Source organism: Tachyglossus aculeatus, chromosome 9 (genome assembly GCF_015852505.1).
Source record: "Tachyglossus aculeatus isolate mTacAcu1 chromosome 9, mTacAcu1.pri, whole genome shotgun sequence".
Taxonomy (NCBI): Eukaryota; Metazoa; Chordata; class Mammalia; order Monotremata; family Tachyglossidae; genus Tachyglossus; species Tachyglossus aculeatus.
In genome coordinates, this window is record NC_052074.1 from 57,277,761 (window position 1) to 57,421,939 (window position 144,179).

The following is a 144,179-nucleotide window of genomic DNA, read 5'->3' on the forward strand; positions in this document are numbered from 1 at the left end:
AAAGTGCTGGGGGAAACCTGAACTGTTCTAAGTGAACAGAGAAGCAGCATGGCTCAGTGGAAAGAGCCCGGGCTTTGGAGTCCGGGGTCATGGGTTCGAATCCCGGCTCTGCCAATTGTCAGCTGTGTGACTTTGGGCAAGTCACTTCTCTGGGCCTCAGTTCCCTCATCTGGAACATGGGGATGAAGCCTGTGAGCCCCCCGTGGGACAACCTGATCTCCTTGTAATCTCCCCACCGCTTAGTACAGTGCTTTGCACATAGTAAGCGCTTAATAAATGCTATTATTACGTGCTCAATTAATACGATTGAATTAATTGAACGAACGAATGAATGTTCTGATGGCTTTCAGCACTCTGCACAAATCCTGGGTTCTTGCCCTTCCTCTTTTCTTGTTCAGGTTCTGGGAGTTCCCAAGGGGGTCATACAGCAACCCTGGGGTCTTTGGCCCCCACTTATCACCTTAGATAACCAGCTCTCCCCACCACCTAACTACTAAAATGCTCTTCATAAAGGAGGAAAATCTGGATACAGACTGACCGACATCAGAGAAGGAGACTCAGCCACCCTTTGAAGGCCCTTCCTTTTCTATTCTTGCCCCCTGGCAGTGTAGAAAACCTGACCCTTTAAAGGAGCCTGCCCTTGAGTAACAGTTAAACCCCTTGCTGGATGTAATTGGGTTTGAGATTTCTTTCCTCGGGACAAAGGTGATGATATTATAAGCCTAATAGCGCCTATTAAAGTTTATATATGCCTGCTGAGAAAACATTTTCGTGTAAGCATCAAGGTGGAACTGTGATGAACAACCCGTTATCAACACGTAGCAATTAAAGAGGATGAGAGTGTTCAGCTGTGTACCTTCCCCCTTCTTCCATTTTTAAGTAGCGCACAAAAATTACAAAAGTTTTACAAAAGAATAGTTTATCCCTTTCTATGAGCAGTTCCTACTGTTATTTCCTGAAATGAAAAAAAAACCCAGAATGAATAAAATGATTAAACACGTAGCAATTAAAGAGGATGAGAGTGTTCAGCTGTGTACCTTCCCCATTCTTCCATCTTTAAGTAGCGCACAAAAATTACAAAAGTTTTACAAAAGAATAGTTTATCCCTTTCTATGAGCAGTTCATACTGTTATTTCCTGAAATGAAAAAAAAAACCCGGAATGAATAAAATGATTAATTAGAAATGAGTTCCATATAAAAAAAATTCTAAAGCTAAAACCCCTCTATAATGCTTTACTTAAAAAAGGCATGAGCTTCAGAAAAGGTCAAAGAAAGTCAAGTATACATTTCACGTGTGGTAAAATTATTCTATCCAACATTACTTAAGGAATGCACAGTATTCTTTTTTCCTACTGTTTAAATCTCTGAAGATTCCTTTCTGTTTTGTATTAGAGTAAAAAAATAATTCCAAAATATTGAAAATTTCTCAGCTTCCAATATTGCAGTAGCCCAAAGTCCAATCTACAACTCAAATTTCAAACATATTACAGTTTTTAAATCAACTAAAACTAAAAATTCATTACAAGGCAGTAGCACCAATAGTCTTGCCTTCTCATAAAGAAAATGATAAATGCATTGTCCAAGTCATTAATGTCACTTTTACTAAAACTTAAACCTTTGAAGACTGTACTGTACTCAGAAAGATCCAACTGCACCATGATATGCGACGGAATTAACTTTTACTACACTGTGGAAAACAGTGAATTAAAAATGAGCAGTAATGATCAGACTTTTAAAGATTAGGATTGATAAATAACTATTGTGTATAATTTCCAGTCATATAGGAATAATATGCACTTTCCTTTCTGAATTTTTCCATTCTTAACAAACCCATAAACACCAATAAAAGCTCCATATTTTCAGCGCTCATATCGAAACCAATGTCTTTATGTTCTGGAAATCTTATAAAGCAATATTTTATTCCCAAGTGATTTTTACAAGTGATTTGAAATTAACCATTTTCCCCTGCACCTGTAAAAATGTGTAAGTGATAGAACTGGCAGCATGATGATTGCTTTACAGATAAGCATTTCCTTCATCATCTTCAAGGTCATTCAGATTTATGATCTAATCGCTTGAGGCTCTTTAACAGGATGCATTTGAATCTGATTATAAAGAACAACAAATAGCAGGGTAGATTTATTAATGAAATGTGCTTGACCTTTTCACTTACCTACCTCTCTGTATATTTTTAGTTTGCAATTGAAGGGAGTTTCTGCATTTTAATCTAAAATGATTCAATGGAAGAGGTGCCTCAGAAATTCCTGCATGTTGGGAAGTGAAGTTTGGGGCGGGTTATCTTTTTTTCCTTCTCTTTCTCTCTGGGAACTTTAATTGCTTAGCCTACATCCTAATTCAGGCTGCTCATAAACCTTAGCCTTTGTTGTAGGTCCGACAGCTGCCTTATGTCAGTGGCAAGTAAAATGTTCACAAAGTTCCGGAATGTTGCAAGACAGTTTATAGCGCGCCAATAAAAGGCAAATTGAATTTGCAAAACTGCATTTGTCACTGATTAAAAACTTACAAAGTTAATTGGAAACACTATGGAGGTGTTGCCACACAACTTGAGGTGTAACGGGCGGTTCTAATTCGGCTGGGAAAGATCATACCGTATTAGAAACGCCCAGCTGATATGCAGGCATCCTTCCATCCGCATTTATAAATATCAGTTATTCGCTTTGGTTCAATAACTATTACTATTAACATTTTTAACGGGATGTTAAGCACACATTACGCACTAGACACCGTACTAAGCGCTGGGGTAGGTGCAAGTTAATTGGGTTGGAAACAGACGATCCAAAATCTCAACATTTGTCAGATTTAAAAAATGAACTTTAGCACTGACTTTTTGACTTATGATTCTGGAGATCACCGATCGAGGAGACATATTACTCTCACAATGTGCTTCTAGGTACCATATCACTTTTTTTGGCCAAGTGCAACTCCCCCGCCCCACAACACACACACACACACACACCCCAGCTTCCTGTGAACTGCTGGCTGTGTTGACATTATGGTTTTCCTGAGTGAATCAGTTCCCAAAGACCAAAGCAAGACTAAGGCAACAAGCAAAATGTGGTAATCAGCACCCTCCCCACAAGCCACTTAACCTTTGCCATTTGGGGACAGGGGACCTTGCATGTATTTCTAAACTTGAGACTTTTAATTGCTGGATTTTAATGTCACTAGTCCGGCTCAGCTGCCGAGATGATGATGGGAAAACAGCTCTATGAGGCTTTTCACCTCAGGTAGGAGTCCTGATTATAATTAGCTTGGTGGCCTGTGCAGCAGGCCGTGGACAGTGGTCTGTATTAAGCCCAAAGTGATGTGACTTTACGGACATGTCAACATGTCAACAATCTTCGGGCACCGACTTCCTTGATTTTTCTAGAGGAGGGTTAGGGTGAAACCTAATCAGAACAAATCATGGATCGGAATAAGAAAGCTCCTTTGGAACCGTCTTCGACTGCCTCAAAGGCAAAATTGAGAAAAATTTACTTCAAATCTGTTGGGTATAAATTATATGTAAAACGTGGCTCAATTTCAATTTATTATTCTTAATTTGGAGGACACGCAATTTATATCTTGCAAATGAAAGGAGACCCACAATAGATCTATAGACTGTAATCTCCTTTTGGGCAGGGAATGTGTCTGTCAACTCTGTTATACTGTACTCTCCCAAATGCTTAGTATAGTGCTCTGCACATAGTAAGCACTCAATAAATACCTTTGATTGAATAGTTGATTTGGGAAGACAAACATGCCCTCCATTTCATTCAATCATATTTATTGAGTGCTTACTCAGAGCACTGTACAATACAACCATGGGAGTATACAATACAGCAATGAACAGACACATTCCCTGTCTACAACGAGATGGGTGGGAAGACCTGTATATATGTTTGTACATATTTATTACTCTATTTATTTTTCTTGTACATATCTATTCTATTTTATTTTGTTAATATGTTTTGTTCTCTGTCTCCCCCTTCTAGATTGTGAGCCCACTGTTGGGTAGGGACTGTCTCTATATGTTGCCAACTTGTACTTCCCAAGTGCTTAGTACAGTGCTCTGCACACAGTAAGCGCTCAATAAATACGATTGATTGATTGATTGGCTCTTCTATATTGCTTGACCACCTATTTGCACATTCATTCAAGAACACTGGCAAATCCTTTTTCCAGTATAAGGAATGGGGAGAGTCACCTAATTAGGATGAAAGAATCAGACGTCCTCACACACTATTGGTATCTTCTATTTCTTTTTTATGGGTCTGTTGTCCCTCTTCTCCTCCTCTATTCTTTGACTGTGAGCCACTTGACGAACAGGGGCACTGTCTAAATTTTACCCATGTATTTTTCCCACACACAGAAGTGCAAAATAAATGCCATTACTACTTTCTCTGTATTGGGATCTTGGGTAAACAGTCAGCCCACACAACATCCAGGTTTGCTTTGAAAAACCAAGTAGGAAATTAAGGCAGTTATTTGGAAAAATTAGATGAAAATGCTGCTTTCTTATGAGTAGCTCCTCGCTTCTCTACTTCTATTTGCCGGTGGAGACCAGACAATTGCATGTAGAAGAAAAAAAAAGCCTCAACAGAGGAATATTTTTGATCATTTAATGTGTCCTGAGTGCCAACTTGAAGCAAATTTATGGGGCAACAGCAGTCTAAAAAGTGAACCAACAAATTACTTCCCCTTTGGGTAATATAAGGTGGCATTTTTATTGAGACATTTTGATGAAAATATAAACTATTGGAGTGAAGCTTGAGTGTTTTGTAAATAAATGCAGTTCTGTAATGGCAATGATAAAACTTTCCATTCTCCATTTCAGGCTGCAAGTGAAATATTTTAGAAATTTTGAGGAAAATATGCTCATTTATCCATGAACTCAATGTTAACTCTTTCATATTTTTTATTTTTGCTTCTATCTTTTTCTGACAATTTTGTCCTAGTTATTGGTAGTTGCAATGTTATTTTCTTCCCAAGAAAATATGTGACTTCTTGTCATTCCATGGGCTTCTTTCATGGTGAAGAAGATTTTGACTAAGTGGCTTCTTGTTTACTTCATTTTCCCACCTTTCTTCCAGTTTCTTGAAAAGTGAACTGTTGTTTTCACTGACTTACATGCAGTGGCATCGCAGGCTTTGAAAATTTGCTCATCTGTAATTTCCTGTTGTGTTTAATGTGACTATCGACCAACTCAAGGTCTTCACAGTCTAAAAACCTAAAATACTGGATGGATATCATCCTTGACTAGAGCAAAACTCTCCAGGCTAGAAGTCAGCCCTTTATTAATATCCTTTCTTTCACCTTCAACTTTTGCCAGTAAACAGGACCTTTTTCCTTCGCCTCTTCTTCTCAAGGCTTCTCATCTTCTCATCTTAAGCTCATTGTGGGCAGAGAATTTGTCTGTTAATTGTTGTATTGTACTCTCCCTACAGCGTAGTACAGTGCTCTGCACAAAGTAAGCACTCAATTAATAAGATTGAATGAATCAGAATTTCTCGCATAAAATTTCTGCCCTTACATAATGCCTGCCAAGCTCAGCAATTACCTTATGTATTGTAGGAAACTGATCCCTTAAGGACCCATCTATACTCATAATTCCCTTCTTTGTCAGGATTTGCCAATTTTAGGTGACCGTGTCTAAAAATTCGTCTCCTAAATTATAACCGCATTACCAGTAGATCCCAGTCAGGAAGTAGCCTTGGATGTTAAATTGAAAGTCTACGTTAAAAAAGATGAGCTTGCCAAGTCCTATTTTGTCACATGGAAAAGCAGAAGTCCATTTCTGGAGTTGGGAGACCAGGGAGAAATAGTTGTTAATTATTTCAATCCTTCAGATATAATTGCTGAATCAGATAGAAGCCCCCAGGAAAGAACTCAAACTCAGGGGGGTACCAGTTAGCCTCCAATTCTGCTCACTTTCAATTAAGCTTCCTTCCACTTTAGCCTAGTCTGGGGTGTAATGAATTGGGTGAGATAATTGCATTGTTGTTTGACCCTTAATTTTGACAAATGTTCAATTTCCACTGTCTCTGCAAATAAGGTAGCTCCGCAAATCTGTGATACCATTTTCTGTTAGATGTGTAATACAGTCTCCGCAGAGGAATAGGGGGGAAAAAATTAAATTCACAATCACCTATCCGGATTTTAGCCAAGAGTTTTAATTTTCCCTGGCCAAAGACTGTCAAATTGGATAGTATTTGCCTTTGCCTTTCTTTCCCTGATCACTCTCTGCTGCTTAATGAAGTGCCAAAAATAGATTTTGAACAATCCTTACTGCTAGTTTAGCCCCAGTCTGGGCCACAGAGCCTGGTTCTACCAATTGATTTGGAAATGGGATGGTCTTTGCCCATGATTCCATGTGGAAGATGGGTCCTGGACTAATCCACTGGGACCAGGGACCATTTAGAAAAATTGAGAAGGTCTTGGAAGCATCATGGCCTAGTACATAGAACACAGGCCTGGGAGTTGGAGGTCCTGGGTTCTAATCCTGGTTCTACCCTTAGCCTGCTTTGTGGCCTTGGGCAAGTCACAGCTTCTCTGTGCCTGTTTCCTCAACTGTAAAATGGAGATTCAATACACGTTCTCCCTTCCACTCAGTGAGCCCCATATGGACAGGGATGGGGTCGGACCTGATTAATTTGTGTCTACCCCAGCACTTGTCACATAGTAAGCACTTAATACCATAATCACACTTATTATTATTGTTATTATTTCTTGTCATCCCCGCTCCTCCTCTTATCTGATATATGGGGTATTCCATGAATAAACCTTAATCCCTATAACTCCCAGAGGATACAGTAAAAATACAAGTTGGAGAAACAGAGACACAACATGCTACAATGGGGTACTTGAAGTCAGACTCCTTTCCTTTAATCACAACATAAAACTTTCCTTCTTTAGAACTACCTACTCAGAACAGGGAGTTCAGCATGGCCTGTAACTTTCATGATCGAAGATAGACAATTTCTAAATACAGAAAATGCAGCATGAAGCTTAGACTCCACCAGCATTTCAGATGGACAAGTGGAGACTGTTTCTTGGATAAACCTCCCCCGCAGTGGGGAGGTCTGTTTTGGTTCACATGAGCACTAAAAACCTTGGATGATCATTTGAGGTTTGTCTGGGGAGTGAATGCAATATATCAATCATTCAGTCAATCGTATCTATTGAACGCACAGATAACCAGAAATGGCTTCTGAGTATTTGCCTTGGGTACAGAGCAGGATGCTGAAATCCATGCTAATTCAAACAAAAAGGCAGAAGAACTAAGTGTGCTTTCCTAACAAGACAGAGCCAATAAACCTAAACTGTGTCTGGGTAAGAACCCAGGTTCTCATGACTCAGTTCCCCACTATCTAGATTGCTCTCATCATGGTATATATGGTAAAAAAAACCTCAAAGGGCACTTGGCGTTTATTCCCTGCTCAGTGCAAATTCATTCTCCAAACTCCTTTAGTTGCTGTTAGAAATCACTTAAAGATAAGCTGTAGACACTGATGGCACTTTAACTCTCTGAACAATATGGACTTCATAGATGAGGCACAGACTTTCCTCCAATTTGATCATCCCATAATTGGCTTTAGAAGAAAGAAAGATACCAAAAGTCTGGATCAAAGTCAGAAAATCAAGGGAGATAATAAGACGGGTGTTGGGGCTATTGGATTGCCCGCTGCAGAGCAGACAGAGTTATAAGTTGCTCACCCTCTCCTTATTGAAGTTGGCAATAAAAGCTTCGTCTGGCCTCAGTGTGCCGACTCCTTCTGCCGAAAGGGTGTCAGATTGAAGGAAGCCAGTGGCGAACTGCAAGACACACAAAGACAGAACTGTTAACAATTATTTTTGCCCCCACCTTGTGTTCAGAGATGACCGAGCCCTCAGGACACTCTTAAAGTTTGTTTCCCTAACTTTATTTTGGGCTCCGAATGAGATGCTTAGAAGAGAAATATCAGTCCTCCATCCCCACTAACAAGAAAATTCTAGTTCACTAGAGATTTTTTTTTTTTTACGGCATTTGTTAAGCACTCACTATGTGCCAGGAACTGCACTAAGTGCTGGATAGATACAAGGTAATCAGGTTAGACACAGTCCATGTCCTACATGGGGCACACGGTCTTAATCCCCATTTTTCCGAGGAGGTGACCGAGGCCCAGAGAAATTAAGTGATTTGCCCAAGGTCACACAGCAGATGAGTGGCAGAGCCAGGATTAGAACGGGCCCTTCTGACTCCCAAGCCCATGCTCTGTCCACTAGGCCACACTGCTCATGATCATCATCAATCGTACTTATTGAGCGCTTACTGTGTGCAGAGCACTGTACTAAGCGCTTGATCCCCAGAAATGGTTATGGACCGTGCAGGGTACCCAGTCTGTCTGGATAAATGCAGAATTCCAAGATAAACAGAATCGGATATGTCAAACCTTGCACTGATGGGTAAGATTCAGACCACTGCAGGTCCCTGCAACTGCCCCAGCCCCACCGCCCAAACACCCTTCCCCCTTCCCCTCCAAAATGGTCCCCGGGGTCCCCAGACTCTCAAGCCCTGCATGGACGGTGCCATAAAACTGCCATAGGAAGGTTAGGTGTCCCCAGGGGACAGTCTTTTGATGCTTCCCCTTTTGAACCTGTAGAGCCTTGGGAAGGGGAAATGATTAAAGGGCTATGAGCAACCCATTCAGGATAAAACATTTATTCCCTGGCAGATAATGAATGTCATGCAGTAGCCTTGAAGGATGTTATTATTAATAGCCACGATAATAGTAACGTTTTACTCCCACTTCCCATTTGCAAATGTGCTTTATGTAACGAAAAGCATCAGCCGGTTCAGGATTGTTATTCCTCACTTCCAGACAAAAAAACACAAAAAAACACAGAGAATCTAACCATTGTGGAATAACCCGCTTTTGAGGTTATTAATCTGTCTGGGGATTGAGAAGATTTGGTCCTGAAAGCGCTTGGATTAAGTGGGGGTAGAAAGGTAGAAAGGACTGAAACGAACGAGTGGAAGTGAATAACTCACAACTAGCAGTTTGGTCCTGTAGCCCACAGTCTTGCTCACTCCAACCCATAGAAAATATGTGCACTTTACAGAGATAAAATGAAGAATCACATGGGACAAGATTGAATGGGATGCTGGGTCCTGAAGGTGGCCATCTTAATTTAAAAGCATGGCCATCCATGGTCTTGGACCTAAAGGGGTTTTGAGGAAGGGGTCTTGATGCAATCTCAACCAGCCTAATTTTTTTTTTTCAAACACTCATCTGCTTTCTTTCACCGTTTAGATGCACTTACCGTTTCAAGCAGAAGCCGTGCTAGGTGCCGCAAATGACAACACAACATCACAACAAAGGCCAATCCGTGTGCTCGCTGCCTCGTCAGTCCTCTCAGTCACTCACACATGCATAGGTGTGTCATCAAATACAAAGGACAGTTGCTTAATCAGTTATTCAATCAGTGGTATTCACTGAGTGTCTACTGTGTGCAAAGCACTATACACTCCCCCTTCTAGATCATAAGCTCCTTGTGGGCAAGGAACATGTCTATCAACTCTATTATATCATACTCTCCCAAATACTCAGTACAGTGCTCTGCGCACAGTAAGCTCTCAATTGATTGATTAGATTATCGTATATGGCACTCTGAGGAGCTGGCGGATTATGCAAACATGTTGGTAAATTTATTTAGAATTACACTGGAAATATAACGCCTGGCTATGGAATAGACAACCATGTTAAATTATTTTTCTTTTTTAACTCAAGGAAAACCTGTGGTTGAATTATGGTCATCACAAGTCACCTAAGAAATGCCAAGAAACCTGATAGTTCATCATATATTACTATGATAACACCACATGGTTCAAGCTGATTAGGGATACTACTGGTATATCATATTTACTGTCATCCTGATTCTCATTCTCTTCTGTTACCCCAAGGTATCTTCCATAAACATGATTCTCTCTTGATTTTCGATATTTGTGAGAGGAAGAAAAAAACCATGATGTTCAAAGCAATCAGGAGCTTGTTTATAATCCCAATGAAAGACATAATTAGCATTCATAAGAAAAACCTTAGTTACCGGGCAGAATTTTAGGTATGGGTAATATACTTTTACAATTACTTTTGCAAGATAGAGCTACACGTAATATTAAGGAGGAAAATAATAATGTTTTGGAAGTTTATGGTAAAGCCCAGGAATTTATTTTGTAGCTAAATCACTATTTAGTACTTTTCATATGCAGAATACTATTAAACTATAGAAACTTTCTGTGCATTTAAAAAAAAAAAAGACCACACAATTTGCAGTTTTCTGTGCCACAGCCATACACAATTTTCCAAAGTGTACTTTTAAATACATTCACAATGCTATTTGCTTAATTTTTATTGTCCTTGGAGTCTCTTCCAAGATAATTTTACATGACAAGCAACATGGCCTAGTGGAAAGAGCTCAGGCCTGGGAGCCAGAAGGACCTGTGTTCTAATCCCAGCTCCACCACTTATCTGCTGTGTGACCTTGGGCAAGTCGCTTAACTCCTCTGGGCCTCAGTCACCTCATCTGGAAAATGGGGATTAAGACCGTGAGCCCTATTTAAGACACAAGCTGCGTCCAACCTGATTTAGCTTGCATCTATCCAGTGCCTGGCACACAGTAAGCATTGGACATATATTATGAAAAAAAATTGTCAAGTTTATGAACATCTTCACTTTCTTTAACATGAATACAGCCTTACGGGTTACACATTTCTAATTTAGAACAAGACTAAAGGCTTGGGTATTTTTGTAATTTAATGTTCTTGTAAACCCAAATAACCTCAGCATGGCTGATTGTCCATTTTCATGATTGTGCTGGTATTCCCAGGCATGGGCCTGGGGCAAGCCACAGGAGCAGAAACGGGAGGTGGAGGGATTGGGGTGGTGGGGTTGAGAGGTTAGAAAGAAGTATGTCCCTTCCCATTCGGGAAGAACAATTCCAAGATCTTGACTGGTCCCCGCTTGGCTGGGCCATAGGGATTGCTGTTGTTGCTGCTGCCACCGCCACCACTGTATGGAAGAAATGAAAGCAGCACTTTATTGCAGACTTCTCACCCTTTTGGGAGCAGTGGCAGAAAAAATCGATCAATCAATCAAGGATATACATTGAGCACTTACTAGGACAGAAGTGGCCTCAGAGACCTTGACCTTTTTTCCCCTATATCTTCCTCTCTCCTCTCCCCCCTCGCTCTTTCAAGCCATCGATCATATTTAGTGAGCACTTCCTAAGAGCTGGGGCCTAGGAATCAGAGGGCATGAGTTGTAATCCCGGTTCCATCACTTGTCTGCTGTTCGAACTTGCATAAGTCAATTAACTTCTCTGTGCCTGTTACCTCGTCGGTAAAACAGGGATAATAATAATAAAATGGTATTTGTGTCCAGCACTGTTCTAAGCGCTGAGGTAGACACGAGGTAATCAGATTGGACAAAGGCCATGTCCCACATGGGGCTCACTGTCTTAATCCCGTGAGGTGACTGAGGCCCAGAGAAGTCAAGTGATTTGCCCAAGGTCACACAGCAGACAAGTGATTAAATCCTCCTACCCTACAACTTAACTGCGGGCCCCTGGTGGGACAGGGAGTGTGTACAACCTAGTTACCTTGTATGTATCCTAGCATTTAGAACAGTGCTTGACACATAGTAAGAACTTAAAGACTATAAAAAAGTCTATAGGGCAGAAGAGTTGAGATGGTCCTTCAATAAGTGGGATATCTGTGGGCATTAGGGCTGTAGGGGCAAGCAAGGAGTCTTCTGAGCCTAGCCAGACTACGCCCTGGTCTCGGGTGGCAAATTTCACCAAGCAGCTTCTGCTACTTCTGGGCTGTTCTAATATGACTGCTCACGTCGTAGCTTTTTTGGAGATTATGAATCCTGATGGCTCCCTTCTGCAAATCCTCTCATCACCCCAGATCTCAGAGTGGGAAGCAGGGATGACTTCAATTACAGTACTTAAGGCAAGTCTTTTGATACAGAGATACTTCTGATCTTAAGTTTTGCCAGTTCTGATTGAATATTACTTTGTAATCTTTGTAGTGAAGAAGGACCCTAAAAGTGATCATATATTATACATATATGTATGACTAATTGTACAGTATTCATGTTACTAATTTAGTAACTGGGGCAGTAATTCATTCAGGAGGTAAAAAGAACATAATCAATACCACTTAACCCCCAATGTAGAAGACACATAAATTGTACTTATAAACGCAGACAAAATTACACAATCATAAACTCGGGTTTCTAAATTCAAAGCTCTTAAATTTCACAGAGTCCCATGAAAATGCAATAATCTGCCTAAGCCCATTAATCAAACACGATGCTCAGCTGTAACACCTTTATGCACCTGTAACTTTATGCATAACTACGTCTACAGTGGCACCTTGAGGAAAAATAATAATACTTCACCTCTGACGTCCAACATTAAGTCAGGAATCCCTAGATTTTGTATGCCAGGTAGGTGGCACAGATTTTGGTTTCCATGGAAAATTCAGTCATGGAAAGACGCTATTGCAATGGATACTACGTACAACAACAATGAAGCATTTTTTTTTTACTCATTCTTTCCATGATACATGTTCGCGTGAAAAGAAATTTACTCCATTAGATTTACCATTTTCCAAGCATAACAGGAGCAGCATAATCCAGAATAAATGGGCCTCCCATCCCATGATTCTTTATAGGATTAAAGTAAGAATATAGCCTATGTGCTGGCTCGAGAGGGGCAGCTACTACCCCCTACCAGCTTTAGCTTCCTGGTTTTATGGCTGAGTCAGCCTCTTAATTATTCCCGGCTGTGCTACCTTGGCCCAAAAGAGAGACTCCAACGCTAGCCAGAGGGCTAAGGGACTTGCCCCAAACCACCTCTGCCTTCTCGACTCCTCAGGCCTCCTGATTATAACTAAATTCTGGCCTCGAATTTTTAATCTGCATCCATCTCGTAATCAGAGAAGAACTAAATTCAGCTAGCGAGGTGAGAGAATGAAAGGGTCACAAGACCCGGAGCCCGGTAATCAAAGGAGAACCGAAGGTGGCTGGGGAAGATAGGTGTAGATGAGGGTGGAAGCATTTTTATTGCTTGGCAGTCCATCAGTTTTGTGGGGGGAACGCAGCGGTAATCAGCAGGAAATGCTCCAATGAGCAATAGAGTGCAGGAGCTATGGCAATTTAACTGAATTAACAAACGGATAGTGGCCATGAGTAGGGCTTAAATTGGGCAGGATCGCTGAGCTCCAAAGTCCAGAGGCTCAGCGAGAAGGATTTATTTGAGGATGGTATATTTGGGAGGGGGAGAGGAAGCAGGAGAAAAAACGCTTTTCTTTTTAGTGTACCCCATTTTCTAATTTCAAGTCTATCTTGTTTACTCCAAAGAAATACATTACTTTGTGCAACAAGGCCAGCTGGCTGGTAAGGGAAGCAGGACAAAATTCCACAGGCTATTAAGTGTAAAATGGGATGAAATAATATTTAGGTACGTATGTAGAGCACCTTACTTTCAAGGACACTTTTTCATTTTCCTTGATAATGTCTTGGAGGTAGAATAGATCTTATAACACTTTGCCATGATAGGTTAAGGTACAAGGAGCAAATTGCCAAGAGTTATATGTAAATTGACAGCAGGCCTCAGATTTTCTGTCCTGGATGAATTCCCCAAGAAACACCGCATCATATGGCCAAATCAATATCACTATGTGAAATTTCATGCTGTAGCAAAACTCAAGGAAAACAGAAGAGCAATTGCTCTAACTTCTGAATCAGTGTACTATTTTGAATATCAAGATGGATGTAATTTAATGGCTGCCATCCAGAGTTCTTAAATTCAGAGCCTCTAAGGACTCTTAAATTCAGAAACCAGATTCAACAGAAGTGTGTGGAAGTGACAGATTCACTACTTTTTTTAAAAAATGGTATTTGTTAAATGTTTATTACGTGCCAGGCACTGTTCTAAATGCTGGGGTAGATACAAGCAAATCAGGTTGGGCACAGTCCCTGTCCCACATGGGGCTCATAGTCTTTATCCTCATTTTACAGATGAGGTGATTGAGGCAGAGAGAAGTGAAGCGACTTGCCCAAAGTCACACAGCAGACGAGTGGCAGAGCTGGGATTAAAGCCCAGGTCCTTCTGATTCCCAGGCCCATGCTCTAACCACTAGACCTCACTGCTTGTTGTGGCTTTATGTATAATGGGGAACAGAATATTTTTGCAGATGAATGACACAGCCTTTTGAAAATGAAAAATGCCAAATAAAACTACCTAAGAAAATTCATCCCCAAAAGGGTTACAGCGGTTAACACATAGTCTTTCAGGACTTAATGATGGCATTTCTTAAGCACTTACTATGTGCAAAGCACTGTTCTAAGTGCTGGGGAGGTTACAAGGTGATCAGGTTGTCCCACAGCAGGCTCACAGTCTTAATCCCCATTTTACAGATGAGGCAACTGAGGCGCAGAGAAGTTAAGTGACTTGCCCAAAGTCACACAGCTGGCAGTTGGCAGAGCCGGGATTTGAACCCATGACCTCTGACTCCAAAGCCCGTGCTCTTTCCACTGAGCCACAGTGCTTCTCCGCTTAGGACTTGCTAAGTGGCCCAACTCTTCTTTCTTTTTCTATTTGATCTTTGCAGTTTTTAAGACACCATAAAGAGATTTTAGAAGTCCAGATTAAAAGGCTGTTTTCCCCTCTCTTTAAAAAAAGTCTAATTCTTCCATGAAGTCTCCCCTACCTATAATTTATTTTATTATTATTAATAATAATAATAATGGCATTTATTAAGCGCTTACTATGTGCAAAGCACTGTTCTAAGCGCTGGGGAGGTTACAAGGTGATCAGATTGTCCCACAGGGGGCTCACAGTCTTAATCCCCATTTTTTACAGATGAGGGAACTGAGGCCCAGAGAAGTGAAGTGACTTGCCCAAAGTCACACAGCTGACAATTGGCAGAACCGGGATTCGAACCCATGACCTCCAACTCCAAAGCCTGTGCTGTTTCCACTGAGCCACGCTGCTTCCCCACGCTGCTTTAATGACTGTCCCCCTCACTAGACTGTAAGGTCTTTGAGGGTAGGAATTGTGTCTACCAATTACTGTACTCTTAGTAGAGTGCTCTGCGTATAGTATGCGCTCAGTAATTGATGGGTCTTACAGAGGTGCAAGGGGATGGGAAGGGGGCTTGAGGGAATCCCCGAGAAACCTCGCCCCAAAGATTGGCATGGGCCCCAAATTTACAGGCTTTAATAATTTTGATATTTGTTAAGTGCTTACTGTGTGCCAAGCACTATTCTAAGCTCTGGGGTAGGTACAAGGTTATCAGTTTGAACACAGCCCCTTTCCCGCATGGAGGTCATAGTCTAGTTAAGAGAAAGTAGGGTTTAATCTCCACTTTACAGATGAGGAAACTGAGACACAGAGAAGTTAAGCCATTTGCCCCCCCCCCCTTTTAGACTGTCCCTCCCCCCCCTTTTAGACTGTGAGCCCACTGTTGGGTAGGGACTGTCTCTATATGTTGCCAATTTGTACTTCCCAAGCGCTTAGTACAGTGCTCTGCACATAGTAAGCGCTCAATAAATACGATTGATGATGATGATGATGATGATTTGCCCAAGGTCAGACAGCAGACCAGGATTAGAACACAGGTCCTCTGACTCCCAGTAGGCCTGTGCTCTTTCCATTAGGCCACAGGGATTTAAGATAGAGATGGATATTTTTGGCTTGCGAAGACCCTGGTAGATGTCACTTAGGATTGAAAAGAAGATATAGGTGTCTCGTGGAGTTCCCCTCCAATCAATCAATCAATCATATTTATTGAGCGCTTACTGTGTGCAGAGCACTGTACTAAGCGCTTGGGAAGTACAAGTTGGCAACATATAGAGACGGTCCCTACCCAACAGTGGGCTCACAGTCTGAGCTGGAGGAGGGATACATGCGGATATGCCAGCACGCCAGATTGACTTGGGAACAAAAGACAGGTGGAATCACATGTACTGGCTAATTGAGTTTTGGCTGTCTGATTTACAATTTTTTCTTCTCTGTTGCCATTAGTTATCATTTCGTACGTTTGTTGAGCTCATTATTCAGGAAAAAAAATTAGTGGTAGATTAAAGAGGATTTCTTTAATCACCAATTCTGATTGTCAGGAGTATCATTTTGCAGATAGTTTTTAGCTGACTAACAAATCTTTCTTTTTATTGGCTGTCTCATTTTGTTCCCTTTCATATTTCACATTTATGGGCCATTCAGACATTCTCCTGTTTTGTTAAGTAGAAATCTGTGTGGTCTTTGATATAAGACATAATTTATTTGACAAGGAAATATGAGTCTGTGCCCCGAATCTGCATTTAATTGATGGATTGAGATATTTTTGCATGGCAACAAGATAGATTCTCATCCAGAATGTCATACGACTAGCATTTTGCTAATCTATTTGCCAGTGAATTTATATATCTGAATCTATATGTACACATAAAAAGTATCAGATACATATGCATGCTCACAGATGGTCGTGTATTGTAAATTGTATTTTCTTCACCAAAGGTAACTGGGAACAATTTTGAAATTTTAACATTAAAAGGAAGGGAAATTTTCCCTTTCTTCTGAAATTTAAATGGTGGAAATTAAGATACATCATAAGGATAGCAAAATTTAGTACATGCTGTTCAAAATAGGAAAAGAGGAGACAGGTCCTTTTGTATTTTAGAGATTACAAAGTTCACACATAGCCACGTCTACAGGGAGCAGATGGTGGGAGCAGGGAGGGCTGTTTTAAAAGATGAAAAATATGTCTTTGATCCAAATCTGCACGGTGTAAGACTAGCCCTTACCCAGTCCTTAGGCTCTCTGGGATTGTGCCATGTAAGTACAGTGCCTTGAAATCCTGTCTCCAAGTTGAGTAAATGGGCCCCCACAGCAGCCCTTCTCTCTGATACCCTGCACTTCCATTTTATTCAACCGTATTTACTGAGTGCTTACTGTGTGCAGAGCACTGTACTAAGTGCATGGGAGAGTACAATATAACAGAATTGGTAGACCCATTCCCTGGCCCAGTGAGCTCAGAGTCTAGAGGGACTCCCATCAGCTGCTGCTCCTAGCCGGGAAGGCCTCAACCAGCACTGGCAAGGTGCCTTCTCAACTTTTAGAAAACTGAGAATGCCACGATTGGGACTGCACTCATGACTTCTGTGACTGTTGGTCTGAGCTGTGAGGAGCCTAAAGTCCTGCCGTCCCTTTCGTGATTATTGTTGTCCTCGTCTTTCATGTTTCTGTTTGCCTTTCCTTATGTAATAATAGTGATTATGTGTCTGTCAACGCCTTTCCCTCTTTATTCTTAGATTGTGAGCTCCTTGGTGGGCAAGAAGCGGGTCCCCATATAATCCTGTACTGCTTTCCTAGCGCTTCGTAAGGTGTTTTGCACATAGGGAGCGCTTAATATAAATAGGACTCCTACTCTTCCTCCTCTGGGAAGCCTCAGAACAGAGGCCAGGAAAGCTGATGACAGCGTATGGAGATGGGACCATTAGCTTTGTTGGGCAGCAGCTGCCAATTGGGGACATATCTAGCCCTGCCTAGAGGCCCATATGAGGATTCAGTCTCCCTGTCAACAGAAAGCACAACTGCCCTCCCTTGCTGAATTGTGACAGTGAGAACGAATAGCAAATCCCCCCTATCGTTAGCTGGCTAATGAGTCAGACATAGAGGAGAGCTGTTACAGCTCAGGCAGAATTCATAACATTTTTTCCATCTACCACACATAACAGGTGTGCCATACAAACATGGTCATTATATCAAGTTTATGTCCCGATTCTCATTCCTTCAACTCAAATCTCCTGTCAATTAATCTTTGGAAAATGAGGGTCCTTTAAAAGGTGACTTTCCCGTTCCAGCATCTTTTAAATATGATCTGAAAATGCAGCCACTGAACCATTTTAACATTCATATAGCGCTTTTCAAATTTCACTTAAGGATCGACCATCTTTCAAATTGGGGGATAATACTACTATGTATTTCGCAGGAATCTGAAAGGTTAAATCCTTCGAGTCATCAGTGAGTGAAATTAGAATGTGCAAAATACTAAATATGACAATATCACTGTATACATTTTTTCTTTCTCATTACAACTTTGCCTCGGACTTGTAGGGTACACTCCTCCATGCCGTTTTTCTGGAGGGAAACAAGAGTTTCGCTGTAACATTTTAATTAGATGGATTGAGCCTCCCTTCCCCCATCCATCAGTCAGGTGCCCTATCTTCCACTATGATTGAGTAGTGAGCCATCTGAGACATCTCCAATACAAAAAAAGGGAAACTGCCACAATTCAAGCCACTCGGCATGTGTATACTCCCCCAAAAAATGAGCATTAAAGAATAACAGGAGGGGGGAATAAAGTACCAAACTTTCCGATCCCATCCCAGGCCACCCCCTTTCAACCTGGGAACCTCTTCTCTCCTCTATTGACCCTGTCTTGGGCAGGTTACAGCCCGACAAAAACCATTCTTTATTTTTTAAAAAATGACATGCCACATGTCCACATATCTTCACCCCCAAATGCATTCTACTTCCACTGAGAACCTCAGATGTTTTAGGAGAACAGGGGCTATACTTTAAATGGCTACCTGGTAGTAACACTTTTTAAAAGTGAATCTGATCCTCAATAATGTGAAAATGTCTGGAATCAGGAGGCCAGTGTCTTCCAGCCACTCGGTGTTAAACCCTCAGACAACTGGATTGCCTAGTTGTAAAGGGACACCCATCCATTTAGCACTGAACTGACATCACAAAAATACTACCCCCTCAATCAATCATTCAGTCAATCAGTGGTATTTATTGAGCACTTAGTATGTGCAGAGCACTGTCAACAGCCACCACCTAGGTGGACAATTGATGAGGATGGTATTTGTTAAGCGCTTACTATGTGCCAAGCACTGTTCTAAGCACATTACAAGGTAATCAGGTTGTCCCATGTGGGGCTCACAGTCGTAAACCCCATTTTACAGATGAGGTAACTGAGGCACAGAGAAGTTAAGTGACTTGCCAGAAGTCACACAGCTGACAATTGGCTCCCCTCTGCCCTGAACCAAGAATGGAACAAAGGCCCTGACCTGAATTGACCAGTTCTACACCCCAGTCTTCTGGTGACATCTCACTTTCCACTCTTTTTCACCACTCAAATTTATTCTCAGTCCTATGAGTGGTAGCCTACCTGTTAATGGAGGGCGAGTTTGAAAGAGATTTAGCAATCCATTGAGGAAACAGAGGGTGGGTATTAGTGAATAACCCATAGCGTGAACTCAAAATATCATCCAAGAAACCACTTCGGGGCTGAAGGAAGAAATCCCACGTACGACTGAAAGGCAGGAGTTACCAAATCCATTAATAATCACAGGTGTTAAGGAAGGAGTCTATGCTGTTAATTATCTCAGCAATCAGGTAAACAGAAATCTACAATTGTTAATTTATGTAAAGTAGGTGGCAGGAAGCAGAGATGAATTCCTCCCAGACAATCCGACGGGCAAAGATTTCAAAATCCTTTTTCTTTTCTGCAAAACTGCAAGCAGATCATTTTAAATGTATTCCTGATCCCTTAGTCGAGCCAGCGCCGGCCAAGACAATCATTTGGAGTGTCACCGGTGAACTCGGAGGGCGCGGTGATTCATAAATTACATGTTATGGCTTGAACAGAAATTAAACATAAACTAATGATACCATATACGGTTCACCTTTTTTGAATTCTTACAAGTACGTTCTCATTATACCTCGCTTGCACGTCTGCGTGGTTCGAGCAATTGATTTTTCTTTTATCGTTTTATCTCTTTATCTTTCATCAGAAGCTCTCCTGGTAATCCTTAGCCACTGCAGTAAACAAAGACAGCATCTCGGACTCGATAAGGCGATGCCTTCTTTAAAGGCTTCATCTTCGACCTAGTTTGAAGCCATGATGAATTGTGGAATGGTTGATTTCCTGCCACTCTCTCGTGCTAACCTTTCCTGACAGCTTCTGGATTGCACTACCTGGTAATTTGCTCTGTAATAATGGCTATTGTGAGATGTCTCCTATCTATTTCCGTTATTTTTAACAAGGATTCTTAACACCCTCTGTAGGTGACGAAATGCAATTATATACATCAAGGGTCCCCCAGAGGTTGGCGGCTCACAAATGCCACCAGTCCTTCAGTAGTGCAACTATTAGACGTAATGAAAACAAAGAATCAGATTGGCTCAACAGCCAGTTCAAATAAAAATTTAATTAAAAGTTATGAAGGCATTTTATTGATTAACAAGCTTCGTAATTAAAGAGTGTGGCTGACATTTTTTTTCCCCGTTAGATTTGTTCTTCCTTTGAGATTTCTAATTGTTGTACGGCTTTACATTTATTGATAACTCTGTTTGATGAATACAGATGCCACCTTTTATGGGAGTCGTTGACAGAGTAATCATATTGTGAGAAACACCAGGCTTATGTAGTAACAGCTGTTGCAGTTATACATGCTGATATCCACTGGGAAAATGTGTTTGCTGCTATCATGGGTACACAATAAATGGAAGGTGCAATAAAGCACAAGCTAACATTTTGAAAATCCTTACAACTCTAGGAACTTTACTGCATATTACTGGCACTTTGATCTCTGTCCAGCACTTAAGTCTTAATTATCAGACTAATTGCACAGACTATGTTCATTTTCAGTGGTAATCCTTTTGTGATTAGCTTCTGTGTTCAATAACTGACTTATCCTTTAATTAAAAGGACTATTAACCTTAAGGCTGCGGCTGCATCTTGGGATTAACCCATACAGACTTAATGTTTAATATCACTGTAAAAGCCTTCGGCGAAAGGTGTAGAATGAAAATTTTCAGTGGGTACCTATCTCTACTGTACCGAAGTTTGCTGGTTGTTCAAACAAGCTCTCGACTGAAAGTGAGACCGTCAGGTCAACTTCCTCTTAAATTAAATTCACTGGATCGTACTTGACTGTTCAAACACCGCATTAGTCTGTGGAGCGCCTTTCTCATTTACACTGAGCGCTCACTTTGGGATACAGAACAGCTAGCCTAAGTTTTTTGTTGTTTGCTTCCCTAATTTGGCATGAGGAGCCCATTGTGAGGAATTCTGCGGGAAGCGTGCTGGGGCTTTTTCCCTACCGCTAAAACCTCTCTGAATTGATTTCATTAGGAGGTTTCACAGCAACTCGAAAAAGAGATGCATCCGTGGAACATGTACTCAGAACCAGAACGGTGTGCTAAACAAAATGGTATATTTTGGAAGAAGTCGGGTCTGTAGTTTAGCCCGCACTCTAACTGGTTGGACGATTAAAGAGAAAATCCAGAGCTAACACTTCGACAATGTGGAGAGCTTGCCAATAAGCCAGATGCGGCAGCAGGAAGCACTCTATATTTTCTCTAGTTTGGCATCTGGGTCCTGCAATGAGCACCTTCCCCAGTGGGTAACAATGGCACAAGGCTCTACTGCTGTGGTAATCACTTAGGAAGAGGAAGAGGAGAAATTTTCTCTCTCTCTTCTCTGTCTTTTTCTCTACCTCCATCTCTCTCTCTCTCTCTCCTTCATTTATAGTTGTCTTCCATGAATGGGTTTTCTTACCCTAATGATTTCTTGTGAACAATACAGATAACTGAGAGAATATAGCTGTAATAATAATTGTGATATTTGTTAAGCAATGTACTAATCACCGGGGAGGATACCAGATAATCAGGTCCCACATGGGGCTCACAGTTTAAGGAGGAGGGAAAACAGGTATTGAATCCCCATTCTGCAGATGAGGGAACTGAGGCATAGAGAAGTATAGTGACTTGTCCAAGGCCACACAGCAGATAAGTGGTGGTGGAGCCAGGATTAGAATCCTGGTCTTCCGATTCCCAGGCCTGGTCTCTTTCCACTAGGCCCATGCTTGCTTCCCTGTAGGAGCACCACCTCCCAAAGCATGCATCACCGTGTGTATGTGTGTTCATTTGATCAGTGATTAGAGAAGCAATATGGGATACCTGGAAAGAGCACAGGCTTGAGAGTTCAGAGAGATTCAAAACTGGTTCATCCTCCTACTTAGGCTTCAAGCCCCACGTGGGACTTAATTATCTTGTGCCTACTCCAGCACTTAGCACACAGTAAGCACTTAACAAATCCCCAATTTTTATTATTATTATTATTATTCAAGTTGGTGGGGCTTGAAGATCACACCTCCTCAATCAATCAATCATATTTATTGAGCACTTACTGTGTACAGGAAACTGTGCTAAGCGCTTGGGAGAGTACAGCACAACAATTCAACATACACATTCCCAGCCCACAATGAGCTTACAGTCTAGAAGACAGAATCTATAAGGTTAGAGGTCTTTCAAGCAGGTTCAGTCAGGTTAAATCAATCCCTGTCATATCCAACATTTCCAAAGGGTCTCATTATAGGCAATATTTATCTACAGTCCATATGTGAATATACATTTTAAAAATCTAAACCATATTTTTCATTTGAGGCCCAGTATTGACTGGGGAAGAATTAGTTACACTGGGTGTGAACAATGATTAGCATAGGCCTTAACACCTTTGACTAATATCAATGATTTGTCCTTCTGACAAAAGGTAAATAATTGCTCACTGATGAGCAAACTGTTCAGCACAGAGTATCATTTGATATGTCAGATGAGAGCTAATCTAATGAGCTGCAGTTCATGCCAATTACCTGGGAACAAATGTCTTCACAAGCTATTCTCTGTAACTTCAAAATGTTTAACCAAATCCTAGTTTCTGGCAGGTGAGGTGATTGGGTGTTAAGATTAGTCATCATGCTGTCGATATTATCATGCATGAATCTGTCCTTCCTTCTTATCCGATCACCAGCCAGCTGGTAACAATGACAAACTCTAATATGCAGTCTTGCCAACCTTTATTTTAAATGACCACGTTCATTACATCCGTGGATTAATTTCTAGAAATGAAACACGCCTGGAAATCTCGGCTTGTTGAATTTCAGATCTGATTAATTGTTTCTGGCTGCTCAAATGCAGGTTGACGCCATGCCAAATAAAAATAGTCGTGGGATTTTGTTACGGACTTACTATGTGGCAACCTCTGAGATACCTAAAAGATATTCAGGTCAGACACATTAGGACCTGAGTTCTAATCAATCAATCAATCAATCGTATTTATTGAGCGCTTACTGTGTGCAGAGCGCTGTACTAAGCGCTTGGGAAGTACAAGTTGGCAACATATAGAGACGGTCCCTACCCAACAGTGGGCTAATCCTGACTCCACCACTTGTCTGCTCTGTGACCTTGGGTAAATCACTTCTCTGTGCCTCAGTTACCTCATCTGTAAAATGGGGATTAAGACTTGGAGCCCCATGTAGGTCATGGACTGGGTCAAACCTGATTAGCTTGTATCTACTTAGTACAGTGCTTGGCACATAGTAAGGGCTTAACAAATACCAAAAAAAATGACCTGCCCAAGGTCACAGAACAGGCAAGTGATGGAGCTGGGATTAAAACCCAGATCCTCTGACTTGGCCTGTGCTCTTTTTAGTAGGCCATGCTGTTTCACTAGATTCCAGAAATTCCCATGGGTTCCTAAAGGGACAAATTCTGGATCGTGATCCTGAGATCAGCCCTGAGCCCACTTCTAGACTGTGAGCCCACTGTTGGGTAGGGACCGTCTCTATTTGTTGCCAACTTGTACTTCCCAAGCGCTTAGTACAGTAAATAGTTCAATAAATACGACTGAATGAATGAAAAGGGGTTCACAATTGGATAATGAAAATCAACACTGAGAGGAAAGAGGAAATGGGAGAGTTGGATGGGGAGAATACAGTGAAAGAGGGAGAGTAGGTGGGGGACAAGTGTAAGGGCTTCGCATCTGGCTAAAATTTACATTACCATATTGGGAACATTTCCCATGGTTCTTTCCCAAAAGCCTTCTGATTTGTTTCAGCCCCAATCAGTTCTATCCTCCCCCATCTTCTAGACATGAATTCATCTAATGATACACACCCAAATACAGACACGCTCACTTAAGTGTCTCTCGAAGTGATTAAAAACACAATCCCTGCCCTTATTGAGCCTTCAATCTAACAAAGACGACAGACACAAAGTTATTTAAAAGAAGAAAATAGATCTGTGAGCCCGTTGTTGGGTAGGGACCATCTCTATATGTTGCCAACTTGTTCTTCCCAAGCGCTTAGTACAGTGCTCTGCACAGAGTAAGCGCTCAATAAATACGATTGAATGAATAAGTAATTGAATCAAGATGTGCATAATTGCTCTAATGGTTGTGAGTGCATAAGTTTTCACGTGGTATCTGTGAAGGTATGACCTAAAGAGGAGAAAACTAATTAGGGAATAGTCCTGGAGGAAGTGGGATTTCGATAGCTTTGAAGTTGGGGAGAGTTGTTGTCTGGTGGATTGAAAAGGTAGGGAGTTTCATGTAGCGGTAAGGGCATGGGGATGGAGGTGAAAGCCAGAAATTATGAGAAGGTTTGCTTGGGAGAAGAGAAGAGTCTGAAGCGGAGAGCTGGTTTAGAAGCTTCAGACTCCTATATTTGCTTGACGTGGAGGGAAATGGATAGCCATTGAAAGCTTTCTGAAGAGTTGAGAGGTGTCGGATGACATTTTTAGGCGGATGAACTGGGCTTCCAGGCTACAGAGTGTTGAACAGACTGAAGAGGAGAGAGGATGGAAGCAAAGGGAACAGTGAGGAGACTGATTCGATCATCGATCAATCAATCAAAGTTATTGAGCACTAACCAAGGATAATGAGAGTTTTAACTAGAGTGGAGGCCACTTGGACGGAAAGGAAGAGGTAGAGCTAAGGTGTACTGGGGAGAAAGCACCGAGAGACTAAATGTGAGGGTGAAAAGGAATTGAAGAGTCAAAGACGAAACAAAGGCTGCAGGCTTCTGGAACAGGAAAATGGTGGTTTTGTTGATAGAGATAGGGAAGTTAGGACTTAGTTTACTATGCAGGGGTACTCGATGTGCTCAAAGATCCAGTGATTTGAGAAGGGGGGCAAAGCAGTCTTTATAAGTAGTGGAGTTCCTCACCTCCTGATCACAAAAGCACATAAATAAAGCTAAATCAGGCAACTGAGTCCAATTTAGTCCAAGCCCCATAATCACTTGGGTTGGGACTTGGTTCAAGAGCCAACTTGGAAATAATCACTGCAGGGAATCCTTTGAAATAAATTATAACATTTTTACCCGTGACACAAAGAAGTTTAAAAACAGAAGTTCCTTGGGATTTGACGCAAGAAACCCCACTGGCTTGTTTCTCAGAAAAACACACAGATTCAGCGTCGGATGCACAGCGAGGATCCATATCTCAAACCCCGGGCTCTGAAGCTCGGAATGCATTCCAGGTCATGTTTGCCATTTCTATTGAGAGGAGTTATTTTGTAAATATTTAAAGAAACCCAAGATGAGAAGGTTAAACCATATTACATTCTGGCTTGGTGAGGATTCGCTTGGGTTCGATTCCTGAATACCATTATCCACGTGCTAAATTTACTGACCTTTTTTTCTAGGTGGAATAGAGCTCTGTGCTAATGATCCTTAAATGTTTTCTTTTCTCCACATCATCAGTTCATACCCTGGATCTGGAGCATTCAAGAGCAGTGGGTTTCACGGTGTGGCTCGGAGAAAAATGGAAAAGAAGGTGAGGGCTGGCTTAGGGAGGGAGCTCTGGCCTAGTGGATAGAACATGGCCCTGGGAGACAGAAGGACCTGAGGTCTAATCCCAGCTCTGCCACTTGTCTGCCTTGTGATCTTGGGCAGATCACTTCACTTTTCTGTGCCTCAGTGACCTCATCTGGAAAATCGGGATTAAGACTGTGGGACAGAGACAGTGTCCAACCCGATTTGCTTGTCTCTACCCCAGCATTTAGTATAGCGTCTGGCATGTAGAAAGCACTTAACAAATACCAAAATTATCATTTCCCACAGAATGGTCTTTGGCAAGATCACGGGAATTAGTTCTCTTTGGGCAACCGTGTCCCTTCTAACTATATACCATCCATCGTTGTGCTTGGGAGGTGAGGGAGGTTGGTCTGAGTGGGGGGGTGTCTTCCCTCCCACCCACCCCCAAAGCCTCCAGTTGTCTCGCGCCCACCCTCCTCTGCCCCCGATGACATAAGCGCTTAGTACAGTGCTCTGCACACAGTAAGCGCTCAATAAATACGATTGATGATTTACTGGCTTCTCTCGTGGAGTGAAGGAAGATGGAGGCGGCTGGGCTCTGCTATTCCATTTCGCTGGTGGGTAATGACGATGAAAATTCACTGGCCTCTCCTTGTCCTCCTTATTGATGTACCCCAGCAGTAGAGAAAATGAGCACCCCACCAGCATACCTAATTTGGTGGTTTGGCTGAGGAGAGAAACTGCTACTGACGGGGCCCGCATCCACAGCTTCATCTGTGTGGAAGTCCCCTTCGGAGGCGTTTGCAATGAGGAGAGCCCAGTGTGAACGATTACTGATGGCCATTTCTAAAGTTATTCCTATAATGTGCATTTGCCAAGAAATGGAGGAAAATGACGGATGCTGATGCCTCAATATTATGCAAAGGCATGTCAGGCATCCGACATTGGAGCGGTGGGTTAATTTACCAAGTCGCCCAGGTGTTCATTGGGCAGTTGCTATTCGACACGAGGATGCTAATTTTTTTCTCCTGCTGCCGGCGGCCCCGTCCGCAGTTTCTATATGGAGGATATTACAGCAGTGAAAATATTACTGATGCTCATTTGATTCCCAGGCCATTGAGCCTATTTGGATCTGTCATGCTTATAAAAGCTCATGTTTATTGAACAGTGTTATTAAATTTACTGTAAGATTTCATAAAGACCCTTTTAGGTGAAAAATGCAGGTAGAATGGTCGGAGTGGAAGCCTTGTAGACCTTTTAAGAGCCAAATTTTTTTTTAAAAAAATGCAAATGTCTTACATAGAAAGTAGGAGCAATTTGTTTTTTCTCATTAGGGGCCAGATAGTCAGCTAGGTGGGAGATGACAAATTCTGTAATGTATCAGTACCAGCTTTCTGTAAAGGGGGAATATTATAGGGCTGACATCTACCTGGATGGCCTTTCCTTGGAAGATTAAGCAAAGAAGGATACGTGTCTGGAATGGGACTGAATCAATTTGGAAGCTGGATTTGTTTGATGCACAGATTTTAATAACTTTGGTTAAAGGACCATGATAATACTGTATCAAGTAAAGCCCCCAACTGAAGATGTCTTGTCACTCTGCCATCACTAAGCTTTAACGGAGCACACTCTGACCTCGGTTGAGGTCCCAGTTTGGATACGGGGTGACCCTCTGAGAGCTATTTCAGTGTTGTTTCAGCTGTTCCTATTTTCTGAGCACATTCTCGCCTACATGGGGGCATGAGAACCAAGCTCTGTGGAAGTGCAAGGGGCAGAAGTATCGAAAATGCATGGAAATTAGAACTCGGTTCCCATTTTAGGGGTCCCCTTTCCTTCACCCATTCCTATGCCCTAAGCGCCTGGGGTAGATACAAGGTAATCAGGTTGTCCTATGTGGGGCTCCCAGTCTTCATCCCCATTTTACAGATGAGGTAACTGAGGCATAGAGAAGTTAAGTGAGTTGCCCAAGGTCACACAGCTGACAAGTGGTGGAGCCAGGATTAGAACCCATGACCTCTGACTCCCAAGCCCCTGCTCTTTCCACTAAGCCATGCTGGCTTTGAAGATGAGGAGAGTGGTGGTCTATTCCAGGCAGGGGTGAGGGTATGAGCAAGGGGAAAAAGGGCTTCTTGTTGGGTTATATAGCCTCTAGACTGTAAGCTTGTTATGGGCAGGGCTCGTGGCCACTAATTCTGTTGTATTGTACTCTCCCAACCGCTCAGTGCAATGCTCAGCACATAGTAACCGCTCAATAAATATCACTGATTGATTGATTGACAACTGGTATTAGAACTCCATGGGTTTGCAGCCTTGCGGCCTACTCTAATACGCCACAATAACTCTTATAAATACTCCTATGTAAAAAAATGTGATTTTTGGCTCAACTCGTCGCATCTGTTAACTCTGTGTCTGTAGGCGTGTTTTAGTATCTGTAAGTGGAAAAGAGGTGGAAGAGAATAAACTAATCCAAACAAGCTTATTCTTGGTCTAACAGTCAGTTACATACTTCAAGTTAATTAATGTTAATTGGAATAGGACACTAGTTAGCAGGTAAGTTGGATATACTGTTTGTTTTAGAGTTAGTGATAAATCACTGTGAGATAATAATGGGAACATATGTCTCCAACAGCTTTTCAGAAGGTGTGATGTTCTAAATGTAAACTGGTGGACCAAAGAGATAGTGAAGATTTATTTCCTATCTGCTGGCAGAAATAGATTTATTTCCTTAGTATATTAATGATGATACATTAAGAATGTTGACACAATCAGAGCATTTGAAATTACAAAGTGAATGCACTATAATTAAAACGCCTCCAAGCCCTAAAGGGCCATGAGCATCAGCTTTAATATTTGCAAGACAGATTGCATAGGGCAGTGGAGTTGTTCCTTGTATCCTGGACAGATTTGCCAAGGCAGTGCCATTCAGGATGGTACCTTATGTAAAACTTGCTCAGTGGATAATGCTAATAGGCACTATCTTTTTGCACATAGTAAGCGCTCGATAAATACGATTGATGATAACAGCAGAAAGGAAAGATCTGGTACCTTCAACTGAAGTTCTTTCTCCAGGTGACACTCCAAAGTAAGCACTCTAGACCAAACTTGTCGTGGGCAGGGAATGTGTCTACCAACTCTGTTTTATCGCACTCTCCCAAACATCATCATCATCATCATCAATCATCAATCGTATTTATTGAGCGCTTACTGTGTGCAGAGCACTGTACTAAGCGCTTGGGAAGTACAAGTTGGCAACATACAGAGACAGTCCCTACCCAACAGTGGGCTCACAGTCTAGAAGGGGGAGACAGAGAACAAAACCATCATCATCATCATCAATCGTATTTATTGAGCGCTTACTATGTGCAGAGCACCGTACTAAGTGCTTGGGAAGCACAAATTAGCAACATATAGAGACAGTCCCTACCCGACAGTGGGCTCACAGTCTAAAAGGGGGAGACAGAGAACAAAACCAAACATATTAACAAAATAAAATAAATAGAATAGATATGTACAAGTAAAATAAATAGAGTAATAAATATGTACAAACATATATACATATATACAGGTGCTGTGGGGAAGGGAAGGAGGTAAGACGGGGGGATGGAGAGGGGGGCGAGGGGGAGAGGAAGGAGGGGGCTCAACATCGAGTACTGTGCTCTGTGCACAGTAAGCACGCAGTATGACTGATTGATCAATGAATACCACTGATCGATTAATTCAATCCCAGTCCAAGTGAGAGCCAGTGGAACCGCTAGACAGGTGGGGCTGGATTGTAAACGCTTGAGGGCGGGAATCATGTCTGCTAACTCTACTGTATGCTTCCCAAGAACAAAGTAAGCGCTCAATCAATAGTTTTGATTGACTGATTGCTGGGGCAGCTGCTCCAGTTTCATTGTTCACGGGGCTCTCCCCTACCCAGCGAAAAAAGTGGTGAGAACGGAGCCCTTTGTGGCAGGTAGGCAGCCAGCCAGGCTTGGGCTACCATCTTGCCCTCCTAAATAACAGCGCAGGCTGTTAAGGCTATTAAAGCTCCCCAGGGCTAACGGCACTGCAGGATCTGGAAGCAGAGTTTCTACTGCCTCTAAGCTTTTCCATCACTCTTTTGGGGGAATATAAGGAGGCAGTTGTTAGGTAAATTACATGCTAATTACTTCATTTTGTAAAGACAGGAAAGCAATCCCAGGCCTCATTGGCTTACTGTGCCTGTGTTCACTGGGAAGAAACTGCAAACCCCTCTGGGGGTCCCATTTGACCTAAGAGAGTAGAGTGGGTGGGAGTTGGGACCATAAACCAAACCATTTTCCAAAAAAATTCCCTGCCTCTGCAATCTCCTTTGCCCCCTCTTTTCTGTAGCAGCACGGTTCAGTGGAAAGAGCGCGGGCTTGGGAATCAGAGGATGTGGATTCTAATCTTGGCTCTGCCGCTTATCAGCTGTGTGACTTTGGGCAAGTCACTTAACTTCTCCATGCCTCAGTTAAATCATCTATAAAATGGGGATTAAGACTATGAACCCCACGTGGGACAACCTGGTTGCCTTGTATCTATCCCAGCGCTTAGGACAGTGCCTGGTACATGGAAACTGCTTAACAAATATCATTATTATTATTATTTAGTAGAGTGTATAGGGGGCCTCCACCCTAGTCTGGCTGATCATTGTCTGGGAGGAGAGTGACAAAGCCCCTTCCCACCCTCGACAGCTTCAGAGCTTGTTCTTTATTGCCAAGAGCTGTTTTTTAATTTTTTAAAAACATTGTTTATGGTATTTGTTAAGTGCTTATGATGCACCAGGCACTGTACTAAGCGCTGGGGTACGTGCAAACTAATCAGCCATGTCTCACATGGGGATCAATCTTAATCCCATTTTACAGATGAGGTAACTGAGGCACAGAGAAGTAAAGTGACTTAACATGTGGTGGAACTGGAATTAGAATCTCAGGTTCACGTTCTATCCACTAGGCCATGCAGCTTCTCTTGCTGTTCGTTTATTCAACTGTACCCATTGAGCGCTTACTGTGTGCACAGCACTGTACTAAGCGCTTGGGAGAGTACAATACACCAACAGACACATTCCCTGCCCACAACGAGCTTGCAGTCTAGACAACCACACAAATGGTCAGGTGAGATTTGGTAGGAAATTCATTGCTTATTCCCCTAAAATTGCTTAATTAAAGCCTGACCTGTCCTTCGAGTAGAACTTGGCAGTGCCCACAAACACACTAATAAACCTCCACGACTTTGCAGGGCAGGCTAACTTCAACAGCTTGAAGCTGTGTCAGACGAGGCCTTGTGAGCTAGACACATTGTGTTGCCCCGCATAACTATCTTTTTCTTTACAAAACTGCAGGTATACACCCTTAAATAATAATTTGCAAACTCCCTAATGGCAAGGAGGAACTGTGTCCAACCTGATCAGCCTATACCTACTCCTGTGCTTAGAACAGTGCTTGCCACACAGTAAGCGCTTAACAAGTACCAAGTACAGTTACTATTATTATTATTATTGTCAGCCTCAGAGTCAGGAAAAGAATCTAGGTTCCCTAATGCCCGACCCTATGCTCTAAGTGGCATGACTAATTTTCTTTTCACTTAGTCCTGAACTACCCCAGCTCCCTTATGCAGCGCCCCGAGTCAAGAAACATAAACGTCATAGCGATATTACTGAAATCTCCCCTTCTCGCTAGCCATTTTCTCATTGTACCCAGAACAACTGGCCCATCCACATCATTTTCCAAACATTATTACTTTAGCGTGCCCAGATTGGCAGGACTTAAGTAGGTGGGCAGTGATGGTAAGAATTATGATTATTTTTAATGGGAAAATAGGCACATAATACCTTGAATCAATCAATCAATCATATTTATTGAGCGCTTACTGTGTGCAGAGCACTGTACTAAGCAGTTGGGAAGTACAAGTTGGCGACATATAGAGACAGTCCCTACCCAACAGTGGGCTAACATACAAGTTCCAAAGCACAATAAAGTAATTAAGTAACCAGCAAACATGCTGAAAGGAAATTCAAAAGGGAAAAGAATCAGAATAATGCTTCCTTCTGAATGACTATCAACTTGGAAAATAATGTTGCTTCTCTTAACAGGGAGTGAAAGAAAGTTAGCTCTGAGATGGGCAGATGCTTTAAAATCTTGGTTTAATACATAGCACTTTAACTGTAGGACAGATTAGCATGAATTTGGCACTTTACTCTTTGTTATGGTATTTGTTAAGCAATTCCTATGTGCACTGTAATAGGCACTGGGGTAGGTACAATCTAATCAGGTTGGACACAGTCTTTGTCCCACATGGGGCTCACATTATTTAATCCCCACTTTGCAGGTGAGGAAACTGAGGCACAGAGAAGTTAAAGTGCCTTGCCCAAGATCATACAACAGACAAGTGGTGGAGCCGAGATTAGAACCCAGGTCCTTCTGACTCTCAGGATAATGCTCTATCTACTAGGCAGTGCTGCTTCTCAACCAGAAGATTTCAATGAATCACCAGGAGGATTTCCAAAAGGACTACTTTCAACTGGGGAGGACAGAGATGCTATCCATATAATGCAAATCAATCATACATATTGGCGCTTACTGTGTGCAGAGCACTGTACCAGGGACTTGGGAGAGTATAGTATAACGATATAACAGAGTCGGTAGACACATTCCTTGCCCACAGTCAGCATCAATCAAATCAGAGGTACATCTGAGGAAGGTTAATCAATATACTGATTTTTTGAAGTATTTTCAGGGTCAAAGACAGGGAGCCTGGGCTGGATTCTGACTGGCGAGGGAGCAATTAGATGCACTCACTGGGCAATTAAAGCACTTCACCGTTGGTGGAAGAAAAGTCCTTTTAAGATGAGGGGGGATTCCCTCCTCCCTCACCCACGTGACCACAGTTGGAACATGCAGGTGTCTCGGATGCTGAAGAGAAAATGTTTCTTCCAAATGTGCAGGATTTTGCCATGGCTGATTCACACTTCAGCGTTCAAATGTTCCTTCAGCTGCCACCTTGGGTGGGGTTGTGGTCCTGCCAATTCTCCCACCCCCCTTCAACTCCACAGCACTTAATGCGCCTATCTTAAGTTATATGTTACCAATTATTTTTATTATTCATTCATTCATTCATTCAATCGTATTTATTGAGCGCTTACTGTGTGCAGAGCCACTGTACTAAGCGCTTGGGAAGTACAAGTTGGCAACATATAGAGACGGTCCCTACCCAACAGCGGGATCACAGTCTAGAAGGGGGAGACAGATGACAAAACAAAACATATTAACAAAATAAAATAAATAAATAACATGTACAAGTAAAACAAATGGAGTAATAAATATATACAAATATATACGGGTGCTGAGGGGAGGGGAAGGAGGTAAGGCTTGGGGATGGGGATGGGGAGGGGGGAGAGGAAGGACAGGGCTCAGTCTGGGAAGGCCTCCTGGAAGAGGTGAACTCTCAATCAATCAACCAATCAATCGTATTTATTGAGCGCTTACTGTGTGCAGAGCACTGTACTAAGCGCTTGGGCCTCCTGGAAGAGGTGAGCTCTCAATCAATCGATCGTATTTATTGAGCGCTTACTGTGTGCAGAGCACTGTACTAAGCGCTTGGGAAGCACAAGTTGGCAACATATACAGACAGTCCCTACCCAACAGTGGGCTCACAGTCTAGAAGGGGGAGACAGAGAACAAAACCAAACATACTAACAAAATAAAATAAATAGAACAGATATGTACAAGTAAGATAAATAAATAGAGTAATAAATATGTACAAATATATATACTAGTTCAGAGCTTGGCACAGAGTAAGCACATAACAAATGCTATTATAGCCAGAAAACTGGGGTTCTAATCCCAGTTCCGCCGCTTGCTTTCTGGGTGACTTTGGATAAGCCACTTAACTTCTCTGCGCCCCAGTGTCATCTATAAAATGGCATTCAAATACCTGCTCTCCCCACTTCTTAACGTCTGTCTCCTCCGTTAAACTGTAAGCTCATCACGGGCAGGGAACGGGCCTGCTAACTCCGCTGTACTGCGCTCTCCCAAGAGCTTAATACAGTGCTCTACATATAGGATGAGCCTAAAATCTCCCCCTCTCCCCCCCATCTTACCTCCTTCCCTTCCCCACAGCACCTGTATATATATATAAATATATATATTTGTCCATATTTATTACTCTATTTATTTATTCTACTTGTACATATCTATTCTATTTATTTTATTTTGTTAGTATGTTTGGTTTTGTGCTCCGTCTCCCCCTTTTACACTGTGAGCCCACTGCTGGGTAGGGACCGTCTCTAGATGTTGCCAATTTGGACTTCCCAAGCGCTTGGTACAGTGCTCTGCACACGGTAAGCGCTCAATAAATACGATTGATTGATTGATTAAAAAATACCAAGGATTCATCGATTGATTGGAGCGACTGGGTGCAGTGCTACTGGGGAGCCAGTAGGTGGCAGTGCTCCCTCTGGAGAAATGGTCACTCGAAATACGAAGAGAAAAATGTCTCAGGATCATCATCATCATCATCAATCGTATTTATTAAGCGCTTACTATGTGCAGAGCACTGTACTAAGCGCTTGGGAAGTACAAATTGGCAACATATAGAGACAGTCCCTACCCAACAGTGGGCTCACAGTCTAAAAGGGGGAGACAGAGAACAAAACCAAACATACTAACAAAATAAAATAGAATAGATATGTACAAATAAATTAAATGAATAAATAGAGTAAAAAAATATGTACAAACATATATACATATATACAGGTGCTGTGGGGAAGGGAGGGAGGTAAGATGGGGGGATGGAGAGGGGGACGAGGGGGAGAGGAAGGAAGGGGCTCAGTATGAACCTGCTGAGGATGAACCTGCTCCCTCTGGAGAAATGGTCACTTGAAATAGGAAGAGAAAAATGTCTCAGGATGAGCCTGTCCAGTAGTCTTTCCTTTCCTTTTTTAATTTCTTTTTGCTGCTGTCGCCTTGGTGGTTTGCCTTTATGAGAGAATGGAATCAATCCTCTGTCAATATCAAATGGAATAATAACACTTTGGCTCCCTACTTGCCCTGTGCCGGCCTATCGACTTGAATTGTGTTGTATGTTACGGCTACTCAATCAATCAATCAATCAATCGTATTTATTGAGCACTTACTTTGTGCAGAGCACTCTAGTAAGCACTTAAACTGATGTGTGTCTGCTCCAGGGGGATTAGCATTTAGTTAGGGGGGGTGTGGTGATTCCGCCAAATACACTGAGTACCTTATGAATAATAATAATAATGTTGGTATTTGTTAAGCGCTTACTATGTGCAAAGCACTGTTCTAAGCACTGGGGGAGATACAAGGTAAGCAGGTTGTCCCACGAAGGGCTCACAGTCTTCATCCCCATTTTACAGATGAGGGAACTGAGGCCCAGAGAAGTGAAGTGACCTGCCCAAAGTCACACGGCTGACAAGTGGCGGGGCCGGGATTTGAACCCACGGCCTCCGACTCCAAAGCCCGGGCTCTTTCCACTGAGCCACGCTGAAACAGGTGATACAGTGACAGAGGAAGTCACTCATTGGAAAATGAAGAAAAGGAGGGCTAATAATAATGATGGGATTTATTAAGTGCTTACTATGTGCAAAGCACTGTTCTAAGCACTGGGGAGGTTACAAGGTAGTCAGGTTGTCCCACGGGGGGCTCACAGTCTTAATCCCCATTCTACAGATGAGGTAACTGAGGCTCAGAGAAGTTAAGTGACTTCCCCAAGGTCACACAGCAGACATGTGGCGGAGCTGGGATTCGAACCCATGACCTCAGACTCCAAAGCCCAGGCTCTTTCCACTGAGCCACGCTGCTTCCCTATGGGAAGCATGGGAACATGGGAAAAGGGTCCAAACTAAAATTCCTAATTGAAGTCACCAAAAGTTACTTTGATTGTTAGCTGAAAAAACACAAGAGTATCGTTATTATTATTTATTAAGGTCCAAACTAAAATTCCTAATTGAAGTCACCAAAAGTTACTCTGATTGTTAGCTGAAAAAACACAAGAGTATCGTTATTATTATTTATTAATGGTATTTGTTAAGCGCTTACTATGTGCAAAGCACTGTCCTAAGCGATATCGCTGCCATAGCTATTAATGTTCTTTGACTGAAAAAAGAGATTTAGTCAGATCTTAGTAGTCAAAACAATTCATTCATTCAATCGTATTTATTGAGCGCTTACTGTGTGCAGAGCACTGTACTAGGCGCTTGGGAAGTCCAAGTTGGCAACATCTAGAGACGGTCCCTACCCAACAGCGGGCTCACAGTCTAGAAGGACTGTGAATATTTTGAATTCAACATTGATACCCTAATTTCTGAATATTTTTCTTATTTAAATGTGCATGACTCTGTTTCTGATCAGTCTGTCTCTCTAAGTCTTGGGATACCCAGCACTTAGAACAGTGCCCTCCACATAGTAAGCGCTTAACAAATACCATTTTTAAAAAATGGCCTATGATGTCAATTTCATCTTTGCAAATGACTTCAGTCAGCCTGAATTTTATAAATGAAGTAAAAGGAAATTTAAAGTTTGAAAAATAGGGGGAGTGCTGCCTTGTTGAAAAAAAAAAGTAGCAGAATAACCAAAGCAAAACAAGGGAATTTGTCAGGTTTTAGTTGCTTGCTCCTCTTTGTGGCAAGTCCTTGAGAGTTTCCAGGATGAGTTAAGAACACTGCTGGTGGACGATAAGTTTATGTTTGTCTACCATGTTAATGAGTATTTGGGAAATCCATATGGGGCTGCATCTAATTGAAAGTGACAAATTAACAAGTTCCAGACCCTCTCGCTGCTTCTCATCCAAACAGAAAGAATTACAGGGTTTTTAATTCCCCTTTCTGGGGGCCTTAGTGAGCATTTGCTTTTGTAAAGTGGGCTCAGGGCCTTTTCAGCCCAATCTTTAAGAGCAAAGTGTACACATCGATACTTAAGGCATTAGAGAATGGATTATTTACTCAAAGCTAAAGGTAGTTGAGGCAGTTTATTACTTTGTCAAAATTAGTGGAGGAAGGGAGAGGCTTTAATTTTGGTTTTTATGGTTTTTCTAATGGGGGCCAATTCATTTTCAATGACCATGATTCAGATTTTTGCTTCTCTGGGGAGCGGCTGTATGTTTCCATGAGCCAGCTTTTCCATTTTGGCAGTTTTCTAGCCCATAGTGTACCACTGAAGCAGTGTGGCTCGGTGGAAAGAGCCCAGGCTTTGGAGTCAAGAGGTCATGGGTTCAAATTTCAGCTCTGCCAATTGTCAGCTGTGTGACTTTGGGCAAGTCACTTAACTTCTCTGTGCCTCAGTTCCTTCACCTATAAAATGGGGATTAAGACTGTGAGCCTCCCGTGGGACAACCTGAGTACCTTGTAACCTCCCCAGCGCTTAGAACAGTGCTTTGCACATAGTAAAAGCTTAATAAATGCTATCATTATTATTATTTGCCGGAGAATCACAGCATTTTCCTGCTTCCTTATACCAGCATTCCTGAGGAAAGACCCCACCTATTGTTTTTGAACATGTAGGCTCCTTCCTTCACTCACCTCTGCCCCTACACATAACCTGTGAGATGAGCCTTGGATAGGAATGGAAGATCCATGAAGGCTTCTCCTAAAATGGTCAATGCCACTGTGACAAAGAAGGATGATTGGGAATCCTGTTCTGCTTCAGACAACACCCCCCCCAAAAAAAAATCACACACTACCACACTACCACCAGATGGTAGCCCCAAATGGCACTTAATGTAGTCCTATTATGTCTTGGTGGCCAAATAAAATGAAAGCAGGAGCTGCCAATGTGGGGCTTCTGAAAATCCAAAAAAATTTAACATTCCCCCAGCCCAGAGCCTTCCAGATTCCTGAGAGTCTGCACCAGAGCTGGCCCAGGAGAGGGGCACCCAGCACTCCACCCTCACTGTTTTTTTATTATTTTTTTTTTAATGGCATTTGTTTAGGGCTTACTATGTGCCAGGCACTGTATTAAGTCCTGGTGTAGATACGGTTTATTCATTCATTCATTCGTATTTACTGAGCGCTTACTGTGTGCAGAGTACTGTACTAAGTGTACAAATCATCAACATATAGAGATGGTCCCTACACAACAACAGTATCACAGCTTATCTAATCAGGTTGGACACAGTCTATGTCCCACGTGGCGCTCACAGTCTTAATAAAAATAATAATAATAATGGTATTTGTTAACCTCTTAGCCAGGCACTGTACTAAGCGCTGGGGTAGATACAAGGTAAATGGGCTGGACACAGTCCCTGTCCCACACTGGGCTCATAGTCTTAATCCCCATTTTAAAGAGGAGGTAACTGAGGCACAGAGAAGTAAAGTGACCTGCCCTAGGTCACACAGCGGACTCGTGGTGGAGCTGGGATTAAAACCCAGATCTCTCCCGTCTCCCGGGGGGCCCTTGCTTCATCCACTACATGCTTTTACATTTTCTATACAATTCCACTATCAATTAATCAATCAATCAATGGTATTTATTGAGTGCTTACTATGTGCAGGGCACTGTATAAAATATGGGGGCTGAATACAACTTTCACTTGGTACATAGAGTAACTGGTCAGTAGTAATTGTTACAATTCAAACATCCAGGGAGGGTGAAGACAGGCAAGAATAGGACTAGGGTCTATTATTCCAACATACCCCTTAGGTATTAACATCTGGGAAATTGGGAGGAAAGGAAGACTTAGGTTCACAGAATAGAAAATGTACCATCAGGTGGGATCTAAGCAGAAGCATTAGAAGTGTTCAAAGATGAAGAAATGCATATGAGAGAATAACTAAGCAGATTGGAACTCAATCTAGAAATTGTGCAACTGTGAAAGCCAAATCAAAGTAAACTTGTTGTGGTTTTTTACACCCTTCTGTCACTGAATTAATAATCTTTTATTACGTTCCACACCAAAGTTATAAAAGCTAATAACATTGAGGCATTGTCTTTTGTTGTGAGAATAAAGACTTAATTTGATGAATAGAACTTAAGAAAATGTTTAATCTTCCATTATAGGATAATGATTGAGATTCACCCATCTGTTCCACAATAATAATAATTTATCACAAATGGGATCCGCTCAGAAAATCATGAAGTTCTATAATAGAAATCATGCTTTCCCTTAATCCGAAATTATTGTCCTTACCAGATCTATTGAAATGGATTTACTCCACCCAGATTTCTCTTTTCTATATTTTCCTGCTTCCTACTTAATTATTCTTATGGGATTTGAAGAATTAGAGGCATTTAATAAGGAGCACAGATAGTAGCGTTTTTCTACATAGTTATAAAGGGGTTTTTTCATTTATTAAGGTTTTATATTCTAGATGGCATCCTCACTTTGCTTTAGAAAATTTGGAAATTAGTTGGAAGCTTCCGTCTTCTCTCCTAGGAGTTGAATGACCTGGGAAAAGAATATCCTTCCAGTGGCTACCCCCTTCACCTCAGCATCTAGCCAAAACACCTGATTATTGGCTTCAAGTCTTTCTACCAGCTGTGCCCCATCTGACCTACCTTTCCTAATGTCCTCTCTTCCCACCATCTCTTGCCCCTAATGCCCTGACCACTTGATGGATCAACCTGAAACCATCATGTGTGATCAGGCGTGACCTTCCTAAAATCTCCCCTGCTTCTCTCCCGTCCATCCTCCTGCCTCCTCTTCAACTCTCCTGTCATTCATTCATTCACTCAATTGTATTTACTACTGATTGATTTATTCCCTCTTCATTGATCTTATTTAAATCATATTTCATTCAGCTGTATTTATTGAGTGTTTACTGTGTGCAGAGGACTGTACTAAGTGCTTGGAAAGTACAAGTCGGCAACAGAGACAGTCCCTCCCCATCAATGGGTTCACAGTCTATATCAACTTAGAGATATTATCTATTTTCAGCACTTTAACCATTTTTGTAGTGGATTCATTCATTCACTCAATTGCTCTGCACTTACTCTGTGCAGAGCACTATACTAAGCGCTTGGGAAGTACAAATGGGCAACATATAGAGATGGTCTCTACCCAACAACGGGCTCACAGTCTAGAAGGGGGAGACAGACAAAACCCCCCCACCAAAAACAAGTAGACAGGTGTCAATACCAACAGAAAAAATAGAATCATAGCTATAATTAATAGCTAATTATAAATAATAATAATTTATAATTATAAAATACAGTTTATTTATTTAATAAAATAAATAATACATACATTAATAAATAATACATTAATAATGTATTAATAAAATACACTTTATTTATTTATTTAAAATCATTTATTCCTTATTTATTATCATTCCCAGCAGTAACCCAAGTGGAGTTCATTCCTTCATTCAGTCATATTTATTGAGCACTTACTGTGGGCAGAGCACACTGTACTAAGCGCTTAAGAGTTCTCTCGGCTCGTCTCAAATTTAGTAGGTACTCAATAGCTTCCACTGACTCTTTGATCCCTGATCAGGGATGGGCTGTTGAATGGATGCCCTCGGTTCTCCACGGACCCACGGGCGGGTTTAGCTAGGGTGGCAGCAGGCCAACTTTCCTTTTGAGTGTCATCATCATCAATCGTCTTTATTGAGCGCTTACTGTGTGCAGAGCACTGTACTAAGCGCTTGGGAAGTACAAGTTGGCAACATATAGGGACAGTCCCTACCCAACAGTGGGCTCACAGTCTAAAAGGGGGAGACAGAGAACAAAACCAAACATACTAACAAAATAAAATAAATAGAATAGATATGTACAAGTAAAATAAATAGAGTAATAAATATGTACAAACATATATACATATATACAGGTGCTGTGGGGAAGGAAAGGAGGTAAGATGGGGGGGATGGAGAGGGGGACGAGGGGGAGAGGAAGGAAGGGGCTCAGTCTGGGAAGGCCTCCTGGAGGAGGTGAGCTCTCAGAGTGCCCAGACTGAGCACCCAAAATGGACAAGGAGAAGCAGGCTCGACACCGTTCCGTGTCTCTGCTTAGAGGACCTTCTTTGGGCCCTGGCAGGGACAGGGGTAACCACAGCTATGTTTTGAGCTTGATGCTCAATATGTGATTTTAATGACAATGACGCATTAACAGTGATTCGGGGTATCTCCAAAAATTGGTCAGAAAAGTCACTACCAAAATGGTTAAAGAGCTGAAAATGGATAATATCTCTAAGTTGATATAGACTGTGAGCCCACTGATGGGGAGGGACTGTCTCTGTTGCCGACTTGTACTTTCCAAGCACTTAGTACAGTGCTCTGCACACAGTAAACACTCAATAAATATAGCTGAATGAAATATGATTTCAATAAGATCAATGAAGACGGAATAAATCAATCAGTAGTAGGTATTTAATTCCTACTATGTACAAAGCACTGTTCTAAGTGTGTGGGAGAGTACAAAATGGTAATAGACATAATCCCTGCCTTCAAGAAGCTTATAATTTCATGGGGAAATGGACACTAAATTATTGACTAAGAGGTGGAAAAAGAATGGAGATGAATTCTATCAATCAATCCATCAGTGGTATTTATTGAGTGTTTACTGTGTGCAGAACACTGTGATAAGCGCTTGGGAGAATAAAACAGAATTGGTAGCTACGTACCCCACTCACAATGATCATACTGTCTAGAGGGGGAGATGTCTAATAATGTCTACAGATATGTACTTAATATTTTATTAAGTGCTGAAATGGGGCACATAAACCTATTTATGCAAAATGCTACATGCCCAGCTGCTGAAGTGAGGAGATACAATGTTAATCAGGGAAGGCCTTTTGGAAGAGGTGGGATTTCAGATATAAAGAATTATTAGTACAGGGCTGTAAAACGCTTCATTATAGCAGCAGTTAGTTATACAGATGGGATGAATACTGTTTTGTCTAAGATGGTCTAATGTACACCCTACCAACAGGCAGGGGGATGGAGAGGTATTTTTCAGAGTCTCTTCTCCAATCAAATGATCTTACAGGGAATTACCGAGAACGACATCAAAATCATGTAAGAATTATTAAAGGATTATTTGCATGGGGGAAAGATCATGGCAACTGAGTTTGACTAGGACATGGCTTTAGCATATCAATATTATTTTTTGAGTGCTTACTGTGTGCACAGCACTATACTAAGTGTTGGTGAGAGTATAATAGAAATAGTAGACATAGTCCCTGCCCTCAAGCAACTTACTACCTAGTGGTATAAGAGAAATGGTGAAATTGAATAACCAGAAAGTTGCTTTTTTATGATGAAGGGGAAACCATATTGAACAGAACATAAGGAATATTTGCTGGGAGATATTCCCCTACCCACTAGGCTTGATACTCAACCCTACCCCACAAAACTTAAGTAAGGTACTGAGAAGCAGCGTGGCCTATTGAACAGAGCACAGGCCTGGAATTCAGAAGGACCTGGGTTCTAATCACGGCTCTGTCACGTGTCCGCTACGTGACTTTGGGCAAGTCACTTAACTTCTCTGTGCCTCAGTTACCTCATCGGTAAAATGGGGATAAAGACTGTGAGCCCCATGGGGTTCACTGACTATGACCAAGCTGATTAACTTGTATCTACCCCAGTGCTTAGCACAGTGCCAGGCACATAGTAAGCACATAACAAATACCATGTAAAAAATGGTCTTCTACACTATTTCCCCTGCTCCCACTCTATTTTAATATCTGTCTCCCGCTGGAAACAAGTAAGCTCTTTGTGGACAGGGATTGTGTCTACCGACTCTGTTGTACTGAATTTACCTAAATGCTTAGTTCAGTGCTGTGTCCACAGTAAGCGCTCCATAAATACAACTGATCAATTAAATAAATCACCACCGATTGAGGGATGGTTTGGATGGTTTTATCAGTGGTGATCTGGAAGGAAGTACATCAGTCTGGCAATATTTCATTGGGAAAATAGCTAGGGGTACCGTATGTAAGCCTGGCGGGATTCCCGCTTGGAATATTGAACCACTGTAACATCAGAAATGTGGGAGGCTCAGGGATAGGGAGCAGACAGGAGGATTCATGGGGGCAGAGAAGCAGCATGGCCTAGTGGATAGAGCACGGGCTTGGGAGTCAGGAGGACCTGGATTCTAATCCCAGCTCAGCCACTTGTCTACTGTGTGACCTTGGGCAAGTCACTTCACTTCTCTGTGCCTCAGTTACCTCACTTGTAAAGTGGGCATTAAGACTATGAGCCCCATGTGGGACAAAGACCGGGTCCAGCCCTATTTGCTTGTACCCTCCCCAGCGCTTAGTACAGTGCCTGGCATATAGTAAGTGCTTAACAAATGTGGTTATTATTAGGATAAAAAAGTTCTGAAAAACTTTATTATTATTAATAATAATGATAATCTGAAAACTTTTACATTAATATTAATAATAATAATAAAGCTTTTCAGATTTTTTAAAATCCTAAATCCTGACCAGGTGACCAAAGGAGAGTATATTTTAGAAAAATAGGATACCTAGGGAGTTTGCAGGTGTGACTTGGACCAGCCTGAAATTCAGAAGTCCACTACCCCATAAAACAGAGGCATGATTTACCCTGTGAGCCCCAGGTGGGACAGGGACTTTGTATGGCCTGATTATCTTGGATCTACCCCGGCACTTAGTACAGTGCTTGTCACATAGTAAGTGCTGAACAAATACCGTAATTAATGATGATCATGAATGGAAAGAAAGGGTCCTGGGTATTTGAAAATGAACAAGGAAGCCATGGTTCATGAGTCCTTGCCAGCCCACTGAATTTTAAAGGTCTTTCCCATCTCCGATTAATACGATTACCATAAAGCCTTATCTCTTCCACGGATGTACTTATTTGAATGCCTGCTCACTTCCTTTCCTTAGTTCTTATGTATCTGAATTATACTCCTTTATGCTCTTTAACTCATGGGAATAATGCAACTCCTCTTCCCCTTTTCCTGTAATCACTGAAATCAACTGAAATCATGACACCAAAACACATTAAGGAAAAACATTAAGATTTCTAAGAAACAAAGTATAACTGTAATGGCAACTGAAATCATCCTACCGAAAACCATTAAGGAAAAAAATTTAGATTTCTAAAGAACAAAGTAGAACTGTAGTGACACCAAAGCCAATAAATAAAATACCAGCAGGGCCAAACAGAATTACGCTAGAATCGTATTGCCATCTACTTCCCCAAATAACTTATCTCTGGAAGCATCTGAAAGACAACAAGGCAAAGAAACATTTAATGCACTAATGGAGGAACTACAAGAGGATAAAAGAAGTAAATATTCCTGGATCAAAGAGGACCCCAACCAATGAGTAATGTAACACTCATCTCAGATTAGACAAAGATCCCTATGATGGGCTGCAGGGTCTGTCCAAATCGAGTTAGCCGACAGAAGAACATGAACACTATTACAGTATTTAAAAGTTGAAAAATAAAGACAGAATCTGGGCGTGGTTTTTCTGCCTCTTCTGTACCTCACTGCTATTCTAGAAGAGCTTGGCGAACTCAAGGAGCAGCTTTCTGCTTCGAGCATGATAGCAAGTTGCCTGCCCAGAAAGACGTCAGAGAATGGAGGTGTCCATTTCATCCTTAGAGAAAAGAAATCCGCCCCTTCTTCCATCTCCTTCAGGGCTCTGAGCAGCTTTGCAAGTGGCTTCCAGAAATAATTAGCTCTGCAAAAAATTCTCCCGGACTTCCCACAGTGGGTTTTCTCCGGAAAGGGTTGGGAGTCAAGAGGACTTGGGTTCTAATTCTCACTCTGCCACTTGCCTGCTGTGTGACCTTGGTCAAGTCACTTCATTTTTCTGGATTTCATTCATTCATTCATTCAATCGTATTTATTGAGCGCTTACTGTGTGCAGAGCACTGTACTAAGCGCGTGGGAAGTACAAGTTGGCAACATATAGAGACGGTCCCTACCCAACAGGGGGCTCACAGTCTAGACTTCAATTTCCTCATCTGTAAAATGGGGTTTAAACACACATTCACCTTCCTACTTAGACTGTGAGCCCCATGTGGGACAGGGACTGGGTCAAACTCGATTATCTTGAATCTACCCCAGTGCTTATTAAAGAGCACTTAAAAATTATCAGAACAATATCCACTCAATTCTCTTCCCTTGACTTAACCATTATGGCCCTCTTTGTTCTCCTGCAATGACCCTACAAGCAGTAAGCCCACTGTGGGGCAGGGATTGTCTGTCTTTATTGCTACATTGTACTTTCCAAGCGCTTTAGTAATGATGATGGTATTTGTTAAACGCTTACTATGTGCCGAGCACTGTACTAAGCACTGGGCACAGTGCTTTGCATACAGTAAGTGCTCAATATATACGATTGAATGAATGAATCAGACTCCCCAGAACACAGGTTTTCCTAAAAACCAAACAGCAATGCAATAGGAGGAATTAACATCCATCAGCCCTCCACTGCCCGATTTTTGCTAGGCTTGTTAACTGCTTTCTATTGACCTGGGAGGGAACTGCTTGCCGCCCTTCTCCTCCGTCCAGCCCCAACTTGGACCCGGTCCCTGCCATGTTTGCAGGGCAGTCTCTGACCTGGCCATCAAATTAGTTGAAAAGATGGATATGAGGTAATCAGGCAGAAACAGTCCCTGTCCTCCAGTCAAGAGAGAGAGAGAACAGGTATTTCATTCCAATTAAAAGATGAGGAAACTGAGGCCCAGATTTGTCCAAGGCCACTCAGCAGACAAGTGATAGGGCCAGGATTAGAATTCTGGTCTCTCAGGCTCATGTTCTTTCTACCGGGCCACATTGGAAGATAAGGAGGGTCTGGGGGAGAATAAGGGGAAACCAGAATGGGAGAAGTCAGGGGGTGGGATTACCTCTTCACCAGGCACAAGTGCCAGCGAGATTTCACCTATTTTACCTCCGGAGAGGAAAGTATTGGGCCTAAAGTCACACCACTCCAGCATCCCAGTGGGAGCGTTATATGCTGTCTGATGAGCAAGCCCTCAAACTTCCAAGTCTTTGCTTCAGTGGAGAGATAATATGTCACAATCTTTTGGGGAAATATGCTTGCACCCATGGTATATCCCAAACTGGAGTGAAATAAATGGTATCATACGGGTAGTTTGCCAAAAGCAGAACGACTTAAAGCCTGTCATGAATGAGACCTGAAACATCTGAAGGGGAATTTTTCTTTTAATTTGTGCCTGATTTATAAGTCATGTGCTAGAGACCATTAAGCAAAGCTAAAAGTGAATTAGTGAAAATTATCTCTGAAATTTGATTAAAGAAAAATGAACCCTCTGAAGGTTAAAGAGGAATCTGAATTAGATTAATAAGTGGAATATTTGGAGAAACAAAAAGAAATGTGAATGAACTGTCCCACCTCCCACTCCTGACCCTCTTCCCAGTGACATGCGGGAGTGAAGCCTCTCTCTCTCTCTCTCTCTCTCTCTCTCTCTCTCTCTAACAACCTGGGCCTGAATGAGACCTACTGATCTTTCATTAGCTATAATGTTTTCATGCTGATTTTTTAATTATGGCAGGCTGTTTGCAAAGACTGGAATTGCAAAAATTTCTCCCAACTTGGTGTGCAATGAATTGGCCCATCCTCCCATTTACAATAGTAAGACTACACATGACTCAAATAGCTCCTTCTTCCAAAGGATTTTAAATGGAGAGTGGAAATTCTATGGGTCAGATGATTCAGGGATCTGGACTGCTCATAGATGGGGGCCAGGGGCAGTTCCACTTCTGTCCAATGTTACCCTCATCTCGAGAAGCCTCTCCTCTGTCCTCCGTCCTGTCTCCCACCATCGTCAAGTGGGCCGTGACCAGCCTCTCGAAACACTGACCAGTGAAAGTCCTTCCCCGAATAGTATTGCTTTCCAGCTCTTTTATGGTGTTTAAGCGCCAGACAATGTTCTAAGCACTGGGGTGGATACAGAGTAATCAGATTGGACACAGTCCATGTCCCTCATGAGACTCTCAGTCTGAATTCCCATTTTACAGACGAGGTAGCTGATGTGCAAAGAAGTGAAGTGATTTGCCCAAGGTCACTCAGCAGACAAGTGGTGGGGCCGGGATTAGAACCCAAGTCCTTCTGCCTCCCTCCCTGGCCTGTGCTCTATCCACTAGGCCATGCTGCTTTCCTTCTGGCTCGTCAGGCATCATGAGATTTTTGCCTAGACTGCTGCGTGGAGTTAGTCCAAATTTGATCTACTTTAGGCAGGAAAACCTTGGCGATGACTTAGCTACATATGGGGTTGTAGCTGCCTGATGTGACGGAAGAATAAGTTACTTCAAGGGAATGAGTTGAGGTATATTGTTTATAAGGATCTCAGTATCTGCAGAACGACATCGTGGAGTAACAGTACACCATATCCCAGAGCAAGCCTCCCAGCCACGGATTTGGGGCCCCAGGAAGTACAGCCACTAAATTGGGATAAATCTCAAAGCAGCCATAGTTGAGACAAAACCGTGGAATTGACTAACCAGGGGAAAATTTGGCCTCAATTCCTCCTTGAGGAAAACGGGCATGGTTAGTCGTGCCTGCCCAGAGATGTAGGGAGGGTAAATGGAATATTTGGGAAGTTCTCAGGTCTCCTTAGATGAAAGATGCTGGATAATGAATAAGAATAAAAAGTAAGTCATACTGCCAGGAAGACCATAAATCCTATGGTGCTGTAAATTGGCCTCAGTGTGATGAATATCACCCCCTTTCTTTGTACTAAGATATGGATAATTTTGGAATCAAAGAATAGGTCAATCTGATTAGGACTCTTTTGCCATATCCCTGAATTATGCCCTTTTTTTAGCTGATAAAAGGAGATCAAAATTAATTAAATCTTTTGATGTACCTGGACAGCTCCGTGAGTAAGTGTTAAGAATATAAGGACACTGAACTTGTTCACATGATTTTAGCTCTATAACCTAAGCTCCAATTTAATGCTCTGCCTTTTCCCCTGCAGAAGATTAATTACTGCACCAGTTACTAAGTCGACTTACCTGCTTTCTTGTGTGAAGAGTAAAAATGTGATCCTGGCATTATTCTGGTGTTATGTGCGAACAATGAAAAAGGTGTTAAAAGAATCTTACAATGCATTAGGGAGGCAGCCTGATCTAAGCAGGAGTCAGAAGAGCTGGTCTTTATACTGCTTCTATTTTGGCTTCTTGTGTGATCCAAGGCAAGCTACTAAGCCTTTTCCTACCTTGAGATCTCTCTCCCAAAACTGAGATAATAATCCTTGTAATCTACTAACTCTACCAGAGTGGGTACCCTGGTATAGTGTATCCTCCCAAGTGCTTACTCTGCATACAGTAAGTGCTCAATAAATACAATAAGGCTTCCGCCTTCAAAGCCTTATTAAAATCACATCTCCTCCAAGAGGCTTTCCCCGACTAAATCCTCATTTCTCCTACTCCCCTCTCCCTTTTGCATCACCCTTGCACTTGATCTTAACCCTTTATTCACCCCACCCTCAGCCCTATAGCACTTATGTACATATCCATCATTTATTTTAATGCCTGGCTCTCTCTCTCCCTGTGGAAAGGGAACATGCCAATCAACTTTGTTATATTGCACTCTCCAAAGTGCTTAGTACAGTGCTCTGCATACCGTAAGTTCTCAATTGGCTGAGTCAATAAATGCAATTGATTAATCTACCAATAAATAGGATTATATATGGTGGTAAGAACCAAAAGCGGTACATCTGAAGAGTTCTCAACTATCGATATGGAAGCCACTACAGCACCTTTAACAGTCTCAGGGGGTCCGAGAAAATGCAGCACCAATCCTCCCCACTTGCTTGCTAATTCACCTTTTGGGAATTACTCTCTTGGTCAGTGGGCTAGGGCTCATTATGAAATCAGCCTGACTCTCTGTGCTGGGGAAGATGCAAGCAATGGGCCCTTCTAAAGATAGATCCTCTAGGTTGTTGGGATGAGATTAACAACAGGCAGGCAGAAGGCAAGAGACACCGCAGAAATGAGGCACCTGAGTCATCCACAGACTGGATAATTGAGAAGTGGCACATGCCCAGTGATGACTGTTGGAAACAGAAAGCTCATCAGAACATTCCTACTTCCAAATCTCTGCTGCCTGTCTCAAGAATTAGTTGTCAATGACCTCCCAAGGCACGTGAGCATTCTCACCTTTTTATGGTATTTGTAAATACCAGTTTTTTAAAATCAGGAAATCCAGTTTTAAATTAATCATAATACTTCTTGTTAAGTTCTTACTACGCGCCAAGTACTGTTCTAAGTGCTGCAGTAGATACAAGTCAATCAGGTTGGACACGGTCCCTGTCCCACACGGGGCCTCACACTCTTAATCCTCATTTTACAGGTGAGGTAGCTGAAGCCCAGAGAAGTTAAGTGATTTGCCGAAGGTCACACAGCAGACAAGTGGCGGAGCCAGGATTAGAACCCATGTTCTTCTGACTCCCAGACTTGTGCTATATTCACTAAGCCATGCTGCTTCCTCAGTTATCCGTCTCTGGGCTGGTTCTGGCTATGGCACTTTTCATTTTACATGCCTCCAGCCTCCTGCTGCCATGGTCTCTGCCACCAAATTCAGCCTGGCTCAGCAGGGGTTGCCAGTGCTCTGAGGGGCACGGCAAAGACTTGGGAGCCCGTGGGAGGTTCAGGCGAATTTGATGTAGTTCCTCAAAATGAAGCTTGCGATGTCAAGCTTGTGATGTACCTCAAGCTACGCGCCTGGCGTGATGCATGGGACATCACACACACCTCCACATCTGGTATTTCTGAGAGGCCATGGTCATTGGCTTCCCTCACGGAGGTGAGTGAATAGCAGTGTCCTTAGGACTCCAACCCAGGGCTGAACTGGAAAGCTAACCAAGTTTTCAGCTTCCAAGCATTACTTTTGGTGGCATCCTGTTGGGTATGATTGCATGGAAGGTCAGCAGATAACCTGAGGTTTATAATGCTTCTCTACCATCTGGTGCTTAGTGAAAAAGTTCCTGAGACTGAAATCATGGGAAACACTGCTTCTTCCCTGAGGATATTCCTCACTGACTAAAATCAAGGACCACCCCACTCTCTCCTCTCCCTCTATTTCCCTCTCACAACCAGATCTTTTTTCCCTTTCTTTACAGATAAATACACCCAGTTATTTGCACTATCTTTTGGATACTATAAACAAAGTTTGAATAATGAACCGCATCTGACACCACCCGTCTGCGACAGCCACACTCAGATTTGTTCGACTACCGATTATCTAAACTATCCGTGGTCTCAATTGGCTTTCTAGGGTTATTATTACTGACTGTGTGATAAACATCAGCCAGTCCTTTAATGGCCTTAGTTCAGAAATCCCCATACCCTAGAAATGTGAATATAATATATTTTAAGTAATTTTGAACTATATCCTTCCTCATTTCAGCCTACAACAAATCGAAATAGTTTAAATCAAAAGGGTTGCCTTCTCATCTGATAGGAGCACTACTTTCTTTCCATCTCTCTTGGTGCCTGCTGGGAGGAAGGAGAGACTAGGACACAGAATATGTTACACGCACATATGCACAAATCTCTCCATGCCCCTGTCTCCACACCAAGTCCCACCCTCTAGATTGTGAGCTCCTTGTGGGCAAGGAACATGTCTACCAACTCTGTTGTAGTATGCTCCCCTACGCACTTAGTACAGTGCGAAGCAATGTGGCTAAATGGATAGAGCATAGGACTGGGAGTTGGAATGACCCAGATTCTAATCCTAGCTCTGCCACTTGTCTTCTGTGTGACCTCAGGACAGACACTTAACTGCTCTGTGCCTCAATTCCCTCATCTGTAAAATGGGGATTAAGACCGTGAGCCCTATGTGGGACATGGACTAAATCCAATATGATTACCTTGTATCTACCCTGGCACTTAGAACAGCACACAGAAAGCACTCAGTGAATACCACTGATTGATTGAAAGCAAGTTTACTATTTCGTTCATTTAACTGTGCTTATTGAGCACTTGCTGTGTGCAAAGCACTGTACTAAGCACTTGGGACAGTACAATATAACAACAGACACACTCCTGCCCACAACAAGCTCACAGTTTAGAGGGGGAGTTTCTTGCAGAGTCCTCTCTGGGCTGCCTGTACTGGGATCTGTCCCCTGAATTGCCTCACAGCTCGGGCCTAGATAGAGAAGGGAGAAAAGAGGATTGGTAGAGAGTAAGGCAGGAGTTTTGTGCATCTCAGGGTTTGTTGGGTTTTTTTGTAGGTTTGCATCAGAATAGAGTTCTGGTACCTTTGCTAATGAGGGCGATGATAAGAACCTAGCAATTACTCAAAAAAGTCAATCAAGTAAGTGCAGGAGAGTCAACCGTGAGATGATGAGGTTGTGTGGCCTGGTGCAAATGGCACGGGAAGGATCGGGAGTCGGGAGATGCAGATTCTAGCCCCAGATCTGCCACTGGCCCAGCTGTGAGACACTGGGCAACATCTCTGTACCTAAGTTTCCTCACCTATAGGTGAGGATAAACTATCCGCTTCCCCTACCTCATAGACTGTGAGCCTTGAGGTGGTTTCAAGTACTATATAGGATGACCCCGACACATAATCAATCGGTCTACTTAATAAATTCCAAAATGATCACTAGGAAAGGAACCATTAGGTTGGAGGCTGGCAGTTGTTACTTTTGAATGTCCCCAGCTCAGTGCCGTGCTTAATAAGCACTTAGTACAGTGTTCTGCACTCAGTAAATGCCACTGATGGAGTCCCAAGCACCTAGTTTAGTGCTCCACACAATGCGGGCCCCCTAAGAGCCCTGGAAAAGGGCAGAGCTGGGAACCTTTTCACAGCACTCTGTAAAATGGGGATTAAGACTGTGAGCCCCAAGTGGGACAACCTGATCACCTTGTATCCCCCCCAGCGCTTAGAACAGTGCTTTGCACATAGTAAGCGCTTAACAAATACCACCATTATTATTATTATTATTATCTGGGACTTTCCTGAGGAAGACAACATGGGTATATAAGCCAGTGGAAGGCTTCTTCTCCTAGGCCCTCTAACTTGTAGAAGAGACGAGAGCCCAAAGTCCATGAACTTGGTCACTGCTGTACACACTAATCCAGTTTGTAACAGGCTCCTGCCATCACTACAAATGGACTGGGAATTTGAGTTCTTTCCTTCAAGGAAACAGGTGTCTGTGGTAGATCCAAATGGGGGTAGCGCCATCCAGACTGGCATCCTGCTCTTGGCAGAGACCCATAGCTGAGGCTTCTGGGAAGGCATCATACTACTTCCGCTGTAGTCTGACCTGCGATGTCTGCCCGCCACCTAAAACTCAACATGTCCAAGACTGAACTCCTTGTCTTCCCTCCCAAACCCCGCCCTCTCCCTGACTTTCCCATCACTGTTGACGGCACTACCATCCTTCCCGTCTCACAAGCCCGCAACCTTGGTGTCATCCTCGACTCCGCTCTCTCATTCACCCCTCACATCCAAGCCGTCACCAAAACCTGCCGGTCTCACCTCCACAACATTGCCAAGATCCGCCCTTTCATCTACATCCAAACCGCTACCCTGCTCGTTCAAGCTCTCATCCTATCCCGTCTGGATTACTGTATCAGCCTCCTCTCCAATCTCCCATCCTCCTGTCTCTCCCCTCTTCAATCCATACTTCTCGTCGCTACCCAGATTGTCTTTGTCCAGAAATGCTCTGGGCACGTTACTCCCCTCCTCAAAAATCTCCTGTGGCTACCAACCTACACATCAGAAACTCCTCACCCTTGGCTTCAAGGCTGTCCATCACCTCGCCCCCTCCTACCTCACCTCCCTTCTCTCCTTCTCCAGCCCAGCCCACACCCTCCGCTCCTCTGCCATTAATCTCCTCACCGTGACTCGTTCTCGCCTGTCCCGCCGTCAACCCCCGGCCCACGTCCTCCCCCGGGCCTGGAATGCCCTCCCTCCCCACATTCGCCAAGCTAGCTCTCTTCCTCCCTTCAAGACCCTACTGAGAGCTCACCTCCTCCCAGAGGCCTTCCCAGACTGAGCCCCCTCCTTCCTCTCCCCCTCGTCCCCCTCTCCATCCCCACCGCCTTACCTCCTTCCCCACCCCACAGCACCTGCATGTATGTATGTTTGTATATATTTATTACTTTATTTTATTTGTACATATTTATTCTATTTATTTTATTTTGTTAATATGTTTTATTTTGTTCTCTGTCTCCCCCTTCTAGACTATGAGCCCACTGTTGGGTAGGGAGTGTCTCTATATGTTGCCAACTTGTACTTCCCAAACGTTTAGTACAGTGCTCTGCACACGGTAAGCACTCAATAAATACGATTGAATGAATGAATGAATGCGATCCCAGCCCCAACAGGTGCCTGTAGGTCCTCCCAAATATGAGGTTTAACCAAGCTACAATTACATTGATTACACAAGCATAATGTCTCCTTCGGGTTAAGAGCTAGGAGACTACCAATTATTAGTTATTATTCAAAAAGCTAGCCTGGATGGTTTCTAGGCTTAGCTGCAAAACCAGAGGTCCTTCAGGCCATAAGGGGTTTTTTGTTGCTTGTTTTTTGGGAGAGGGAGATTTCTGCACTTGAGGCCCATGCAAAATCATGCTTGGTGCTCCTTTATTGTAATGCTTTCATTCAGCTCAGCCTGCTCTAGGCCAGGAAGACTACTGTGGAAATATAATTAGGGTCTTTGTTTTAAAGACATCTCCTCTCACAATGACTGCATCTCACAACAGTTATGGCACCGAAATCGTTAAAATCATGTAAATGCTTCAAGCGTACAGGCCTGGGAGATTATAGTTTCATTAGAGAAAAGGCTATAAAGTTAGACCTAGGTAATTACCTTTCCCATTAATGCTAGAAAATTCTGTGCTCCATTGAGAAGTGATCGTGGTGCATCGTGCCTTCTGTGCTTTTACATTCAAACGGCGGGAGCCTTTATTTCATCAGCACAAACTGCAAGGAAACAGCGGCAGCTTTCCAGGTGTACTTTGCAAATTGGGGTTTAAATGTGGAACACATCAAATTAAAATTCAATATTAATTATTTTGTCTTGCTAGGAGCCCGAGTAGTTTAAAGCAGCAAGGGTAATTGTCTAATTCATTGTGTGTGTCTACAGCGAACTTAATCATTATGTCAGCTTCCTAATAAAAGGTTATTATAGAAACAAAGATCCCCCATTTTACATATGGTAGGCAAGGGAGAATTCGAAGAGCCGGTCTCCAAGGTAGACTTGAAGTTCTTGACAAATGATGCCCATGCTGTGATCAGATACTTAACAAGAAATCTCGTTATTAACTAGGCCTGTACAGATAATTAGCACTTGAGCTTCAAATTTTAAATCTGGCTTGAGATGTATAATTTATCAAAAGCCTTAGCTTGCTGTCAGAGTCCTATAATAAGGTGGTGTTATTGATGAATTGAGATTAAGAGCAGATTGAAGAGAAAATTAGGCCACTGGTTAGCCTGAAAGGTCTGATTTCAATATTTACAGTACTAATTTGGCATTATTTTGGTAAATGAATGTACTCCCCAAGTGCGGCATGGTAGAAAACAGTACACTATGCATCATTTTTCTAACGGAAAAAAGTATTGTTCACTGTACACTAGATTTCTGCAGCACCAGCAGTCTGCTTAATAGGCGGCTTTATGAGATAAGTGTACCTGTTTTTTATTGCATGAATTTACTATTACACATTCAGCACTGAGGGCTTTTAGGGAGAATTAGAAAATGTAGCTTATTTACATTAAAAATGATATTACATTAGACTAATTGCCACAGAGCATGCTTCCTGATTTAACTCACTTTTGTTTATCTCTTGGCATTGTCTTCGAAGCAGTCTTGCTCCTGGAATTGAGATAACTACCATTATACATATTGGAGCTACATAAAATGAGCAATCCTATTTTTAATGATCTCTGGTAGCACTTCATTGCGAGTGGATTGGGGAGGTGGGGGGAGAAAGAAGAATTACTGTGCGCAATCTATCTGTTGTGCATTGTTGCTGGGAAGCACATTCAGAGCACACTCGTGCAACCCTTAGCAAGCTAAATCTTTTTGATACGTGCAATAAAACGTTGTTTGGGGCGATGTCTGATTTTCAAAATTATACTGGCCATAACATAAGGCCGTGGTAAATTGTATTCCCCCTTTTCATTGCCTGAGCTTACACATGGCATTGGCAAGGCACTGGGCTGTTTTATTGTATATCATATCAGATATAAATATCACAGAGCTCACTGCTCAGTAATATAGCTCTACGTATTTCACAGCAGTATCTTCTAGCGAAATGTCCGAGCCGGAGAGGGCTTCCATGAAACTTTGTGCTGAAAATCTCTTGTAACGTGGTTCTTGGCAAGAGCGCCTTGCCTCTCAACTTCCAGCTGCCCGGCGGGGCATGCCAAGTCACAGCGGGACCTGAGGACTATTTGGAGTCAACTGTGGCATGGAGCTTTATGGTGATTTTCCTCAGATATTCTGCCCTTGCAGGGGAGCGGGCTTTCCAAGGCTCAGCAGGAGCATTCCGGGGTTTATGCTGAGGTGGTTAGCTAGTGGGCAAATCTCTATTCTACCAAAATGGGTGACAGAGTAAAATATATTGCATTACATTTTCTAGCAATACCTTCTTCATGCTGACCAATAACAAAGCTGCGTCTGGGCCGACCCTTCCTCCTGGCTGTAATATTACACTACACTAGATTGAATATAGTGGCGAGGTTTTCCTGGGAAGGGTAAAGGAGCTTTTTTTTTTTTTTTCTCAAAAGTAATATTGGTTTAGCTTGTTTTCCTTTTTTTTAAGTGGAAAGAGGTACAGTGCTTCAGCTGTTTGAGTAAACTCCACACTATGGGATAGTGGATATTTATGCCACTTTAATGTGCTGTCAGCAGGCCACACTCCCACTGAACGAGGTAGATTTTACTAATAACGATGAGAATCGGCGGGAGTTTTGACAAAAGCCGGGAAATGAGATTCAGCCCTTTAAAAAGCCACTTCATCAAAGCCAAGCGGATTTGGTAGTCGGAGGGCAGGGGCTCTGGACCTTACTGGATCTTTCCAGGTGTCCTCTGGTGCAGCTTACTGACTTTCATTGGTGCTGCCAAAAGTCAAGGAGAGGCCAGAATTCGGGGTAACGTTCGGTACATTAGTCCTCAACCCACACCTAAATTGGTCCTGATTCTGGCCTGGAACTCCCTCACCTTTAATAGCTGCCAAACCACCACTCTCCCCTCCTTCAAAGCCTTATTGAAATCACATCTCCTCCAAGAGGCTTCCCCAACTAAGGCTCCATTTCCACTGCTCCCTCTCCCTTCTGCATTACCCTGGCACTTGGATCTGTACTCTTTATTCACCTCACCCTCGGCTCTACAGCATTTATGTACATATCCATAATTTATTTTAATGTCTGTTTCCCCCTCTATGTTGTAAGCTCATTGTGGATAGGGAAGATGTCTACCAACTCTGTTACAGTGTACTCTCCCAAGTGCTTAGCACAGTGTTCTACACTCAGAGCTCTTAAATACAACTAATTGACTGATTGAGAGGTTAGATAGTGACACGTGATCTAAAGAACTTTATGTCTCCTCTCCACAGTGCCTACTTGTGCGGTATGCTGAATTAATTGGTGGACAGTGCTGGAAATTACAAAATTCAAAAGGAGTGCTTGAAAGTCATTAATAATTAGTCACTCAGTCCTCTCCATAGCATTACGATTTTACCCATTTTATAGATCATGAACCTGAGGCCTGAGCAAGTTAAGAATTGCCTGAGATCAAATGATTGTTTTGGTCAGGGAACATGTCTACAAACTCTCTTATACTGTACTCGCCCAAGGGCTTAGTACTGTGCTCTGCACACAGAAAGCCCTCTATAAATATGATTGATTCATCAATTAAACAATAACCAATTGTTGGGTAGGGACAATCTTTATATGATGCTGACTTGTACTTCCCAAGCGCTTAGTACAGTGCTCTGCACAAAGTAAGCACTCAATAAATATGATTGAATGAATGAATGAATAAGGGCAGGGCAAATAGCATGCCATGATTAGAACTCAAAGCTCTTCTTCTCTCCCGCTGACAAACTCTAGGCCACCCTCCTTTCAGAAACCACCATATTTAGATAGCATATTTAACGACTTCTTCTGAGTAGAACTGTTTCAATAGCATGGGACCCATTCAATCATTTGGGTTTTTTTGTTTGTTTTCAATGGTATTTGTTAAGCACTTAATATGGGCCAGGAACTATTCTAAGCACTGAGGTAGATACAAAGTAATCAGGTTGGACATGGTCCATGTCCTACATGGGGCTCAAAGTCTTAATCCCCAATTAATATGAATCACTTTATATTTTAGAACTCATCACAGAATTAAGTCCTCACAGGGATGCATCCCACCCCTTACACAAACATAACTTTCTTTCGTCTTGAGATTTAGACCCAAGCTTTACAGCTGTAAACAACATTCATTCATTCAATCAATCAAATTTATTGAGTGCTTACTACATGCAAAGTACTAAGCACTTGGGACAGTACAATATTACAATAAACAGACACATTCCCTGCCCACATAACTTATCATAAAATATTATTTTTTACTTTCAAATAATCTGAGTAGTTCCTCACCGATAAATTACACCTAGCTGCCAGATAATGTTTGTTAGAGTGATAAATATATAAACTATAATCAGTGAACGCAGGATGTGGGCAGCAAATGACATTGGCATTTCAATATCAGTGACCAATTTCTTACTCTCCCTCACTCCCCAGTCACTCTCCCTCCCAGATTATCTGTGGAAAAAGGGAGCTCTGTGCCTGGAAGAGCTGTAAGCAGGAGGGTGATAGGGTTGCAAATGTATCCTGATAATATTGAAAAATAACAGAAATTGTGGAAGAAAAGAAATCAAGACATAATCATAAATCACTGATAATTGGTGAGCCGCCTCAATGTGAACAGACCTGGAACTCTAATCCTTTTCTAATTTCTTTTCCTTTTTTTTTTTTGGCATTTCTTCCACAGGTTTCGGTGAAAACTGTCAGAGTTTATTTCGAAACAGTGAATGTTTTATTTTCATGGACTTACGGAGGATCGAGAAATTGCAGGTTTTGGCAGGAAGAACAGAGTTTCTCTTTCAAAACAGCGTGGAGGTTGTAGTCATGTAAGCTAGTTCATTTTACTGTACTGTTATTATTTATGTGACCGCTTTCCTTTGAAAGATGTGCATTCCCTTAAAAATGCAAATACCACATGTTGGTTCATTTTATGTGACCACATCCTGCAACCTCGTCTCACCTCAGGGGGAGATTTGTGGTACATTTGGCATTAAAGGGAATAAAGTGGCATTATGCCTTTACGCTATGGTGATGATAGCTATCTTGGGGTGTTTTACTCATTTTGGGACCTTTATGGAATGACAAAACTTAAAACTAGAGTATTAGAGAAAACAACGAAACAGGTATCTTAACAAGATAGGAGAAATTCCTTATCATCATCATCATCACCATCAATCGTATTTATTGAGTGCTTACTATGTGCAGAGCACTGTACTAAGCGCTTGGGAAGTACAAATTGGCAACATATAGAGACAGTCCCTACCCAACAGTGGGCTCACAGTCTGAAAGGGGGAGACAGAGAACAAAACCAAACATACTAACAAAATAAAATAAATAGAATAGACATGTACAAATAAAATAGAGTAAAAAAATATGTACAAACATATATACATATATACAGGTGCTGTGGGGAAGGGAAGGAGATTATCAGAATTGAAATATGTCTTGCAATGACATTTTGTTGATATGCATTTTAAAATCTGAATGCTGTGGAGGTCGTGATATCCCCACTTCACTCGAATTCACTTTACTCCCTCCTATTTAGATGTGCACCCCATGTGGAACAGGGACTGTGTCTGCCCTACCTGATTATCTTGTATCTTGAATCTTGGCGCGCAATAAGCACTTAAATAGCATTATCATCATTATTCAGGGAGCTCAACCCTTGGTATTTGTTGGTGACTAATAGCTGTCATCTACCGCAACCGAACCGCTCCGAAGTGAGAGAAGTTCGCGACTTGTCGTTGCCGTTTGCTTTTCCTTCTTGGTTGTAATAATGATTGCTACAGAAACACTTTCATTCTAGTTTCCAAGCAGTATCCCACAATTGTCAAATGATGTGGCTTTTTATTTTCCTATAACCCAGAGGAGCAAAGCAGTAGCAGCTGTAGTTTCACACCCCTGAGCTGTTTATGTTCTGTGAGTCTGACCAACAGAGGTCTCCAGTGCATCACAGAAGCATTTCCACCGTTCAGTCATGATTATTTACAGTACACTGTACATGCAGGGGTAGGGGGGAGGGAGAAAGAGACAGAAAGAAAGAGAGAGAAGGGAGCAAGCAAGGGAGCAAAAACTCATAAGGGGCCTGGAGATGATTTTGGATTTAAAAGAGGGGTGAAAAGATGACATCATCAGTCATCTGTACAGCCAAGTCATGATCAACTCATACTTCCCAAGTGCTTAGTACAGTGCTCTGCACACAGTAAGTGCTCAATAAATACGACTGATTGATTAGGTTGGGGTGACACTGACTTTTACCTTAACTGTACAAACTTAACGCCAACAAAACATTCCCTGGGTAAGTTCTTGATCTAAGGTTACTGATTTTTACTGAAAGCTCAGGTATGGAAAAATCATCTTTTTTGAAAAGAGAAAAATCTCAGTGAAAGATACAGCACTTGGCAGGGGTCTCATCTGAGAGGCACTTTGCCTCTGCAGATCAATCAGTCAATCAATCAATCGTATTTATTGAGCACTTGCTGTGTGCAAGCACTAAGCGCTTGGGAAGTACAAGTTGGCAACATATAGAGACAGTCCCTGCCCAAAAGTGGGCTCACATTCTAAAAGGGGGAGATGTACCAGATGTACCATCATCATCATCAATCGTATTTATTGAGCGCTTACTATGTGCAGAGCACTGTACTAAGTGCTTGGGAAGTACAAATTGGCAACATATAGAGACAGTCCCTACCCAACAGTGGGCTCACAGTCTAAAAGGGGGAGACAGAGAACAAAACCAAACATACTAACAAAATAAAATAAATAGAATAGATATGTACAAGTAAAATAAATAAATAAATAAATAAGAGTAATAAATACGTACAACCATATATACATATATACAGGTGCTGTGGGGAAGGGAAGGAGGTAAGATGGGGGGATGGAGAGGGGGACGAGGGGGAGAGGAAGGAAGGGGCTCAGTCAGTGTCAGCTGGATGACACTGACACCCTGCAGTTAGGGTCCCTCTGCCCCCTGAGTGATTGTTCTCTCCTCAGCACCAGCTCCTCAAAGTGGCGGACTCTTCTGAACAACAAGGTGGCCAATCCCTGACCAATAGACTGGATTCATAGGGGTTAATCAATCAGTCAACAGGAATCAAAAGAGAGACTGGAGGGCTTGCCCCAAAATCAATCAATCGGTCAACAGAAATAATAGAGACGTAAGGGCTAGGCCCCAGGTAGATGTACCAGAAGAGGTTCATAATATTAAGTGTGAGAACAGCACACATCATTTCATCCACTGCCAGCCTTCCTTCTCAACCTCTTTTCTGGCAATATAACGAAAACAGATAGAATAGAACCCCCCAGATTTTAACCGGTTCTTGGGGAGTGTGGTGAGGAGGTTGAAGTAGGAGGAGACTAAGTGGGTAGCTCTCCAGGGGGCAGGGAGAGGGTTAAAGAGTTTAAGGTGAAACACAATGCGGCTGAAAGTGGCCTAGAGCCACTGTAAGGAAAGGGCAGAGGAGCTGCTTGTAAAGGCAATGAATTTTGAGATAAACAACTTCAAAAGACTTGGGTCCAATGCGACCTTGGGATGAACCACTCTCTTTACTCGTCTGGCATCTTCGTGGCCTGCTGCCCTTTTCTATCAATCAGGTGTATTTACTGAGAGTTTACTGTATGCAGAGCACTGTACTAAGCACTTAGGAGAGTAAAATTAACAGTCGATAGACATGTTCTCTGCCCACTTTGAACGGTGGCAGAATGATCCTCACCTTTGAGAGAAGGCATGACATAAATAAAGTCCTCAAACTCAGTTGGAAATAACCACAAAATGTAGCAAATGGGCGGGGGGGAGAGAGAGAGAGAGAACAAACCATTCTTTTATGACTAGATAAAGGAATAGTTCGTATCCACAGGGATAAAACCAGGAAAATATTCTAGTGTCCTGAAAGAGTTCATACAGCTCTCAGATGTTTCTAACTGCCCTTCCCTTCAACTTACTTATTGGTAGAATTTGACTCAGTGATCTGGGAAGTTCCATTTTCGGTACTGCCATTTTAGAAGGAATTTTTCTAGGGGGAAACTCTGTTATGTTGTACTCTCCCAAGTGCTGAAAATCTATTTCTATGTCAAATCAACATTTATAGGGCTGCATCATACATTTTGGGGAAAATAGTATCAGAGCCAATAGCCAGTGATCTCTTCAGAGGGTCCAGTGTGGGAAACCTGACCCATGAGACCTTCCCATCAATCAATCAACTGTATTTATTGAGTGCTTCCCGAGTGCAAAGCACTGTACTAAGCACTTGGGAGAGTATAATACAAGAGAGTTAGTTCCTTTCCCCTAGCTCTGTCCCTTCACCTCTAGAAGGAGGCAACATGATAAGGAGAGAGGTGTAGCACCTTCAACATTCCTGTGATCGGCTTTCAGTGGGCCACAAAGAGGACACAAATGTGGCAGCCTTTTGAGTGAGCCCTGTTTTCCTTGAGCTGATTCTACTGCTGAATTGCAACAAAAGGGGCCAAATGTCACATTCTTTCCTTTAGCTGGCTTACACATCAGCTCATGTTGCACCATTAAGAAACAGGTAGAATCAGTTAACTTTGTTTTCCAGCCTGCGTTCAATAGGAGAGGAATTGGGTGATCTTCGGTAAAGAGATAGTTTGTGGAGTTTACCAGATGACTCCCAAGTACGGTGGAAAATTAATGTCTTGGACTACAGGATTAAAATTCAAGCCGCCATCTATATCATGATCAGAATTTGGTTACTCCTTCCTTTCTGCTGAGCTCTGAAATAGACATGTGGGATCATGCACTAAAAATAGAATCAACCAATCACATGTATTGAGCATATACTGTGTGCAGTGCACTGTACTAAGTGCTTGGGAGAATTCAATATAACAATATAAAAGAGTTGGAAGACATATTTCCTGCCTACGGCAAGCTCATAGTCTTGAGGACACATTCCCAGTCTTCAAGGAGCTTGCAATCTAATGGAGCACAGGCAGACACAATTTATATACATATAAGGGGAACAAGAGTAAAAATCACAGAAACACCTAGTAACACTGAAGATAAGCAGCAAATGAATACATAATTTGAATAAAGTGAAATACACATGAGTGTTAAGGATGGCTGGTGGCAGACCCTAATGCTGGAGAGGAAGGAGGAGACCTGGGAAATATTGTGGAAGGACAGTGGGATAGTCTGAAAATGATGTGAAAGACAGGGGAGTCAAAAATGACCCCAAGCTTTCTGAAACGGAGTAGTTTCGTGGCCATGATGAGAAAGTTAGGAAAAGAAATAACTTTGTAAATTAACAACATGATGATCAACAAATGCGATAAAACTCAAAAATGGACACATTCAGGTTATTACTTTAGAAAGGAAAAACAAGCCACATAAATACACGGTAAGAAATAGGCTAGCTTCACATTGTATGAAAACAAAAATGTGGAATTATTAGTGCATTTGACTGGTTGTGAATCAGCTACTATGATACAGTTTAGAATCATAAGAAAAGCAAAGGTGGTAATAATAACAATAATAATGGCATTTATTAAGCGCTATGTGCAAAGCACTGTTCTAAGCACTGGGGAGGTTACAAGGTGATCAGGTTGTCCCATGGGGGGCTCACAGTCTTCATCCCCATTTTACAGAAGAGGTAACTGAGGCACAGAGAAGCTAAGTGACTTGCCCAAAGTCACACAGCTGACAACTGGCAGATCCGGGGGATTTGAACCCATGACCTCTGACTCCAAAGCCCGGGCTCTTTTTCACTGAGCCACGCTGCTTCTCTATTCTGGAGACAATGGAATCTAGTGAGAGAATACTAGGTAGGAAATCAAGAAACCTGGGTTCTAGTTCTGGATCTACTCCCATCAGCCATGTACATTTCTAGTGTCCTCAGTTTCCTCCTCTATAAAATGGGGACAATAACAGAAGTCCTTTCCTACTTCACAAGAGATCATGTGACTAGCAAATGAAACGATGTGAAAGCATTCACCACATATATGGGCCTTTTTCGGATACCGAGCCTAACTTGGAGCTCATCAGTATACAAAGGAAAAAGCACACCACCGAACCTTATTAAAATTCAGGCATTTTGAATTCAATTCTTCTAGGATTTTGAAGGGGCACAAGATCACAGCCTTGAAGCTGGAGAGAAGAACTGTGATAGAAAATGTTGGGGTGACTTGCATGTGTTTATTACATCTTGGCTCCATGCAGTCCCGTAGAGCTATCTACTGTTTTCCCACATTCCACTAAAGGTGAAGAACTGGAGCAGTATCAAAAATGACCGAGCAGAAAATAGATCCTGTGGGGAAGAACACTCCAAGTTGGAATGATTGAATCTGGAAAGGGTCTAAGGGTGATTTAACTATGGTTTTTCGAGGATATGAAGAGTTATGAGGACAAAAATGAACAGATGTTTTCCCTCTCAATTCAGGGAATAGCAAACAGATTTGGGCATAAACAACACCAAGAAGGATTTAGATTAACACAAAGGATAAACTTTTTGATATGGGATAGCTTTATTAATAGTAATAATAATAATAATAATATTTGTGGAGTGTTTACTATATGCCAGGCACTGTTCTAAGGATTGGGGTAGATAGAAGATAATCAGGTTGGACACAGTCCAGGTAGGAGGGAGTAGTATTTAATCCCCATTTTACAGACAAGGGAACTGAGAGCTTGAGCAAACTTTTCTATAAATCACTGGTATTTACTGAGCGCTTAGTGTGTGCAGAGCACTGAGGTAAGTGCTTGGGAGTAACAATAATGATCATGATGGTATTTGTTAAGCGCTATGTGCCAAGCACTGTTCTAAGCACTGGGGCAGATACAAGGTCATCAGGTTGTCGTACGTGGGGCTCACAGTCTCAATCCCCCTTTGACAGATGAGGTAACTGAGGCACAGAGAAGTGAAGTTGCTTGCCCAAGGCCACACAGCAGACAAGTGGCAGAGCCAGGATCCGAACACACGACCTCTGACTCCCAAGTCCGGGCTCTTGCCACTAGGCCATGCTGCTTTTCTAAAATGGAGTTGGTAGACATGATCCCTGCCCTCTAGGAGCTTACAGTCTAGCGGCGAGGCAGACATTAAAATAAAATACAGATACGGGAAGCAGCAGAGTATAGACATACATACATATGCGCTGGGGGTGGGGTGAGTATCAAAATGCTTAAGGGGTCCAGACCCAAGCACAGAGAAAATACTCTTCAAATACGCGCTCTGTCAGTTTTGGCGAAGCCCATCAGAGGGATGGTCTAGCTTGGGAGATCTTCGGGTTCCCATGTTACATCATCTTGCTCTATATCTATATTTAATACGCAAGGGAACAGTCCATTTTTATTAACACCCTGGATACGTAATAAAATGAATCTGACACCTCCAAGTGCAATCAACTTGTACCATTAATTTCCACGCTTTAACCGATCCGGAGGGGTTGGCTCCGCACTATTCGATTTCAACTCTGCAAGGAAATGACCACCCCAAAGCTTAAGTAACACGTTTCGCAACTCAGTACAGCTCTACAGTCTGTGACAATGTACAGTGGTTGATGAGTTAGTTCTAGAGGCTTCTGAATTTTAATGATGCTGGAGATGATATTGTGTGTCCTTCAGCTTGTTAGAGTGACACAAGCACTCCATAAATCATAATACCTGTGTATTGTAAAATCAATACCAAAGTGCTATCTCAGCACTAACCCTTAATAAGTTTTTCAGTGCTCTAACAGCTTAAACTTTGCTGTAATGCCATTGGACCTGCAGGTTAGGATCAGAGCATGCTTAATTTGTTTTGTAATAGAGACTTTTCTCTAATGAAGGACCGATTAGTTAAGCTTTGGTTGCCACTCTGGTGACCAGTTGGCAGAACAGCCTCTGCAATTACACTCGTGTATATCTCTGTCCGAAAGCAAAAAAGCAGGCTTAAACAGTCAATAAATGTTAATCCAGTCAGAACCTGTCTCTGCCTTTGAAGGCTGCCCATGAGGGTTTTTTTTTTTTTCACATCACGTTTTTTTTTCATCTCGTTTTAAATGTGGTGGTCCCCATAGAGTGGGGATGTAGCAAACATGACCTCCCGCTGTTCTGTAATAAGATCTGGCATGCTAACAACGCTCTATACAGATCTGTCATCTATAGGTCTGTCTGTCCCTCCCCCTCGCTCACCTACCCATCTATTTATCTGTGGCTTAGGAATAAATGAGCAAGAAACAAAGCGGACCTCCATGAGACACTGGAAAAAGATTTTAAATACTTTTGAAAGGAGAGGAGGGTGTGTTTATATGTTGCCTACACATGTGTGCACTATTGCATGCACACACACACACCCCCACACACACAGAGCTACATTCACTCGGCCTCTATGGCATAGGCTAGCATATTGTCACTTGCTTTTATTGCAACGGCTACATGTGAAACTCTTTACTGATTAATGTAAATTGGAAGAAAACAGAGTACGACCAGTAAAAAAAGGGGAACTTTCAAGTGATTTTCCAGGAAAACCCAAATCACCAAAAGATTTTTCAAAAATATTTTATTTTTGCACCCCTTCTTCCCTCTCTTGCGGGTGCCCTCGAAACCTCTCCAGATATTTTTCCACTTTTTTTTGGCCACCTCTTCACCCAATAAAGACAGGAAAGTGAAGCATCAACTTTCCAAGCAATGTGGCCTGTAGACTGGTGGGTGAGGTGGAAAGAAGGAAGGCCTGAATTTGGGAACCTTCTCTGGAATTTTCAAGGCTGTGATGGGTGGGAGTCTGGCTGTGTTTGTGATGTTCTAAGAAGGACCTTTAATTATCAGTGGCCTGAGACTTATTTGGCAATATGCAATGTAGCCGGGGCCCGTAACCTGATGATCTGGGAACTGAAGGCAAAATGAGAAGGAGTAAACAAGAAATTGCGGTGTTGAGTTATCTTGGAATGGTGCAGGGCAAGGTTGGAGGCAGCTTGGTTCAGCAGAAAGCACGCAAGACTGACAGTTGGAAGAGAAGCAGCATAGTCTAGTCTATTCTATTTATTTTATTTTGTTAGTATGTTTGGTTTTGTTTTCTGTCTCCCCCTTTTAGACTGTGAGCCCACTGTTGGGTAGGGCCCGTCTCTCTATGTTGCCAGCTTGTACTTCCCAAGCGCTTAGTACAGTGCTCTGCACAGTAAGCGCTCAATAAATACGATTGATGATGATGATAGTCCAGTGGATAGACCATGGGCCTAGGAGTCAAAACACCTGGGTTTTAATTCTGGCTCCTCCACTTCTCTACTGTGTGACTAAGCGCTTAGTACAGTGCTCTGCACATAGTAAGCGCTCAATAAATACGATTGATGATGACCTTGGACAAGTAACTTCACTTCTCTTTGCCTCAGTTATCTCGTGTAAAAGGGGGGTTAAGACTGTGAGCCCTGTGTGGGCACATGGACTGTGTCCAACCTGATTAGCTTGCATCTACCCCAGTGCTTATGGTAGTGCCTGGCACAGAGTAACTACTAGACTGTAAGCCCACTGTGGCAGGGAACGTGTCTACCAACTCTCTTATACTGTACTCTCCCAAGCATTAAGTACAGTGTTCTGCACACACTAAGCACTCAATAAATATGATTTATTGATTGATGATCAAATACCATTTAAAAAAAGTCTCCTCTCCACAGTCTTAATCTCCATTTTCCAGATGAGGTAAAGCTCTCTTCCTCCCTTCAAGGTCCTACTGAGAGCTCACCTCCTCCAGGAGGCCTTCCCAGACTGAGCCCCTTCCTTCCTCTCCCCCTCGTCCCCCTCTCCATCCCCCCCCATCTTACCTCCTTCCCTTCCCCACAGCACCTGTATATATGTATATATGTTTGTACATATTTATTACTCCATTTTACTTGTACATATCTTATTCTATATATTTTATTTTGTTAGTATGTTTGGTTTTGTTCTCTGTCTCCCCCTTTTAGACTGTGAGCCCACTGTTGGGTAGGGACTGTCTCTCTATGTTGCCAACTTGTACTTCCCAAGTGCTTAGTACAGTGCTCTGCACACAGTAAGCGCTCAATAAATACGATTGATGATGACGATGATGAGGGAGGGAGCAGTGAAGTCACAGCAGACAGACAAGTGGTGGAGCCAGGATTAGAAGCCACAACCCAGCCCACGACGTCCCAATGGGATTTTCAACCAAGTGCTTGAACTTCATCCGAGGTAAGGTGCAGCTTCATGTTAAAAGTGGGTTTTAGTCAATAACTGTGGCATTTGAGAAGGGCTTTGTATGGGCCAAAGCACTGTGCTAAATGCTGGGGTAGAGAAGCAGCATGGCTAAGTCGAAAGAGCCCGGGCTTTGGAGTCAGAGGTAATGGGTTCAAATCCCGGCTCTGCCAATTGTCAGCTGTGTGACTTTGGGCTAGTTACTTAACTTCTCTGGGCCTCAGTTACCTTATCTGTAAAATGGGGGTTAAGACTGTGAGCCCTCCGTGGGACAACCTGATCACCTTGTAACCTCCCCAGCGCTTAGAACAGTGCTTTGCACATAGTAAGCGCTTAATAAATGCCATTACTATTATTATTATTTTGACTTCCAGCCCCTTGCTCTATCCACTACACCAATACTAACCATCGGATGGAAGTACAGTAGCCATATTACACAGACTAGAGCGTGCTGTGGCCCTTTATAAGCTGTCTCCACATTTAAACAATAGAAGTGGACCCCCGGCCCACGTCCTCCCCCGGGCCTGGAATGCCCTCCCTCCGCCCATCCGCCAAGTTAGCTCTCTTCCTCCCTTCAAGGCCCTACTGAGAGCTCACCTCCTCCAAGAGGCCTTCCCAGACTGAGCCCCTTCCTTCCTCTCCCCCTCGTCCCCCTCTCCATCCCCCCATCTTACCTCCTTCCCTTCCCCACAGCACCTGTATATATGTATATATGTCTGTACATATTTATTACCCTATTTATCTTACTTGTACATATCTATTCTATTTATTTTATTTTGTTAGTATGTTTGGTTTTGTTCTCTGTCTCCCCCTTCTAGACTGTGAGCCCGCTGTTGGGTAGGGACTGTCTCTATGTGTTGCCGACTTGTACTTCCCGAGCGCTTAGTACAGTGCTCTGCACACAGTAAGCGCTCAATAAATACAATTGATTGATTGAAGTCAGAAACCACCAGGTCCCGGGATCCCTGCTGAAACTCGAGCCTCAGTGGGGCTCAGCCTGCTGGTTGGTCACAGCTCCGGCAAGGTAGACAGGGTCTGGACCCTGGGTAAGCTCAGCAAAACCATTGGCTCTCATTCTGGGACTCCATTTTTTTATGGTATTTGTTAAGAGTTCACTATGTGTCACTCCCTGTTCTAAGCGCTGGGGAAGGTTACAAGTGAATTGGGACCCTGCCCCGCATGGAGCTCACAGTCTCAGCAGGAATAACTAGGGTCTAAGTAGATATTTCTGCCTCTAGGGAAAGTTCCATCCCAGGTCCTTGGGGTGAGGGTGGATTGCTGCCATGGACAGTGCAGAATGCCCCTTCCCCTCCTCTTATTGTACTCCTTTACCCAGCTTAGCCTATCAGTCCCCCTTTGGGCCTTATTTTTTTCCTCTGTGTCTCTTTGCATTCCTCTAGTCTTTTTGGGTCTCCATCCTCAATTTTCCCTGAAGAGCTTTTCTCTTTTCTCTCTTTCTCCCTCCTTGTTTTTGTCACACCTCTCTTCCCCACCTTGGATTCCTAACCCATCAGTGGTCTCATTAAGGGTGTCACTGGAGAAGCTAGAGTGAGGATGATGCAGTGCCGGCCTCCCCACTTTATTCAACCTGGAGCAAATCTGCTCTGTTGTTCCCCATCACCAGCAGCCCTCTTTCACAAGCAGAAATGCCACTTCATCATCATCAATCGTATTTATTGAGCGCTTACTGTGTGCAGAGCACTGTACTAAGCGCTTGGGAAGTACAAATTGGCATCATATAGAGACAGTCCCTACCCAACAGTGGGCTCACAGTCTAAGGTAGCTTTATTCTGTGTGCCAATGATCTGCACACAGAATTTCATGCTGCTTCACCTTTCTTATTTGGAGCTACTGCAAAAGAGAAAAACGTAGAGAGGAGAGCACAGAACTCAAAGACTGGGGGTATGTGTGTGTGTGTGTGTGTGTGTGTGTGTGTGTGTGTGAGAAGGTAAGTTCAGGGCCTGTGCAATGGTCCACAGGGCCTTAAATGGGTTCTAACACGGTTCTGCCACTTCTGTCATGTGACTGCTTGGGCAAGTCACTTCACTTCTCCGTGCCTCAGTTACCCGATCTGTAAAATGGGGATTGAGACGGTGAGTCTCACGTGGGACAGGGACTGCATCCAACCATATTTGCTTGTATCCACCCTAGTGCTTCGTACAGTACCTGGCACATAATAAGCACTTAAATACCCTAATTATTATTATTAAATCTTGGGCCCAGGAAGTCCTCACCTTGTGGCAGGACTTAAAATCAAATCATGAGCAAGCTCTGCTACCCAACACTCAGCCTGGGTGTGGCAGTGCCCACAAAAAGCAGCTCCAGGAAGCATCATTTGGACCTGAGACAGTGTCGGTTCACAATATGGAGATATGTGTTGGCAGATGCTAAACACGAAACACTATTAACTCTCCACTGTACAGCCAATAACGTCCAAAGTCAACACTGGGCTGAGTTCAAAAGAAAGCGGGTGTTGGCTTCCAGGCACCGACGACTCAGACATTTGAACTAAAACCCCCGCCCCCCAAAGGCTCCGGCCCTCACGCCTGCAAAATACATTTCTTCATTCTCTCCCCTCTGTGCAAAATGGTGAGCAGAATTAACCAAAGAAGCATATTTTAGTTGCTGAAATCTTACAAGAGCCAGCTAAACTGATTTTAATGATTTTTTTTTTCCTTTTTTCAAATAATGCTCCTGGGGTGAACCTAGGCATGGCACATTCCAGCCTGGAGCTAATTTTTACAGTCAAGTTATAAACCTCAGAAAAGGAGATTTTATAGTGGAAACGCTGACAGAGCCCATGCAGTGCTACTGGGCACCGCTCTAATTAGTCTGAAGTCCCGAAAGCCACATTTCCAAACTCATGGGCAAATTTGGAACAGGGTTCGGGGGAAGCCGGAGGTCTGACTCTTAACTGGGCATCTGACGTGCAAGCAGGGTTTCCCGAAGACATGCTGGAGACTTTTACGGCTGTAAAATGTTAATGCATTTATTGGCTCTTTTAATCACAGGAATATTACATGGGGTTCGTTTTGATATTTTCTTGACAGAACAAGAGTGCCCGGTGCACTAACTCGACTTTGAAGACGAGGTTGGGTCCACTTGAGGCTGCCAGGCTGGCTTCCTGGGACGGTTTTCAGCCGCTGTTTAAACGGCTTCCATAAAACCAGCTTTTATTTGTGCTCTAGTGTTCGGTGCTAACGTTTAGGGAGGAACGTCCTGCCAGGGGATTGAAGTAAATAATTGACAAGGCATTTGAAACTTTAAACACCCCATTTTTCTTCTCTGCCTTCCTCTTACCTCCCACCCCCCAGAAACTCCTCCGACTACCTTCACCCATACCTGCTTCAGGACAGTTAGAGCCACTGGTCACCCTGGGGAACAGAGCTGCCTCAGGTTTCCTGTCCTTCAACTGCAGGGCAGCTTGTCGGTCTAGGGGTATGCCTCATCATCATCATCATCAATCGTATTTATTGAGCGCTTACTGTGTGCAGAGCACTGTACTAAGCACTTGGTACTAAAGAGACAGTCCCTACCCAACAGTGGGCTCACAGTCTAAAAGGGGGAGACAGAGAACAAAACCAAACACACTAACAAAATAAAATAGAATAGATATGTACAAGTAAAATAAATAGAGTAATATATATGTACAAACGTATATACATATATACAGGTGCTGTGGGGAAAGGAAGGTGCGTGAGAGCATGGTTTCAAATCCAGTCGAGGCTGAGTTTTTCTCCCCCTCTAGACTGCAAGCTCATTTTGGGCAGGAAATGTGTCTGTTTATTGTTATATTGTACTCTCCCAAGTGCTTAGTACAATGCTCTGTACACAGTAAGCACTCAATAAATACCAATAACTGAGTCCTTGGCCAAGAGAGTTCCAGGAAAAGGGCTACTGCCTTGGGCTCAGACTGTGGTCAGGTTAGCTTATGGATGGTGAGCCTATTCTGGCTTTTATAACACTAATAATAATAACAATAATAATCATTTCAGCATTGTTTGCCATGTGTTAATGGGTCATGCCCCGTGCTCTATCCACTACGCTATGCTGCTTCTCCTAGGGAGTTTCTCCCTTGCTCAGCATCCATGAAAACTGTTTCCTTGCTTTGTCTCCCTTCCCTTGCCTTCCTCGGAGGAAAAAAAATACCTTCTAGCAATGATTTAAGGGCTTACTGGGGCACTGAGATTTGGCTCCTCTTAAGCTACAACCCAACCAGCAGGGTCCAGAATTAGATCATTGTCATGAATCGATGACAGAAAGAGAAAATTCAGGAGGTTTCACAAGTCTGAATCGGCTAGGCAGGCCCAGATTAAAATGCACTTTGTCCCTTTATTTTCTTTATAGTGGTGTTTGTTAAGCATTTGCTATGTGCCAAGTATTGGGGTAGGTACAAGATATTCAGGTCAGAAATAGTTCGTGTCCCACATGGGGCTCACAGACTAATGTAGAAGAATAGGTACTGAATCCCTGCTTTACAGATGAGCAAACTGAGGCACAGAGAAGTTAACTGACTTGCCCAAGGTCACAGCAGGCCAATGGCAGGGCTGGGATTGGAACCCAGGCTGACTCCCAAGCCTGTGCTCTTTCCACTAGGCCATGCTGCTCTCCTGGGATTTCCTTAATAAGGTTCTTTATTAATGCTAAAAGGCTTATTGGGTCACAGGGAAGCAGAATCAGTGGACTGACAAACTTGTCTCACCAGTTCCTCCTTCACGTGCCTTGGACTGGGCTGGCTTGGGATCCATTTTCCCTTCTAGACTATACGTTTGTTGCGGGCAGGGGACGTGTCTACCAACTCTGTTGAACTGTAGTATCCCAAATGCTTAGTACAATGCTCTGCACATAGTAAGCGCTCAATACCATCGCTGATGATGATAAATTTTTTAAAAATGGTATTTGTTAAATGCCTACTATATGCCAGGTGCTGTACTACACGCCGGTTATCAAGGTAATTGGATTGGCCGCAGTCCCTGTCCAACACAGGGCTCACAATCTCCATTTTACAGATGAGGTAACGGAGGCACAGAGAAGTTATCATCATCAATCATCAATCGTATTTATTGAGCGCTTACTGTGTGCAGAGCACTGTACTAAGCGCTTGGGAAGTACAAGTTGGTAACATATAGAGACAGTCCCTACCCAGCGGTGGGCTCACAGTCTAAAATTTCATGTGACCTGCCCACGGTCACACAGCAGACAAGTGGCAGAGCTGGGACTAGAACCCAGGTCTTCTGATTCCCAGGATCATGCCCTTTCCACTAGGCCAAGGTGTTTTTCTGGAAATGTGCACCCCAGGGATCTAGAGTGGGCACCCAGGTGACGTAGGTGCCTGCATATTTGAGGGGAGCAACTGGTCCTCTGGGAATAGCTCTGTGGGTCTGAGCTGTGATTTCACAGTCCAGGGCACCCAGGTTTGTCAGAAATCTCGAGGCTGTACTGGGCCTGAAGAACCATTTTAGCCTCCCTGGGGTCTCACCTGTGGGATCTCTCCTCCAAGATATCATAGAAACAGAAGAAAAGAGTCTCAGGAAGGAAATGAATCTCAGAGTTGGATGGGATATGAATTAATGCCAATATGGCTGTGAAGAGCTTTGAGCTCTTGCGCTGAAAGGTTCTAGATAAGGGTGAAGTCTTATTATAATTGGCATTAGAGGTCTAACAGTGCAAGTGCCCTTTCTAATGACATTTTGGAAATCAAAACTGTCTGAGGCTGGGAAAAGCAAGTAAATTGGAAAATATGTAAATGATTTAGAGAAGCTGAAGCATTAGAGAGATTATACCTGCAAGAGGAAAAGACGCTTGGTTATTAAAATAATATGGTTCATAATTGGGGCTTATTTATAAAACATTTTCATTATTAAAACCAAAACATATGGTTGTTTTTCATGAGACTTGGCATGTGCTTTTATTGCTTTGTAAAATATTATTGAATTATGTCCTATAAATCTAATCAGTGCATAGATTTTTAATGGAATACATTCTCTTTCATTAACTTAGAGCTGCTCACCAGACGTACCAACTAGTGGCTGCTATAGCTCCAAAGCAGGAGGGGTTAAATCCAGGTAATTGTCTCAGAGTTAGATTTGCCAACAATCTGAACCGTATTCAATTGCAAGGACAGGGTAGCCTGTGTGATTTCCAGGGCTATAAATAGCCTAACCTACAAATATTTCTCTACCACAACTGCAAAGGGTAATAAACGCTACTGAGACGAAATCTGAGGCTTAGGGAGGTTAAGTAGAATTCCTAATTCCAAAGAGAACGCAAGGGTCAAAGACACAAGTTGCCTCTCCTGAGCTCTGGCCACCAGACTCGATTATTTACCTCTTCTTGTAAACTAGTATCTAAATCTTGTTAAAATAAGGAAGCTAGATGCAGGTGACAGTGCAAGCCCAAATGACACAAACCGAATCCTGAACACCAAAAAGTGGGTGAGTTCAATTGGGTTCAAATTTGGAGTGGATGCTCCCTTCCCAGCTGAATCAGATTGGCTTCTGTTTGTTTATTCCTTCGACCAAACAGTTCCCACAAGCTTTCAAGATTAGCGGTTCTAGGGACTCACATGAGTTTGAATTTCAGGCAGTCACCTCTGGACACCTACATGGAAAAGGGGTGCACACGAGCAGAGCATTCATTCATTCAATCGTATTTATTGAGCACTTACTGTGTGCGGAGCACTGTACTAAGCACTTAGGAAGTACAAATCGGCAACATATAGAGACGGTCCCTTGCCCACAACAGGCCCACAGTCTAGAAGGGGGAGGCAGACAACAAAACAGCAAAAAAACAAAAAAAAGCAGACCTGGGCGGAGATTCCTTGAGCCCAATCCTTTGTCTTAATGTCTCAAAGGGGCTGTGGAAGGAGGCAGCAGAGAGAAGGGTCTTGGGCAAGCATCTGTTGAACCACAGTCCTCCCAAGCCCTGCCCTTTGCGGGAGCTAATGCTTCTCACTGTCTCTATCTTGCCTGTCTCGCCGCCGACCCCTGGTCCATGTCCTGCCTCTGGTCTGGAACGCCCTCCCTCCTGAAATCCAACAGACAATGACTCTCCCCGCAACTTCACAGCCTTTTTGAAGGCACATCTCCTCCAAAAGGCCTTCCCAGACAAAGCCCCACTTTTCCTCATCTCCCACTCCCTTCTGCGTCACCCTGACTTGCTCCCTTTGCTCTTCCCCACCACCCCAGCCCCACAGCACTTATGTATATATCTGTAATTTTATTCATCTTGATGTCTGTCTCCCTCCCTCTTGACTGTGAGCTTTTTGTGGGCAGGGAATGTCACTGTTTATTATTGTATTTCCTAGGCACTTAGTACAGTGTTCTGCACACATTAAGCACTTAATAAATACAGTTGCGTGAATAAATGGGTGAATGAAGAACACCCTCAGGAAAAAATGTTTGGCCCCTCTCTCCTGTTTAATGTCCTTTAAGAGTGTACAGAGAAATTCCTTCCGTTGGCTGTTTCAGGGCAGCTAGGGGCACTTCTCTGGGCACAGCCAGCAGATGCTACCCTTTACCGGCGTGCAGGAAGCAATGTGGTCTACTGATAAGATTCTGCGGAGATCTGGGTTTGAATCCCAGCCACCGGCCTACTGGGTGACCTTGGGCAAGTCACGAAGCCTGTCTGTACCTCACCTCCATCTGTAAAATGGGGTGGAGACAGTTCAGGAGCCCCATGTGAGGGACAGGGGCTCTGTCTGATCTCATGACCTTGTATCTACCCCAGTGCTTAGCACACTGAAAGCGGCTTAAAAATACTATAATAATATTTCTCGTCATTAATAATAAGACGCTTCATTCTCTTCCTCTTTTGGGAACTCAGAACAGAGAGAGGAATTGGATCCACTACAACATTTATCCTGACCGCAGCTCTGTAAGGAAGGATGGGAAGAGTTAGGCAAGTTAGGCAACAGCCCTCCTATGTGTAACTCACGTGCATTCTGGCCTGAATATAAACCAGGCAAACAAACCTTGAAGGGGGGAAAGAAAGAAAAAGAGATTCACACTACCCGTTGGCATACTGACAGCGGCACCCCTCTCACTTGTCACAGAGATGGGATTGCATTCCAGGAAGCACTTGGCTGCCGTGGCGGTCACTTGCGGAATTAAGCTGCACTTTGTAGCTGCAGTTTAGCCAAGGTCACACAGAATCCCCTGACCCCGAGAAGCCATTCAGGCCAAATAAATTTGTAGCTTACCTCCAAGGTTTACCCCTGAGTTTTATTATCCCTGAAAATGGGGCCAATACCGCTGTGGCATCATGTTGGAACAGGCATTAATGAGCTACTCTAGTGAGGTGGGAGGAAATGTGGGCTGGAGGGTCAAAAAAAAAAAAGTAAGGATAAGGAAGCAGGGATGGACATTGACAGTGAAAAAGGTGCACCAACTCTCACGATCATAATGGAAAGCAGAGGTGAATGCAAATTTCCACTCTCGCTAACCATTTGTGTTTCATTTGATGAGTACAAGGTATGCTACGTTCAAGACATCTAACCATTTCAGAGACTCCAGAGAGGGAAGGGTGGCAACTATGAGGGAATACTGAAGAACAATAGAGCTGATTCTTTAACTGCAACTGGACAATACAATACAGAAAAGCACGGGCTTTGGAGTCAGAGGTCATGCGTTCGAATCCTGGCTCCGGCACATGTCTGCTATGTGACCTTGGGCAAGTCACTTAACTTCTCTGAGCCTCAGTTACCTCATTTGTAAAAATGGGGATTAAGACTGTGAGCCTCATGTGGGACAACTTGATCACCTTGTATCCACCCCCAGCACTTAGAACAGCGCTCTGCACATAGTAAGCGCTTAACAAATGCCATAAAAAAAAAGAAAAGGGCGCAGGCCAGAAACACAAAGGTCTACATGGCTTCTGCAGAGGACTGAGTCCATATCCCTACGGCATGAAAAAAGGAAAATGTTAAGGACTCTGGCCTTCTCTTAGTCTTATAGCCAGAATAGTAGTAAAGGTATTTATTGAGCACCTCCTGAGTGCATAGATTAGACTAAGTACTTGGGAAGGTACAACAGAAGAATATGACATGTTCCCTGCCCACAAGGAGCTTAAACTCAGAGATTCTGGCTCTTGTTCACCTTACCACCAGGATGGAAGTGGATACTCTTGGTGGTATAGTAGTTCTGTTTATCCTAGACAAGTGGGAAAAGCACCTTGATGAAGATAGGAGAGGAAGTCGGGGTGAAGGGAGAAGAAAGAATGCAACTATTATACATACAAAAGACCGAACACATAAGCAAGAAAACAAAATATTTTCTAGTTGCCCCCACCTCAAGGAAGAACAATGATACTGATGTGGCTATTCTTGTTTTAAGCCAACTTAATGACAGCAGCAAACCTGAACACCTTGACAAATTTGTTCCCTTGCAAAGGCTATTCCTTTGGCTTTATTCGCGACCTCGAATGAGTCAAAGGTATCATTTTCGCATCAGAAGGGATAGGTGGGTCACTGGCCAAACAGTTGATTGCATGTCAGTAGCAATACTACGGGGCAATTTCACTATCTTTTTTCCCCATCATGTCAAAAATGCAGAGAATTGAGAAATACACAGCCGCCACTTATTTTTAAAAAAATAGACAATCCGATACGGTGGTCAATGAACTGAAAGAGCGACATCAAGAGTTTAATGGTGCCTTATTAAGAGGCTGAGGAAATATGACAGAAGTCATTCATTTACGGAAGCCGCAGAAGAAACAGGACCATAAAGCCGCTGTCATGGGCATGAGTTGTGTAACATGTTCACTGGTATCTGGTATCATCTATAACAGTGGTTCAGGAAAGGACCTGAAACAGCATGGCCTAATGGATAGATAACGGGCCTGGGAATCAGAAGGACCTGGGTTCTAAGCCCAGCTCCACCACTTGTCTGCTGTGTGACCTCAAGCAAGTCAACTTCACTTCTCTGTGCCTCAGTTACCTCATCTGGAAAAGGGGGATTAAGACCGAACGCCATACAGTACAGGGACTGTTTCCAACCCAATTTGCTTGTATCCAACCCAACGCTTAGTACAATGCCTGGTACATAGTAAGTGCTCAACAAATACCACAGTAATAATAAGGACCTGGATTCTAATCCCCACTCCACCACTTGTCTGCTGTATGACTTTGGACAAGTCACTTAGCTGAGCCTCTGTTACTTCTTCTGTAAAATGGGGATGAGGCCTGGAGCCCCATGTGGGACACGGACTGTGTCCACCCTGATTAGCTACTCCAGCATTTAGAAGAGTGCCTGGCACATAGTAAACACTAAAATAAAATACCATTAAAAAAACAACTTTTGGGGGTGAGCCATCTGTGAGCCACTGTGCACAGGTAGCTGCCACCATCAGCAAGAACTACGCAGTTCTCAAAGACTTGTAGGGTAACCACTGCCAAAAAAAAAAGCTTGCAATTCCCATCTCTAATGGGTTATGGATTGTTAGGTGAACACTTCATTTTCCCTCTGTCTTATTTTCTTTTGAAAACTGTAAGACTATATCTCTAAGTAAATGTTAGAAGGGCTTCCTGCTAGGCTGTAAGCTCGTTGAAGGCAGGGATCATCGTGTCTACTTTATTGTACTCTCCCAACTGCCCTGCACTCTGCCTTGCACAAAGCATGGGCTCACTACATCCTATTACTGATGGAGAAAAATCACTTGTTTTGTGAAGTCCAGGGTTCTGCATACAGTAAGCATTTGATACCCTTGGTTAATTGAGACCAGCTCTACTGAGGGTCTGGAAAAGAAGAAATGAGCAAGCTGGCATTTTTCCTAGTAACAGATCACTCGCTTGCCTGGAGGCTTCAAAGTGGAAGATGGAGGGTTTGAGGAGGGAAAGCGTAGCTATTTCCAGCTGCCTTTCCCTTCGTTTCTTTGGCTCTATCTTTTAATTTCAACCAATCCATAATACTTATTGAGTATCTATTGTGTGTGAAGTACAGTGTTAACGCTGGGGTGAGTTAGTAACAGAAAAATGAATAGAATTAGCAGACATGATCCCTACTCTCAAGAAGCTTACAAATCTAGCAGGGGAGAGAGAAACTAAAATTACAGACAAGGAAAGAAGTAAAGCATATAAAAAATGCACCTAAGTGCTGTGGGGCTTGCAGGGGGAAGGGTGGGGGGGATGTGTGTGTGTGTGTGTGTGTGTGTGTGTGTGTGTGTGTGTGTGTATGTGTGTGTGTGTGTGTGTTTTTATATCCTCAAAATCATTTTTGAGGAAGGGAGAAGCAAAATGATCCTCATTTTGTGGCTGAGAAAAGTGAGGTCCAGATGAGGAAAGCGACCTGCCTGAAGTCACACAGTACAGATGCTGACCTGGAACTAAAACCCAGATCCTCGGCCCCAAACTCTGAAGTATTAATTAATACATTCATTCAATCATATTTATTGAGCGCTTAGAGCGCTTACTGTGTGCACAGCACTGTACTAAGCACTTGGGAAGTACAAGTTAGCAACATATAGAGACCGTCCCTACCCAACAATGGGCTCACAGTCTAGAAAGGGGAGACAGACAACAAAACAAAACATGTAGACGGGTGGTTTAATGTAGTTTCCGAATTTGGTGGGTGCCTTTTGAGTGCAAGGCAAGTGCTTGGGAAAGTGTGACAGAAGCAAAAGACAGGTTCCCTGCCCTCAACGAGCTTACATTCTATTGGAGGAGAAGGCTATACACTTCTCTTTATTTGGTGGGAGCAATAGGAGGAACAAGGATCAGATGGGAGTAGAACAAATAAGCCAAGATGCAATTTATAATAAATCTGAATACCAATGTAGCATTGAATATACATTTATGCATTGGTTCTGGGGCTGTGTATGAATATATATTTCTACTGTATTTTCCCATACGTAAGCATCCAGTTGATGCTCAATACCACCACATCAGAGGTGTTAAGGCTAACTCTTAGGTAGATACAGCTTGGGGTGTTGGGAGTTAATCAGGAAAAGCTTACTAGAGGCGGTGGGATTCTCCAGGGCTCCCTATCAACTTCCTGGGCTCCCATTTCTCTCTCCATGGATACAGCAGCTCTCTTGTAGCTGAAAGGTGCCAAGGTTATGTAAAGGTTCTGAGGTTCCAGAACAGGTTCCAGGGTTCTACCTAGCCTGGTCAGCCCTAGCACATATTGAGTCCTCACTAAAAGGCAGAATTGAATCTTGCTAAATAAATCCCCTGTTTCACCCTATGCTCGTCTTCCATCATCCTTATTTCTATTTCTGCATTTCCTTCCTCTTCATTTTCAGAAGACCAGTTAGTCATTTCTTACTGGTTAGCCAATTCTGTTCTAACAGGGAGTGCCCACTGACCCATATGGAGAAATTCCTCGAGAAAGGGCAACTACAAGCTGCTGCTTCCAAATGCAGGGGGCCAGATCATTCTGGAGAAACTTTTCATCTAATGAGGGAGTCAGACCAAAGTTATTTACAGAAAAAGGAAAGTGACATGCTCCAGAAACCCCCTGAATGCCAATGAGAGTTTATACTGTCGATGATAATCCTTACTAGGATTATTTTTCATTTTGTCATTTATTTTTTATGGTGCCACTCCATTTATTCAATTGTATTTATTGAGTACTTAATCAATCAATCAGTCCAGAGCACTGTTCTAGCCCCTTGGGAGAGTACAAAAGTACTACAACTCGGTTTATTGTACTTTCCCAAGAGCTTAGTACTGTACTCTACACACAGTAAGTGGCTCAATAAATACAATTGACTGATGGATTGAATTAAAGAGGAGGCTTCTGCCCTTTAGGCGCTTATCATCTAAAGGCATCGACAGACAGTATCATCGGCATTCCCTTTGAAAAATCAATTCCTTCTCTTTCGGGGTCTTTACCGGAGCATTTTCCAGGGACAAAGGCACAGGAGGAAAACAGGAATCATGGGGTTTGGGAAAAGATTCCTGAGACTCCATGGCCCTGGGTAGTTGTTGCCCCTTGCACTCGAAAGACTGTTATAATTTGTGTTGAAGCTCCATGGGTTTTCAGTGGCAGGTTTTGTTCATAACAGTGAGTTTCTGGATCTTGTTAGCTTAGGGCAAAAAGTCATGCTTTGGAGCAGTTGCCCCAGCAGGAGGATAAAAGATGATGGTCGGTAATTACATCAGTTTTGCACTGCTGAGCAGATGTTCTTGCGGTTAGGTGTGGGCTGGCATTTACCAAACATCACTAGTGATTCTCAGGGTAGTGTCAGAACTGCTACAAGTGGACAGTGAGCAAGCTGGTAATAAGATCGGACCGGAGTTTACTAGTCAGAAGGAACTTTTAGAAAGGATGAGGTCAGGAATCACAGGGGAGCCGTTCAGTATAACTACAGGTTTGAGATTTTTCTCTTGTCATTTAGATTAAAGATGAGTTTAGGGCCTAGTTAGTAGCTGCCCAGGTGGTTTATCATCTTTAAAAAGGTGTAAAGAAGGTGCGTTTCAGGTGGGAGAAGCTTATGACTCAGGTGAAGAAGCGGAATTGTGACAACAGGCAAAAGACAAATGAAAATTGCTGAATAGACTATTAATCAGACATGCTTTGCTGGGAAATTGAGGCTAACTTGGAAACTTCCCCTATTCTTTCATTCAAACGTGCTTATTGAGCACTTACTGTAATGCAGAGCACTGTACTAAGCATCTGGGAGAGTACAATAATAGACACAATCCCTGCCCACAGGTCAAAGCAGGAGCATTCATTCATTCAATCATATTTATTGAGCACTTACTGTTTGCTGAGGACTGTACTAAGAGCTTGGGAAGTACAAGTCGGTAACATATAGAGATGGTCCCTACCCAACAACGGGCTCACAGTCTAGAAGGGGGAGACAGACAACAAAACTTATAGACAGGTGTCAAAATCGACAGAACAAATAGAATTAAAACTATATGCACATCATTAACAAAATAAATAGTAAATATGTACAAGAGAGTAATAAATCTGTACAAATATATATATAGGTGCTGTGGGGAGGGGAAGGAGGTATGGCCGGGGGGTGGAGGGGGAGGAAAAAAGGGCGCACACAGCATTTCCCCCCAGCTGAAACTCCTGCTGATAGTCTCAGGGAAAAGATCCCAAAGTGTGGACGCAAAAGAAGAAAGAAAATGACTTTCATCTTAATGAGGAATATATACTGTTTTCATTAAGAAGGTGTCATTTTTCCCCTGCGGAGATCACTGAGTTCAATGGAAATGTAGCCCTCCCTGGAAAGAAGGAAAAGAGTACCAGACTTCTCAACACCTTTTCTAGCTCGCTCTCTTATATTTTTTAGACACAGACTCCCAATTCCCTTGCGTTATTCATTCATTCATTCAATCGTATTTATTGAGCGCTTACTGTGTGCAGAGCACTGTACTACGCGCTTGGGAAGTACAAGTTGGCAACATATAGAGACGGTTCCTACCCAACAGCGGGCTCACAGTTATCTGCGGAGTTATCTGACCCATCACAGTATTTCCCTAGGCTCTAACCCAAATTTTCCCAGCCCACATGCCAGACAGGCGAGATCTACAGTAAGGTGGGATCCTCCTTCTCCTCTCACAAGCCAAATGGAGGAGTTCTGGTCCCATCAGCTCTCAAAAGGAACACGATCCATTTCCTTTATCCAAGGAGACTTGCTATTTCCCCTCATTGGGCCAGGAGATATAAAAATGAATCGCGATTGCCAGGGAGAGCCGGGAACCACCTCTGTGGGGCCTCCTGCAACCGCAGCCCGCTCCCCCGAGGCACAAGACGCCTCCACTGACAGGGTGCGTTCTCAAAACCAATACATTTACAATTAGATTACAATCCATTCCCCTTCATTTTACCTGTCCACCAGAATGCTGACTTTAAACATTGTCCCCTTCTTGACTTGGGTCTTATTGGGTGATTGGGTCTAAAAAAAGATAGGAACCTATCCAAATTGGCAGGCTTCAATTTGCTGAATTGAACCTGAGCATTCATCTTGCCAGTCAGCTCCCAGAGCAAGAGAGCAAACACCACACAAAAGCGCTTGACGCACAGAAAGGACGGGCAGAGGGGACAAGCAGAGTGGGGGTGCCACGGAGCCTGTCCCCACAAACCTGGTCCTTTGGTCTCTCTTCTAGATGTCACTGCTGAGGTGCAGTGTGAGAGGACTGCAGACCATGGGGACAGACCATGTTCACCATGCACCAATCTAAGCAAGGATGGTAAGAGTCAAGGCTGGGCAGGAAAGTTACTGCCCTTCATATTTCATGATGTCACCATGAGGGCATCTGAGGCTGTAAGGCCAAAGTTGAATATACAGTCCTGCCCTCACATCCCCCCTAACCCCACCCCCCGCCGCACCCCCAGCACGGCCTAGTGGATACAGCACAGGCCTGCGAGTTGGAAGGACCTGGGTTCTAATCCCGGCTCTGCCACCTGTCTGCTGTGTGACCTTGGGGAAGTCACTTCCCTTCTCTGGGTCTCAGTTACCTCATCTGTAAAACAGGGATTAAGACTGTGAGCCCCATGTGGGACAGAGACTGAGGCCAACCCGATTAGCTTGCATCTACCCAAGTGCTTAGAACAGTGCTTGACACATAGTAAGCTCTTAACAAATTTTAGTATTACACACACACACACACACACACAAAAAAAAAAAACTCCTTGTTGTGTGGCTGGAAAGGTTCAATAGCCAGGGGGAGGCCCTGATCTCCAGGCAGGAGTTTCCATCATCATCATCATCATCAATCGTATTTATTGAGTGCTTACTATGTGCAGAGCACTGTACTAAGCGCTTGGGAAGTACAAATTGGCAACATATAGAGACAGTCCCTACCCAACAGTGGGCTCACAGTCACTGTGCCCTTAGATACTTGGTTTGGTATAACCTCAGGCAACGATGGGGTAACCTGAGCTTCCTGGACATAAACTGAGCAGGTGTCCTCTGATCATCTTCTTTCCTCCAACACCGGCCTTTAGCTATAATCTCTGTTCCCTCATCCTCAACTTGACTCCTCACTCTCGCTGTCAACTCTGGCTGCCCTGCCTGGGTTTGCTGCTCCTGCGATGAGCCAAATGGTAGGCAGCCTGGGAAACGGCCCTGCCCTGTCTCCCAGGGAGCTGGCCAAGCCAAGAGACAGACTCTCCACACCGATCCCATCAGCTTGGAGAGGGAGCAGTTGGCCTAGGGACAACTAAGAACAAGTCTCTGCAGGAGCCCACACAAGTCAAGCAAGGAACAGCATGGCCTAGTGGATACAACACAGCCCTGGTAGTCAGAAGGACCTGGATTCTAATCCCAGCTCCAACTCTTCACTGCTGTGTGACCTTGGGCAAGTCACTTAACTTCTCTGTCCCTCAGTTTTCTCATCTGTAAAATAGGAATTAAGGCAGAGCCCCATATGGGACAACCTGACTGGCTTGAATCTTCTCCAGCGCTTAGAACAATGGCTGACAGATAGTGAGCGCTTTACAAATACCATTTTAAAAAGAAGAGAGAGGAGCAAGGCAGGCTACAAAGCTCCTGTGCCAGGAGAGAGGACGTGGGAACAGAGCTAGGACCAGGTCTGACCATCTTGGCAGCCATTCTGCAGGTCATGTGGTTCAATGACCCTGGATTCTGGAAACGGATAAGGATGCTAAGCGCTTAGTACAGTGCTCTGCACATAGTAAGCGCTCAATAAATACGATTGATTGATTGATGCTGGTCACTGCCTGCTCCAGCATCTCACCTCCATGGACCACAGCCAACCCTGCTGCTAGTCAGAGCTAAGTATCACATCATAATGTCAGGGATGTTACCAGGGATACAGGGTGGGAGGAGAGTTGGAGTTGGGGGTGTGTGTGTGAATCACTGTTGCTTCAACATGGGCTCCTCCAGCTTTCAGGCACAAGAGTTGCACAGCTTGAGGTCATGTGTGGAGGAATAGGGACCGCCTCATGAAAATGGAAAGTGAGCTAAATGCAAAGAGACCCAGGAACATTTTGGACTCAAAGGTCCGGCCTAGAATCAAAGGCTCTATCTATGCCCCCGCCTCTCAAATCAGTTGCACAAAAGGGGTCTTTCAATTTCTGAGCATCAGCCTGGCTCTCCATGTACCCTCTCTCCAGGATTAACCTCTTACAGGAGGGATCTGGATAAGGAATAGGTGACCAAGACAGAACTTTAGAAGACTGAGCTCAAATAATTACGCTCTGAGGCACTGGAAAAATGACATTTTAAATTGAAATTGCCCAATGCAAATCCAATGCAAATCACATGTAAACACACACATATGCAAACCCGGCACGCAAATCAGCACATATGCAAACTGCACGCAAATGGACCCTCTTACCTACAATATGCACCTGGAAGTCGAGCCTGAGAAAATCCTCGTGGACACCTCTGCCCCTGAATCAATGCACTTTGCAGCATACATTGCACATTTCCCGCCTGTCCTTTCATCACTCCAAATGTGTCCTGCTCGCTCCTCTCAGTCTCCAGTCCCCTCACCGGGGGAATCTGAGTGATACTACGGCACTATCTTCAAACCACACTTTGGACACAGAACCATGGGGCGGCTAAGCATGTATCAATCAAGCCACACCAGTGGGGAAGGAGGACTGTCAAGCAGTAGCTAGATGTTCCATCATCCTACATGCAAAGCAGAGTGTACACGGGTCAATGGCAGCAAACAATTTTCAACGTTAGTAGGATCAACCCATCAGCTCTTCAGATGTTTTCTTAGACTATAGCCAGAGAAATACATGAGGGGTTACGACAGCTTGGAGAAAACGTGCTGGAAACTGAGGTTGAGATGACCTCAATGGGCCCTTCCTCCCTTGGGAGAGTCTTCTCGTCCCAGTGAACAGCCCTCAGACCCCAGAGGTCTCAAATGGCCATTGTAGCTACCACTTCTCCAATCAAGTGTTAGGCATCATGAGGAAGAGCATAGAAATGGGAATACAAAGCAAAGTTCAGCCAATCAGTTGTTCAATGGTATTTATTAAGCATTTACTGTGTGCAGAGCACGGTACTGAGCACTTGGGAGTGTACAACACAACAGAGTTGGTAGACACGTTCCCTGCCCACAAAGAGCTTACACTCCATAGGGCAAGACAAAGTGAATTATGGATATGTACGTTTAAGTACCGGAGTGCTGAGGACGGGGTGAGTGTCAAGTGCCTAAACAGTACAGATCCAAGCGCACAGACAATGCAGAAGGGAGAGGGAGTAGGGAAGGCCTCTTGGTGGAGATGGAATCGCATGTGGGACATGGACTGTGTCCAACCTGATCGCCTTGTATCTACCCCAGCACTTAGAACAGTGCCAGGCACATAATAAGCGCTTAACAATACCATAAAAAAAAGATGTGATCTTAATAAAATTTTGAAGGTGGGGAGAGTGGTGGTCTCACATTTATGAAGGAGAAAGGAGTTCTAGACCAAAGGGAGGATGTTCTATTGATGCCTGTCTACTTGTTTTGTTTTATGTCTCCCCCACTTCTAGACTGTGAGCCTGTTGTTGGGTAGGGATTGTCTCTATCTGCTGCCAAACTATACTTTCCAAGACTTCCAAGTCCCCTGTAAAACAGGAAAAGTCCATTATCACTATAATAATTGTGGTATAATAATGTGGTATAATAATAATAATAATCACTATAATAATTGTGGTCCAAGGCCCTACTGAGAGCTCACCTCCTCCAGGAGGCCTTCCCAGACTGAGCCCCTTCCTTCCTCTCCCCCTCGTCCCCCCTCCATCCCCCCCATCTTACCTCCTTCCCTTCCCCACAGCACCTGTATATATGTATATATGTTTGTACATATTTATTACTCTATTTATTTATTTTACCTGTACATATCTATTCTATTTATTTTATTTTGTTAGTATGTTTGGTTTTGTCTCCCCATTTTAGACTGTGAGCCCACTGTTGGGTAGGGACTGTCTCTATATGTTGCCAATTTGTACTTCCCAAGCGCTTAGTACAGTGCTCTGCACACAGTAAGTGCTCAATAAATACGATTGATGATGATGATGGTATTTGGTAAGTACTTACTATGTGCCAAGCACTGTACTAAGTGCTAGGGTCGATACAGGATAACACGCTCCACATTCATTCAATCGTATTTATTGAGTGCTTACTGTGTGCAGAGCACTGTACTAAGTGCTTGGGAAGTAACATGGGGCTCACTCTAAGTAGGAGGGAGAACAAGTATTAAATCCCCATTCTGCAGATAAAAGAAATGAGGCACAGGGAAGTTAAGTGACCTACCCAAGGTCACAAAGCAATTACATGGTAGAACCGAGATTAAAACCCAGCTCCTTTCACAACCAGGGCCGTGCTCCTTCCACTAGTCTATCCCTATTACATATATGTGTAAACAGAAGAACAGTGGTGTTTTGTTTTGTTTTTTTTAATGGTCAGGGGCCAGAACATTCATATTGTTAGTCTTTCCCACTTTTGGCTTAACCCAAGACCCTGTCCTCCCCTTCCAGATTCTGAGCCCTCATTACTGGACAGAATCCACTGGCAATAGGAAGCATGACCCTTCCGAAAAATAACACTGCTCTCGCCTATACCATAATAAATTGAATGACAGAAAAACAAATGTCACTTATTAGAACATTGAGGTTTACGGTTGGAGTGATTAACGAAGAATCGTTTGTACGATTAAATGCTGGAAAATAATTTGCTTTCACTGTGAACCTATAGCACGGCTCTCATTACATAGCAGTGGTGCATATTAGTTGAAGCAAATTAACATTCAAACACTTTCTGGAGTGGCTGCTAATCACTGGCTGTTAATTACTGTCATTACATTAGCCTGCTGAGGAGACTAACCGAGGAATCACTCTCATGATCTTGGTATTTGAAAGTGATCGTCACCAATAAAAACACATGTCAGACGGACAGAAATTGCAAATTGTGGAATGTGCTGACGCAGTTGAAAATCCCGCTGACTATAAGTACCCCTCTAGTGATGGATGCATTCTTGACACAGTTTCAGTGTTTGGACTGAGGAAATAATGAGTATCAATGTCCTAGCGGGGGAATATGCAAAGATGAAGGAGCCCTTTGTATCCTTAATTAAGGAAAATAGGAGCCGAACTCGTTCGCAGATAAGTGACTGTACATAATAATCATGTATTTATGTAAGAGACGGTTATGCTATATTACTGTAGTGGCAATTAGATTTTCACAAAGTAGTTTTAATAAAAGGCACACTTACATAATAAATAAACAAAACAGCTCATTGCCATGACAGGCTCTCTAATTATACACCGGCTGAAAATAAAATGGGTTACAAGTGCTAAGTTAAACATATAGACTCTAGCCCGATTACACTTCGGGCACCAACTTTTACATCACCCGGAGGGCTCAGTCACTCCGTGAACTTGCCAAGCCGGAGATGGGCCGTAGGGCAGGGTGCCCTTGCATCCTCTTATGTCCATTTAATTAATAAATTAATTAAATAAATTCTATTAATGCCTTTCTTCCCCCTCTGGACTGGAAGCTCATTATGGGCAGGGAACACGTCCACTAATTCTGTTGTACTCTCCCAAGCACTTGTCGGCCACTTGCCTGCTGTGTGACCTTGTGCAAGTCACTTAACTTCTCTGTGCCTCAGTTACCTTACCTGTAAAACGGGGATCAAGACTGTGAACCCCATGTGGGACAAGGGCTGTGTCCAACCCGATTTGCTTGGATCCACCCCAGCATTTAGCACAACGCCTGGCGCATAGTAAGTGCCATAGAGAAGCAGCGTGGCTCAGTGGAAACAGCATGGGCTTTGGAGTCAGAGGTCATGGGTTCAAATCCCAGTTCTGCCAATTGTCAGCTGTGTGCCTTTGGGCAAGTCACTTCACTTCTCTGTGCCTCAGTTGCCTCATCTGTAAAATGGGGATGAAGACTGTGAGCCCCCCGGGGGACAACCTGATCACCTTGTAACCTTCCCAGCGCTTAGAACAGTGCTTTGCACATAGTAAGCGCTTAATAAATGCTATCATTATTATTATTAAGTGCTTAACAAATACCACGATTATTATATATTCAACCGTATTTATTGAGCGCTTACTGTGTGCAGAGTATTGTACCAAGTGTTTATTATTACTAAGTGCTCATTACAGTGCTCTGCACATAGTGAGAGCTCAAGAAATACCACTGATTGATTGGCTGGTGCCTTCTGGCTGATACAAACACAGAGATGTAACCCAGAGGTAGGAACATTGCTGAGTAACATCTCCCTGAAAGGCGGCAACCCAGCCCACGGTGTGACGGTCATCAGGTAGGGACTGTCTCTATTTGTGACCAATTTGTACTTCCCAAGCGCTTAGTACAGTGCTCTGCACATAGTAAGCACTCAATAAATACGATTGATGATGATGATGATGATGTCTGTAGGGGTAACGGTCTTGGGTGTCGAGCTAAACCCAGAAAATCTGCTGGAATCATCTCCACACACACCAGCACCAACTGAGGTTCTTGCCCCCAAATGCCTATTAGGGTGGAATTGCTGATTTCACACCTGATGCTGGAAACCTGTTGGCCACTTGGGAAGGACCAGTTCCTCCATTACCCGGGACTGTTTTTTGATTGTGGGAAAGTTAACATACCCCACGAGCCCACAGTCTACGTCTCGCAGTGTGAAGACACATTTTTTAATTATCTTACAGTGGCTATTATTAAATACAAGAAATTTTGCTCATATGTCTCAGGCTTAAATTTAAACTGACAGGACAAAAAGACATTTGGACACTGCTTTTCTTTCATGGCCTTAGACTAAAGGGTGACATTTGCTTAAAGGTAAGCCCGAAGAAGAAGGAGTGCCCACCTTGCTGGTTTTCTAGAAGTTTGAACACTTCAGCATATTTTAGCCAGGAGGCTGAAGAGAGCCCAGGAAAGCTCAGGTAGTGGCATTATTGCTTAGTACAAGCGCTTAGTACAGTGCCCTGCACACAGTAAGCGCTCAATAAATACGATTGATGATTATTGCCAACGCCATGGAACTGAGCAGCATCCCTCTCCCCCTGCTCCCTACCTTCAGACTCCCTGAGAGCACCTGCCCAGAATGATACTAACCCCATATAATCAGAATGGGGTCTGGGCCGGGCTTCTCAATCTTTGTTTCGTTTGCCTCTATGAGGAGCTTTTCTAATAATAATAATAATAATGATGATGGGTTTTGTTAAGTACTTACTATGTGCCAAGCACTGTACTAAGCACTGGGGTGTATACAAGCAAATTGAGTGGGACACAGTCCCTGTCCCATGTGGGGCTCACAGTCTCAATCCCCATTTTACAGATTGAGGCACAGAGAAGTGAAGTAATTTGCCCAAAGTCACAGAGCAGACATGTAGCCGGGAATAGAAGCCATGACTTTCTGATTCCTATGCCCATGCTCTATCCACTGCAACATGCTGCTTCCCTATTCATCTATTCTCTTCTCTTCTATTCATCTCCTAACTGGGTGCCTCCAAACCTCCACATCAAGGACCCTTGAACCTACTGATGTTTTCTACTCTTCAAAGCTTCCTGTAGTAATGCTTCCAATTACACCGGCATTTATTTCATTCATTCAGTCGTATTTACTGAGTGCTTACTGTGTGCAGAGCACTATACTAAGCACTTGGGAGAGTACAAAGGGGTTGGGAGACACACTATCAAACTATTGAGCAGCCCCTGTTCGCATTTTCTTACAATTGATTGATTGATTTTCTTAAGCCTTTGGGAGAGGACAATGGAGATATAATCCATCATCATCAATCGTATTTATTGAGTGCTTACTATGTGCAGAGCACTGTACTAAGCGCTTGGGAAGTACAAATTGGCAACATATAGAGACAGTCCCTACCCAACAGTGGGCTCAGGTGGAGACCATCAGACACAAGCCATTCACACGATGCTAAGGCTTTCCACAGCAGGATGGAAGGGAAAACTGACAAATAACTGTAAATATAAATGAGAAATTTGCATAAGGGCTAACGGGCACAAACACTAATTCTCAAGGTGGCTTCTGAATGGCTATAACTTGGAGTGGTGGAGTGTAATCCTGGAGGAGGTGGGTTTTCAGGAGGTCTTGGAAAATGGGGAGGGCTGTGGTCTGGAAGATATGAAGGGGGAGGAAGCTCCTGAGAGGAGGTGGGGCATGAGGGTGGGAGGCGGGAGACTCAAGAAGGAGTCTTGGAGAGAAGGAGCATGGCCTAGTGGAAAGAGCACACAGCTGCGAGTCAGAGGACCTGGATTCTAATCCTGGCTCCACCACAAAACTGCTGTGCCACATTCGGCAAATCACTTAACTTCTCCGGGCCTCAGTTACCTTATCTAAAAAAAAAGAGATTAAGACTGTGAGCCCGGTATGGGATACGGCCCTTTTTTCGATGGCATTTATTAAGCGCTTCCTATGTGCAAAGCACTGTTCTAAGCGCTGGGGAGGTTACAAGGTGATCAGGTTGTCCCACTGGGGGCTCGCATTTAATCCCCATTTTCCAGATGAGGTAACTGAGGCACAGAGAAGTTAAGTGACTTGCCCAAAGTCACACAGCTGACAAGTAGCGGAGCCGGGATTTGAACCCATGACCTCTGACTCCAAAGCCCGGGCTCTTTCCACTGAGCCACGCTGCTTCTCAAAATTGACCTTGTTCAATCAGATTAACTGTATCTTCCCCAGGCTGCATAGTACAGTGCTTGGCATACTGTAAATGCTTAACAAATAGTATAATACTAATAATCATTATTAACTCTATTGTACCCTACCAAATGCTTAATATAATGCTTTGCACACAGTAATCACTCAATAAATACCACTGATTCATTAATAATAATGACAACGATAAGGCCTAGTCAGAAGGTGAGCCGGGGAAGATGAAGAGTATTGCAAGTACAATAGAGGATGACTCTGAGATCTCCTCCCTGAATCCTGGCTGATTTGTTCAGAGCCCTCTCCATCAGGTAATTGTAGTTCAGGTGGTGGTATTCCTCTAGCTGCCCTATCTTCCATGTGCGCTTAGCTGTTCTCCTGCAATGTATCAATCAATCAATCAATCAATCGTATTTATTGAGTGCTTACTGTGTGCAGAGCACTGTACTAAGCGCTTGGGAAGCACAAGTTGGCAACATATAGAGACGGTCCCTACCCAACAGTGGGCTCACAGTCTAAAAGACTGTATCCTTATTTGCACCACATTTCAGCACCCAGAATTAAAAGTGTTATCCGAAAACATATCAAGTTCACTGCCCGCTCCCCTTTTCCGATCATTTGTTAATATGTTCAATAGTAAAGCAGCAGTAATTCAGACTCAATAAACCATAATTTGTGATCATTCAGAATGGTGTTTTCTCCCCGCTTGCTCCTTTTACCCTCTCTACTGCTGCCAAAGGAAGACTGTAATTAACAAAGCACTGTAATTACTGTAATTAACAAAGCCCTTAATTTACAAAGCCTACACTGTAATTAACAAAGCCTCATCAAGATGCAAATGAATGGAGATATGCAGAGGCAGCAGGGAGTCAGAGAACTTCAATCTCCTGCTGCTTTAGGCATATTTGAAGAGACAGAGAGTAAGACCAACCGATCAATCCGTCCATCACTACTGGTATTTGTTGAGCATTTACAGTGAGCAGAGCACTGTGTTAAGCACTTGGGAAAGTTCAAGAGAGTTGGCAGACATGATCCCTGTCCACAAGGAGTTTACAATCTAGGGCAGGGGGACAGACGTTGGAATGAACTAAAGATAGGGAAAGCTGTAGAGGGATATGTACAGAAGTGGGGGAGAGGGGTGAGTACGAAAGTACCGAGGGGCTACAGACCTAATTGCATAGGCATTGCAGAAGGGAGGGGAAATAATAATAATAGTAATAATAATAATAATAATAGTAATAATAATGGCATTTGTTAAGCGCTTACTATGTGCAAAGCACTGTTCTAAGCGCTGGGGGGGATACAAGGTGATTAGGTTGTCCCACGGGGGGCTCACAATCTTAATCCCCATTTTACAGATGAGGTCACTGAGGCTCAGAGAAGTTAGGTGACTTGCCCAAGGTCACACAGCAGACATGTGGCGGAGCCGGGATTCAAAACTATGACCTCCGACTCCAAAGCCCGGGCTCTTTCCACTGAACAGTAATTTGTCTGTATCTACCCCAGCTCTTAGTACAGTACTTGGCACACAATAAGTGCTTAACACAATTATTATTAGTAGTAGTAGTAATAATAATAATAATAATAAAATTGTATGAGATTATTCTCTCAGAACCTGGGCTTTGGAGTCAGAGGTCATGGGTTCAAATCCCGGCTTCAGCAACTGTCTTTGGGCAAATAGGGCGGGGAGTTGAGAAGTTAATATGGGAGGACTTCCTGGAGGAGATATGATTTTAGTAGGGCTTTGAAGATGGGGAGAGGGGGGAGATGGCAGAGAAATTAAGGGAGAGGGAGGTACAGGCAGGTTGTTGCTAGATAAGCAAAGTGGGCAGACTGGGTGTAATGGCGAGAAATACCAATCAAGGTTATTTATTGAGTGCCTACTGTATGCAGGGCACTGTACTAAGCACATGGGAAAGTACAGTAAGTAGACATGATCCCTGCCCTCAAGGAGCTTACAATCTAGAAGGCCGTTGCAGAAAACAGGAACCTGTGCCTAAACTTAGCACAAACAGATGGCCTCCTCCCCCTCTACCTGATCCATAATACAGTAGAAAATCCATTTAAAAATGACTTCTACAATTCAAGACTTTTTCCCATTGAGACTGGCAGCAGTAGAGTGGGGAGAGGGAGTAAATTAGTACAAATTTGTGGGTTTGTGATAATGAGTTTTAAAGAGCTCAATAATTCCCATACCATTCTGGTGAGGTAGAGGGTGGATGTAAATCTTCATTGAATAATCATAAAAATGATGGTATTTGTAAAGCGCTTACTATGTGCAAAGCACTATTCTAAGCACTGGGATAGATACAAGGTTATCAGGTTGTCCCACTTGGGGCTCACATTCTTAATCCCCATTTTACAGATGAGGTCACTGAGGCACAGAGAAGTGAAGTGACTTGCCCAAGGTCACACAGCAGACAAGTGGCAGAGCTGGGATTGGAACCCATGACTTCTGACTCCCAAGCCCGGGCTCTTTCCATGCTGCATGTATAAGGAAACTCCCCAGGCACAGAGAAGATTAGAAATTGCCTGAGGGCTGGGGATGGAATCAAAACAGAGAAGCAGCATGGTTCAGTGGAAAGAGCCCGGGCTTTGGAGTCAGAGGTCATGGGTTCAAATCCCGGCTCTGCTAATTGTCAACTGTGTGACTTTGGGCAAGTCACTTAACTTCTCTGTGCCTCAGTTACCTCATCTGTAAAATGGGGATTAAGACTTTGAGCCCCCCGTGGGACAACCTGATCACTTTGTAACCTCCCCAGCGCTTGCCAATTGTCAGATGTGTGACTTTGGGCAAGTCACTTAACTTCGCTGGGCCTCAGTTACCTCATCCGTAAAATGGGGATTAAGACTGTCAGCCCCCCGTGGGACAACCTGATCACTTTGTAACCTCCCCAGCACTTAGAACAGTGCTTTGCACATAGTAAACACTTAATAAATGCCATTATTATTATTAGAACAGTGCTTTGCACATAGTAAGCGCTTAATAAATGCCATCAAAAAAAAATCGAACCCAGGTCTCCTTACACCCAGTCTATAAGCTCTAATATGCTCTACTTTCCCCCTCTTTACTTTGAATCTGACCTGGCTTTTTCAGGACAGGCCCTCTGCAATTCCTTCAGCCTGATATAATATCACTAGAACTGTTCAAATGAAGATCTACTGTAAAAATCCCCAATCAAATGTGACTCTGTGTACTCTACAAAACGCAGCTCTAATAAACACTGTGGATAGAGCAGGATATTAACATAATATTTCCATTATCCAGAATGTGGAAGCTATTGTGAAAATGTTTTTGCATGAACAGCCCATTGAGATAACCTAAATTTTGTCATCTTCTGTGAACAAACAATTCATAAAGGGATTGGCTGTAATACGTATTAATTAGGAAAACCAGTTCCAAAAAGAAAACTGATTTATACATTTTTACCTCCTCCTTCTTAAAATCCACTCTTCCTTATCTATACATTCTTAGGGTACAAATAAAAACAATTACAGCAAAACCTAATACAATCCCCATTAGAGCAGAATAAAATCTCCACAGTATACATTCATGCTGCATTTGTATCACGAAAGATCCAAGAACAAAGCATTCAAGTAATGGTAGTGTTGTATATAAGAAATAAAACTTGTACCCTTCCTATTTTCTTTTAGCACCTGTAATAAAAATAATAATAATAATGGCATTTATTAAGCACTTACTATGTGCAAAGCACTGTTCTAAGCGCTGGGGAGGTTACAAGTGGATCAGGTTGTCCCAAGGGGGGCTCACAGTCTTAATCCCCATTTTACAGATGAGGTAACTGAGGCCCAGAGAAGTGAAGTGACTTGCCCAAAGTCACACAGCTGAAAATTGGCAGAGCCGGGGTTTGAACCCATGACCTCTGACTCCAAAGCCCGGGCTCTTTCCACTGAGCCACGCTGCTGTAGACGCCAGAGGAATTCTGAATTTGGACAAAGTTATCAAATCAATATGAAATCTGAGAATTCAAAGTAAGAGAACCATCAGCTTTAAGGCATCATCATCATCATCAATCGTATTTATTGAGCGCTTACTGTGTGTACAGCACTGTACTAAGCGCTTGGGAAGTACAAGTTGGGAACACACAGAGACAGTCCCTACCCAACAGTGGGCTCACAGTCTAAAAGGGGGAGACAGAGAACAAAACCAAACATACTAACAAAATAAAATAAATAGAATAGACATGTACAAGTAAAATAAATAAATAAATAGAGTAATAAATATGTACAAACATATATACACCCAATCAGGTCTCCCCCTCCAACCTTATTTGTCTCATCTCCTACTTCAACCCAGCCAACACGCTTCACTCCTCTAACGCCAACCTGCTCACTGTTTCTTGATCTTGTCTCTCTCACCACTGACCTCCTTGCCCATATCCTCCCTCTGGCTTAGAATAATAATAATAATAATGATGATGTTGGCATTTGTTAAGCGCTTGCTATGAGCCAAACACTGTTCTAAGCACTGGGGGAGATACATGGTCATCAGGTTGTCCCATGTGGGGCTTCATCCCCAACTCCCTCCCTCTTCATATCTGAGACTCCCACTCTCCGCACCGTCAAAGCCCTCCTAAAATCACATCTCCTCCAAATGGCCTTTCCCGACTAAGCCCTCATTCCCCCTCTTGGCCTTCCCTCCTGCACAGCCTATGCACTTGAATCTCTATCCCTCAAGCACTTGATTATTCAATCAATCAATCATATTTATTGAGCGCTTACTGTGTGCAGAGCACTGTACTAAGCGCTTGGGAAGTACAAGTTGGCAACATATACAGTACCTACCCAACAGTGGGCTCACAGTCTAGAAGAGTGGGCTCACACCTCAGCATTCATTCATTCATTCACATTGAGCACTTACTATGTGCAGAGCACTGTACTAAGTGCTTGGGAAATACAAATTGGCAACATATAGAGACGGTCCGTGCCCAGCACATCCTTATGTTGTCCAATTTTCCTTATTAGTAATCTATTCTGACGCCTTTATCCCCCTCTAGAATGTAGGCTCCTTGGGTAGGGACCATCTCTATATGTTGCCAACTTGTACTTCCCAAGCGCTTAGTACAGTGCTCTGCACACAGTAAGCGCTCAATAAATATGATTGATTGATTGATTGATTGTGGAGAGGGATTATGTGTATCAAATGGGTGGTTTCAAAGAGTGGCTCAATGGAAAGAGCACGGGCTTGGGCGTCAGAGGATGTGGGCACTAATCCCAGCTCCTCCACTTATCAGCTGTATGAGAACTTGGGCAAGCCACTTAACTTCTTTGTGCCTTAGTTACCTCATCTGCAAAATGGGAATTAAGACTGTGAGCCCCACATGGGACAACCTGATTACCTTGTATCTACCCCACTGCTTAGAACAGTGCTTGGCACATAGTATGCACTTAACAGATAGCATCATTATTATCATCATAAGTGCTTAACAAATACTATTATTACTATAATTATTATTAATGGTTTTCATGTTCGCCTAAGACGTGAAAGGTCCCCAGTTCAAAACCAGGCGGAAATGTGTTTTCTTTACTAACAGCAAGGCCTAGTAGGTAGAGCTTGGATCTGGGTGTCAGAAGGACCTGGGTTCCAATCCCAGGTCTGCCACTTGTCTGAGGTGTGACCTTGGGCAAGTCACTTAACTTCTTGATGCCTCAGTTACCGCATCTGTAAAATGGGAATTAAGAACACGAACCCCATCTGGGACATGAGCTGTATTCAACCTGACTGGCTTGTACTCACTTTAACACTTAGTACAGTGCCTGGCACATAGGAAGCACTTAAATACCACAATTATTATTAACTCTATTGTACGCTTCCAAATATTTAATCTAGTACTCTGCACACAGTCAGTACTCTATAAATACCAATACCATTTATGTAGTGAACTAGCTTCAACACGGATTTGTCATCCAGTTCCTAAAAGATTGCGGGACAGCGAAAGAACTAAGAAAAGAGCAAGTTTCAGGTCAGTTGAATTAGAGAAGCAGCGTGGCTCAGTGGAAAGAGTGTGGGCTTGGGGGTCAGAGGTCATGGGTTCTAATCCCAGCTCCTCCACTTATCAGCTGTGTGACTTTGGGCAAGTCACTTAACTTCTCTATGCCTCAGTTACCTCATCTGGAAAATGGGGATAAAAACTGTGAGCCCCAGGTGGGACAACCTGATTACCTTGTATCTCCCCCAGCACTTAGAACAGTGCTTGACACATAGTAAGCACTTAAATACCAAAATTATTATTTTTAATTAATCGGCCTCAAATTGCTGGAAGGCCTTACCAGATGAATATTTGGTTAGTAAAAAATAAAATTTTCAGGATTTTCCAAGTATCTGAAAAACCAGAAGCTGTTGAGGATTTGGACATATGACATTCACCCTTCCCTCGAACCCCACAGCTCTTCTGTACATATTTAAATTATTTGTTATACATAACTTATTCATATTAATGTTCGTCTCCCCCTCTAGACAGTAAGCTCATTATGGGCAGAGAATGTGTCTGTTAATTTTTCTTGTTTTGTACTTTCTCAAGCACCTAGAATAGTGCTCTGCACATAGTAAGAGCTCAATGAATACCAGTGAATGATCCAGTTGCTCCCCAAACATAAAGAAGTTGGAAAAGTATCAGAGAAGGGTGACCAGGATAACTGTGATTAGAGAAGTCTCCATCTCAGGACAGCCTGGAAGGATCCCAACTCTACAGTCTGGAAACAGGAAGATTGATTGGGGATATGATTGCTTAAATCACCAATTTGCACATCCCAGGACCTCCAAGTGAAGCTTAAAGAACTGGACCTTCATTGGTTTTGTTTCAGTAAACATTCTCTTTAATAATACAGCACTTGGCTTATGTTGTCAAATAAACTGATAGTCGGGACTCAAGCCACAAAAAAAGGGCAATAAAATATTTACACCAAAAATGCTGTGGGCAGAAGTGGCTGCACTTCTGCAGTTTAATCAGTCAATTAAGCAATGGTATTTATTGAGTATCCACCAAATGTGAAGTACTGTGCTAAGCCTTGGCAAAGTACCACAGAAGCAAAACACATATTCTTTGTCTATAAGGGCCTTGATTCTTTTCCCTCCCTCACTCATCACTCTAACCCCAAAGACCAGGAAAACTAAGAATAATAAAAACAACTGTGGTATTTGTTAAGCATTTATAACTGTTCTCCCTTCTACTTAGGCTGTGAGCCCCATGTGGGATGGAGACTGTATCCAACCTGATTAACTTGTATCCACCCCCGCACTTAGAACAGGGCTTAACACATAGTAAGTGCTTAACAAATACCATAAAAAAGCAATTACTATGTGGCAAACCCCATACTAAGCACTGGTATCAATCCAGTGAAGTCAGATCACACACGGTCCCTACCCCCCAGTCCAAGGAGAAGGGAAAACAGACACTTCATCTGCATTTTACAATATTGCCTACTACTGACTCTGGCCAGATGTGGTTTATCTGCCTACTAGGCAGAGGATAATCTTGCACTTTTTGTTTTTTCCAGAGCTGGAATGTGACTAGAGGGAAACTTAGGAAAGTCTATCAAGCCTAGTAGTGTGAGGGTTTCAATTGAGGGTACTGTGGAGAAGCAGTGTGGCCTAGTGGAAAGAGTACAGACCTGAAGTCAGGGGTCCTAGCCTCTAAGCCCAGCTGTGCCACTTCATCATCATCATCTTCATAATAATGGTATTTGTTAGGTGCTTACTACGTGCTGTACACTAAACACTCAACTGAAACTAACTCAACTAAGCACAGCTGGACACAGTCCCTGTCCCACATAGGGCTCACAGTCTTAATCCCTATTTCACAGATGAGGTAACTGAGGCCCCGAGAAGTGACTTGCCCAAGGCCACAGAGCAGATAAGTGGGATTAGAACCCAGGTCCTTCTGACTCTTTCCACTAGGCCATGCTGCTTGCCAGCTGTGACACGTTAGGAAAGTCACTTAACTTCTCTGTGCCTCAGATTCCTCATCTGTAAAATGGGGATTCAATACCTGTTCTCCCTTTCCCTTAGACTGTGAGTCCCCTGTGGGACAGGGGCTACGTCCAATCTGATTATCTTGTAAATACCCCAGCGCTCAGACAGTACATGGCACATCCAGCGCTTAGAACAGTAAGCGCTTAAAAAATACCATCATTATATTAATCAATTAATCAAGCATATTTATTGAGCGCTGTACTAAGCCATACTACGCCACTTTGTTTCTGGAGGCTCTCCAAGACAAAGATCGCCCTTGCTTTCCGAGGTGCCACTACCTCTAAACACTCACATCTGTCCATGGCACTGGAGGATCCCACCAGGACACTTGATGACTTTAGAAGGGCCATTTGAGGGTGGAAAACCTGGGCTGAACCTTTCATCCAGTGAAATTTATTTGATTTTGTTAGTATGTTTGGTTTTGTTCTCCATCTCCCCCTTTAAGACTGTGAGCCCACTGTTGGGTAGGGACTGTCTCCATATGTTGCCAACTTGTACTTCCCAAGCGCTTAGTACAGTGCTCTGCACACAGTAAGCGCTCAATAAATACGATTGATTGATTGATTGATTGAAATATACATCACCCAGAAAGCCTGGGCTTTTGGTATGCAGTTTCACAAACCACTGAACCTGTAGTTTCTTTCGGTTCTGTCTTTTGCACTAAGGGTCTGCCCACATCCACTGTTCAGAAAGAGCCACAACTTCTCACCGCTAAGTGAAGTTAAACTTTCATGGGTCCGTAGGCTATATCTTATCTCTGTCCTTTGGAGGGGTGGCCAAATACAGTTTACCATGTATTCGCACACCTGACATTTATGGGACCAGTAATGAATTTCCTATATTAAATAATTCACAGTGGATTTTTTTAAAAAATATGGCTTCCTTGAGAGGCCACCTGGCCACAGGTCAGAACAGAAGACTGGAAAGTTTACCATCAGGGTATTCCACCAGGAAGAGTTCATTAGTGGCTGCTTAAGTTCTGGAAATACAGGTTTCTGGATTTTCTAGAGTTGTCGTATCAATGGCAAATGAGTGTGTGGCAGAAAGTTATTAATCCTACCTATGTGTGGATGTGGAAACTCCATAGCATTTGTAAGAAGCAGTAGTTTCTCCTAAATTTGAGGCAGTCCCTTCTTTTCACCTATTCAAGTTTGATTTTTTTTTTTGAGGGGTGGGGGCTTTGTTCCTTCTTCCTCCACCCCAGTTAAACTATAGTGCAGGATAATATGATTTGTATATTCCAATTTCCAACTCTGCCTTACTCCACAGCACACAGGCACACAAATAACACTCACCGATAGCCCTCAGAGCCATCAAAATCATTTTTCCTTTAAAAATGGAAAGTTCTGAAACCAAGAGACTTGGAGAGGCGGATGAGGGCAAGGAAGGGGGATGAAAGGAGGAGGGAGGTGACAGTGTTGCATTTGTTCTAAAACACCGTTAATCGCCTTTATAATTTTAAAATATCACTGAGGTGTCCTGAACAATTTGCAGACTAAGCAATACTAGGAAAAGCAAGACTTTTCCATAGACGGCATTAAACCGGCTTTTCTCTTTCTGAACGCTTAATTTCTTTTTCTATGTGAAAAATCTGTACAGTGCCTCTTCTGCATCACATTATAGTCCTACAGCACGAGGCAGGTTTTACGAAAGAAGCAGTATTGATGTCTGTGATTGTGTGTTGTTGTAATGTTTATCTTTGCTTGGGTTGCCCGGCTATTGGAAAGCTAGTTGAAATGATTCATGGGTCTGACAGATGTCTGGTACAGCTGGATGTGTCCTTGATTATCCCAAAAGTCTGGGCAGCACTGTCATTCACCATTGCCCAAATTATCTCTGTATTGACTGCGGAACCCTCTGTGACAGTACTGTAATGGCTAATTACCCAGGATACCTTTGGTACTTACTTTATAATGGTTTAGAAGAGAGAAAAGAGACGGGGAGGAAAAACGTACCCGGAAAAGTCATATCCCCTTCTTAGCAAGGACTAAGACTACGTGTCTCGGTGTGTTATGGAATATTTGGAAGGTATATGCTAATGAGAGCTAGGACCAGACAGAAAGAGCATACATTTGGAGGGAAACAGATAAGGAGGAAATAAAATGTAAAAGAAACTTGACAGTGATAAATTATGGACAATAGAAGGAGCTATTAGCTGAGAGAGAATTGTATGTACAGCATACTTGGACAAAAAAAAAAAAGGATGATGAGTGGCCATTTGCCTGCCTCCTATGTGGCAGGAAATAAAGACCACGTTGTATTTAGCACCTTACTTCCCCTGAAATAGAGGGGAGGGTAACAGCGCTGGTAGACGACATTAAATACAGCTGCCTAAAAGAATATGGATCAAAAGCAGTTTCATTTTTTCCCACAATTTCATAAATTAGCCCGTTGTGACAAACATAGCTCCCATAAAGCAGACATATATTAGAAGGAAAAAAGGTAAGGGAATAGAGGGTACAAAATCCCATTTTGACTTTTAGTGACGATGATGAGTTCCCAGGAGGGCAGACAAAGCAGAGTGGGAACAGCTTTTCACACAAAGCATCCAGTCATTTGCCACATCCTGTCCAGGCTATATTTGAATGTCACTCCTGTCTTAATTACCAGACTAACAGAGCCATTCGCTGTTATTCTGGAATGGTCCGCCTTCATTTCTGTGATGCAAGGAGCGCAATCCACATAGATTGCTCACCCACTGTTAGCAGGAGATAGTGTAGGCCAGGAGAGGCAGCATAATGGACCTCGGAGTAGAGGACAGGAAAAGCAAAACAAAGGATGAGTTTAGAGGGAAATGCAGACTGGATTTTCTGGAGGAGAAATTACAGAGATGATCTCGGTTGGTCCACTATTTTCTCAGGTGTAACTTTGCAATTTGGTATGGCTTCTAATCTCCTGCTCCTCTCCCTCTTACTTTTGTAATAAAGGAGAAAAAAACCCCAGATTTCTATTTCTGTGTTCACCTAGATTAGCTTTTCATTCATTCATTCATTCATTCAATCGTATTTATTGAGCGCTTACTGTGTGCACAGCACTGTACTAAGCGCTTGGGAAGTACAAGTTGGCAACGTTCTGTCTGATAATAGAGCTAAATGTTATCCTAGCATTGTATGGCATTAGCATTGGTTAATTTGGAGGTTTGACTTGGAGTTATTTTCAAATGAGGTACTGGAATAATTACATCAAATGATGATTGCTCTCAGGGTCAGTTGGGAATTTTATCAGAAGGATCTAGAAAAGAAGCACCAACCAACCAATCAACATGACTGTGTCCAACCTAATCTGTATCCACCCCAGCACTTAGAAAAGTGCTTGGCATATAGGAAGCGCTGAGCAAGTACCATTATTATTATTATTGACTCCTCCTCATCTCCCGGACTCCCGCCGAACAGAAGCCGCTCCCCACCACATACGGCTGCATCCATTGTTGGGTAGCGATTGTCTTTGTTGCCGAATCGTACTTTCCAAGCGCATATTCCAGGGCTCTGCACACAGTAAGCGCTCAATAAATGCAATCGAATGAATGAATCCAGAATCTGCTCTCCCCGGCTCAGAGCAGATCACAATCCTTCCCCACCCTGTATCCTGTGATGGATTTTGGTCATGCTGGAGCCAAAGGGCTGTGTCTACTAACTCTATTGTAGCAGTAGTAATAGTATTTATTAAGCACTCCCTGCATGGAGAGCAATGCGCTAGATTCTGGGAAAGAACACAGATGGTAATTACGGCCCCTGTTCCTTGGGGGTTCTCACAAGCCACTCTCCCACGCATTTTGTACAATGCTTTGTACACAGTAAACGCTCAGCAACTACCATGGATTGATTGACTGGGGAGGACTCCCCGGGGCGAAGTCCTGCTTCTAGCCCTGCTCTTGCCCCTGCCCCTGCCTTCCTTAAAAATAATAATGATGGTATTTGTTAAGCGCTTACTATGTGCCAAGCACTGTTCTAAGCACTGGGGTAGATAGAAGGTAATCAGGTTGTCCCACGTGGGGCTCACAATCTTAAACCCCATTTTACAGATGAGGGAACTGGGGCACAGAGAAGAAGGGGTGGATACAGGTTAGGCTGGACACAGTCATGTTGGTTGGTTGGTGCTTCTCTTCTAGATCCTTCTGATAAAATTCCCAACTGACCCTGAGAGCAATCATCATTTGATGTAATTATTCCAGTACCTCATTTGGCTTCAAGGCTGTCCATCACCTGGCCCCCTCCTACCTCACCTGCCTTCTCTCCTTCTCCAGCCCAGCCCGCACCCTCCGCTCCTCTGCCGCTAATCTCCTCACCGTGCCTCGTTCTCACCTGTCCCGCCGTCAACCCCCTGCCCATGTCCTCCCCCTGGCCTGGAATGCCCTCCCTCCGCACATCCGCCAAGCTAGCTCTCTTCCTCCCTTCAAAGCCCTACTGAGAGCTCACCTCCTCAAAGAGGCCTTCCCAGACTGAGTCCCCTCCTTCTTCTCCCCCTCCTCCCCCTCCCTGATCTCTTTCCCCTCCCCACAGCACCTGTATATATGTATATATGTTTGTACATATTTATTACTCTATTTTACTAGTATATATTTATTCTATTTATTTTATTTTGTTCATATGTTTTGTTGTCTATCTCCCCCTTCTAGACTGTGAGCCCGCTGTTGGGTAGGGACCATCTCTATAGGTTGCCAACTTGTACTTCCCAAGCGCTTAGTACAGTGCTCTGCACGCAGTAAGCGCTCAATAAATGATTGAATGAATGAATGAATGAAGGGAAGCGTCTTACCCAAGTTCACACAGCAGACAAGTGGCGGGGCCAGGATTAGAACCCACATCCTCTGACTCCCAAGCCTGTGCTCTTTATGCTAAGCCAGGCCGCTTCTTCCCCCACCTCCAAAAGCTGCTGCGTCCACAGGAACTACTGGGATAAGTGGGGACTTGCCTCCCTCTCTGGATGAAGCTGGGTGGGCGCCCCAGGCCAAACAGCCCCAAAGTGGGTGGTCGGATTGGAGGGGGGCCGGCTCCCTCTGGGGCTGCCACCGAGGCCTGGAGTCCTCCAGGTTTTCCCAGCTCCCCAGGGGACCTTTTAGACTGCGAGCCCACTGTTGGGAAGGGACTGTCTCTATATGTTGCCAACTTGGACTTCCCAAGCGCTTAGTACAGTGCTCTGCGCACAGTAAGCGCTCAATAAATACGATTGATTGGTTGATTGATTGAAGATCAGGTCTCTGGCTTCCTAGAGGTTGGGCCCACACCAGCCTCACCTAGAGGAAGGCCCCAGGGGGGGCTGCCTGCTGTGGACAGGTGCTCGGGGGCAGCCTGCTACACAAAGGGGTTGCAGGCTCCGTACGAGCACTCTGGGGATGGGGGGCTCCCATGGACAGGTGCTCTGTGGTCGGGGGGCGGTGCTGCCTGCCCCCTTTTAGACTGTGAGCCCACTGTTGGGTAGGGACAGTCTCTATATGTCGCCAACTTGTACTTCCCAAGCGCTTAGTACAGTGCTCTGCACACAATAAGCGCTCAATAAATGCGATTGATTGACTGATTGATTGCCACAGACATGGGCTCTGTGGGAGGCCGCCTACTGAGGACAGGTGTTTTGAGGGAGCTGCCCGCCACACACATATGCTCTGGGGGGAGGCTGCCTACTGAAGACAGATGCTCTGGGGGGCTGCCTGCCTGTCACAGTCTAGAAGGGGGAGACAGAGAACAAAACCATGATTATTTTCCATCGGGGAATGGCGTAGTCCAGGGCTCTGCACACAGTCAGCGCTCAATAAATACGATTGAATGAATGAATGAATGAATGAATGAACGAATACCAACATTATTATCATCATCAATCGTATTTATTGAGCACTTACTCTGTGCAGAGCACTGTACTAAGCGCTTGGGAAGTACAAATTGGCAACATATAGAGACAGTCCCTACCCAACAGTGGGCTCACATTATTATTGTTATCAGGGAGTTCCTCTATCCTAGGAATATGCTGGTTCTGTTTGATCATGCCGTGTGGCCTTGGGCAAGTCACTTCACTTCTATGTACTTCCCAAGCGCTTAGTACAGTGCTCTGCACACAGCAGGCGCTCAATAAATACGATTGAATGAATGAACAAATTTATTTTGTTAATATGTTTTGCCTTGTTGTCTGTCTCCCCCTTCTAGACTGTAAGCCCGCTGTAGGGTAGGGACCGTCTCTATATGTTGCCGACTTGTACTTCCCAAGCGCTTAGTACAGTGCTCTGCACACAGTAAGCGCTCAGTAAATACGATTGAATGAATGAATGAATTTATTTTGTTAATATGTTCTGTCTTGTTGTCTGTCTCCCCCTTCTAGACTGTAAGCCCACTGTTGGGTAGGGACCGTCTCTATATGTTGCCGACCTGTACTTCCCAAGCGCTTAGTACAGTGCTCTGCACACAGTAAGCACTCAATAAATACGATTGAATGAATGAATGAATACTGATACCCCTGCTCTCCCTCTCTTCTTTCCCCACCCTCCCTGTCTCCCTCCCCCATCCCAAGCAGTATCTATTCATTAATCAATCTATGGTTGACGGGTAGGGACCGTCTCTCTGACCGTCTCTCTATGTTGCTAACTTGTACTTCCCCAGCGCTTAGTACAGTGTTCTGCACACAGTAAGCACTCAAATACGATCGAATGAATGAATGGATGGATGGAGCTCAGTGATCCCACGCTCTATCGTGACATTTCGGTAGGTTGCAGCTATGCTGCCATGCCCTGCGCATTGTGGGGTACTTAGTGAGGAGCCCCCAGTCCCCTTAGCCCAAGGTCCTGCTCAAAAATCACCTTTGGCTCCAAAAATATATGGTAGAGTGCCATGAGTTGCTGACCCTTGCTCTAAACATTTCTTAGGCACCAAAATGCCAAAGTTCATTTGATGTGCAAGAAGAGGAAAAAGCTCTACCTTAGAGAAGCAGCGTGGCTCAGTGGAAAGAGCACGGGCTTTGGAGTCAGAGGTCATGGGTTCGAATCCCGACTCCACCACATGACGGCTGTGTGACCTTGGGCAAGTCACTTAACTTCTCTGAGCCTCAGTTACCTCATCTGTAAAATGGGGATTAAGCTTGCGAGCCCCACGTGGGGCAACTTGATCACCTTGTATTCCCCCCCCCAGCGCTTAGAACAGTGCTCTGCACATAGTAAGCGCTTGACAAATGCCATCATTGTCATTATCATCAAATCCAAATGCTTACAAATCCCTTGATATACAGGCCTTGACACACAAAAAATACTGTAAATCTTGCATGTATACTCACACACAGGTCAGCCTGTGGAACAGAAGAGCTGGCAAAAACTACCATAATGTGCCAGCTAGCAGACTGAAAGAGAAACTCTTCCCTTTCCTGAATTAAAAGGCTCAGCCTAAATTGCAGATTGGCTCATTCCCTGAGGACTCTGGAAAATGTAGTTCCTAAGCAGTAGGTGCTGTAAGAATTAGCTTCCTATTTTCCCTCCAGTTGCTCAATTTTAGTTCTGCCTCCAATTTTCATGGCCAGCTCTGCCAACACTAAGCTTTAAACGGACTGATGTGTTGATGAAATCAATCAATCAGTGGTACTTATTGAGAGTTTAATGTGTGCAGAGTACTATACTAGAGAAGTAGTGTGGCTCAGTGGAAAGAGCCCGGGGTTGGGAGTCAGAGGTCGAGGGTTCTAATCCCGGCTCTGTCACTGATCAGCTTTGTGGCCTTGAGCAAGTCACTTGACTTCTCTGGGCCTCAGTTCCCTCATCTGTAAAATGGGGATGAAGACTGTGAGCCCCATGTGGGACAACCTCATTACCTTGTATCTACCCCAGCGCTTAGAACAGTGCTTGGCACATAGTAAGCGTTTAAGAAATGCCGTCATTAATATTATTATTATTATTATTATTATTATTATTGCTAAGCACCTGGGAGAGTACGATACAGCAGAGATGGAAGATATGGCAGCCTGCCCACAAGGGGGTTTCATATAATAATAACAATAATAATAATAATAATGGCATTTATGAAGTGCTTACTATGTGCAAGGCACTGTTCTAAGCGCTGGGGGTATACAAGGTGATCAGGTTGTCCCACAGGGGGCTCACAGTCTTCACCCCCATTTTACAGATGAGGTAACTGAGGCCCAGAGAAGTGAAGTGACTTACCCAAAGTCACACAGCTGACAAGTGGCAGAGTCAGGATTCGAACCCATGACCTCTGACTCCAAAGTCCGTGCTCTTTCCACTGAGCCACGCTGCTTCTCCCATATGAACCCTGAAGAGGCATTACTATTTCTCAGTTTGCTCCCTCTTCACAAGCATGCCACTGTGGACATTTTGAATGAAATGTGAATCAAGCTTTTTCTTTTTGCTCCTAATTCTTTGTGGTGTTTGTTAATAATAATAATAATAATGGTATTTGTTAAGCGCTTACTATGTGCAAAGCACTGTTCTAAGCGCTGGGGAGGTTACAAGGTGATCAGGTTGTCCCACCGGGGGCTCACAGCCTTAATCCCCATTTTACAGATGAGGGAACTGAGGCCCAGAGAAGTTAAGTGACTGTCCAAAGTCACACAGCTGACAGTTGGCGGAGCCGGGATTTGAACCCATGATCTCTGACTCCAAAGCCCAGGCTCTTTCCACTGAGCCACGCTTACTATGTGCCAGGCACTGCACTAAGCGCCAGGGTAGATACAGCCTAAAAGGTTTGGACACAGTCCATGTTTCACGTGAGGCTCACCATCTTAATCCCCATTTTACAGATGAGGTAATAGGCACAGAGAAGGTCACTGACTTGCCCAAGGTCCCACAGCAGACCAGGGGCAGAGCCAGAATTAGAACCAAGGTCCTTCTGACTCTCAGGCCCGAGCTCTATCCCCTAGGCCATACTGCTTCTCCACGGGGACATCATGACTAAAACAGATTTCTTTCGAAACGTTGTCAGCAAATCACCCTGACCTAGTGGAGAACCGATATCAGAGTGCTTTGGCTGGCTCCAGATGTCCTATATATTCAGTAGCAACCAAGTAATTCTTTGTTCTAGATTTTCATATCAAATGAGGGATTCTGTGGGAAAATACAGAGTGGACTATCTTTTCTTAATTTTTTTTCATTTCAAACCTCAGTGCTTTGCAGCGTGCCTTGGATGCCTGTGGAGACGCAGGCCGAGTCACGGGCAGTGCTAAGACGATGATGATGATGATGATGGCATTTGTTAAGCGCTTACTATCATCATCATCATCATCATCAATCGTATTTATTGAGCGCTTACTATGTGCAGAGCACTGTACTATGTGCAGAGCACTGTTCTAGGCGCTGGGGGGGATGCAAGGTGATCAGGTTGTCCCCCATGGGGCTCACAGTCTTAATCCCCAGTTTACAGATGAGGGAACTGAGGCTCAGAGAAGTTAAGTGACTTGCCCAAGGTCACACAGCAGACATGTGGCGGAGTCAGGATTCGAGCCCATGACCTCTGACTCCAAAGCCCGGGCTCTTTCCACTGAGCCACGACTTGAAGGTCCAAAAGCCCTTGCACAGTGAACCACTCTAAAAGGAGACACTTGAGCAGACTGGGGCCCTGTCTATGGGATCTCCGAATGCTCTCGGAAGGATTCCCTCTCTCTCCTCCAGCCTATTCCAGCTCGGACCATAGGATTGAGGCCTGGGAGACTGAAGGTTGAGCAGAACCAGATGAAATGCTCAACAGAAAGTATCACAGTCAAGAATGGCTGGAGGATAACTGCTGAATAAATGAAAAACACAGAGTTCAGAGATGGCTCTGCTCTTCACGCCCATCCCATGGTTGGGGGCCAGACCTGTTCCAGCTGCCTGCACACTTGGAGCCCCACGGCAAGCCGATGATCCCGGCTTAACCCTCCGCCTCCCCGGGCTGGCCAGCCGACTGCCAACAAACCTCTGATAATGATGATAATAATGATAAACAATGATTGGGGTATTTGTTAAGTGCTTACTATGTTCACTCAGTCGCATTTGTTAAGTGCTTACTGTGTGCAAAGCACTGTACTAAGCCCTTGGGAGAGTACAATACAATATAAAAAACATTCCCTGCCTGCAATGAACTCACAGTCTATCATCATCATCAATCGTATTTATTGAGCGCTTACTGTGTGCAGAGCACTGTACTAAGCGCTTGGGAAGTACAAGTTGGCAACATAGAGAGACAGTCCCTACCCAACAGTGGGCTCACAGTCTAAAAGGGGGAGACAGAGAACAAAACCAAACATACTAACAAAATAAAATAAATAGAATAGATATGTACAGATAAAATAGAGTAACAAATATGTACAAACATATATACATATATACAGGTGCTGTGGGGAAGGGAAGGAGCACTGTACTAAATGCTGTACATTGGCTAAACAGTGCCAAGCACTGTACTAAATGCTGGAGTAGACAAGATAAAGTCCACAAAGTCACTTAACTTCTCTGTGCCTCCATTACCTCACCTGTAAAATGGGGATTTAAGACTGTGAGCCCCATGTGTCCAACCCAATTAGCTTGCATCGTCCCCAACACTTAGAACAGTGCCTGGCACATAGTAAGCGCTTTACAATTACCACAATTATTATTATTATTATTAATAATAATAATAATAATGGCATTTGTTAAGCGCTTACTATGTGCAAAGCACTGTTCTAAGCGCTGGGGGGGGATACAAGGTGATCAGGTTGTCCCACGTGGGGCTCACAATCTTAATCCCCATTTTACAGATGAGGTAACTGAGGCTCCGAGAAGTTAAGTGACTTGCCCAAGGTCACACAGCAGACATTTGGCGGAGGCGGTATTCGAACCCATGACCTCTGACTCCAAAGCCCATGCTCTTTCCACTGAGCCACGCTCGGACCCCACATGGGATTCACTGACTAAATACAAAGGAGAAGAGGAACTGGATACCCATTTTGCAGATGAGGGAACCGAGGCACAGAGAAGTGACATGCCTTAGGTCACACAGCGGACAAGTGGCGGAATCTGGATTAGAACCCAGGTCCTCTGAATTCCAGGCTTATGCTCTTTCCACTAGGTCACACCACTTCGCCTTCTCCAGTTGCTCTACCAGGGGAGGAGGGTGGGGAGAGAAGGTCCACAAATTCCATGCAACTGAACACTGCTTGACCAACTGGCTAGTGGGAGGACTGGAGAGGCTTCTGAGGCTCCTGAAATGGTGGGCTCTAGTTGGAATTTAGACTCTTCAAAGCGAGAATTCCCTACCCACAGGGGGAACTGCCGTTTGAGGCATCAAATCTGACTGATTGAAATAACTCTCCCAACTGCTCCGCACACAGTCAGCACTCAAAAGATACGACTGACCGACTTTGTCATCCTGTGTCCGGTGGGGCCCTACTTTGCCAGCGGAAGCTTCAACCCCGTGTCCCTGTGGGCGAATCCCAAGTACGTCCGAGCTTGGAAAGGAGGCACCGGGGACTGCAAGATGGGTGGGTAAGAGCCCGACGGATCGGCGCTGCCTCTTCCGCGAGAGGTCCCTCCGTCCTAATCAGCAAAAGCCGGTTCCGTGTCCCTAGAAAGCCCCGATTTGGCCTCCACGACGGTGGCTCGTGAGGTGGGGCCTCACGGCATCGGACGATCGAAGGGCGGGGAAATGGCGGCACGACAGGGAAAGGGACATGGAATCTGACTATTACTCTATTACTATTACTCTATTACTATTACTCTATTTATTTATTTATTTTACTTGTACATATCTATTCTATTTATTTTACTTTGTTAGTATGTTTGGTTTTCTTCTCTGTCTCCCCCTTTTAGACTGCGAGCCCACTGTTGGGTAGGGACTGTCTCTACATGTTGCCAACTTGGACTTCCCAAGCGCTTAGTACAGTGCTCTGCACACAGTAAGCGCTCAATAAACACGATTGATGATGATGATGACTGACCGACTGACTATGCGCTATTAGCTCTACTGACTAGGCAGTCCTATGGCAATTGCCTTTGGGCCTAAAGCCAGAGCTGCAGAAGTAAAAATTTGGCTAATCAAAGGCCTAATCCCATCTCTCACCACACCCATGCTGTGTACGCTGACCCATCCCTTTGGCCCTCAAAGTTCCAGGGACCTCCGTGAGTAAGGAAGGGAAGCATTTGGGAGAGCAGGAGAGGAAGGAAATGAAGGAAAACAAGTGAGGGAATCAGTCCTCAAGCTTCGGGAAGAGCACACCCATATTGATACACGATCATTATTACTATAAAAATATTTGGCCCAATTCAACTGTCTATGTGGGCCAGGAAATGAGGCCAATCAATTTATTTTCACATCATGCATCACATTCATTTTGAGGAAACACTATTTCATACAGAACCTAATTGTAAGCGCTCCTTTGTTTAAAATTCATAAGTCCATTTTAGCAGCAGGGTTTCAGAGTTATACACTGAGCCAATTAACAAAAGAAGCACAGTTTTAAAGCTGTTCGTGATTTTAAATATGGTTCTGTACATGGCTAACCTTGAAATACGTGGAAAACTTGCCCGAAGCCCAACAATTATTGCAGATACTCAAGGCAGTGAACGGTTTTGATATTTTCCCTGCAGAATCACAGTGTTGGACGTGACTTTGACAGGTCACATGGGCTAGTTCCCTACTGCTAGACAGGAAGATGGCTAGGCTATCAATCAATCAATGGTATTTATTGAGCACCTGCCATGTGCCGAGGACTGTACTAAGCACTTTCCTGAATAGAGGTCTATTTTTAAATGATCTATAATCAATTGGGAGTATTTGAGCCACAGCACGGCCTAGTGGATAGAGCACAGGCTTGAAAGTCAAAAGAACCTGGGTTCTAAATCTAGATCCACCATTTTTTTTTGGATGGCATTTATTAAGCGCTTACTATGCGCACAGCACTGTTCTAAGCGCTGGGGAGGTTACAAGGTGATCAGGTTGCCCACGGGGGGCTCACAGTCTTAATCCCCATTTTACAGATGAGGGAACTGAGGCACAGAGAAGTGAAGTGACTTGCCCAAACTCACAAAGTTGACAATTGGCGGAGCCGGAATTTGAACCCATGACCTCTGACTCCAAAGCCCGTGCACTTTCCATTGAGCCACGCTACTTCGCTACAGCACTTGTCTGCTGGGTGACCTTGGGCAAGTCATTTAACTTCTCTGTGCCTCCGTTTCCTCACCTGTAAAATGGGGATTAAGACAGAGTCCCCCAAGTGTCGAACAGGGACTGTGTTCAACCCGTTTAACTTGCGTCTATCCCAGCGCTTAGTTCAGCCCCTGGAACATAGTAAGTGCTTAACAAATACCATAAAAAAATGTATTGAGCACCTACTGTATTTAGAGCACTGTACTAAGCGCTTGGGAGGCTGTGTTTGCGTTAGATGCTATGATGCCTGCCCCGCAAACATATTGCAGATGGAGAGAAGGGAATGGAAAGATGGGTATGTGGCTGAGTAAGTGCTTAAACGGAGTATGAAGTTAGCATGTAGAGAAAAGCCACACAGGTGATTGGGCATGAACATGCAGGGAGAGCACGGAAGTACAGGGGCAGAACTGGGGACTCTGCTGTCTGGTTTGGAAACCTCTCCAGGGTCTCTTCACCCTTTCAAAACATTCTTCTTTATGCTGACCACGTGTTCTCTTGCTGGAAGTTGATATTGGCCCCTGAGAACAACCAACCGATGGTATTTAATGAGTGTTTGCTGTGTGCAGAGCACTGTACTAAGCACTTGGGAAAGTACAAAACAACAGAGTTGGTAGACACGACCACTGCCCACAAGAAGCTTACAGTCTGCATGGGGAATTAGACTGTGAGCCCACTGTTGGGTAGGGACTGTCTCCATATGTTGCCAACTGTGTTTAGTACAGTGCTCTGCACACAGTAAGCGCTCAATAAATACGATTGATGATGGGGAAGCAGCTTACTGTCGCTCCTTAGGCCTCTCTCCAACTGCCCCAATTCAATCAACAGTCTGCACTGTGACCTTGGGCAAGTCATTTAACTCCTCACTAAAATGGGGATTTGCCAACTTGTACTTCCCAAGCGCTTAGTACAGTGCTCTGCACACAGTAAGAGCTCAATAAATGATTGAATGAATGAATGACTGTGAGCCCTATATGGGACACAGACTGTGTCCAGCCTGATTATCTTGTATTCACCCTGTGCTTAGTAAGTGTTTAACAAATACAATTTTAAAAGATAATACTTCCTGACCATTTACTCTGTAGACAGCACTGTTTTGAGCACTTGGGAGAATACAATGAAGTTAATAGAACCAATTCGTGCCCTCAACAGAAGCAGCGGGGCTTAGTGGATACAACACAGGACTGGGAGTCAGAAGGACCTGGATTCTATCCCCGGCTCTGCCACATGGCTGCTGTGTGACCTTGGGCAAGTCACTTCACTTCTCTGAGCCTCCGTTATCTCATCTGTAAAACTGAGATTAAGAGTGTGAGCCCCAGGTGGGACAGGGACTGTGTCCAACCTGACTTCTATCTACCCCAGTGCTTAGAACAGGGCTTGGTACATAGTGAGCGCTTAACAAGTACCATAATTATTATTATTAGGAAATACAGTCTCCATTTCCATCACTTTTCTTGGGATGTTCTCCAGTTTCCCTTCATTCTTCTTAAAGTGCGGTGTCCAGAGCTCCAACCGAGGCCTGACCAGCTCAGCTCCAAGTCTAATACAGGGATTTCTTCTTGGCTCTGGCACGCCACATTCCTATTACTACATCTCGATAAGATTTTGTGTTTCTTGTACTGCTTACACACGGGCCTACTTTTATCAGAAATTCTCTAGGGGAAAACTCCTTTCGCGACCCAAATCTGTGCATGCTAAATCTGGCCCCCAGTGCCAAACCAATGTTTGGGAATTGACTGGCTGTCCAGACAGGGGGAATCTTGTCTCTCAAAGCTGCCTGTCCCACAGTTCTGACTGGGGCCCTGATAGTTCAGCGGGCCTATAAATCGTCAGATCCAATTTCTGGCTTTATCACTCCCCAACTCGGAGCCCCCGCCGAATGCCCCCTCAAAGAGCCTCACACCAATCCTTCAAACAGATTGGCAGTGGGGAGAGAAGACCGGTGCAGAAGGCCCACCTCTCCTCGGTAGCAGCTGTCACTAGGACCAAATGGGAGCAATGTGGGAGGGAGCCCTCATACTGCCAAAGAACCCAATGTGAATGGCTTCCAGCCCGATCCCAAATTATTTCCATAAAATTTACAATGTGCCAAACCCATTGCCTTGTACATGCAGAAAACTGGGCATGGCTGGGCCTTTAATAAATGTGAGTTTTTGACCATTTTTAAAAGGAAACGATTGCTTTTCTTGGGCAAGTTAGGCTATTTTGAGCTGGTGGTCCACTCTGACCCCCAAATCTTTTTCTGCTTCTTAAAATAACGGTTTTAAGAAAGTCCTTTAAAAGTCATCACTCTCAAGTGATAAGTGATGCGAAATAAAGTATTTATATCAAGTTAGGAAAGGTCCCTCTTCAGGTAGCCAACCTATGGACATAGATGTCCAAGATAACCCACCCAAACCCTGTTTTCTCCCAGACTTTCCCATCAGCCTTCCTGCCTCCACCGTCTCCAGTCCATATTTCATTATGCTGCCCAGATTGTTTTTCAAAAAAACCCCTCAGTCCACATCTCCTCACCGGCCACCCCTTGCCCTCACCCTCCAGCTGTCCCGGATCTCCCACTCTCCTTAATGTCTGACAGACTACCAGTCTCTCCAGCTTCAAAGCCCTGCCATAATCACATCTCCAAGAGGCTTTCCCTGACTAAGCCCTCACTTCCCTGCCTAAATCCTCCCTCCTGAGTCACCAATGTACCTGTGTTGATACCTCTTAAGTACTCCGCTTAATAAAGCGCTCTGCACACAGTAAGTGCTCAATAAAGACAACTGATGGGTAGATCGATTCAACCCTCCCTGCAGCCCCACCTCCCCGCCCTGTTTCTGGGGAGAGAGCTGCTCCTACTCTGTGTCCCTCCGGCCCTCTATAAAGTTTCCCCTCAGCCTCCCCATTGCAGCTTTTGAAATTATTTCCCCATTTTCCCACAGCATCCATAGTCACCCCGTCTCTGGGTTTCTAAAGTAGTGCCAGAAAGGAGCTAATAATCATAACTCTGGTATTTGTTAAGCATCTACTATGTGCCAAGCACTGTACTAAGCACCGGGGTAGATGGAGTAATATGCAGATTGGTCACAGTCCCTTTTCAAAGAAGGGCTCACAGTCTAACGAGGAGGGAGAACAGGGTTTGAATCCCCATTTTTGTGATGAGGAAACAAGCCCGGAGAAGTGACTCGCCCAAGGTCATAAAGCAGGGAAGTGGTGGAGCTGAGATTAGAACCCCGGCCCCCTGAATCCCAGGCTCTTGCTCTTTCCGCTGGGCCTTGCTGCTTCAGCCTAGTGCTGTAAAGTCACAACTGTTGTGTTGTAAAGCTGAAACGGTGTCAACTCGGAGACGTTGTTACGGCCGTTCATCGGAGCTCAAAACTTCTTAAAAGGAGGATTCCCTGTACCGCTTTGTTAATCCACAACTAGAGTCTGTGACCTGATTGGCCAAAAGGGCCACACTGTCCCATGAAGGGCTCACAGTCTCAATCCCCATTTTACAGATAAGGTAACTTGGGCCCAGAGAAATGAAGTTACTAGCCCGAGGTCGCACAACAGACAAGTGGCTGAGCCAGAATTAGAACCCATGACCTTCTGACTCCCGGGCCCATGCTCTATCCACTATGCCATGCTGCTAATAAGTCTTAATATTCCTTCCTAAGGGTTTAGTACGGTGCTTTGCACAGTAAATACTGGAGATTGATGGGTTAGTTGCAGTGCCTCTGCAGTACAACCCTTGACCCATCACCATTTCTAGACAAACCTGCAGAGCGATTTGAGCTTTTTTTTAAGGCTCTTGTCACACTTGTGCTCTCTCTCACCACATAGTGAAGGAAGTGAAAGGCGCACCCTTAAAACAACGTAGCTCAGAAACGCTCATTTTTATCATAACTTTCTTTACTCTGCAGGAAGTAGCCTATTCAACCGGGGTTTAAAGTTTCATTAAGATTTTCACTGAATAACTGAAATCAGATACTTGGCAGGAATGGCCTCAAATATGCATTCTGCAGCTGAGCCAGTGGAATAGCGGTAGGGTTAAAATTTTGACAAATGCATGGTTTTTATGTTCCTGTGTTAAATTTTATTCCACTATGTACTACATGGACGTGTTGCTTTTAAATGTTCTGTGATGGGGGGGGGGGGGGGGTTTAAATTGGACTGACTTCTTTTAATGTTTTTTTTTTTCTTTTTTTGCTTTTGGAAATCTTTGCACATCTTGTGGAGAGTATATTCCCAAGTAAATTCGGCTAAATTGTTGATGGAAAAAGAGTTCAAAAATGCACCCTCTTTACAGGGCCACGGCAACTTTCCTAAGAGCATTTATGATTCCAGTGATTAAAAGTTGCAAACATATTAAGCACTCCTCCAGATGATATTTTCCAATAATGTAATCCGTCTTTACAACTCTGGTAACATCCCTTTAAAAATGAATTTCGATTACCCCTAATCTTATGAAGAGTCGAGGATCATAAATGTGCTTATTCCCCCACAACGGGGAGAGAAAAGCAAAACAATACATCAAATTTCTAAGTAAGCAGTCACAAAAGACCTTTAAGTAACTCAACTTTCCACCACATTTTATTATCCTCTCCCCATTTTATAGCATTATCTGCCGTAGAAATGTTGGGAGATTTGTAAAACACCATAGCATTTAAGTCATTACATTTTATAGCTAATTTCTAATGTGGATTTGATTTTTTATGAGCAGAAAAAGAATCTCATTTGCATTAGTGACAGTAACTAGAGAAATTTAACACCTGGCACTGGTTATACCAGAAATGGAATATTAGCTACTTGGGTGCTAAGATCCCCATTCACATCTTCAAGGGAGATTTTGTTCCACTTATTGAGGTTCAGCCCTCGTGTTTCTCGTTATGAAACCGCCCGATGGACGAAAACCCAGGAATGCCAGAATCCCGGCCTGCAAGGAGGCTCATGTATATTCCAAAGTGTGTGCCAGTCCAGTAAACGATCCCCACTTGGAGAGGCGGCGATGTAAATCGCATCGATTCCTGAAGGCCCCTTACTCTCCCCATCCACAATGTCACCGCTGTCTCAGCCGGAAGGCCGCACCCGAGCCAGAGAAAATTAAGCCCCGGCTGAAAGGCCAGGGTTGACACAAAAGGCGATCATATTGTTGTTCCAAGAGCAATCCATATGTTTGTAAAGTGGAGAAAATTGGGGGCCGCAAAATAGGTAAAGCGGCTGTGAAATGATATGGGGAGTGACACTTTACATAGCTGGCTACAATTAACACGTTGATGGCATTTTGCTGGGCTCCTTGCAGTGATAATGCTGTTGTCAAATGTGTTTAGTGCACCAAATCTCCTGGAGCCTTCAGCTAGGCAGCGAGCTTTTGACAGATTGAAGGTTCGGAGATAGGCTATCATGACAGATGGAAACTGGCACCGATGTGCAGCTTTCGCCCATCACCAGGGACGTGCCCCCCCCTCCTGATTCTCCGGGGCTCGACTCCGCAACCTTCCCCCTCGCTGATGAAAGCAGGGGATGGCATTGTTAAATAGTGCATCTGTGTGAGTTAGACTACTCTGATGAAAGCATAAGGCAGACGCTCTGTGAAGCAAAAGACAGCCTCTGCTCTAACTGCATTTTAGATGGACCCCAGGGAGGCTCCAGGGAGCTGGGAGAAAACTTAGGCAAATTTCAGAAAAAAAAAGGAAAGAAAAGTGCCCCCCCACCAACCACTAAATCCCCCCCGCCCCCAGCGAACAAGTCAGATTGACCGCTTTGCGCAAATAATAGCTTTTCTCAATGCATCCATCTAAATGTGCCTCTCCTATGATTATCACAATTTGATCATTTCTTTTCAATTGCTTTACAATCCATTTCAGATCAATACCCAGTAAGCCTATCCTAAAGCTCAACAGACAGTTGTTGGCTTTTTTTTTTTTAAATCAGCCTGATCAAATCCGAATTCAATTATTTCAAGATGCTGCTGTTCCTGGTCACTGGAATGGTTTCTTGGAGACAGTGTGAAAACCGGGGTAGGGTAGGGGGTGGAAAAGGGGTGTCACAGAGCTGGTAGGGCTTTACACAGCTGGGCATAAACGGGTAGATAATATCGCTAATTAACCTTTCGCTTTCACCCCCGCCCCCCCCAACCCCCCACCCCTTCTTTTGATGGAAAACATTAGTCATTTCGTTTCCGGAGATCCGGGCCCTTTCCAAGGCTTTTCAGCTGGCTGGATTTGTTTCCTCCTCCCTCGCTCTGCCACTATCTCTCTGAAATTCTCGGAACTGGTCGCCGAGTCTTCTCTTTTGCTGTCTTAATCTTCAATTCCACTCTCGCTGATAACAGGACTGGGAGCGGCACACGGCAGCCCATTTGAGGTATGATAATCAGCTGATTAGCTAGTGAAGTCGTTTTCCCTGAGGCTCTTTTGTGTGCAAAATCCTCACACTCAATTGACATGTGGACATCATAAAGCTGATGAAATGCAATTGTAATGAACAAGAGGGAGAAGCATCTGCAGCAGTCTAAATGAAGGACCCTTCCCTCTCGACATGCTAATTCAGAAAATCTGCTCTTAACTTGTACTCCCTCTGGATTCCAAATGGACACGCATCTCCATGAATGCATATTCAAACAGCGTATTAGCCGCCGTAGCAACTGAAATTCCAGCCTGGATGGACCAATTCTAATTTCAAGACAGATTATACTGCATCAAACGTAGTAATGATCTGACAGTTCATTTGTGACGAGAGTCCTGCAGTCAAGGTTTAATGTATGGACAGACGCAGGTGGACGACCCACACCAACCAAAAAAAAAAAAAAATCTCTCAGACAAGACCACAAGACCACAGGCTGCTGTCAAATTATTCCACCTTAAAAGCCTGATGCATCAAGGAGAGTGAAATGAGTTTAAGAAATGACTGCACTCTCAGACTTAAAACCTCCCGGAACAGTGGGTCATTAGATTTTTCCTCCCCATTATGGGTTTGCATGTCAAAGAGGTTGAGGTGAGATTTCTCCTGCACGCCCCCATTTTTATCAAACTCTGCATCACTTGCCCCCAAAATGTTCTAATGAATGAAACTCGGTATAATTTTTTTTTCTTAATCAAATTTCAAATGATTCCTTCGAAAGGAGAGATCCTCGGACCCTCGCTGCCAAAGAGGGAACGATTTCCATTCGATTACTTACCCAGTGCCAGTTATTTAAAGAAGCTGATAGATTTGTTCATTATTATTGTGGATCACGTTTTGGTGTACTATGACGGCTATTAATAGTCATTCAAAACCATGATAAAAACGCTTCCTTTTCTTCCAAGATGCATATTCCTGACATTAATTGATCCCTTTGAGGAAGAAGAGGGCTCATATCATCCCCTGCCATTACTACCGATGAGGAAATTGAAGAGCAGAATAACAGTGACTTGCCCAAGTAAATTCCAGAAATAAATCCGTACCACCAAGTGAAGCAATCCACTCCTCTGAGGGCGGAAAGCATAATGAATTGGGAAAAATTCCTAAGATGGAAAGCCAAATGAGTTATTTTAGTGTCAAGTTTAAATGCTATGAGATAAAGGGAAATTACTTTCCAGAAAACAATGGGATTTCACCCCCTTGGGTTTTAGAGATGGGAAGAGAGAGCTTGCTCTCAGTGACTCATCTGTTCTAATTTTGTTTGGGGCTGTTATGCCACTCTCCGATTTTCTTCCCGGTTTCCCTATCTCCCTCCATCTTAAATCATTTTAGGAGGTGAAACAGGTGACATCAGCAATCCAGGTGCTCACCCTCTTGGTCAGTCCTGGGCCTAACTCTGGGCCATGTTTCATATCAAAGGAATCATGGCCACTGCCATCCATCAGGGAAGCCTGCCCATTCCTATCTAGAAAGTATTTTAATATAGTAATAATAATTATGGTACTTGTCAAGCACTATGTGCTAAGCACTGTTCTAAGCGCTGGAATAGATACAGTCCCTGTTCCACATGGAGCTCACACTCAATCCCCATTTTACAGATGAGGTAACTGAGGCCCTACCTCCCATGGTAGATTGTAAACTCTTTGGGGAACAGGGGTCGTGGATGGCTAATAACTCTTTTGTACCCCCACAGGAGCTTATTGCAGTATTCCGCATGCAGTAAGTGCTAAATACCACTGATTACTTGTGAACCTCTTCCTTCTCCCCATTCATTGCTCCTAGTAACCTGTACTATGCCTTCCCTGACTGTATAGAGTACGCAAGTCTTTTGGCTTGGATTCCCTTCCCCCAAAGGGAAGGGGGCAAAGTGATAGAGTGCTTTAAAGCAAATGGTGAGGAATTTTTGTTTTATGCGGAGGCAGACGGGTTCACTGTGGGCAGGAAATGTCTACCAATTGTGTTATACTATATTCTCCCAAGCACTCAGTACAGTGCTCTGCACGCAGTTAAGTGCTCAATAAATACGACTGTTTGATTAATACCTGAATGTATTACATTGTGTTGGAGAGGTTCTACAACAGGGAAGCCGATTTTGACTTCATCAGATCAATCAATCAATCGTATTTATTGAGCACTTACTGTGTGCAGAGCACTGTACTAAGCGCTTGGGAAGTACAAGTTGGCAACATATAGAAACAGTCCCTACCCAACAGGGGGCTCACAGTCTAGAAGGGGGAGACAGAGAACAAAACCAAACATACTAACAAAATAAAATAAATAGAATAGATATGTACAAGTAAAATAAATAAATAAATAAACAGAGTAATAAATATCAGATGTTAAATGGATGTCAAGACTCCTTGGTGGATGCCAACTGGTGGCCAAGCAAACCCCCCTTCCCACAGCCCAGCTGACCTCCCCTCTGCCCCGCCTTGAAACTCTCCCCTTATCTTCCCCCCCATCACAGGTTTCCAAATGTTTTCCCCATTTCACCGTGGCTTCCGGGGAGCTCCCTCCTGCTCTTACCCCAGGGCAAGTGCCATAAAGGAGGCTTGTGCAATAAAGTTAAAACCTGTGTGTTATAAAGCTGAAACTGTTTGTTCTGACTTCCTGTTCTATTATGGTCACAGCAAATCCAACTCAGGAAAAGTCTGGAAAAGCCTACACTTTCTCACATCCTCTCTAAAATAGTGCAAATGACTAAAATATGGTACTAAGCAAACTAAGGAGAAGTTAAGACTCTAATATGGACATAGCCAATGCTTCAACCAATCCAGTTCTATAAAATCATCCTAAATACAGGGAATTCTCTTACAATGTACAGTACTGTTCTTGAGGAATTTTATGTTATGGGAGAATCATTTTTTATGGTATTTGTTAAGCACTTTCTAGGCACACCGTTCTAAGCACTGAGGAAGGTTTAAGTTCAATTAGGTTGGTCACAGTCCCAGTCCCGCCTGGAGCTCATAGTCTTAGCAGGAGGGAGAATAGGTACTTAGTTTCCATTTTACAGTTGAGGAAACTGAGGCACAGAGACATTAAGTGACGCACAGAGACATTAAGTGACTTGCCCAAGGCCACAGAGCAAGCAGTTTTTAGCCTGTGCTCCTTCCACTTGGCCACATTACTTCTCACTGGATTCTAACCAGTGGTCCAAGGGGAATGAATGAATGCATTAGGGGGAAGATGGTTTGAAAATACCACTGAGATTGACATGTCTGATACAAATTCCCCTATTACTACTAGGCCCACCACACACAGAATGCTTTACACCCTCGCTACTCATTGGTATTGTAAATTTGAAAAGTGTTACAGTTCTGCAATGAAATAATACGGATTTGTTTAATAGTACATTTTAAATCTTTTAGGAGGGAAAAAAGTGAAATAATGTTTCTAGGACCCATTTCACATAAAGGTCCTCGAAAAAACCTTCTGGGGATTTACTGTATGAGAAGATCAAACACTTCTAACTGTCTTACATAAACACGAGTCATCTCTAAATTATTCAGATGTGAATGATCCAGTTTGTAGATTATCCACGTCTTTTTTTTTACGGTATTTAAGCATGTAGTATGTTCCAGACACTGAGCTAAATGCTCAAGCGCTTAGTACAGTGCTCTGCACACAGTAAGCGCTCAATAAATACGATTGATGATGATTGATGATGGGGTAGATACAAGCTAATCAGGTTGGCCTTGATGTCTCACATGGGGCTCAGTTTTAATCTCTAGTTTAGAGATGTGGTAACAGATACAGGTACGTTAAGTGACTTGCCCAAGGTCACGCAGCAGACAAGTACTGGAGTCGGAGGCAGAACCCAGGTCCTTCTAATGCTTAGGCCCATGCACTAGGTCATGCTGTCCCTGAGCTTCCTTCCCTGCTAACCTTTCTGCCACATCCCCGTCCACAGATACTGCCCCAGAGGCAGGGCAGGGGAAGAACAGAGAATTGAGCCCACATTGATCAATTTCAGTGTTGAGTCCTCAACCAGTGTCAGTCACACCATCCCACTGACCCCCAAACACATCCCTGGAGTCGGTGGAGCAAGATAGGAAAATCGGTTAAATTTGAAATGAGGTGATTTCTTCTGGACAGTACACTTTCTAGATAAATTATGCAAGTGAAGAACCCTGTGTATATAGAGTTTGCCCAATTCATAAAATGGAAATGAGAACAAAAAAATCCTACAACTGTTGTATAACAGACACATTCGATGGATTACCAGCTTACACACTCCGCTCCTCTAGAGCCAGTTTACTCACTATGCCCCGAACTTGTCTATCTTGCTGCCATCCCCTTTTCCATGTCCTCCCTCTAGCCTGGAACTCCCTCCCCCTTCAGATAAGCCAGACCACTACTCTCTCCACCTTCAAAGCATTATTAAGGTCACATCTCCTCCAAGGGGCCTTCCCCAATAAAGCCCTCTTTTCCCTGGCTCGCTCTTCCTTCTATGTCATCTATGCCCTTGGATCTGTGATGTCTGGACATTTGATGTTCACCCCACCATCATACCCCACAGCACTTATGTACATAGCTTTAAATCATATATAAATTACTTTTGTATTTATATTAATCTGTCACCCCCTCTAGGGTCTGTAAACTCATTGTGGGTTGGGAACATAACTACTAATTCTGATGTATTTGTACTCTCCCAGGCACTTAGTACAATGCTCTACCCATAGTAAGCACTCAATAAATACCATTGATTTATTACCAGTGGTTTGGTGGAATCCACACAATGGCTTTCCCTCAACCTGAATAATCAAAAACTTGGCTCTAACCATCTTGGTCTTTTCCACTAAATTTGCACTCAGGTGCTATCATTGGAATTGCCTTTTAGGATTAAGTCACTGTTAATGACCTCCACCACATTATCTGTGGATGCCTTTTACTCAGGCATGTACTGTAGATTTTGTTACTTCTGCTGATTAACGCACACAATCTACCATACATTCCAGTATCAAGAATGTCGTAAAGTTTAAATTGGTCTATCTTGTAATTAACTGTGTTTTAAGAGTTGGGAGGCAATTTTGGAGCTGGGCTTTAGCATATTAACAGTTTCACAAGGAGGAAGGAGAATTTAAACAGAGGACAGAAAGGCAAACATGCACTTTATTTAATGGCAATGAAATTCGTTTCAAAGTTGTTGGATTATAATAACCTTGTTTTTATGTAGAGTGGATTCCTGCTGTGGAAACTGCTAAAAAGAAATCAATAAAAATGAATGCAAATTTGTTTTCGGGAACTTTCTCGGACTAACCTCCACAACTGTTGGTTGGCATTTTTTAATGCCCTAGGAATTCCAACCTTTTCTGATCAGTATCTATTTACCGCAGGGTCTTTAGGTCCCAGTTCGGTTGGAGAAACGAAACGACGGAGCCCATTATCGGTTGGAAGGGATGGCAATCCAGTGGTTGTCAGTTCCAGGGTGGCAGTTGGGGGTGGCGGGGTGGGAGGGTATATCTGCAAATAGATTTTTCACTGTCCTTCACTGAAGGGCTTCCATAGAGCTTCTGTCTGTACCGTTTCTGAAGCTCTGTTCCTGGCAGCCTTTACTAACCTAAGATTAGACTACAGGCTTGCGAATCTGGCAGCACGCTTAGCACGCTAATAGCAAATGCCATGACTTGCCGGGTAAGCATCTTACTGCCTTGGAACCACCGTTTCCAAATGAAGCAACAACAGCAGCTATTTGCCTGCTCTAATTAGCATCACCTTTTTTGTGTGCAGGCTGACAAAGGTTGGCACAGCCTCTCAGTTGCACGGCTAGCAACATGCAGCAAATTATATAAACACGACAACATCATGGGGTCAGGAACCCACCTCAATGACTCAGGCCAGCTCTGGTAACAGTTTTCTTCCTCTCTGTCTCGGCTCAATAAATTGTTCCGATCATTTCGATCATGAGGCCTGCATGGGATGGGGTTTTTGTCCAATCTGACGGCGGCATCCAACCCCGTGCTCAGCAGAGTAAGCGCTTAATAAGCACTTTGGACATTTGATATTCCTCCAACCCCCCAACCCCACACCACTTATGTAAACATCTTTAAATTATTATAACATTCATATTAATGTCTGTCTCCCCCTCTAGACTGTAAACTCATTATGGGCAGGGATCATGTCAGCTAATTCTGTAGTATTATATTGTCCTATTTGCTTAAAGCACTGCTCTGCACTTAATAAGTGCTCAAATACCACTGACTGATTGATTGATTAATAAATACCACAACTGGCTGATCAAATAAATGCCCTATAATTCAGGGACGAGCCCAAATTTGCATTTGTTTACAAGGAGACCTGTTGGTCACTAATTCTGCAAAACCTCAGCTTTAGATTTAGCAAACCAGAGAATGTTTATTCATTTGTATCTATGCCAGCAACTGCATGTCTATGTTCATTTCTGTGGCCATCCTCATTAACAGAACTTCTGGGAAGGATAATTGTTTCATTTCCACCGCATTGTCTAGCCAAGTGTCACAAATGCATAGACATGGAGAAAGTTCAATATAGGTTCTCTGAAAGGTTCTTGGTCTTAAGAGTGAGGAGAGACACTTCATCCTTCCCTCTGTCATACAACAGGGCTTCACCATTCAAGAAAGGCAATCATTTAGCTAGCTGTAGTGGGCTCTGACAGTTCCTCCTCCTAACTAAAGGGAGATGGAGAGATTTTCATCAAGAGGAGAATCTACAGGAGCAATGAGGCTTCTGAGTTTGGCCAAGAGACCACTGATTCTCTGCAGAATTCAAGTGCTTAAGATCATTTAAATGGACTAGCAGATGGGCATTTAGATAAACAGCAAGATTGCAAGGAGTGACTATATAAATAAATGGGAAAGAGAACGGAATGAGAAGCTTCGAGAGTCTTCCATGGAAATGCCCAGGAGTTCTGAAGGAATGAGGAGCCTGTTTGGACAACAAAATCTGAACAGCAGCCACACTGTTCCATGAAGTCAAAATGTCAGCAGTTCATCCACTAAAAAAAGGTCCCCCAATACAACCCGAGGGTCTCTTCAGTTTAAAGTTTGCTTCTCGGTGCCCCAAACGCTAGTGTAAACCACCACCATCCACCCGACTGTTCTCAACAATCAGCTCAGGGATATTTCCACAGAAACGGAACACATTCGGTTTCATGGGAGCATCCCGAGCCACCTTCGGCATATCCTTGTGCCCTAGGACACAAAGTACTACTGCAAGCAATTAATGTCGATTTCCTTCTTGGTTTGTTTCCTTTGCCCTGCTTTTGGGCTGCCTGTAAACACTTCGCAGGATGGCCGAGTCAGTCACAGAGGCAGCAACACTGGGGCAGAGACACCCTGTTAAAACCATTCCTCACAGCTGTGAACCCTCTTTAAATTCCAATTATAAGATCAACAAATGTAACCGTTCCCAGATCATTACCACCCAGAGTTCAGAGAGATCCAGGGGCTGGCCACGGCCCCTTTCGGCCTTGCAAGTTCCGGCACAAGTCTCTAAAACACGGGAGGGGGAGGAACGGGAGGTCGGGGGGGAAATGAATGATCTGGTTACAAGCCCTAAAGCCTAGGCCTACACCTAAAATATACTTCAAGAGCACACATTAAGGCCCAAATTCCTGGACCCATAAATCGCTGGGCTGGAGACTGCTGACTACATGTTAACTGCCTGACCACCTCGCTGACCTAAGCAACCACTCTTGGTTTTTCTTTCTGTTCACCTTGTGTGAACTTTGAAATGAAGTATTCTGCCTTATTCCTGGAGCCAGGGGAAAAAAAAGACATCTCGCTCCCAGCTGGATCTCGGCTACGCTTCCTCTAAGACAGCTCAGCGGATTGCTCTGGAACTGCCGCTAGGTAATGGAGGCCTTTGTCCTTTGCCGTTAAGGTCCATATCCTAAATATTGTAGCTCCATAGCAGAGGTGGAACTCATCTAGTTCAGGGGCTCCACTGGCTTGCCCTGGCTTTTATGAGGAGCAAAGTCCTTTGTGAGTCATTCATTCTTTCAGTCATATTATTGAGCGCTTACTGTGTGCAGAACACTGTACTAAGTGCTTTGGGATCCATGAGAAGCAGTGCCTAATGGAAAGAGCACAAACCTAGGAGTCAGAGGACCTGGGTGCTAGCCCCGTCTCTGCCACTTGTCTGTGCGGGACCTTGGGTAAGTCACTTCACTTCTCTGGTCTTCGGTTATTTCATCTGCAAAATGAAGATTCAATACCTCTTCTCCCTCCCGCTTAGACTGTGAGCCCTCTGTGGGACCGGATTACCTTATAGCAACCCCAGTGCTAGGCTCACAGTAAGCGCTTAACAAACACCACACTTACTATTATTATCCATCGCTCTGAGTTATGTCAGCAGGCTGCCTTTTGGCAACACTCTGCCAAGCCCATGAAGAATTCCTTATTGTCCCAGTGAATAATGAAACTAGGGCCATTTTCACTCTTCTCCAAACCTCTTAATTTCTGTCCCATGTACATGGAATGCAAGTGAACATATGAACATTACATTGGTGACTTCTAGGCTCCTCAGATCTCAGAGCAATGAAAATGTGAATTTGTTGTAAGCTACTCAAGGCAAGAAAGCTAGTTTTCTCCCAACAACAGGTAAACACTGTTGACTAACTATTTTTGTCTTTTGTTCGGTTTATACCTTTCTGCCTGGGCCTGTTCTTGCCATTTGCAGGCATCAATATACTCTAACAGTCTCCATATTAGAACCTCTGGGAACCAAAGATGGTGGTTTCTTTAGATCCATCCGTTTGCCTTTACACCTTCAATAATAATAAAGGTATTTAAGTGCTTACTACATGCTAAGCACTGTTCTAAGCACTGGGATAGATATTAGGTAATCAGATGAGGTAACTGAGGCACAGAAAAGTTAAGTGGATCACCCATGGGATTAGAACCCACGACCTTTGCTCCCAAGCCCGTGCCCTTTCCACTAAGTCACGCTGTTCCTCTTACACTGCTTCAGTGACTAATATAAGTCTGCTGGCCTCTCCGAACAGTAAGCTTTCTGAAACAAAGTCAAACCAGAGGCAGAAGGGCTAGGTGACAGAAGCCACACAAGTCCCTGCCATTGTTAGCCATTTTTTGTTGGCTCCCAGCCAGACTCCAAAAAAATGAACCTCTGCAGTCCCCTGGAGGCCTGTTCCTGAAAATTCTGAACTTAAAATGGCATTATCCATTTTCCCCAAGAGTCAGTCTTATTGAGGGTTCACAAATTCTCAGATTGCCATGCTTAAAAAAGCAGCTGTGCAGGTCAGCCCAGCTGTTCAAAGTTTAAACTACAACCCACTGTCTTGGGCAGTGGTTTCTCAGGCTAGGGGCCTTCACTGTCATCTCTGATGGGTAGGTGGAAAAGGCTAAATGAAAGACTTGGAGGCTGAAGAATTATTTTACCTCTGAAATAAAAGCATCTCTTGGTTGGTCCAATGTCTGACCGTATTTAAGTCATTTCATATATAAATATAGTTTGTCATGATAAATTCCTGTCATATCAAGTGCAAACTCTGTGGGAAATATCCTGGCAGATGTGCTGTCCCAAGATACCGATAACACCATGACATACTTCAGAGTCTTGTGGAGAAATAGTCTTTTGACCCAGATATCCATTCTCTTCCAAAGTGCCTCTCATAAAGTAACCACAACACAAAAGCTGCAGTACCACTGATTGATCACCTAAAGGTTCACCTTGTGAGATTATTTAGCAATTTGTGCCTCCTCATCTCATCCTTTAGAGAGCAAGTCTTGCAGGCAGGAAGTCCATCATTTACTTCGACTGTCAGTTCCCCAAGAGACCAGTACATTGCTCTCCCATCTAAGTGTTCAATAAACAGGGAGGGAGCATGGCCTAGTGGATAGAGCAAAGGGTCCGGGATTCACCACTTGCCACTTCTGTGAATGAACTGCAGTGGTTCCTTGGACACGCAAATAGTCACAATAGATGGTTTTCACAGAGGCACTACACATTTTTTTCTATGGTATTTGTTAAGCTTTTACTATGTGCCAGACCCTATACCAAGCACTGGAGTAGACTTGAATTGATCACTTTGGACACGGTCCCTGTCCCACAAGGGGCTCACAGTCTTAGTGCTGAGAACAGTGCTTGGCACATAGTAAGCGCTTAACACCAGTATTATTATTATTATTAAACTCCATTTTACAGATGAGGTAACTGAGGGACAGAGAAGGTATGTGACTTGCCCAAGGTCACACAGCAGACTAGAAGCAGAGCTAGGATTAGAAAACAGCTCCCTCTGATTCCCAGGCCCTTTCTCTAGCTGTTAGCTGCTTCTGCTTAGTTTCATGGCAGACTTGGGCTACTTCTACTCTTCACACCACCTCTCACAGGTATTCCTTAACTTGATTCGCATGTCATGATACAGGTTTCTGTAAAACTCACTTCTTTAAGGGAGAAAGATATAGTAAGGGCTAATGAGGCATACTTGTGAGGCACTTTGAGCACCTGGCATCTATGAGATTCTCTAACCCTCAATAAAACTCTCTATGAACAAAATAAGACGTATTACTTGGGCCCCACAGCACGTTTTCAGAGTGACAAGTTTTGCCAAGCTCACCAAAATTGGAGCTAAACCTGCACAATGAGTTGACCATTTATTTTATGAATTGGACGCATATCCTGCTATGCTCTTCGAGTATACATGAAAAGAGAATTTCTCTTCTATACTAAGAATCCATCTATGGCACTACTCTATAGTACAGTATATTTGTTTTGAACGTAATATATGGGCTAAGAGTTCTTCAGTGGCATCTTTTCCATGCTTCTCACAAGAGGAAGAATTACTGCTAGGCTCCTTGGGGAACATAAAATGACTGTATTTTTATGCTTGTTATTTACAATATACATTCTAATATCAAAATGGTCACTTCATTTCTAATCTTTTTAACACACCTTAGAGGATAAACCGGGTTTTTATGGGGATTTGCATGTGTGGAGGGTATTTTTTGGGGGGGAGGAGGAAACAGTCTACAACTCATTAGTTGATCCTGGGATCATGAATATTTGACATTAATTATGGAAATTAGCATATGATAATGTATGACATGTTTCAAACAAATACTGGACAGCATAATTATACTGAATATTACTGCTTTCAACTATACAAGCTTACATAATATGATTGATGGAGTTCACATCTCAACTGAATACATTTACCTGGGTTGAAGTGATTATTTCAATATAAGCAGAGAAAAAAAGAAGGCATAGTCAAATTCAGTTTAGTCCCAGAGATTGGCAAAGGCTGAAAACTGGGTAATTGTTCCAGTCCTCTAAACTGGATTTCAATATGCCCAACCCAGAGGGGTTTTTTTGTTTGTTCTGTTTCATTTGGCTTTTATGTATTTGTTAAATGCTTACTATGTGCCAGGCACTGTTCCAAGCACTGAGGTAGATACAAACTAATCACGTTGCACACAGTCCATGCCCCAAATGGGGCTCACAGTCTTAATCCCCATTTTACAGATAAGGTAACTGAGGCACAGTGAAGTTAAATGACTTGCCCAAGGTCACAAAGCAGACAGGTGGCAGGGGCTGGGATTGGAACCCAGGTCTTGCTGATGCCCAGGACTGTGCCCTTGGTTCTAAAACTCAGTCTACCGATTTTTCAGAATTTAAGAGTCATTCCATGTATAATTTCTGACAGGAAGAAAGATCCCTTTAAAAATGTATTTCACCTTTGCTTTTCTGGTCTGCAGTTTGCAGCAATTCAAAGTACTGAGAATAACAACATGTCCATGCAGAGAAGCGAAGGAGAATTTGGGGCACATGCACTCAGCGTTCAAAGTGCTTAAGAACAAAGGGAACCCTAAATCACTGCAGAACAGGACTAAAAGCAAAAGATAAACCTGAACAGGAGGAACATGGCAGATTGGATCTTGTCAGCTGCTAGAATGAACTATTTATCTCTTTTTTCAAATGTGGGCTCTTTTTTATCTCACTGGCCATTTCGAGTCTCCTATTTTTAAACAAAATCAGGTAGGCTGGGATGAAATTTGATTCATGGACCAATTGATTAGTCTTACCTTGATCAAAATGAAGCCTTGTCAGAGTCTAAATGAGAATCTTTTCCTCCTCAATTTAACCCTCCACAAAATCTTACCCATCCTGGGTTGTACCCAAAATGTATTGCTGTTTTCCTGAGTTATCAAGCACCCTGATTTTGTTCCTTGGGCCCTCTCCTCACAAACCTTAAATGGTTACCCATTTCTTCCCGCATCAAGCAGAAACTTCTGACCATTGGCTTTAAAGCACCGTATCAGCTCTCTCCCACCAACTACTTACCCCAGTTACCTAACCCCCCAGCTAACACTGTCTTCTCCATTCAAGCTAATGTACTCACTGTGCCTTATTATTATTATTATGGTATTACCAAGCACTTACTCTGTGTCAAGCACTGTTTCAAACACTGTTCTAAATGCTGGAGTAGATAAGATAATCAGGTCAGACACAGTCCCTGTCCCATGTGGCACTCACAGTCCAACTAGGAAGGAAAACATGTACTTAATCCCCATTTTACAGATAAGGAAACAGAGGCCCAGAGAAATTAAGTGACTTGCATGCAGCAGGCAAGTGGCAGAACTTGGATTAGAGCCCAGGCCATCTGATTCTCAGGACCTGCTCTTTCCCCTAGGCTATGCTGCTTCTCAATGTGCCTCATTCTCATGTCGCCCACTTCTGACCCTCTTTACCACACCTTCCCTGAAACCTCCCTCCATTTCTAAAAGGCAAACCTGCAGCACTTGACTTCCTTGCTGATGGTATTTCCATCTCAAGCTCATCATTTACTGAATCCACTCCTATTGCCATTTTCTTCATATGAAATAATTTACAATCTGTATGTCATCTGATTGCACTTCTCACCCAGTCCTGTTGCACTATTTATCCATTCCTGTTGCACTCTTGCAATATCTCACACCTCAAGAGTGAAATTGTGAGCACTAAAATGGGGCAACAGATCACTCTGCAATGTCTCAGACATCTATATGTTGTTGCTTTACCCGAAGTCAATAATAATACTCCTATATGTTACTATGTCACTAAAGCGCTTGTGTTCCCCAAACCGCAAAGCTTTTGGATGCAGTCTGTGCACCTTAACAGCACTAGTTATGTCCGTGCTGGCTGAATAATATATAGAAAAAAGGAAATCTCCAGTATGTACTAATGGGAGATAAATAAAGGGAACAACTCACTCAACCTCAGCCCTTGTGCATATCTGTACATATCTATAATTCTATTTATTTTTATTAATTTATTTTTATTGATGCCTGTTGGCTTGTTTTGATATGTATATATCTATAAGTCTATTTATTTATATTGATGCCTGTTTTACTTGTTTTGAAGTCTGTCTCCCCCCCCTTCTAGACTGTAAGCCCAGGGACTGTCTCTACTGCTGAATTGTAATTTCCAAGTGCTTAGTACAGTGAGAGCTCAATACATACAACTGATTGAATGAATGAATGAAAGAGCACAGTTGGACTCAGAACTATTTCCCCCACCACACTGCTCTTCTACAGCTTAGGGACTGTTTGTGGAATGCCTAGCAAGCTACATGAAGTAGTTGGTTCCACTCATTTTAAGACCATAATTGAAACAATGACTGTCGCTATTCTGGGTCTTATCATCTTAGGACCTATTTTCTCATGGCTTTGGGGCTGCACTGTACATCAACCCAAGTCCAAAGGGAACACATAGGGGCTCCCAGCTCCATCCCAGAACAGCAGCTACAATGGGGGAGCCAGAGGCAGAAGCAGCTGTTCGTGGGACCAGGTGTGCCCAATCAGTCTAAGCCATGACCCCTTCTTACAGACCAGAGAGCTACCAGAGTGGTCATCGGATCGCCAGCTTGCATGCGATCAATCAGTGGTATTTACTGAGTGCGGAACACTGTACTAAGCCCTTGGGAGAATAGGCTACAAAAGACTACACTTCTCCGGGCCTCAGTTACCTCATCTTTAAAATGGAGATTGAGACAGTGAGCCCCACACAGGACAGGGACTGTGTCCAACCTGATTTGCTTGTATCCACCCCAGTGCCTGGAACAAAGTGCTTAATATCATAATTATTATTACTTCTAGAAAATGGGGGAGAAAGAGGGTGAGGGTTGGATGCTATTTTAAATGTCTTAAGGTCTGAGATATGAACCCAGAGGACAGAATTGGAAAGATTATTCAGTTTACACCTTTGTGAGAATACTGAATCTTTAAAGTTAACAACCCATGAGGAACAATGTGCAGGGTTTGCCCTTCCTGGATGCTCCTGCTATTGTATGCTATCCTGTAAGTACTGTCAGTACTAGTGGGTGTCTGAGAACTGCAGGTCAAAAACACTGCCCTTTGGACAGAAAAGGCAACATAACACTTCCATTCCAAATACAGAAACAAAAAAAGTTTCAAACTCTATAAGATTTCTTTTCAGAGAAAAGGCATAGATAGATAATGCAGTCAGTTGGTCAGACAGGCTCCTGGGCACAATTTTAAAAGCACTTTCAGTCTCATCCCTGAGCTGATCCTAAATCATGACAACATACACACCATGTACCCAAGTACTCTTTTTTTTTTGAGGGGAAAAAGGACTCAGGACAGCTCAGCGCTGTTAAGAAACCTTCACCACTTGATTTTTTTTTGCAATTAATGTTTGTTTTGGTTTCATGCAGATACATCTGAGAGACCCTGAATAAGTTTCTTGATCCTCCATGTAACAAGACAGTAGTGTTCACCAGCCTCTGGAGCATAAGTTTTGTTTTGTTGTCTGTCTCCCCCTTCTAGACTGTGAGCCCTCTGTTGGGTAGGGACCGTCTCTATATGTTGCCGACTTGTACTTCCCAAGCGCTTAGTACAGTGCTCTGCACACAGTAAGCGCTCAATAAATATGAATGAATGAATGAATGACATGAAAACAAATGGGATGACACTTGAAAATTTTACTTGTGCAAGGCTACTAAAATCCAAGAATTAATGGCCAGGTCTCCCAGAATCTGATGGGCATCAGAGTCCATTCTGAGAGATTGCCTGGGACCAATGTGTTGAAAATCACCACTTGCTGCATCTGAATTAGCAATTCTAACAATGTCACATGGTCACAACCACCATTCCCCAATCAACGCAAGTTAAGTAGATCAGTGAAGGTCCATTGCTGATTAGATTTATATTCCAAAAGCAAGAGGAACATGATGGAATGCTTGGATTATCTTTTATTGCCAGAACCTTTTATTATTGGGTTTTAAAGACAAACAGTAAGTTGTGTGATAAAGGGTGGGGGGGGACAGTTAGGGTACCTTTAGGCTGGCACGTTCTAGCCTTTAGACGATACTTCAAGAGATGGGAGAAAAGGAATCCATCACCATTACCAGGTATGTTGCCAACTTGTACTTCCCAAGCGCTTAGTACAGTGCTCTGCACACAGTAAACGCTCAATAAATATAAGTGAATGAATGAATGAATGAAAGGAGCATTTTCTTAGGTTCCTAAGGAAAAAGCTGAATCCCATGATTTTTAGAGCCTAAGAGTTAAGGTGCATAGGTACCATGTGCAGAGAGCAAACCACCTTTGCCTAAAAGAAGCCAGCACTTAAAAATTCGTGTGACTCCTTCAAACATCAAATGTAGTGACAAAATATTTCCCTATATTTTCACCCCTGAACCTTAAGGCACAAAAAAGTAATTATTTTAAATTCTGCTTTTATACCTAATTTATTCATATTAATGTCCGTCTCCCCCTCTAGACTATGAGCTCATCGAGGGCGGGAAACCTGGCTACTAACGCTGTTGTACTCTCCCAAGTGCTTAAAACAGTGCTCTGCACACAGTAAGCGTTCAATACATACCACTGATTTTCTATGCATTTTCCACCTCATCTAACTCTCTTTGAAATGCTCCTAATATGCAAATAGTCAAATCTCCTCTCTCCAGGATAAAAGGAGGTTCAAATGGAAATTTATTTACACAGTTCATAACATGAGAAAAGCAGAGTGAGCTTATTTAAATATTGGTACTGTTATTTTTTTCCTTAAAAACCAGGCAGCTCTGAAGTGCAGTTATAAGTCTGTTTACACCACACAGATATCAAATTGACTTGCTAATGGTAACTTTTATTCGGTATCCATGGGTTACTGTGTCATGTGATTTGACATCAAGTACAGACAGTGCTGATTAGTAGCATCCAGTTCTGTCCATCTCTGTGCATCACTGAACCATCTGGTCATTTATTCACTAATAAGCCCCTAATGGCCCAAATATTCACCGGCCTGTCATTGTGACATGGCATAAAATGCCTACATCTTTCAACTTGCTTTGACATGTTGCTTGTTTCACATCAAAACCCGTCATTTACAGGAAAAGAGCTCAGAGGGGTAAAAACTTGACCTAATCTGCAGTGTTAACACAAAGACAGAGGCTTTGTTATCTGGTAGCCTGACTGAAAGCATGTAAATGGGCAGGAATTCATTTTGTACATTTTTCCATTCTCATTTTACAACATTCTTAAGTTTGGTACCATCCCTAATATGGGATTTTCTGTGGGCTCTGCTTTGGAATAGCAATCCTTTACCTGGTTAGATGGTAAAGAGGGCTTTGAAGGAAACTAGAGTCTCAGGGATATATTTCCTACTTTTGTACGTTGAAATTATGGTTCGAAAAATACAACAGGGTGCCAAAGAGCAGCTCTAAACAATTCTCCAAAGACTATTTACAGCTGCTATTTTATCCCCCTCTCTCCTCATATCCCTCCCCAAGGAAGTACTTACACCAAGCAAAATCTCTTCCAGTCCCAAGGAGGAGGAGGAACGGTTGATATAAGTAAATCCTTTTAATTTTACCCTCAAAGGGGAAAAAAGATCAAGATCACCTCTGTGTGGGACACACCATGCTATCACCCAGTCAAAAGCCAAACATTGAAAATTCCCTCTTGAAATCACAAAAGAAAACTATTTAAGCAGTCTTGTTGGTACTGACCTAGTTAAAAATCACCTCCCTCCATCGCTCCCAAGAAGGGAGGTAAGAGACACAAAACCCCATCAAACTAATTGCTCTTGAAATCTTGGTTAATACTTCATTAAAATGTGATTAAGCCATGATGTAATTGATTGTAACTAGAGTACTGGACAGCTTTAAGCCTGTAGAGCCTTTGAAATGGACACATAACTTCCCCAGTCCAATTGTTTCTGCATACATGTCTTGGATGGGGCACTGGACTGTTTGAATTGGCATGGAAAATGGTTTTCAAAAATCATTAAGAACACCAAATTCTGTGGATCTCATAGGCCCCATCCAGATTTACCAATGCCTCCTCTTGTCCTCCTCTAGAAGTAGTATGGTGTAGTGGATAGAGCATGGGCCTGGGAATCAGAAGGTCATGGGTTCTAATCCTTGCTCCGCCACTTGTCTGCTGTGTGAGCTTGGGCAAATCACTTTGCTTCTCCTTGCCTCAGTTATACCTCATCGATAAAATGGGGATTGAGACTGTATGCCCCAAGTGGGACAGGGACCATGTTCAACCTCATGTTTGTACAGATTTATTACTCTATTTTACTTGTACATATTTACTATTCTATTTATTTTATTTTGTTAATGATGTACACTAGCTTTAGTTCTATTTATTCTGATGACATGACACTTGTTCACATGTTTTGTTTTGTTGTCTGTCTCTCCCTTCTAGACTGTGAGCCCGTTGTTGGGTAGGGACCGTCTCCATATGTTGCCAACTTGTACTTCCCAAGTGCTTAGTACAGTGCTCTGCACACAGTAAGTGCTCAATAAATACGATTGAATGAATGAATGAATTTACTTGTATCCACCCCAGCACTTAATGAAGTGCCTTGTACGTAGTAAGTGCTTAAATATCACAATTAGCAATAATAATTATTATTATTATCCACCTAACTCATCCAAACCTCATCCTACTGATCCCCAGGCACTGGCATATGAGATCATCACCTTGGCCGGCCGGAAGGACACAAGAGGCTATGTAGTTCCCTTTCATGTCATCTTGGGGCTGCGCTTCCATCCTGCCTAGCTCTACTATGACAGGAAGACACAAGCAATCAATAAAGAGTATTTACTGTGAACTTACTGTGCATGGAGCACTATACTAAGCACTTAGGAGAGTACAATATAACAGTGTGTGCCAATTCCCCCTAAATATAGACCACTGGGAAGGCTTTAGTTGTGGCAGTGACTGTGACTTTGATTTCAGCCATGTGAAGCTGAGGCTCTGCTCCCTTAGCCCCAGTTGGCTATTGCTTTTAGTTCTTATTGTCTGTATTTGTGCCCTTCTTTCAATTTATTTTGAAATTTATAAATAATTTACAAATAATTTATAAATGAATTAAATATTGTATTTATTTATTAGTTCTAGTTATTCTTATTTATTTATTATTAAATTTATTCAATGTATTTAATTTTATTTAATTTAAATACATTAAATTTTAAATAAATTAAATTTATTTATTCTAATATGGACATGTGTACTTGTGATTACATATTACAGTATTTGTTAAGAGCTTATTATGTGTCAAGCACTGTTCTAAAGGCTAAGGTAGATACTAAGGCTAAGGTGCGCTCTGCACACAATAAGCGCTCAATAAATAAGATTGAATGAATGAATGAATACAAGTTATCAGGTTGGACACAGTCCCTGTTCCACATGAGGTTCAAAGTCTAGGTAGGAGGGAGTAGAATTTAATCCTAATTTTACAGATGAGGAAATTGAGGCAGAGACATTTAAGTGACTGCCCAATATTCCATAGCAGACAAGTGCCAGAGCCAGGATTAGGACTCAGGTCCTCTTATTCCGAGACCTGTGCTCTTCCCATTAGATCATGCTTCTTTTTCCTCTCCTCCTCCCCATCGCCCCCCATCCCTCCCTCTGCCCTACCCCTTTCCCCTCCCCACAGTACTTGTATATATTTGTACATATTTATTTTACTTATTTACTACTTTATTTTGTTAATGATGTGCATATAGCTGTAATTCTATTTATTCTGACGGTTTTGAGACCTGTCTACTTGTTTTGTCATCTGCCTCCCCCTTCTAGACTGTGAGTTCGTTGTTGGGTAGGGACCGTCTCTATATGTTGCCGGCTTGTACTTCCTAAGTGCTTACTACAGTGCTCTGCACACAGTAAGTGCTCAGTAAATACAATTGAATGTATGAATGATGACTGACTGAAAAAAATGGTGGATGGTTGGGAGGAGAAGAAGGAACAGAGCCAAAAAATTGCTCTGGAGGAAGAATCGGCAGATTTTAGCAGTTAATTGAATGTGAGAGCTAAAAGGCATTGAAAAGTTCAGAATGACACCAAAGTTGCAACATTTTGGGACAAGGAAGATAGGAAGGTTATCAACAGAAGATAACCATTAAGAACCAATCCCTGAATCTGGTCTTTTTTAGGCTACATCATGAAGATTTCTTTCTTTGGCTCAATTTTCCAACTCTTGATTCTAAAAAAATTTAAACATAACATTCCAAAAAAAAAAATTAATGAAATACACTTTCCCCTCTATGCCACATAGCTTTGGGGGTTAAGAAACAATTTTCAATTGTGGAAACTATCTGCTCTTCCGACCTCCCACTCCCAACAATAAACGTGTTAATTTTGAGGTCTGTGGACAAAAGTACTTTCTAGGAATTTTTTAAAAGGGACTAGAATTTGAAGTTTTCTACCTAAGTTTTTATTGAGCAAGTCCCAAGAGTCTCGCTGCTTCCATCTGACATTTTCCACCACAGGAGCTGCAATCTGCAGACCAAATTTCCTGTTCTGCACACTTCACTTGATCCAAATTTATCAGTGAGAGTTTTGTCTGAGAACCTGCAGAACATGGTCAGTGATAATTAGAGGGGCCAGAAGCAGTGACACCTTCAATTTAGGAGGCTACTCTCTAATTTCATTTACACCCATTATACTGGAATCAGAATGGACCATATTGGATGACACTAATTCTACAGGAGAACATATCTATATATCAAGTTCCTATCAACACATGAACTTTGCTTTTAATGTTCTTCTGTTTTGGAGTCTGAACACACCCAATTAAAAACCATTATGAAGTCTTCAGGCTGGCAAGGCAAACTGGAAAATTCAGTGGGGGGAAACCATAGAGAACTGAAATCTTTACAGTGTATCTTGTATTGTGTAAGAAATAATCCAGTTTTCACTTACCAGAGCAAAACTTAATAGCAAGTTTCTCGCTCTCGATACACTTTCATAATAATTAACAAGCAGTGACTTTAAAAAGCAATGACAAATGAATCAGTGGAGCAGAGAAAATCTTTACAGAAACCTGGTATGGACTGTATTATCAGTACAAAAGAGTCTTTTCAGCCACAGATAATATCTCATCATCATTAGCTCATCTTTGAACATGGAGGGCAGTTAGCTAAGTGTACGTGAGCGACTCCATTCCACTGTAAGTTTCCCAAGGGCAATGGCTGACTATTTGACTCTTACTGTTATGTTCCCAGAGGGCTCAACAAAATGTTCTGCACACACAGACACTCAATAAGTTCTGGTGATAATGATGGCTTTTGTCCTTGCCTGACTTTGTTCAAGGGTAGTCGAATATTTCTTTCTCCTCAGTTCATAAGTTGGAAATAAGACAATCAGTAACACCTAGGCGGGTATTCTTCCTTACTTTTACAGAAGATCACCCTCTAACATGAAATTTTGTGAGGCTGAATATTACCATCTTAACCAGAAGGTCTTCAAAATTAACAATGTCTCATAAAGGTATGATGGGGACAGAGAAAGGGAATCTAGAAATGAATTCAGAGTTCAGGGTAGAATGTCAATAACAGATTCAAATTTGCAACTAGCTGCAAAGTTAGGGCTTCACTGGTTATATCAAGACCAAGGCATCAGGAAACGAACTCTCCCTTACCTTATTTGCATCATGTCTCTTACAATTTCCTTTCAATCCTTTCCCACTGGCAATTTCACTGAAAATGGACTACAGCATTGTTAAAATTTTTTGTAAATAGTAATTGGATAAATACATTTGATAATGTTGATAATGAAATCTATTGGAAACTGCCCTCTCCATCTCGGTCTTCCCTCTCCTCTGTTTTCCAAGAAGAAGAGTTTCACCTACATTCCTCTGAAATCAAAGGGACATTAAATGCTCAAGTGTTGTTTGAAGAGTTTTGGAACTCAGAATTTTCTTGCTTAGTTGATCCATCTGCCTCGATTAGAGTAGAGCATTACACAGAGAAATGTTGACTCAAAAGGGAATTCATTCAATCATATTTATTAAGCGCTTACTGTGTGCAGAGCACTGTACTATGTGCTTGGGAAGTACAAGTCAGCAACATATAGAGACGGTCCCTACCCAACAATAAGCTCACAGTCATTCATTCATTCATTCATTCAATCGTATTTATTGAGCGCTTACCGTGTGCAGAGCACTGGACTAAGCACTTGGGAAGTATACGTTGGCAACATACAGAGATGGTCCCTACCCAACAGCAGGCTCACAGTCTAGAAGGGGGAGACAGACAACAAAACAAAACATATTAATGAAACAAAATAAACAGAATAGTAAATATGTACAAGTAAAATAGAGTAATAGTTATGTACAAACATATATACAGGTGCTGTGGGGAGGGGAAGGAGGTAGGGTGGGGGAGATGGGGAGGGGGGAGAGGAAGGAGGGGGCTCGGTCTGGGAAGGCCTCCTGCAGGAGGTGAGCTCTCAGTAGGGCTTTGAAGGGAGGAAGAGAGCTAGCTTGGGGGATGGGCGGAGGGAGGGCATTCCAGGCCAGGGGGAGGACGTGGGCCGGGGGTCGATGGCGGGACAGGCGAGAACAAGGCACAGTGAGGAGGTTAGTGACAGAGGAGCGGAGGGTGCGGGCTGAGCTGGAGAAGGAGAGAAGGGAGGTGAGGTAGGAGGGGGCGAGGGGATGGACAGCCTTGAAGCCGAGAGTGAGGAGTTTTTGCCTGATGCGTAGGTTGATTGGTAGCCACTGGAGATTTTTGAGGAGGGGAGTAACATTCCCAGAGCGTTTCTGCACAAAGATGATCCAGGCAGCAGCGTGAAGTACAGACTGAAGTGGGGAGAGACAGGAGGATGGAAGATCAGAGAGGAGGCTGATGCAGTAATCCAGTCGGGATAGGATGAAAGATTGAACCAGGAGGGTAGTGGTTTGGACGGAGAGGAAAGGGCAGATCTTGGCGATGTTGCGGACATGAGACCGGCAGTTTTTGGTGACAGATTGGATGTGAGGGGTGAACAAGAGATCAGAGTCGAGGATGACACCAAGGTTGCGGGCTTGTGAAACGGGAAGGATGGTAGTGCCGTCAACAGTGATGGGAAAGTCAGGGAGAGGGCAGGGTTTGGGAGGGAAGATAAGGAGTTCAGTCTTGAACATACTGAGTTTTAGATGGCGGGCAGACATCCAGATGGAGATGTCTTGAAGGCAGGAGGAGACACGAGCCTGAAGGGAAGGAGAGAGAGCAGGGGGAGAGATGTGGATTTGGGTGTCATCAGCGTAGAGATGATAGCTGAAGCCGTGGGAGTGAATGAGTTCACCAAGGGAGTGAGTGTAGATAGAGAACAGAAGGGGACCAAGAACTGACCCTTGAGGAACCCCTACAGTAAGGGGATGGGAGGTGGGGGAGGAGCCCGCAAAAGAGACTGAGAATGAATGGCTGGAGAGATAAGAGAAAAACCAGGAGAGGACAGAGTCTGTGAAGCCAAGGTTGGATAGCGTGTTGAGGAGAAGGGGGTGGTCCACAGTGTCGTAGGCAGTTGAGAGTTCGAGGAGGATTAGGATAGAGTAGGAGCCGTTGGTTTTGGCAAGCAGGAGGTCATTGGTGACTTTTGAGAGGGCAGTTTCGATGGAATGTAGGGGACAGAAGCCAGATTGGAGGGGGTCAAGGAGAGAGTTGGCGTTGACAAGTGGCAGAGCTGTGATTAGAACCCATGACCTTCTGACTCTCAGGCCCATGCTCTATTTTCCAGCCATCTGCTCCAGTGTCTCTCCCAGTCTCTCCGTAGGTCCTCAATAGATACTACACTCCTACATGCATCCTAAGGCAATCTTCAACTTTAAGATAGTTCAAGACAAATGCCACTTTCAACATTTATAAATTTACACCCCATTTCAGTTTTACAACACACCAGTTTCAACTTTACCACACTAGTCTCCTTTATAGCACTGGCCCCAAGGGAGAGGGCGGTAAGAAGGAGGCACAGGAGTCATGAGGAAATGAAGAGGCAATTTTAAAAGCCAGGACTGGGGAGGAAAATGGAGGGGGAAAGGGTAGAGGTGAGGAGAGAGAGGGCTACCCAATTATCAGGAGGAGTCTCTAGGGAGGGCCAACACATTCATTTCACTTCTGATGAAATACAAGTCGGCTTGCTCTGAAATACATTGCATTTCTGTATTTCTGATGAAATACAAGTCTAAATTCTCAGACTTAATTGAATTACACTAATGCAGCCCTACTGTACACTGGTTCAGGAACCAAACTCATGTAATATTGTTCCTATGTGAAAACTGGTTCCGATTCACACTGCTTGGACTTTACTCCACAGTTTCCAGAACCGATTATATCAAATGCCTGAGGACTCTCTGCTTCGGGGGTTTAGTACTTTCCAAAAGGTGACATCTGATGTTAAAGTGAATGTTTACCACCTTAGATTCCTTAACCATAGCCTTAACCACAGTCTCTCTTTATTTCTGATTAAACTTCCACTTGATGATCTACATTTAATGCATGTCCTGATGACAGTCCACTAAGAATCACGATAATCTCTTGTTCTTTGGAATATCTTTTGAGACTGTTAGCCAGAATCAAATGACAAAATCAAAACTGAAATATATCCTATCTATGGAACCATCCGTGTTACGAGATTCCACTGTCCATGAAACACTTTATTGGTTTCCCAATTAGCTAAAGTTGCTTATTTTTAAATTGCCACTAGAAAAAGATGATTCCCTGAAGAACTAATAATAATAAGTGCAGTATTTGTTAAGCCCTTACTGTTTGCCAGGCACTGTTCTAAGCGCTGGGGTAGATACAAGCAAATTGGGTTGGACACAGTCCCTGCCTCATGTAGGGCTCACAGTCTTAATCCCCATTTTACAGATGAGGCAACTGAGGAGCAGAAGTAGTTAAATGACTTGCCTGAAGTCCCACAGCAGACAAGTAGCGGAGCTGGGATTAGAATCCGGGTCCTTCTGACTCTCAGGCCCATGGTCTATCCACTAGGCCACACTGCTTCTCTAAATTTGGTAAGTAACCAAATGCACAGTTCATTTGGATATCTGTAATTTTATCTATGGAAATAATATTTCTGAAGAACTCAATGTAAATTTCAAGCACTATTTTTACACAAACTTGCCATAGAAAGAGTAGTAAAATCACTCAAGCATTTTACATTCCCTGCAAATTCATTGTTTTTGTAATGCCTCACAGTGATAATAAGCCTTTGCTATGTCCCATACGAGTCACAAAACGGGGTTTAGAAACTCTCTCTCAGGACATGATTTACAACAATATTACTAATCTGCCACTTTGAGGCAAGAGTGTATACTCTGCCACTAACTCAAATACTTCTGCTATTCACACCAGGAGCATCCCACGATGGTGATAATCTGAGACAATTTGCTCTAGCTAGTGATAGACTAAATCCATTGTAATAATTCCAAAAACGATCCTGGATAGAAATGTTGGTTGAAAATCCTGCAAAAATTACTTCTGAATTGTAATGCATATCCATTTGTCACCATGTAATCATTTTAATAATCAACCATCGTTTCCAATCCAGGGTCCATCAGAATGGGTTTAGTCTCTTTGTTAAAATCCTGCAAAAATTACTTCTGAATTGTAATGCATATCCATTTAAGTCACCATGTAATCACTTTAATAATCAACCATCGTTTCCAATCCAGGGTCCATCAGAATGGGTTTAGTCTCTTTGTTAAGCATTTACATAAACACCTAAACACTTTGGAACTCGAAGTCCCTTGTAGCATTTGCACATATCTCTATTACTCTCTCCCATCTGAAATATACTTCAGATCCTAAACGATCCAGATTAATATAGCTAATTTAAAAAGAGAGTCTTTCACTTGAGAATAGGAAGTTTGCCAAGTTGGGAGGAGGCCAAGGATTAGGGAGTGATATGAGTAACTTTAATTCACATGTGTGGGATACTGATACCTAAAAATGTTTGCCAGTTCCGTTGAGACAATGGGAGTCAGGAGAAGCAGCGTGGCTCAGTGGAAAGAGCACGGGTTTGGGAGTCAGAGGTCATGGGTTCTAATCCCGGCTCTGCCGCTTGTCAGCTGTGTGACGTTGGGCAAGTCACTTAACTTCTCTGTGCCTCCATTACCTCATCTGTAAAATGGGGATTAAGACTGTGAGCCCCACGTGGCACAACCTGATCTCCCTGTATCCTCCCCAGCGCTTAGAACAGTGCTTGGCACATAGTAAGCGCTTAACAAATGCCATCATTATTATTATTAAGACAGGGGTCTTCAGACTCCCAACATCACTTGTTGCATAATCTTTATTCGGACCATTACATTTACCTGAAGCTTAGGGAAGTGTTTTATAATAATATTCTACACCCTGACCATTGTCAAAATTTATCAGCATGTGGAGCTACTGCTATCTTTAAATTTCTTTAAAAATTCATTCATTCATTCAATTGTATTTATTGAGTGCTTACTGTGTGCAGAGCACTATACTAAATATTACTAAATTGGAAGTACTTGGGAAGTACACTTCCCAAGACTGTGGGAAGTACAAGTGCACTTGGGAAGTACAAGTTGGCAACACATAGAGACGATCCCTACCCAGCAATGGGCTCACAGTCTAGAAGGGGGAGACAGACAACAAAACATGGAGACAGGTGTCAAAATCGTCATAACAGATAGAATTAAAGCTATATGCACATCATTAACAAAATAAATAGAATAGTAAATATGTACAATGTAAATATGTAAAATGGGTGGTAGGTGCCTTTTCAGATTCAGGTGGGTTGAATAATAGTGGCATCACGTGTTCAATTAGTATATTCTCTGGTGACTATTCTCCATGACTATCCCAGGGGGGAGATATGCTTTTCACAAGTTGGTCTATTTTAGCGAGGTAATAAACTTACTGTCAGACCCTCCACATTTCTAACTAATTCTTAGTAATATATCTCTGGGTTACCTCCTTATAGTTTAGCCCAGAAGAGATAGAATACTTGTTGGAGCTAGAGCTAATGAGAA